General features: G+C 39.4%; 2 protein-coding genes across 5 annotated transcripts; one reads left to right on the forward strand and one right to left on the reverse strand.

The window, feature by feature from the left end:
- Positions 1 to 2,029: 2,029 nt before the first annotated feature.
- Positions 2,030 to 108,567, reverse strand: LOC125292184 (LIM and calponin homology domains-containing protein 1-like). 3 transcript variants are annotated; one of them, XM_048239378.1, is made up of 12 exons: positions 108,486 to 108,567; positions 68,392 to 68,633; positions 56,944 to 57,058; positions 51,161 to 51,300; positions 49,128 to 49,758; positions 47,657 to 48,033; positions 46,776 to 46,825; positions 46,445 to 46,600; positions 33,718 to 33,847; positions 29,402 to 29,510; positions 29,188 to 29,290; positions 2,030 to 3,639 (listed from the first exon to the last, which is right to left on the reverse strand). In XM_048239378.1, the coding sequence occupies exons 2-12, from the start codon at positions 68,592 to 68,594 to the stop codon at positions 3,617 to 3,619; spliced, it is 2,037 nt and encodes a 678-aa protein (XP_048095335.1). In that variant the 5' UTR covers positions 68,595 to 68,633; positions 108,486 to 108,567; the 3' UTR covers positions 2,030 to 3,616. The 3 variants fall into 3 exon arrangements, with proteins under 3 accessions (XP_048095335.1, XP_048095336.1, XP_048095337.1); XM_048239379.1 differs by lacking the exon at positions 108,486 to 108,567 and adding an exon at positions 80,165 to 80,194; XM_048239380.1 differs by lacking the exon at positions 46,445 to 46,600.
- Positions 93,901 to 121,328, forward strand: wu:fc50b12 (uncharacterized protein LOC103911624 homolog). Of its 2 annotated transcripts, XM_048239381.1 has the most exons (5): positions 93,901 to 94,031; positions 94,134 to 94,205; positions 116,339 to 116,390; positions 116,485 to 116,648; positions 120,026 to 121,328. In XM_048239381.1, exons 3-5 carry the CDS (start codon positions 116,370 to 116,372, stop codon positions 120,258 to 120,260), a joined length of 420 nt encoding a protein of 139 aa, XP_048095338.1. In that variant the 5' UTR covers positions 93,901 to 94,031; positions 94,134 to 94,205; positions 116,339 to 116,369; the 3' UTR covers positions 120,261 to 121,328. The 2 variants fall into 2 exon arrangements, with proteins under 2 accessions (XP_048095338.1, XP_048095339.1); XM_048239382.1 differs by lacking the exons at positions 93,901 to 94,031; positions 94,134 to 94,205 and adding an exon at positions 116,175 to 116,190.
- Positions 121,329 to 127,599: the final 6,271 nt, after the last annotated feature.

Raw genomic sequence — 127,599 nt, forward strand, 5'->3', positions numbered from 1 at the left:
CTGGACTGGTCAGCCAACACTGACGCACTCTACAAGAAAGGGCAGAGCAGGCTGTACTTCCTGAGGAGGCTGCGGTCCTTCAATGTGTACAGCAAGCTCCTCAGGAGTTTCTACCAGTCTGTTGTTGCCAGCGTCCTCTTCTATGCAGTGGTATGTTGGGGAGGAAGCACAAAGAAGAAGGATGCGGGGTGACTTGACAGGCTGGTAAGGAAAGCTGGCTCTGTAGTGGGAGCTGAACTGGAGTGCATCACTTCAATATCTGACAAAAGGACCCTGAACAAACTGATCAACATCTTGGACAATGAGTGCCATCCACTCCACAGCACTATTGTTAAGCAGAAGAGCCTGATCAGCTGGAGACTTCGCTCACTGCCTTGCACAACAGACAGACTGAGGAAGTCATTTGTCCCCAGGGCCATTGAACTGTTCAACGCTTCACTTAAGGGAAGAGGAAAAAATAGACTTCTCCGCATAGTTTGTCTGCCTCTTCACCCCCTCCATGTTTTGAACTGTCTGTCCACTAGCCACTTTTTACCACTGTCTTCTGCCTCACTGTTTGCGTGCTATATGCACATATGCATAACCCCTCCCTCCATGCCACAGCCGAACTGTGGCCACACTTATACCTTTTCTTAATAAAGTTATATATATAGATATATAGACTTTATTCTTGCACTGTTGCACTGTTTGACTTACTCATTTGCACCATCACCATGACACTCATTCACACAGAGCACCTTACCTTACCTTATTATGCACAGAGAATCACAGGCTCAGTCCCTGCCTCAGTCATTGCAAGCGCCTCTTGATTGATTAATCACCCACTATGTGGATACTGTTTTTTTAAATTGATTTAGATTAAGTGTTATTTAGTATAATTTGTATTTTAGTATATTCTTTATCTTCTATTGTCCTTATTGCTTAGTTGTGTTTTTTTATATTATATACTTTTAATGACTTTTTCTGCTTTTAGTGAATGTGTGTGTTGTCTGTATGCTACCTTGAATTTCCGCTGGGGATCAATAAAGTATCTATCTATCTATAACACAACAAAAAACTGAGGATATACATGCAGTGGGTTATACATATTCTCTTTTGGTACTTACTACTAATTACTAGAGATCAAGGCTTACTAGGTCATTATAAAGATTTTATCAAGAATAAAGGCCTAATTCGTCATGAACAAGAAATTTGTGAATACACGCCAAACAAATTATTAATGTTGCTTAACACATGCCTTACATGTCACTAATACAGGCATTAATTAGGTATGTATTAGTGGCTATATATAATATATTATGCACATGTATACACACATTATACATTAACACATAATCAAAACACAGACTAAGAGACATAAATGGCTGCACAACAAAAGAATGGTGTGGAACAGTGAATTCTTTCAAAATCGTAATTCACTAAATGCTTAATTACAACAGGACTGATTTCCCTCCTAATATCTGATTTTTTTTTTCTCAGCCTAAAATGTCAACCATGTATGTCAACCACTATGTCTGTAAATGTTTTCACACAGGCAGTTTGTGTGTATTGGGTAATGCTCATAATATGAGTCAGAGGATGCCTGATTTAGGATTACATTTTCTGTCTCACACTGCATTAAAATGGTGTATTTATCAGTCCAAATTTTAAAAATGTCCCTGGCAAAATTCTCGGATCCCCGAAGGATTCCAAGTCTGCCATACGTTCTTATAATGAGCTCAATCTCAGCATGCAAGGACTAAACTCACACAGATGCTTGTTATGTGATATTATGCAAGTCTAACCAATAACATTTAAATTTTAGCCATATTTATGTGTTGAGATGGTTTATCTATAGGTTACCCTATATACTTATAGATTACAAGATAGGAATACTGTTTGCGGACATCCACATCAAACTTGAACACTGAAGCATGTAGCTGTACACTTTCTTCTTACTTAGGAGCATGCAAGAATATGCCCCATGGTTCCTTCGTGGTTCTCTCTCAGGATTTCCTCATTATCTTAACAAAAAAAGTGGACAACACCAGAAGTTTTCCTCTTTTTATTGATGCAGTCAAATGATAAACACATTTCCCATGTAAGAAAGAAAAATCAATATTGAACATCTTTGATTATAACCATTTCCCATCTCCCAAAGTATGTCTGCTGTTTGACAGAGTGTAAATGAAAGTAAAATAAAGCTAATGGCTCTGAAATAAAAACAATGGTCAATGTCATAAATATCACTGGTTCCCAAAATAGTTTTAAAGGGTCTAGAGAGAAACCTGATTAGTTGAGGAAAAATAAGTTAAATGATTTCATACTCCTCTCCCTCTGTAGGAGTATACAAAAAAGATATATTGGCTAACATTGCCATTTCCATGGACATCAATTTCTATTTACATTGACTTAGAGGGCCAACAGACCCATGTAGGACTTAATTTAAGCTTACTCACGGTTAAGTGCCTTGCTCAAAGTTCAACCGTGGAAGCTGGGAATTGAACCCTTAACTTTTCAAATAACTGCAAGCTAGCCCAGCTCATTAGCCACTATCCTACCACTGCCCCACTTGTTGATACTAACTACAGGGTAGCCCTGCTTACTTTGGTCTATTTGTAAATTCAATCTGGCACAATGAAAATGGACAAATCTGTACTTTAAAAACTGGAGATGGTCCTCACTGCAGAACACAAGATCCAGGAAGAAGAGCTGGATCTAGATCTAACTGTTTCCACTTTATGTACTCTGCTCCACCACATGGACTAGCATATTGGAATTTGCAAGATGAAAGAGAAGACTGTGGTCGAAGTGCTTTTCTACTGTTTTGGTCATGCAAAATGAGGATCAACTTGCTTTTGAAGACCAAATCAGTCACAAACAAAACAGTAATTAAACCTCATATTCATCCCATATTAAAGCAAATATTATGGACCCTCTTATTTCTGGGGTAATGCAGTTTCATAAGTCAAGACATAAATAATGAATTTGTGTGATAACAACAGTGCAATACAACTTGCAGACATTGTGCTGCATATTATACTTAAAACAATATCTGCAGGTGCATGCACCCGTCCAATATTATGTACAAGCAATTTTTTTTAACACTTTATATAAACACCTCATTCTCAAATTGCACAAGTAAGACAACTTAAATCAAATTATCAAAAGAATCCTGCCCATTGAAATCTTCTACTCTGACACTACCTAGTTACCATTGAACTCCTGACTGGAAACATTTTAAATTAGCTTAAAATGTGAATACACAATCCTACTTATTGATCCAACAGCTGTTCAGAATTGTACCCTTAATTATGAAATATCCATTTTTAATTAGCCTTTTGTAGCCAAATTGTATGTAAAAATGAATGTGCTTAAGAATGAGTTGGATGGAAACGCAACTAACGACAAATCCCTTGAAGGCTAATTCAATTGTATTATATTGCCTAAAGCTGATCAACGTTCAACTGCAGTAATTTATAAGCATCACATTGTTGTTGTACCACCATCTGGTCCAATGACCATTATCAACTATGAAAAAATCAATATTCAATATACTAAACAGGAGTTGAAGCCAGGGTTCATACGTTTTTCTTCTTGAAGTGGTTCCTCCTCAAACAGCATTCCATGAAGAACATCACATGACAGTGGGATGACCAGCTGCAGGGGATCCAGAGTGACCATTGTAAAAGAAAAATGCAGACACTCTCATCAGTTAACAGGAAACAATGATGGCATTTTATTACATTTCAAACATGGGACTTATTAGGGGTGTGCATATAAATAATTTTAAATATTTGAATAACCGACAGTGTTATTCGCGCTGCTAACACTGATCCTTTGAGAGTGCATTATCAAGAACATAAGGTGGATAGCGCCTGGTCTTTGTGGTACGGTGCAACGATGAGTTTCTAGCAATGCAATGGAAAGTCTTTCCTTCATTAGACTGTGAATTCAGTGGTCTCCCTTTTATTTTCTGCTTATTTCTCTGCATTGTGTAGACCAGTGGTTCCCAAACTTTTAACAGGCATGTACCCCCTGAGACATTATGATCTTCCGGAGTACCCCCAACACCACCAATTGTTAACAAGTTTTTTTAAATTGTTTTATTAATATTTATTTTTATCAATTTTGTCGAGAATAGTGAATAGGATCAGACATATACAAATCTCATCAATAGTCAACATATGATAGGCCTACAAATGTGCTGAATATAATGATTTTAAATAGATCTGCACCTAATCTCACACACAATCGTCTTGTTGAATGCAGTGATCTTATCTGCTAGGTGCTTGTCTTTGCCTTGTAACTGGAGATTTAACTGATTGAGCTTTCCAAATATATCACTAAGATAGGCCAGCTTCGTCAAGAAATGTTCATTAGTGAACGTGCTTGCAGATTCAAACATGCGCTCTTCCTCCAAGAAGGAGAAAAAGCCTCGGGAAAGCCACCTTGCCTCTCTGTGAAACAGTACAGCCTTTTGGTCAGCTCCCATCTCCTCTCAAAGTGCGGAGAATAGACACGCTTTTAAGGGCCGGGTCTTGATGAAATTCACCACTCTCACAACCTCGTTCAAAATCTCATTCAGGTCGGGACTATAAGCTGCCTTGACACGAGCGCTTCCCTATGAATAACACAGTGCAACCATTGCACATCGGGTGCTACCTGGGCCTAGGCTACAGATAAAAAAATACATTTAAAAAACTCCTGTTTTTCACGTCAGTTCGCGCCCCACCTGGCATGTCTCCTCGCGACCCACAGTTTGAGAAACGCTGGTGTAGACTATCAAATACATTAACACAGCAAAGACTAGAAACACATTTCCTGAAGGAAATACAGTGCATGAAAATGCAAAAATATGATGTAAAATATACAGAGTAAAAACAAACTATATTGGTTGCTAGGTAGATGAGGTTTAATATAGTTGGAATGACTGAACAGTTAAATAGATGGGTAGTTTATATGGTTAAATTATTTGCTTGGTAGATAAGGTTTAATATAGTTGGAATGACTGAACAGTTCCAATAGGTGGATAGTTTAAATGGTTAAATTATTTAGGTAGATAGTTGACGATAACTGACAGTTGGAATGGCTCTAATGTTTGCTAGCAGTTATGCTAACTATGTTTCTAATCATTTTGTCAAAAATGATAAATTGAGCGTCAGCGTCAGTTCTGACAGGCCAAGTAGTCAAGGCGCTGCTAACCGCTATGGGCGTCAGCTGATCAGCTGTCAACTCCCTTCGCACTCCTCTCGCTTCTAAATGGCTACATCCAAACAGGGCGCCTTATTTAAAGCTGCTTTAGTTATTCCTAACTGCTTGCTGCTCGCATTTATGCAACCCACCTCCTCCCCTGCTCCACCCTGTCGTGTATAACATGGCATTGGCTTTATGTCATAGTTGCCTGCTCTGTTCATATGGGGGAATAGTTTAGCTCGCTCAGTGTTAAACTGTGTGAGTCCCCCCTAATGCTGCTGCTGCTGTCCCCAGGCTCACTGCTCTTTCATGGTGCTCATGAAAGGTCTGGGGACCCCTCTGAACAGAGCCATACCGCCAAATTTAATTTGTAATATATTCAATAAAATTTCCTAAATAATTTATTGCTGTGTTGTTCTTGACTTAATGGACCTGACAGAACTATGCTAACAATGCTAACTAGCATGTTAACTATGCTAACCTTGTGACTTAGCTAACTTAGCTTATCATTTTTAGTAGTTATGCTAACTATGCTAAGTAATATGCTAACAATATTAAAATGCTAACTATGCTAACCATGTGACTTAGCTAACCTAGCTAATCATTTTTAGTAGTTATGCTAACTAGCATGCTAACATGCTAACCAAGTGACTTAGCTAACTTAGCTAATTATTTTTAGTAGTTATGCTAACTATGCTAACTAGCATGCTAACAATGTTAACATGCTAACTAGGGATCGACCAATTATCGGCCTGGCCGATTATTAGGGCCGATATTTAGCATTTTTATAATAATTGGTATCGGTCATTTTTTCCACCGATAAACTGATATTGAAATGGATAAAGAATGAAACGCGCTACTTTGTCTGTAAAGCGTCTCTCACTCCCTGCATTTGCTACTCTGTGGTCAAGAGCATTGTCCTGCCCACTACACCGTCTGATTTGTTAGTTAACACGAATGCAGCCAATCAGGATCGAAGACTGAACACAGACAAAGTTTAGGATTCTCACTGAGGCAGACTGTAGACTGGGCTTCAGCTGTACGGAGCTATTTTTCGACGGTAAGGAAGGTAGCCTACATTGCTGAAGTTGCAATGAATCACAATCATCTAACACTGAAGTTACAAAAACACCACTTTGTAAGTTATTCTCTTTGATCCGGATCAATAAGTAAAGCACCCACTTCCTTCATTTAGCGAATTCCTGATTGATGCACGTTACTGTTTACTAGTTAGCCTACAAACTCGGGTGCTGCGTGTCGGGAGTTCTCTGCCTCCGCCTCGTTGGTTAATTGTGAATAACGGGACACCACGGCGGACATAGTACAGACAAGTCCTAAATTATGCGATAGCGAACGTCAAAAAGTCTAATTGCTCCTTTTTGAAACGGACTGTCAGAAAAGATAACATGCACCCAGGGCCAGCCGTAATTTAATCCGACCTGAACTAAATCGCGTCCTGAGCTTTAGGCTCTCAAAAGTGTAGCTTGTAGTCTACACATGGACACAAATTGCATACTTAAATAGCCTAAGAACTATTTTAAAACTGTTTTGTTAAACTATTCAACCGTAACACTTGCCATCACGCATGCACCTCTTCCTCTCCCTCTCTCGTGCACTCACACACACGATGGCAAAGCATCCTCTTTGTGACAGGTCCCTTAACAAGCACATAGCCCATTGTGTAGGCCTAGTCTATGAAAATAATTGCTATCACTTAGCTCTTGGATTAACATGATACACAGGATTTACACTTGCAAGTGATGCAAGTTGATAGACAATTGTGTATCAAAAGAAGAAAGAAAAGTTTGCATAATTAAATGCTTTTGAATTAATTTTTTGCAGCATATCGCCTTTAGTACCTACCCCCCTTTTTGACAACTGACATATCGGTTTTACATATCAGTTATCGGCCTCCTGTTTTAGTAATAATTGATATCGGTATCGGCCCTGAAAAAAACATATCGGTCGATCCCTAATGCTAACTATGCTAATAACCAAGTAACTTATCTAACCTAGCTAATCATTTTTAGTAGTTATGCTAATTAGCATGCTAACTATGCTACCCATGTTCCTTAGCTAACTTAGCTAATCATTTTTAGAAGTTTTGCTAAAAATGTTAGCAATGCTATGCTAACCATGCTAACTAGCTACAGTGGGTAGGAGTCATAGTTGATGACAAGTAACAGTTACAATGGCTGAACAGTTAAAAAGTTCAGTAGTTTAAAGGGTTAAATTGTTTAACAGTGAAATGTTGTAGTGAGGACTTTTATTTTGAAACAGTTTTTTGGCAGAGGAAGCAGTTGAACAGGATGTGTAGTCTTAATAGGGCCAGTTTGTATGCTTAAAGCCTGAGACTGGCAGTTGATCCAGGTGGCCGGAACACCTGCCATAGGATTCTAATTGCTTAACGGCCGTATTATGATGTCACAATTGGCCATTTTAAGTCTATGGGGATTTTTAAAAAGTTTTTCTTTAATAGTTTAAAAAGTATAAAAGTTGAAAAGTCATACCAACCCGATCTGTTTGAAGACCTACGTTACAAAGTTTGAATGAAGTTTCTAAGTTAAACTGTTTGCAACATTGAACATTGCGTACGGAAAAAGTGGTAAGCGGAATAATAAGAAGAAGAAGAAGTAGAAGAAGTTGCCTAGGAAGAACAGTACAGTGCATTTTCATGCACTCTAATAAGAAGCCTAGGAAGAACAGTACAGTGCATTTTCATGCACTGTAATAATAATAAGAAGAAGAAGCCTAGGAAGAACAGTACAGTGCATTTTCATGCACTGTAATAAAATGCCTTGGAATAACAGTACAGTGCATTTTCATGCACTGTAATAATAATAAAATGCCTTGGAAGAACAGTACAGTGCATTTTCATGCACTGTAATAAAATGCCTTGGAATAACAGTACAGTGCATTTTCATGCACTGTAATAATTTGGATAACAATAGAGTGCATTTTCATGCACTCTAATTACAATCCTATGCCAGGTGTTCAGGCCACCTGGAGCCACTGTCTCAGGCTTTAAGCATACAATATGGCTGTATTAAGACTGCAGATCCTGTTCAACTGCTTCCTGTGCCCACAACTGTTTCAAAATAAGTTTAATATAATAATAAGTCCCTTTAAACTATCCAACTTTTTAACTGTTCAACTGTTACTGTAACTGTTTGTCAACTATGACTCCCATCAACTGTATACTCTGCCTTCAACTGTTTCAAAATAAAAGTCCTCACTAGCTAGTTAGCATCATTAGCATTGTTAGCATTTTAGCAAAACTGCTAAAAATGATTAGCTAAGTTAGCTGAGTCACATGGTTAGCATAGTTAGCATTGTTAGTATAACTGCTAAAATTATTAGCTAAGTTAGCTAAGTCATATGGTTAGCATAGTTAACATGTTAACATTGTTAACATTTTTTCCAAAACTACTAGAAAACATGAGCTAAGTTAACTAAGTAACTTGGTCAAAATAATTAGCTTTGTTAGCATAACTACTAGCAAACATTAGAGCCATTCCAACTGTCAGTTATCGTCAACTATCTACCTATATAGAGCCTTTAAACTATTTGTCTACCAACAAATAGTCATCAGTATGTCAACAACCTTTAAACTATCTACATATAACTTTTAAACTTTCAACATTCATTAAACTATCTGTCTATTAAACTATCTATTAACAACTATCTATTAACAACTGTTAAACTATCTACATTCAACTTTTAAACTGTCTACGTCTAAACTATCAACTTTTTATTAAGCTATGCTATGTCTGTCCTAGCTTCATTTTCATGCACTCGTAATTCCCTGGAATTACATTTTCTAGTTGCTCTTTTGTGATGTCATCATCTAATGTTAAGTCAATGGGGAAATTTTAGTAGTTTTTAATTAATAGTTTAAAAAGTATAAAAGTTACAAAGTTGAAAAATACATAGCTGAAGTCACATAAGTAAGACCTACGCAACGCAGTTTGAATGAAGTTTCTAAGTTAAACGGTTGAAGCTGTATTAAATGCACAAAAAGCGTGAGAAGAATAATATTAAGAAAAATTCGGATAACAGTAGAGTGCATTTTTATGCACTCTAATAAGAAGCCTAGGAAGAACAGTACAGTGCATTTTCATGCACTGTAATAAGATAGCCTGGCTAGCGCCACCACTTCTCAATGAGACGTGGTCTGGGAACCAAACGTTCATTTTTTCGTATTTGAAAAAAATGCCCAGATCCGTTTATTGGGTGCCACGGATGTCTATCAAATGCGTCTGTGCATAGCTCATCATCGTCTTGCTTTCCCACCTGTTCTGTGATTGGTTCCCTATCTCAGGCGAAAATTTGCTCCATGGTCTCCAGGCTGCCTTAGCAGCGTGAATCAAATCGCGCGCAAGGCAGCATGGGAACACCCAGGCTAGTAATAAGAAGAAATCGGGTAACAATAGAGTGCATTTTCATGCACTCTAATAATTCGGATAACAGTAGAGTGCATTTTCATGCACTCTAATAAGAAGAGGCCTAGGAAGAACAGTACAGTGCATTTTCATGCACTGTAAAAATGGGAAATGTCTCAGATCCATTGTTTATTGTGTCTGCAAAATTCTAATTTAATGGACAGTGAGGAGCTAGCAGAACTTCAATAATAGCAAGACTTCTATGCTATGTTATGCCATGTCATGCTATGGAAGCACATTCTGTACATTTTAGAATATCCAAATAGAGATAGTCATATTCGAATAGTATATCTTGAACGGCTAACCAATTATCTTAACGTCAATACACATACAGTAAGCCTAAAACTAAAGGGATCAGTGGGATTAATTGCCTAAAGAATACAGGCCAGGCTTAGCATCCAAGTTTTACTTTAGCCTTCTACTTGATATGAAGCATATTCAATTTAGCCTACGCACGTTTTTCTTTGTTTCCACGAACTGTGTCTTCTTCCAAAATGAATCTTTAGTCACTGGAACAGTGTCACCACATGGTTGTTCTTGCTCTACTTTGTTAGTATCTAGTTGTTTTGTAGGAATAGTACGCTTGTATGATCAGTTTCCTTTCTAAAATATTTAGCGAACTCCATCCTCATCAACGAACTTACTATGGCCAATATCTTTGAAATTTAACGGTCTCTGTTTTATTAGGAAGACATGAATTCTGGGTGGATTTGGGCATGCCTCAGACTCGTGGCGTGAGCGTTATCTGAGCGAAATTGGAGCGGAACAGAGCAGCATCTCCGGCCTCTAAATTAAAAAGCACTCCGCAATCCAACAAAATTCCATCCGTTCTGCTCCTCGCTCGTTCGCGCTCCGCTCACTAGCTCTGATAGCTGCAAGCAGCCATGAGGGGGCCAAGCAGACTGGAGTTGCATGGCAACATCAAACACATGGTTGTGTAACCAATGAAAGCGTGAAAGCGTTGCTGATATATGAGCCTACTTCCTGTGATTATAGCGCCCCCTAGTGATCAAAAGATACCAAATGTATTACAGTGGGCAGTGCTTCGACTTGGCTAGCTTCCCTCACGGTCCGCACGCGGGATCACGCGACTTTAATTTGTATTTTTCCAGTGATGCTGCAACAACCCAAACAACCGGCAGATGTCTCAAGTGATGGAGCCTGGAAAACCCTACACAGACTTCACTACAGACTTTAGCAGACTAGTTTAGAAATAATTTAATAGCCAGAAATATGCCTGCCCTGCCCTAATAAAGAAATATTTGGTTAACTGCGAGTGAATCCCGTTTGCAGCCGTGAAAAAAGCAGGGACAAATTAAACATTCTGGTTTTCTCGAGTGCAACGATGATGGACAGACATCATTTGGAGAAAATATAGAGCATATTAACCTCCGTTGCTCAGCCAAATGCCTTCCTGTTACGTCCTGTTATCACAGAGTTACAGGCGATAAACGATTTTTGATGGTCACAAGTTTACTTCATTAGCGTTTATTTTTTTGATTATTAAAGAGTGTTTTTCATTTAAAGGCTTGACTTCGTGCTTATTCAGTAGAGCATTTAGTGCTCTCCCCAATTCCAGACGTTCACATTGCATGTTTGTTTGTAATGGATGCAACCGCGAGATACGCTTGTCATAGGCGCCAATACCGTGTTCCGTCGCTCGAGCACCCACGGAAAACATCGAGCACCCACGTGTGCCAGCTTACAGTCCCAGCTAAATTTCCATTAATTTAAAATCAAGCATCGCAGTTAATGTTAAATTCAGCATCTCTCATAATGTGATTGGCTACAGTATATGTTGCTGTCAATCCCCTACTCCATATACTAACCACCAATGAGAGCGTCTCTCGTATGAAAATTCCTGACACTTCCCACCTGAAGAATTAACGCAAGGCTTTGTCGGGTCTTCAGCCCCGAATGTTTAAAATGTATATAGCCCTGAATATCATTTTAAAAGTAGTCTGACAAAGCTTATTGTTTTGTGACACAGCTAAACACTGGTACCTCATAGAACGTCTATAACATAGCCTAGGTGGTCGCAACTCACAAAAGTAAAGCAGATAGAAATAACTCTGCTTTATGATTGTTGGCTTCTGATGGTATCTTGCTAATTCACTGAACTGCATTAGGTGACACAAATGGTACTGCCTTTATCTTATAACTCCTTGTCTGAGCGACTACCAGGCCCAGGGGCGTCATGCAAGCCAAAATTCAGAGGGGGCACAATCAGGCAATTATTTTTTTTCGGGGAGGTGTCATGTTAGCAGTGTTGTAATGTATTGGAGTACAAATACTTCGCTACTGTACTTAAGTAGAAATTTCACGTATCTGTAGGCTACTTTACTTCGCTATTTAAATTTATGTCCACTTTCACTTTTACTCCACTACATTTCCTAGATAAAATATATACTTTTACTCCGTTATATTTCCACTAAGCATCTTCGTTACTCGTTACTAAAACATAAAATTAGAAGAAATGTGTGCAATAAGGGAGGTTTGGCAAATCACTGCTCCTAGATTGCATTACGCCGCTCTTGCATCTATTTCAGCTGTTTGTTGCTATAAAGAAGGAGGGCCTTTTAACTGAAACCGCCATGGAAGCACCTACTGGAGGACCTCCCGTTATCATAGGCGACCACCCGGCGATAGTGGTGAACTCGGTGAACAGGGTAGTGGTGAAGATAACGTCATACACCCGTGGCCGTATTTGCAAGGAATGTTTCTGTACATTGGCAGCTTTCTGTGAAGCTGAACACTCCGCTACCTGCCTCAGCGGCATGTGAAAGGCTATTTAGCATCGCAGGTCTTGTCTTCAGTCCAAGAAGAGTAAGACTGGGCCCGGGGTGGGAAATCGGGAGAATTCCCTGTGGGCCGCTTCACTTTTGGGCCGGTCGAGGAAAAAATATTGACATTTGTCACGTTAGCCTATCTTTTCTTAAAGTAGGACATGTTCCGCATTCTGTGCATGACACCAATGCAATGCCTCTGCATGGGTTGTAGCCTACGTGAGGGAGTTCTCCCCTCCCAAAAAGATTTGGTTGGGTCCACATAGCCCGTCTTTTCCAAAACGTTTTCTCAGATACAGATAGCCGAGCCGGCCCTACAGTAGACACAAGCGCCAGGAAGGATGGATGGTAGAAAGAGGCCAGGAGAGACTGAGCAGCAGATCAACCAGTCGACCACTGGAAATGATGACCCCGAAATTAGTGATGAGGAGGCTGACTACAGGGACAAGTAGAGAGGATAAATTAAAATTATTTAATGTGAGAAAGCAAATACCCTACATGATAAACCTATATGCCTTGTTTGCTCAGAAGAGGGTTGTAGTAAAGGAGTAGGCTAAATCACCAAACAACAATATAGCCTACCCATGCAAAAAACATGTAGCCTAAACATTAGTTCAATATGCCTCTTTGTGGAAGCATGGGATAGGCTACATTTCAAAGGCTTTCTTTCTTTCTTTTTTTCTTTCTTTCTTTCTTTCTTTCTTTCTTTCTTTCTTTCTTTCTTTCTGTTTTTGTTAACTTGTGGAATAGTGGAATATTTTTTGTTAACTTCTTAGTTGAAGTAAATTATTATATAACCTTTACACATTTGTTGAACCATGGTACTAATAAAAACTACAGGAGAGCTGAAATGTTGCTTCATTTATCCAATTTCCACCACTATGGAAAACGTGGGCCGGTCTTGGGCCTGAAACTCCCAAGCACTGAATTCTGGCAACTTTGAAAACCAGCTTCTTTTGAATATGAACAGACACCTTTTCAGTTTCAACTAATGACTGGCATATTAGTAGCTGGACATTGTGGCCTGTGTGTGTGTGAGCGTGAGATGGTGACCTGGGGAGTAAGCCCTAGAAATGTTCATACCACATGACCAAAATTTTCTCCCAGGTCATTTTATTTTTAAAGAAATAAGCTATTTATTTGTCATTTTTACCTAAAGTTCATACAAAAGTGACATTTCTGTTTCTGTTTTTTTTTCTTTGATGTCAGAAAGCCAAAATAAAGTTCACAATAAAAGTTCAAAATAAAACCGCTTGCTTTTTACTTTTACTTTAAATACTTAAGTACATTAAATATCAGAAAATTACTTTTGATACTTAAGTACAGTATATATCAGATACTTTAAGACTTTTACTTAAGTAACATTCTAAAAAGTAACTTTCACTTCTACCAAAGTCTTTATCTAGTGCGATACTTGTACTTTTACTCAAGTATTGCTTTCTAGTACTTTATACAACACTGCATGTTAGAGGGGGGCCAGAGATTTCTCCCCCTGGAAATGTTTAAATTCTGGCTGCTAAGGCCATCCTTAAAAATATTTTCGTTTGCCGTAACCCGACCGACCCTGTCAATTTAGAACCGACCCAAATATTTATTTTTTGCCCCCTTTTAGTCCGACCGACTTGCCGGTTGTAAACTTGCGTTAATACCGACCGATTGTTTTTTTTACTCTAAACAACCAATACAAATGCAATACAATTTCTTTTAGTAGGCCCACGTATTGTGAATATAAATTGCCTACATGCAAACGTGGCTCACTTTGCGTGGCTCACTTGGCGTCATCTCTACACCATTGGTTTTACGCATGTCACACTATGGCCTACGCTTCGTTTCATTCACACAAACTGATAACGCTTTTACTTGGCACGAAGTTCTGGAAGAACTGTGGCCAGATCTTTTCTCATCCCTTCTCCCCCTAGTCTAGCGGTGACCGTGTCGGAGTATTGAAATTGGTTGTGGTCTATTCAGCATTTCTCGAAATATGGGTCCATAACATGGAGACTGCTGGTTCAATTCGAGTCGTGGAGTGAAATTAGGCCCGATGCTTCATCTGATAATTTGCTGCGCAGTTGATCAAGAAACCGCGGATCGGCGAAAAAAAGAAAACAAACGTTTCTGCTATCGATGTCATTAAACATGGAGCCCTACAATTAAGTGGTGGTATGAGCATTCATTCAATGCGGCGTCTGCGCGAGAGAAACTGAAACTAATCGATAGCGTTGGTATCAAAGCTCCGCTTCAACCTGTTAGAAGGCTATTTATTTATTTAACGAAACTTAATAGAACGGCGCGTTGTTTTGGAACTTCCTTAGAAACAGAGCAGAGACTGTATATAATATACTGTATAGCATTGAGTATTGTATAGTCAAATTTCAATATAACGTGGCCAAGAGCTATTGTAGCCTTCTTTCTGGGTACATGTAGATGAGCCCTATGACCCAAAAGTCTGCCATGACCGGGCCTCAGGTCAAAGAAGTTTGAGAAAGGCTGGTCTATATAACCTGCATCAGAATGAGGTTTGCAATGGTGCGCCTGAAGGCACGGGTTGAAGACCCAGTCAGTTACGTCCGCGATATGCACATTTGTGTAAATTCATTCCTACGTAATCACAATGACCAAAATTGAACTTTTTTTTTTTACTTTGAATCTTGAAAAAAAAAATATTGACCTACCTACCGACCCATTTTTATTTTTTTTTGGCTGTTACTGCAAACAAAAATATTTTTAAGGATGGCCTAAACATACCATTTCAATGCAGTTTGGGAGGGACAGAAATACCTAACAGAGCAAGCACCTATCTGAGGTCTAAGCTGAAGTATCTATTTTGTAAGTCAATGTAAAACACATAGGTTGGTGAAAGAACTGTAAACTCTAATTCAGTTTATTAAAGCATGTTTAGACACACACATTTACACTTGACTACACATGATTTAAAAAACAGAACCATTGCAGTTGTTATGATTTGATTGATATGTGACCTAAGAACAATCTTACATTAAAAAAGTTGCTGAGGTCTGACTTTGTGGTGCTCAGAAATTAAATTATTTTAATCTTAATTCATGTGATGAAGGTCTTTGAAAGAAGTTTGACAGGTTTCAGTGCTGAGTAAGGTTAACACTAAATATTTGAATATTTTACTAGGCTACTCATTTGTAAGTTGCTACCTGCAAATCATGAGCAAGTGACCGGATAATAACCTAAGTTATGAGCCCTCTACATCACGGTCATAGCGATCATTTATTTAAAACAACTTTAGACCTCCATTTGATGGGGTAGCCTAGGCCTATACCTTTTCACTACATGGATTAGCTGCCAGATACAGTGGGCAGTGCTTCGACTTGGCCAGATTCACTCGCGGTCCGTGCGCGGGATCACGCAGTATCACGCAACTTTAATTTGTATTTTTCCAGTGAGACGCTGCAACAACCCAAACAACCGGTAGATGGCTCAAGTGAGCAGGTTGTCTCGTTAAAAGAAATGGAGCCTGGAAAACCCTACACAGACTTCACTACAGACTTTAGCAGACTGGTTTAGAAATAATTTAATAGCCAGAAATATGCCTGCCCTGCCCTAATAAAGAAATATTTGGTTAACTGCGAGTGAATCCCGTTTGCAGCCGTAAAAGAAACGCAGGACAAATTAAACATTCTGGTTTTCTCCGAGAACGATGATAGACAGACATCATTTGGACAAAATATAGAGCATATTAACCTCCGTTGCTCAGCCAAATGCCTTCCTGTTACGTCCTGTTATAACGGAGTTACAGGCGATAAACGATTTTTGATGGTCACAAGTTTACTTCATTAGCGGTTTATTTATTTTTTTGATTATTAAAGAGTGTTTTTCATTTAAAGGTTTGACTTCGTGCTTATTCAGTACAGCATTTAGTGCTCTCCCCAATCCCAGACGTTCACATTGCATGTTTGTTTGTAATGGATGCAACCGCGAGATAGGCTATGCGTTTGACGGCAATGAGTTGTTAACAGACATGAACCAAGACATATAGCCCAGCAGCAATCTAGGGACTGTTCGTTATTTATTTAAGGGGCCACCGGAGGAATTTTGAGTGCTTCAGTCAAAAGTTGCATGACCCTTTCTTGCCTGCTAGAAATTGTTCAATGACCCTCCGACAGAATTGTTAAAAAAGACATGCCCCTCCCCTGCCAATTGTCGCTGTCTTCCACCCGCGCCACAGCCACACACTGTGATAACGTTCTTAAATCAATCTTTCCCGTGAGCTTGCATGCTACCAGTCCTTCCTTTTCAAATGTGTTGCGTCTGTTTGCACAATTTCACAAATAATCATATGTGATTAATAATATGACAAATAATCCCTGTGCACGGGGACCGAAACAATGCATGCCAACTTTTTCTGTGTTTATCACGTATTTTAACTTTCCCCCGCTGTCTTGCCGTTTTAATGTTTTCCCGTAGAATATCCCATATTTTAATACTCTCATAACAGCCCTGCCATCGGGCCTGTCTCTGTGTTGCCCTGTTGCTACCCCTTGCCCTTCCAACGAAACAGATGTCTTCAAATCATCGTTTTCCTTGCTTGAAGGTGATAGAGTGATGTTAACCTATTTAAGTTTAACGGCGTGATTGTCGTGAGAGCACGATTCATTGGCGCTTGCATGTTCGGCCTTATGTCTACGTGCGCACCTGAGGCTACTCAGCTAGAGAAAGAATTTCCCCTGTTTGTATGCAAGTTGGCCTACCATAACTTACCAACTCTGCACTGTAGACCCTAACTGGCTATTTGTATTTTTCTGTGAAATAAGCAAATGTATTTGTTCAACTTTATGAAGCAGAATTACGCATAGGCTACTTGGAACATAATACATTTGACAAAGGACAGGTGTATGTTGCTAGTGACAAAATATTAACTTTCAGTGTTTTACGATGTCTTTGTCATGGGGAAGTGTTTTTCCCCATGCATTTATTCTAGGTTACTGTCAGTGACTGCCGTGAGAGAAGCGGGTTCTGTGTTTCGTTCATGTCAGTGACTGACGCCTTGAAGCGAGGTCTGTGTTGTGTTGCGTTAATTTATTTTCATTGGGCATACCGTGCCGTGCCGTCCACAGCTCTTCAGTTCTGACAAAGCCAAAATTACTCCTTTTGAAACAATGAGTGCAGGAAGCGTGTTTGTATGGTTATATTGCTTGACGGGGGGATCCCAAGCAGCTTTCAGCCATAAGGCTACTTTGAGAACATTTCAATTCACCCGACACTAATATTCAAAATGTTGAAAACTATTTCGGCATAGCCTATAAAGGAGTTTAATTAAATGGAATGTTCGTTGTAAACAAACGAGCTACTTGGTGAGGCTTGGCCTCACAGATGCGCTCGTGCCTTAGATGGCAGGAAAAATCTTCACGATAGGCCTATTAACTAACCACCCGATTCACGTTTGCTGGGGGGAAGGGGGGCTATCAGACATTTGTGCCCAGTTTATCCGGCCCTGCCACCAACAAATCACACCTTCCCACCTCTGACAGCTTAAAAGAAGTCAAGAGGTCTACTCACAGACCTATTCACAAACTTGCGGCATTTTGCCGTGTTTTGAAATTCTATGCAGCTACAGGAGCTTCCAATCGTGAGGAAACAATTTTGCATTGTAGGCATAACTAACATGCAATAACGCCGCCAACAACAACCAAAACTAGGCTAATCATTGTCAACATGTAAATTAAATGTAACATTATTGTGAATCAAATTAAAATGTTCTCTTTTGCAAACGTAGGCATAGTAACATAATAATTTAATAATGTTACAAAGATACTACATCAATCCATTATGTTTCATTAGGCTACTAGGCTATTTGTTTTGCCTTGATTCATTTAGGCTAGGCCTTTTTATTCAGGGGCAGATTCACAAAAGAATTTAAAGGCTAAAAGTAGCTCCTAACTGGCTTAATTTAGGAGCAACTCCTAAAAAAATAATGGTCGTGTCACTCCTAACTTTACGACTCCTAATTTTTTCACAAAAAGTAATTCACGAAGCATTTTAGACCTAAAAGTAGCACCTAAGTCTGGGACAGCTTAAGAGAGGACTCCTAACTCACTAAGACCTATTCATAAACAGCTTTTTTTGTGGCATTTTACGTTATGATGTTTTGAAATCGTAGCCTATGCATAAACAGGAGCTTCCAATCGAGGGGAACAATTTTGCATTCATAAAGGGATGCAATAACATACCAACAACAACCAAAACTACTCATTGTTAACATGTAAATGAAATGTAACGTTTCATTGTGAATCAAATTACAATGTTCTCCTCTTTGCAAACGTAGCCCTAGGCATATGGTGACAGATTAATTTAATAATGTTGCAAAGGTAGGCTACTGCATCAATCCATAGGCCTATGTTTCATTAGGGCTACTAGGCTATTTGTTTTGCCTTACTCTTTATTCATTTAGGCTAGGCCTTTTTATTCAGTTATTAATCATCTTCCGTCCTTCAAGACTACTTGTGTAGCACGCGATTCTCCGACCTGTCACCTGTCACTCATCATTGGAAGAGAGGTGTTTGGAATTCCCGCGTTACAATCGTCAGCCAATCAAGGTGGTCACTTCAGTCAAGCTTGTGCATGAGTAATGACGTCATCCATAGCCAACTCTAAGACTCACTCCTAGTTTAGGAGTTGTCTGAAAGGCTTTGTGAATAACTTTAAGAGAAAACTCCAAGCTAAAAATCTTAAAGTGCGATTTAGGAGTAGCCTACTCCTAGTAGTAAGATAAAAAGCCTTTGTGAATAGCCTACGGCCCCAGTTATTCATCATCTTCCGTCCTTGTGTAGGCTTAACGCATTCTGAGACCTGTCACCTGTCACTCATCATGCGTAAGGGAGGTGTTTGGAATCATGCCAGCGTTACAATCATCAATAATCAAGGTGGTCACGCTTGCCCATTTCCCCAAATTAATGGTGGAATATTATTGATGATCATTGTTATTTAAGAACATGCAGTGTCGCGAGTACCAAAACATCTCGTTAAAAGCATCATAACGCATTCTGGCGGGTCTGTTATTTACTGTAGGCTCGCAAAACCACAGGCCTTTATTTTCGGCAAGCCTGCATTCATTCATTCATTCATTCATTCAATCTTTATTTATTCTCGGAGGGTCATTGAGGGAAGCCCTCATTTTCAATGAAGCCGAGATTACAGAAGCGAAACAAAGCTCCCACAAACAAGACAACATTTGAGGCCTTCTGTTGAAGAATTTTATATAAAGCCTGCGCTAACAGTAATCCTCCTGCCCCTGATAGGCCTACCACAGCTGTGGATAGTGTGGAATGTTCAAGTAATAACACAATCCAATGTGTGTCTCAATTGTCCCCACTGACCACCTCACACATTTCTCTAGATTTTGCAACGAACTTACATGACACAATGCCATAAAATATGCCAGTTTTAGGACACAGAATAATGTTTGTAATGATACCAGGTAGGCCAGGTATTGTCGAAGGTGCATGGTGAAGTGAAATTCTTACTTTGGAAAACAAACATTTGCCGATATCATCACGATCATCAGAATATTGCAACAGATTCTGTGTTCTGGACTGCAGGTAACTTGTTAAGCCAGTGGTTCTCAAACTTTTATTTCATTCCCCACTTTGATCAAGGGGCATGACTGATGATAGTGGAGATAACGTGTTATCCCGAGGCTTTTGCAAGTCAGCATCTTCGACGGTAGACTATTGAAAATATCACGTTTTGATGTCCCAAACGGAGAGCCATACTTTATTGTTTTAATGATCTCTATGCTACTCACAAAAATGTAGGCATGGGGACATGATGAAGTAGGCTATCCAACTGTCATGTGTTAAATTTGTGTGATTCTGAGCCAGTGGTTTTCCAACATTATCGTCACTTTCGGGACATCTAACTAAATGCAACAGGGCTCATTATATCGTCCTCGCATTCGCAAAATGAGGACCAGTGTTTTGTCAAATTGCAAATAGCTATTCGTTTTAACGATTTTTTATGATAGTATGAAGTGCTTTTTGTATAGGCTACTATCTTAATCTTGGGATATGGGGAGGGAAGTGGCGCGTCTGCAGTCAGCCAAATATGAATGTAATTCTGCGGCATAAAGCAGATGTATTTGTTTATAAAATAAAAATTACCTGTCAAGCAGTCAATTGACTACATTGCAGTCAAGAAGTAGGGCAAATTAAGACACTGTTTTGATTTGCGTAGTTGCGTTACCCCCAACACTGACAATAACATAGACAGCAAATTAAAATATTTTTTCGTTTTGTGGAGCGGCACCGGTAGGCTATCACAAGCAGATTTCGTTTTTTGCTACCACCGTGTAGTCAAGCCTTAAGCCATACCCAAATAGCCTTAATCGAGGTAATGTTTAATTACGATGGGTTTATTTTGTTATTGAATTCGTAGGCTGGGATTTCTAACAATTACGTTTAAAGGTAGCCTAGCCTCCTGCTTTTTCAGAAGGGGCGGCAGTCAGGCTACTGACAGAGCGATGTACAGTGGCAGAGCGATGCACAGTGGCTGAAAGTGGTACTAAAGCTTCACGCAGCTTCACGCCTCGTAATGCGCGACTGAAGTGGCCATTTGAAAGCGATGCCCACTGTACGTGAAGAGAACAAGTGGAGAAACATCCAACGTAATGCCTTGCACCTAATGTTATTAGGTTGAATTTTGTAGTCACTGCAAATTTAACACCCTCGTTTCTATGAAACTGGAAACAATTGAACCAGGAGACTGCTAAATATTTGTAATATTTGTAAGAGTAGCCTAGACTACGTTACACTGACACCATGTAGGCTAACGTTATGCTCTGAATTCGCGGCCAACATCAAATCCATAGTTCTAACTATTTGATCACCAAGTCAAAATTTCCTGGTCAACTACAAATAATTCCACTACTTTTTATTGCTTAGCTAGACTACTTACCACTTCAACACCATTGACTGTATCTGTTTAAACTGTAACTGTAACAGTTCAACTGTTCAAACTGTAGCCTAAAGTTAACTGTAACAGTCCAACACAAGAAAAAGCGTTATGAAGCTCAATGCACGGTGAGTTGTTCCGGGAACATACACCCGACACCAATTTTAGGAAAAAGGCTGATGTTGACCGGTCTTCAGCTATTTTGCTACGGTTTATTACACATCCAGAAGAATACATTTGAGTCGTTATAGGCTCTGGCTTATTATGGAGCATAATAGGAACAAAGTTATGATCAAAAAAATTATCAGGGGAGGAATATCCGGGGGCACGTGCCCCCTTTATTTCAATGGGCATGACGCCACTGACCAGGCCTATGCTTTTGAAAAGTCAGATGTTCGCTGACAAAGACATTCGACAATTAAGAATGTTTATTGACTTGAAAAATACGCTAATTTTTGCAAACTCCTTCATTCAACCCCTTTGAAGACATTGCGGTCTGAATTTGTAGATCAAGATCGTTTCGTACCATTTAATTTCTCAGAATTTAGGTCTACTAGGCCTACAATAATGTCATCACCAAATACATCTTTTATTTTTAGTTGATCAACCACAAAGAGTAGCATAGGCCTACTGTGCACAGTGCACTGACGACTGTAGCAGCCCAAGGTAACCAGTTGTTGTAGATGAAGGGCAACCACTTATGTATCGCGTAACATATTACTTGGCTCAAAGAGTAGGGAATCAGGCTGGAGAGAGTCACGTGTGTGTTGCTTTTGTGGGATCGAATCCAGTTTAATGCTAGTTTTCAAAACATATTTTTTTTTACATGTCTTTTGTCTGAGTGGCTGTAATGTAGCCGGGCGCTCATGGCGTATGAAAAGCCACTTCAAACCGCCTAAAACAACTTGTTTGTGAATGTCTGACAACTGCAAGCGACGCACGCAAGGGAAACCAGTAGGTGGAGAAACCAGAAGGCACACAACACCGGAACGATTTTAAGTAGGGCTGTCAAAATTGCTCAAAAATTACGTTCGAATATCCCCTCTAAAATGTATTCGAATATATTGGAATATCTAGGCTATATTATTTGCGCATTATGTCAGTCATTAATCCAGTGTTTTGTCAAGTTGCAAAATGCTATTCGTTTTAACAAATTTTTATGATAGTATGAAGTACTTTTTGTATAGGCTACTATCTTAATTGCTTTATACTCAATACTTGACCAATGGCTATTGCATTTGTCTATTGAAAGTGAGAATGTGGCAAGTGATCTACTGTATAGGCTTCATAAAATAAAATAAACAGATTGCTAATGGCTTACAAGCTGATCTGGGGTGCGTTTCCCGTACAACTACGGAGGTTAGCTTTTTACTAACAGGATGCATCGTTCAACTAACCAACATGTAAGTTACGACTGTCGTACTTACATAGTACTTTGTAAGTTTGGACCATGATTTCCAAACTTCAGTAGTCTGAACTAAGGTGGTTAATGGCGTTTAGTAGCACGTGAACGGCACCTGCACATAATTCTGTGCGCGTGGTTAAGGCTGGCAGATGACAGCCGCTGTTGCCAGCAGTTATCAGTCCCCTGTCCAAGAGTTCGAATCTGGGTTAATATTTTGACAACAATATTGGCGTTGGTGGTTACCTAAGTTTATCTTTTTTTGCAGATCATATAATCAAAATTGTACAGAAAAATAAAAATTACCTGTCAAGCAGTCAATTGACTACATTGCAGTCAAGAAGTAGGGCAAATTAAGACACTGTTTTTGATTTGCGTAGTTCGCCGTTACCCCAACACTGACAATAACATAGGCAACAAATTAAAATATTTTTTTTTTGTGGTGGGACACCGGTAGGCTATCACAAGCAGATTTAGTTTTTGCTACCGTGTAGTCAAGCCTTAAGCCATACCCAAATAGCCTTAATCGAGGGTAATGTTTAATTCACGATGGGTTTATTTGTTATTGAATTAAGTAGGCTGGGATTTCCCCAACAATTCGTTTAAAGGTAGCCTAGCCTCCTGCTTTTTCAGAAGGCGGCAGTCAGGCTACTGACAGGCGATGTACAGTGGCAGAAGCGATGCACAGTGGCTGAAAGTGGTACTAAAACTCGCAGCTTCACCTATAAATGTCTTGTGACTGAAGTGGCCATTTAAGCGATGCCCACTGTGCGTGAAGAACAAAGTGGAGAAACATCAGCGTAATGCCTTGCACCTAATGTTATTAGGGTTGAATTTTGTAGTCACTGCAAAATTTAACACCCTCGTTCTATGAAACTGGAAACAATTGAACCAGGAGACTGCTAAATATTTGTAATATTTGTAGAGTAGCCCTGACTTCGTTACACTGACACCATGTAGGCTAGCGTTATGCTCTGAATTAGCGGTAACATCAAATCCATAGTTCTAACTATTTGATCACCAAGTCAAAATTTCCTGGTCAACTACAAATAATTCCACTACTTTTTATTGCTTAGCTAGACTACTTACCACTTCAACACCATTGACTGTATCTGTTTAAACTGTAACTGTAACAGTTCAACTGTTCAAACTGTAGCCTAAAGTTAACTGTAACAGTCCAACACAAGAAAAAACGTTCGAGCTCAATGCGCGTGTGAGTTATTCTGGAACATACACCGACGCAATTTTAGGAAAAGGGCTGATGTTGACCGGTCTTCAATATTTTACTCTGAGTTTATTACACATCAGAAGAATACATTTGATGCGTTATAGGCTCTGGCTTATTATGGAGCATAATAGGAACAAAGTTATGATCAAAAAAAAATTATCAGGGGGGAAATATCGGAAGGGGGGGCCCCCCCTTTATTTCAATGGGCATGGCCATACTGACCAGGCCTATGCTTTTGAAAAGTCAGATGTTAAGCTAACAAAGACATTGACAATTAAGAATGTTTATTGACTTGAAAAATAAAGCTAATTTTTTTACAAACTCCTTCATTCAACCCTTGAAGACATTGCGGTCTGGTAAGCTTTGTAGATCGTTTCTCGTACCATTTAATTTCTCAGAATTTAGGTCTACTAGGCCTACAATAATGTCATCACCAAATACATCTTTTATTTTTAGTTGATCAACCACAAAAGAGTAGCACCGGCCTACTGTGCACAGTGCACTGGCGACTGTAGCAGCCGGGTAACCAGTTGTTGTTGTAGATGAAGGGCAACCACTTATGTATCAGCGTAACATATTACTTGGCTCAAAAAGAGTGGGAATCAGGCTGGAGAGAGTCGCGTGTGTGTTTTTGTGGGATCGAATCAGTTTAATGCTAGTTTTCAAAACATATTTTTTTTACATGTCTTTTGTCACAGTGCTAGTAAACATAATGCTGGCGAGGCTCATGGCGTATGAAAACCACTTCAAACCGCCTAAAACAACTTGTTTGTGAATGTCTGACAACTGCTGCAGCGCGTGCAGCATAAAGAAACCAGTAGGTGGAGAAACCAGAAGGCACACAACTTACGGAGCGATTTTAAAGTAGGGCTGTCAAAATTGCTCAAAAATTACGTTCGAATATCCCCTCTAAAAATGTATTGAATATATTGGAATATCTAGGCTATATTATTTGCGCATTATGTCAGTCATTAATCCAGTGTTTTTGTCAAGTTGCAAAAATGCTATTAGTTTTAACAAATTTTTATGATAGTATGAAGTACTTTTTTTGTATAGGCTACTATCTTAGTACTTTATACTCAATACTTGACCAATGGCTGTTGCATTTGTCTATTGAAAGTGAGAATGTGGCAAGTGATCTACTGTATGGCTTCATAAAATAAAATAAACAGATTGCTAATGGCTTACAAGCTGATCTGGGGTGCGTTTTGTTACAACTCACGGGTTAGCTTTTACTAACAGGATGCATCGTTCAACTAACCAACATGTAAGATTCACGACTGTCGTTACTTACATAGTACTTTGTAAGTTTGGACCATGATTTCCAAACTTCAGTAGTCTGAACTAAGGTGGTTAATGACGTTTAGTAGCACGTGAACGGGCACCTGCACATAATTCTGTGCCGCATTGCGTTAAGGCTGGCAGATGACAGCCGCTGTTGCGCAGCAGTTATCAGTCCCCTGTCCAAGAGTTCGAATCTGGGTTAATATTTTGACAACAATATTGACGTCGTTGGTTACCTAAGTTTATCTTTTGTGCAGATCATATAATCAAAATTGTACAGAAAAATAAAAATGACATGTCAAGCAGTCAATTGACTACATTGCAGTCAAGAAGTAGGGCAAATTAATTTACGAAACCAAAATGTGGGTCATAGTTGTCTAAGCCTCTATTGCGTAGCATGTAAAAAACCCATATACCAAGTTTGGTTTCTATATATGTGTAATCTGTGATTATAGCCCCCAGTGGTCAAAAGACACCAAATGTATTGTGCGTCCTCGGAATGGGGTCCGGAGTCCATGTACCAAGTTTGATTTCTATACATGAAAGCGTTGCTGATATATGAGCCTACTTCCTGTGATTATATCGCCCCCTAGTGGTCAAAAGATACCAAATGTATTGTGCGTCCTCAGGAGAGGGTCCCGAGTCCATGTACCAAGGTTGGACATCATACATCAAAGCCTTGCTGAGATATTAATTCACTTCCTGTTTGGCGGCTTCGTGACTGATTTCGATTGGCTGTGATGGGTGAACACTTTCGAAAATCAAAAATCCTTTCTGTAACTTTTGTGAGGCATGGTCTGAAGATCATGTACGTCAAGTTTCATGAAGATCGGACAAAATTTGTGACGTGAAACTTTCCTGAAACTTTTCAGGTCCTAATGTTTAAAAAATCATGAAAAAATCTATTGTGTGCATGCACTGAGTGTGTTTGTGCAAAGACAGAGAGTTGGCTTCTTTCATGTGATAAGCATAATTGTAAAATAGTAATCTTATTCAGCTCTCTGTCTAAGAATTCAGCTATATAGTAGTAAGCAATTTGTAGAAAGTGCATCATATCAATAAATGGTGGTTTGCTACAGTGGGTACTAGTTAAAAATGGACACTTCATTCACGAAAAACGTGACTCACGCAGCTGCGTGAAATGTAAGTACAACTGCAGCCGCTTGGGGGCAGCATAAGTCCACTGTGGCGTTCCACGGTCGAACCGGACAGAGCGTTCGACAGCAAGGGCTGTGATTGGCCGAGTTTTTAGTGTGTTGTTTGTCAGTGTGTTTTTAGCAGCCCCTGCAACATGCTAGTCCACTGTAGCCTATAAGTTTTGTACATAATGTCAGACATAGTATTGGATTCAGTGGCAGGATTTCTTGATTGTACAGTGACTCTCTCTCAGTAATGTTTTAAAATGAGAGCTTCGTCAGCTGGCAATAGGCTACTTTGTTGGCAGTCATGAGAAGTTTGCTTGCTAACAGAACATATAATGCTGCCCAGAAACTTCGTGAATAGTTCTGAATTTTTTTACTACACTAACAAGGTTGAAATATAGCCTTTGCCTACAGCATCTCCTTAACAGTAATGTTAACAAAATGACAGCATTCATATGACAAAAGAAAATGAATTCGGTCACTCAAGGCTGTAGAGCAACCAGTGTACAGTCCTACCAATAGGCCTACTCGAAGCAGCTAGCGTTGTCTGACGGTCTAGTGGGTTAATGCACGTATTTCAAGAGCAGGTCTGCAACTTTCAGGCAGTCCTGAGTTCGAATCCAGGCAGGAGTAATGATGCGATGTTTTTCTTTAGAAATCTTTTTATTGAATCGAAGTTGTAGCCTACTACAGACAGTCGATGAGGTGTTCTGAAGTAGCCTAGGCTTAGGCTGGGTGTTGGCTACTTTGAAACTTCTGCGGGGTAACGGGAGCATTTGCTTTTAAAACATAACTTGCATCTTTCCATTCCAACCATTATTAGGCCTAGGCCTATTTTTATTTATTTTTATTTTATTTTTTTTGCAAGGTGTTGCTCCTGGCAAGACTTGTTTATAAGACGTTTGGTGATTAATAGCTGTTTTTGGGACACGTTAAACTTTCTTTATAATGAGCGCATACGGGGAGTAGAACGACTTGTTGCCGTTTTGGGACATTAGGCCTAAGCTACATTAAGCTTTTTCATGTTAAGAATTTTATGCCCTTTATTTATATATTTAGCTACTTGCGCAAACCCTGGATACTTTTATTGCCACACAACAATATTGGTGGTATTTGTTGTTACATTAGCTTCAGAAAGCACCGCTTCAGAAAGCTGCACTGCTTGTGAAAGAAGGGGGTGGGGTAGGGGAGCTTGCAGCCAAGTGTTGCAGCCAAGAAAAACACTTTGAGGATAAGCGCAGTGCAGCAGCAGTTTGTGACGTTGTTTATTAGTGTAACCTATTTGTCAGGCAATACTACTTTAAAAAGTAGTATTGCCGTGGCAATACTGGTGACGGCGGCCATGAGAATGTAGAATGTTCATTATTTCAATAAACACGTTTTCTCTGAAGCACTTTCCCGACTTTGTCTTTCTATACATATTATGGAGATAGGGTATTAAACTAGATTTAACTAAACAAATGTAACTAAGTAAACTGATTGTTTACTCTACAGTAGGCTATGTTCTCCCTCTCAGGCTGTACAGTAGGCCTATTGAAAGTAGGCTAATGAGCGTAATAGACACATTAACGCTTCCAGCCTAATGACTTTCACACATGATTTGAATGATTTACAGTAGATACATTAGCGCTCCACGTGTAGAGACTGCAGAATACAATGTGTAAATGGTGTTCAATGATTTGCCAATATAATAGTCTTCTGCTGGTTTGCATGTAGCCTACATGTTTTCAGCCTTTATTGGTTAAATTACCATTTTTATTATGAAAATATTTCTAAAACTTCAAAAACTCAGTGTCTACAACTCAGTGTCATTCAGACTCAACCCTCTTGTTGCTTGCTTGGTGCTTTGATATCTTTTTCGTTGTCGTTTGAACGTCGGCAAGCAGGTGTGCTGTTGTTTGGGTTAAACAAAATGAAAAGGCATTTTTTTTCAGAATCTTCGCTGCGCCAGTTCAATTGATTATAGCAGAAAACGTCTTTGACTTAACGTGTCCGTCTCTCTGGTGTCCAGTCTCCAAGTGTCTCATGCGCTATCGTTACACTATCAAATCTATAAGTAACCGTGACAAATAGGGTATAAGATATATAAACTCACGCTATTGTATTATCATATATGTTTGGTAATGGCTCAACTGTCTCTGATTGTTCTACGGACTTGGACTGACAAGTGCCACCTTGAGGTTGTTTGTGTCAACTGCAGTTTGTGCCATTTCTGCCGAGAATATGGTGCGCGATTCATGCGTGATTCGTGCGCGATTCATGCAGGAAACCGTCCAAACTTAACTGATACCCACTGTACCATTGGTTTGGCAGTCCTGGGTAACATTACAGTCTTTTTTGCCATGATGTAATTGTGATTCCGTATTTGAGTAACACCTGGAGAAAATAAGCCAGATCACAGCATTCTGTTAAGCAGCATATTTGTATATTTGTAAAGTAGGTCTATTGAAAAATGATTGGGCTGAACTACCTAGCTCCACTTTAGTCTCCTACCACCTACTATTGTTATACATTCAGACAGAAAAAAACAATGAAAAAAGTAGGACTACAGTTGTTTACCGGTAGTGAACACCAGAAACCAATATTGGTTTAAATGTGAAAGGTACCCAGCCCTAAGCTGGACACATCATTTTGTTCATCACACCCACGTTTGCTTATATGGGTACAGGTACATTTGCTATATAAACAATGTGTGCGCCAGTCAGAAAAATTATATCTCCATTGTTCACAAAGTCGCAAAAACACTTAAAACATAAGAACAGTAAGAAAGGGATACAAGCAGAGGTTCTCAAATAATCAACAAGAGGCTTACTTTTTAGTTGCACATAGCATGAGCTACAGTAGAGCTGTCCATTTTTTATTCTGACCTCAGTCCCAGCTTCTGATCCACCAAGTTCAGACTGGCAATTGTTGCACTATGATGAAAGAGGGGAGTGTGAAAGTCATTGGGGCATCAGTGGTGAATGGCAATACATCTCTGAGAAATATGTATGTGAAAATGTGTTCAAAGCAGTCTGACCTCTCACCTTGAAACAAGTCAAATGATAACACAGCACCAGTGACTCTATGATCATGGCTGCTCCTTTGCCAAGGGGTTTGTGACAGGATGAACATATTTTCTTGCCACTGACTGACCTGTGTCACAAATATTAAGAAATAAGAAGAGTGTTGCGTAAGTCCATGGCTGATGACCAGTATTTACCCATTAATATCTGGTAAGGTGCAGACACTACCCTTGATAAAAATCACTCCTACAGACAGTTGAATCATGTCTGAAACTTTTGTAGCATGAACTCATGTATAACAATTAACCCTTAGAACCCTAAGCTGTTTTTAGGGCATTTTCACTACCTTTATTCATAAGGATTTATTCTGGTCATTGTAAGTGCCACACACACATATTATATATTGTTTTTTTCAGCAGAGTCTAGGCTATCCAGATCATTTCATGTATTAGTACTAGCATTGATTTTATTTTGATTTTTAAATAATTAAAATATAAAAATCATATTATAAAAATTCTTATATTTTGACCTGTATCTCACCACAGCAAGCTCATAGCTCTACATGCATTTCATGTGTGTGTAGGGCAGACTGTCCTGAAACGGGCAATATAATTGCCATGTCGGAGGGATACTCTGGGGCTGAGCAATTTACAGAAATATGTGGTGTGTGATTTACAGAAATAAATGCCATTTTTTATTTAGCGATGAAAAATTACCATTCTGCACTCCTGCGCATCTGTGACACGAACTGATCTGACCTGACTTGACCCAAGTTTGCCTGTTAGCATGTGTGACTATGGTGTATGCACTCATGATGATTCTCAACTTTTTACTGCATTACCATGAACAAAGTAAAGGCAAAAAAGGTGTTTCTTTGTTGAACAAATTGGGATGCAATGTGAGCCTTGAATTGGATGCCATGCAGGAATTTGCTAGGATCTCAAAACTGGATTATGAACATGTTTTGCCATAGAGAAACACACGATAGCGTTGGATTATAAACATGCTTTGCCACAAAACAGACAAAAAAACGGGGGTAAGTCCAGCTATATGAAGTTATTATTTTGCTGTCACTTCGTCTGTTTTATAACCCAGAAGGATGTATTTGGTATCAAATGATAGCCCTGTTTCTCCTCTTTCATCTGATATGCTTGCCATATCTATGCGATCACGGGTTCGCGAGTAATTCAAACGAGAGTAATGGGTGCGCAGGTGAACGCAGAGAAGTATAGACTGTAAATATGATGCAATTTGATTTAATTTCATGATTTCTTTTTATTTTCATACTTGATTGTACAGACAAGTGCGTAGTCTCTTTGGAAAGCCCCACTTCTTCTCTGTCATAAAATAAAGGTTTTATCTCGTTGTGATGAACAGTCGCGGAGCAATGTAACAGAGAAGAAAGGGTGTGTTTTTTGACGCACTTTGCGTCAATCGGGTTCTAAGGGTTAAAAGACACTTCTTAACATACAAGTCGGTTGTTCTCGTAATGTGTACATAAGTAACAAATCCGGTTGAAGTTTGAAATTATTGTAAATCTCATAATCTTAACCCTGCCATTATATCTGACAAAATAAATGTAAATAGCCCAGTTTGTGATAGCCCACAATTATTGCTGCAGGTGTTGTTTGATAAATGATTTAGATCTTAGAAATATGCGCTAGTATCTCCCTGCAATGCCGAAACTGAGCCATTTGGAGCACAATTTTAGAAATGGCAGAGGTTTGTTAGTGGAAAGTGATAATCTGACCTGAAGGAGATTTGTCCTCTGCATTTAACCCATCCGGGGGTACTGTACATAATCACACACACACACACAAAAGAGGTGGGTAAACTATGAATTCTGTGATCAGGCGGACCACGACCCAGTCACCGGTAAGGCGGACCACGGTATATCAGTGTGTATCCTGACCACATTGCTATAGCCTACCATTTAATGGTACCAAGGGTATCGCTGGGTGTTTCCTCATAAGCCACACAATCGCTATTCAATTCCTACATTAATCTAAGTTCATTGTTAACTTGAGAAGGAATAAATATGATTGAAGTCTAAAGTTTATTAAATCACAATAAAGAGAAAACAAAAATGTCAGGATGTAGTCAGTATGTCAGAATGGCCAAATCGCCAAGAATAACCAAAAAAAAAAGTAATTATATAATTCAATAATATATAACAATTTATTTAGCACGCATTAGGTTTGTAGGAGTCTAGTATGAATGCTATATAGTATAGCCTACCTAAACCTTTAAGTTAATTGACCTAACACTGCACTGGTCTCTGTGCCACTAGCATTTTGAAAAGGTTAAAGGGGATGGGGGAATCCTCTGTCACAGTTGTTTCTCTAAGGACTTTAATATCTGGGATGTGAAGCCATGTAGCAACTTCAACAATAAGTTGTGATGACTTTGAACCCAAGATTGTATATTTCATTGGTGAGCTAACTTTATTTCAGGCTATATCGCAAGTTGGTCGTTGGTTAATATTATTATAGCCTAACATTAACTAGCTGACTAAGGGAGCTTGTCACTAGCTTTCAGTGGCTTAAAGAATGTGTGACATAACAACCAGTTATCTATCTGACTTTACATCCTGAATTTTACTTGTAACATAGGCTAATGGGAAAAGGTAGAGGTGACTTTCAACTTCGTGTCTGAAGTAACCTAATAATGTCAATGCTGTGCCTTGTTGACTTGTTCAATCTACCGCGCACCAAATTACGGTGAGACACTACAGGTGAATAGGGTAAAACATTTTTTTATAGCTATCATCATGAAACTTTCTAAGTTGATTACTTATGTTAAGATGAGAAAAAAATGCTTCACGCTTCAATAAAATCAATCCTTTTCTTCATGGGCACGATGAAGGCCGGAATGGTATAATAGGTCAACACTGCCTCTTGACCAGGTTCCTTAAAGGTTTCGCCAACTCAGACCCCCAAGTATACGTGTTTTCCCTTGGAAAAATAATTTTGAGCCTGGCTTTATCACACGATCTGATTTTGTTTGTTAGCAAATGAGCACAGATTATCTTATCATGTTTAAACTAATTAATGAGATAGTAACATTAAAATAGTAAAAACATGCAATAAATTTTTTCTTAGTAATCAACTGAGAAAGTTTCATGGTGATAGCTATAAAAAATGTTTTTTACCCTATTCACCAGTAGTGTCTCGCCTTAATGATCTTATTATGCTACTTATGCAAATTGCCAAGTGCAACTTTTAGCAACCAAGTTGAATTCCATCCACTAGGCCTATAGATGACATTTTTGCAATAAAACTTTAGGGTACTCAACATTTCTGGATTTACTATTGGCCCTATGGGGGATGTAACTAGACTATTAACAGAATGTGCCTTTGCAAAATTGAATGAATGGTTGCTGATAATGGGTAATGTAGATATTGCATTAAAGATCAGCCATTTCTTTCTACAACAGTCGAGAACTCTTTTGCAATTATGTACACACATAATGTAATGTGTGTCTGAAAACTGCTGACCTGATTAAAAAACAATGCAAATGATCTCTGGTATTCGGTCTATAACGGAGTGAAATGGAAATGTCTAAGTGTCTCCAAACTTTTGACTGGTAGTGTAGCTGACCATGTCATGATGGGCAGTACTGACATGGTGAATTTAAGGATCATGTTTCACAATTACTACCATTCTACAGTAGTGTTATTGCAGAGTCATTGAGAATTGAAGCTGTACTGTAAACATGTAAATCTGGCTCTGATACTGTCTGGTGTCTCACCTGCCTTTGACCTCATTGCATGTCACTGCTGCAACGCCAACACAAATAAAAACCTGAGATATCTTTTCTTAATTAAAGGGACACCAGGCAAGCTTGATGCTTTTTCTCTATGAAACTCCCCCTCGCTTGGTCTGAAGCTCTTTTCCTTTTCTTTGCATCTTCTGTCAAGGGTTTTTGCTGCTTCTTCACTGGCTCTGCCATTATACACACGTTTGCAACAATCGCTAGCGCTTCATTAGCCTGCCTCTGTGTTGTATGCAGGATGTAAACTGATCCTGCTTCGGTCGGCGGGTACGATACACTGAACTTGCAAGCGGGATATTCTTCCTACAGGCAGTAGGGGTGGGCAAGAGAGTCTTCATTCGCCCTGTAATGAGTCATTTAACCATATACTGACTTACGAAGATGAGTAATTAACACAAAAACGTTGCCTGGTGTCCCTTTAAAAACTCCGAGTTGCATCGGCCCATTTACTAAGCATTCCAAATGTAACAATCATGGCTTCTGATCGGCAAGTGAGCAGGGGCAAAAAGCCAAAATCCCAATACAATAATACATTTAAAAATACAGATCAGAACAAACTAACCTCCTATTTTGGTCCACAGCTTCCTTGCTGGCACTGCTGGCTTGTTGCTGCATCCAGCTGTCCTCCAAGGTGCCCAATGAAAATTCATTTGTTGGATCATTATTCCAAGAGTTTCTGCCACTGTTCACCACTGGAATTTAAAAGAGTGAAAGTGAGAAGAAATGACCAAAAATGATATGGAAACTTATTACCATGCCACATTACAGAAACATCCACTAAAATCCTACATCATTATCTTAAATATGGAGATTTTAGTTGTGCTCTGATTTCAGCCAATAACAATTAGATAGAAAAATTATATTATAGAAAAGAACACAAATTGTAATTTAAAAAGAAAAATCAAATGGGATTATGAATTGCAGGTTTATTTTGTATGTGCCCCTCAAAGTCATTAAATTGGATTGCTGAACTGGATGGTAACTGCACCAGCTAAAGTACAGGTTCACACTTCACTCATGAAACAACCAACCTTGAAACAAAGGTAATAAGGCTGTTGTCAAATAAGCTTACATCATGTGCTTCTAAATACTTCCTGCTACAAACAAGAATTGGACAGTTTGATTTTGTCCGGCTTGAAATTAAAATATCTTTTAGTGTTTTTTTCTTTTCTTCATGTAACAATTTTGATGTTGTTTTCATTGTTAGTAACTTTTTATTTATTATTTTTGATTTCTCCTCCATCTATCTACCCATGTCCTTGATTGCCTAGCCTTTCTGCCCCCCCATCCCCATCCTCAACACACACACAAAAAAACACACACTTACATCATCACTGTCATCACCTCACATACATACAGCACACTGCTTGCTACAGTAAGCCTCCTCTACATACTTGCTGCACACTGCCCCCCCTACATACACAGCACATTGTGTTCAGGACAGTCCCGGCGTCATGGGGGGGCTTTGGGGGGCCGGGCCCGTCCTGGAAGTCATCTGTGCCCGCCCTGGATGAGCTTGGCTGCACCAACCAACCCCACTTCCCCAATCCCATAAATTGATTTTGAACAAATTTTAATTAAATGTAGGCCTATATTATAGGTTTGTCAATATAGCAAGTAGCAAATAAAACTTGTAAAATCTGTATTATTACGTAGCTTATTAACATAAGGTAAGCCCAGCTATCACCTTAATGGAAAGGACGTTTTAGTGGCGCAGTTTAGCCTACTTCACTTCTGCACTAACCCCTGTCATCCGATGACAAATATGGCTTATCGGCTCGCAGGTAGTCTCATATCGTAATTAGTAGAAGTAGGCCTAGTTTCTGGGTTTGTTTGATAGCGTTAACCTTTACTGTTTTTTCTTCTGACCTAGTCGGAGAACATAGGGGAGCTTGTTACCGCTCCCGGGCCGAAGTTATCCGTATGGTCGGGGCTAACTCCCTAACCCTATCTGAAAGTGATTAGCAAATAAACAAGGATTTTGGTTTTATCTGCGGATTTATTTTTGCATTACTTTGAATATGACTCGCTCCAGTCTCAACAGCACGTCTACTTTTTCCACACGCATCTCAGTTCTAACACACATCCCCTCTCGCTTTCTCTCTCTCAATCCCTGCGCACGGGGCTCTCTTAATGGAGCTGCACCATTTTACAACAATTGCATCTACATTTTCAGTTTAAGCTTAAACTATCGTGATCATTTTAAGTTCCCGTGCCCCCCCTGGAAAGGTGTAATGCCCGTCCGTGAATTTGTGTCTGCCGCCGGGTCTGCTTCAGGATCTTCTCCAACACATATACTCTACATACTTACAGCACACTGCCCCCACCTACCCACACACACACTACACACACACAGTCACTGCTCTACTCCCCTCCCGCCCACACACACTGTCATCACTCACATACATCATACATACAGTACTCTGCTTGCAATAGTCCCTTCACCATACTTGCAGTACACTGCCCCCCCTCTCCCCTATATACACAGCACATTGTCTCATGAGGAAGCTTCTCCAACACACATATTGCACACTGCCCTCTTCCCACATACACAGCACACTATCCCATCTCCCTTGTCATCCCCCCAACACACACACCAAGACCCCTAGCAGTTGGGTTAGCCCCTTGAGCCGTGGATCTGCCCAAGGTTTCTTCATCAGTAAGGGAGTTTTCCCTTGCCCCTGTTGCTCTTGGGTGCTCCTTGTTGGTGCCCCCCCCCAATCCCAATCCTCCCCCACCTTTCTTATGCAGCCCTTGCCACTTAATCTACTAAACCCCTCTTCTACTGCACTTTTAGAAGCCCCCATAAATGCACAAATAGGCTGACACCAGACATAATTTCACTGCATTTCTTACATCCAGTAACTATATGTGACAATAAACTTCCTTGTATCTTTGTATCCTTGTAGTATGCGAGTGTGGTTTTACATTGAGCTTTTTTGTAGCAGTAGAATGTGTATGTGATAGTAATTACTACATAAAAAGCTATCAAAATATAGTTTCTAGCTGCAATGAGGGAACCAAGCTGTCTAGCAGGATGGTTTTGCCATGGAAACATCATGGAGTTATGTCAACGGTAAGGTAAGAAACACTCACAACAAGTTTCTTGGTAACTGGCCAAATATTGGCTGAGATATGACCTCATTTCCTGTTTGACAGCTTCACTGTCAATTTGATTAGCTGTATTGGGTAAATGCCTTCATAAATCAAAATGCCAATAAGTAACTTTTGTGAGGGTTGGTCAGCTTTCGTGAAGAATTGATAACATTTGTGGCATGTAAAAACGTTTAGTGTTTTTGATGAAATCCAAAATGGCTGCTGTTTCTTTGTGTCTTTCATGGGCGGACTGGCCATCTGGCATACCGGGCATTTTCCCGGTGGGCCGACGCACCTTTTGGGCCGATAGAATAGGCTATAATTTAATAATTTTGGCCAACGATCGGCCCAAAGGAAGGACAATCAGCGGCCCACTGGTTACATTTCCATATTGACACTCGACTGATCCATTAACAGCTCACGTCAGGCCCCACCCCTCGCATTTTGGCCCAGAGCCAGGATTTTGTGAGCCATCAGAAGTTAATCGAAGTTGCACGAAATTGTGGCGGGTGCCGGTAGTGACAATAGTGCAAAAGTAACACCAATGCAGAAGCTTCAAAAATGCAATATTGCAAGTAGGCTAGCATATGTCACCAACATGTTGAAGTTCGTTGAGTTTGAACAAGAATGTACTTTAAGCAAGCATACAGAGGGACAGTGAGCAGGTGGTGGAGCCTAGTTGAGGCTACATGATAAGAACTCAGTGGTGGAGCAGGTAGGCTGTGTGTGACATGCCATGTTGATGATTATGATGACTTATTAATTGCGATAATGTAATGACGTGGTTATGATAATGTAAGGCCGTGCTGTGATTGTAATAACAAATAGTGCAACTTAAATGTTCTAAATGAATGATTTGCAACCCCGGACAGCAAGAGTGTCAAATCGATGATTAGGGGCGTGCAGAGACCTTTGAAGGGGCAGGGGCTCAAATTTAAAAAAAGGGCACATGGAACAAAATTTTCAGAAAAGATGTTAACTTTACTTAAAACTTAATTTTGATTACAACCCAATAGAGAATACATAGGCTACATGCAAATTATATCAAAATAATTTCCTATTCCCTAGCCTATAAAGCTTTAATCATCTGAACCTGAGCTGGACTTGTTTTTTTTTTTTTTTTTTTTTTTTTTGATTTAAATTCTAGCATTATGCTATTTCAATAATGATGGTGGGACAGGCTATTATATGGTTTAGCAATTTGCAAAGTAGTCTAATGTACTGATAAACATTTGATACATTTTCATATTTATTCATGATGTATCAAGAAGAATGGGTGTAAATAGCAGACAGAGCTGTAACACATTTTTCTAATTTCTCTCCTTGGTTCTGAAAATTCAATAGGAGTGCATGTACTGTAGGCCTACTGTAGCCAGGGCACAGACAGATAGGTCTTTTCAGTTTTCATTAGGCTATTGTCTACAGAGAGATCATAGGCTATAAGGCATAAAAAAAAAAATAATCTTGGGTTCCGGTTTCCGACCGACCCTGTCAATTTATGTGCGACCCAAATTTATTTTATGAGCTTGGGGAAGAAATAACACTAAATACATTAAATAAATCCACAAATAAAAGGCGAACTATACTTAACTAGAAATCGCATTCTAGTTCCAGGGAATTACCAGTGCATGAAAATGCAAAACATATGGTGTGAAATATATTGTTAAAACAGATGATGTTCTAATTGGCAACCAACATGATGAGGTTTAATATAGTTGGAATGACTGAACTAGGTAGATGAGGTTTAATATAGTTGGGATGACTGAACAGTTAAATAGGTGGATAGTTTAAAAGGTTAAATTATTTGCTAGGTAGATGAGGTTTTAAAAGGTTAAATTATTTGCTAGATAGATGAGGTTTAATATAGTTGGAATGACTGAACAGTTAAATAGGTGGATAGTTTTAAAAGTTTAAATTTACTTAGATGAGGTTTATTTACTAATAGGTTGGAATGACTGAACTAGGTAGACAAGGTTTAATATAGTTGGAATGACTGAACTAGGTAGATGATGTTTAATATAGTTGGAATGACTGAACTAGGAAGATGAGGTTTAATATAGTTGGAATGACTGAACAGTTAAATAGGTGGATGGTTTAAAAGGTTAAATTATTTGCTAGGTAGATGATGTTTAATATAGTTGGAATGACTGAACTAGGTAGATGAGGTTTAATATAGTTGGAATGACTGAACAGTTAAATAGGTGGATGGTTTAAAAGGTTACATTATTTGCTAGGTGATGTTGATGTTTAATATAGTTGGAATGACTGAACTAGGGAAGATGAGGTTTAATATAGTTGGAAATGACTGAAAGGTTAATAGTGGATAGTTTTAGTTGGAAGGTTAAACTATTTGCTAGATAGATGAGGTTTAATATAGTTGGAATGACTGAACAGTTTCTCAGGCTTATAGCATAGAATGAGACTGTATGCTTAAAGCCTGAGAAACTGACAGTTGATGCAGGTGGCCTGGCCACCTGGCACAATATTCTAATATTGTGTAAATGTGTTACAGATGTCATAAAGCCTGAGAAACTTACAGTTGATCCAGGTGGCCTGGCCAGAGCCATATATGGTGATCCAGGTGGCCTGAACACCTGGCATAGGATTCTAATTGCTATTGTGATGTCATAATCTAATGTTAAGTCAATGGGGAAATTTTTAGTAGTTTTTAATTAATAGTTTAAAAAGTATAAGAGTTAGAAAGTTGAAAAATACATAGCTGAAGTCACATAAGTAAGACCTACGCAACGTAGTTTGAATGAAGTTTCTACGTTAAACAGTTGAAGCTGTATTAAACGCACAAAAAGCGTTAGAAGAAGAAGAACTAGAAAAGCATTTCCTGAAGGAAATACAGTGCATGAAAATGCAAAAAATATGATGTAAAATATCATACAGAGTAAAAACAAACTATATTGGTTGCTAGGTAGATAAGGTTTAATATAGTTGGAATGACTGAACAGTTAAATAAGTGGATAGTTTATATAGTTAAATGATTTGCTTGGTAGATAAGGTTTCATATAGTTGGAATGATTGGTTAATGGTGGATAATTTAAATGGTTAAATTATTTAGGTAGATAATTTAAATGGTTAAATTATTTAATGTTTGTAGATATAATAAGATAATAATGTTACAGTTGACTTGGTTGGAAAAAATTGTTGGAATGGCTCTAATGTTTGCTAATATAATAAGATAATAATGTTAACCAAGTTACTTAACTTAGTTAACTTAGCTAATGTTTTCATATTTAGTAGTTATGCTAACTAGCTAAGTATGCTAACCATGTGACTTAGCTAACTTAGCTAATCATTTTTAGTAGGTATGCTAACTATTCTAACTAGCATGCTAACATGCTAACTATATTAACCATGTTACTTAGCTAACTTAGCTAACTAGCTACAGTGGGTAGGAGTCATAGTTGATGACAAGTAACAGTTACAATGGCTAAAAAGTTAAGAAGTTCAGTAGTTTAAAGGGTTAAATTGTTTAACAGTGAAATATTGTAGTGAGGACTTTTATTTTGAAACAGTTTTTGGCAGAGGAAGCAGTTGCACAGGATGTGTAGTCTTAATAGGGCCAGTTTGTATGCTTAAAGCCTAAGACTGGCAGTTGATCCAGGTGGCCCGAACACCTGCCATAGGATTCTAATTGCTTGCAAAATTTGAATGGGGAAATTTTGATTAGTTTTTAATTAATAGTTTAAAAAGTATAAAAGTTACAAAGATGAAAAATACATAGCACCCATGTCCTAAGTAAGACCTACGTAACATAGTTTGAATGAAGTTTCTACGTTAAGCGGTTGAAGCTGCATTAAGTGCGTTAGAAGAAGAATAATAACTAGAAAAGCATTTCCTGAAGGAAATATAGTGCATGAAAATGCAAAAATAGCATGCTAACAATATTAACTATGCTAACCATGTGACTTAGCTAACCTAGCTAATCATTTTTATTAGTTATGCTAACTATGCTAACTAGCATGCTAACATGCTAATTATGTTAACCATGTGACTTAGCTAACTTCGCTAATCATTTTTAATAGTTATGCTAACTATGCTAACTAACATGTCAGCATGCTAACTATGCTCAACATGTGACTTAGCTAACTTCGCTAATCATTTTTAGCAGTTATGCTAACTAGTATGCTAACATGTTAACATGCTAACTATGCTAACCATATGACTTGGCTAACTTCGCTAATCATTTTTAGCAGTTATGCTAACTATGCTAGCATGCTAACTATGTTAACCATGTTACTTAGCTAACTTAGCTAATCATTTTTAGCAGTTATGCTAACTATGCTAACTAACATGCTAACATGTTAAAATGCTAACTATGCTAACCATGTTACTTAGCTAACTGAGCTAATTATTTTTAGCAGTTTTTCTAAAAATGCTAATAATGTTAGCGATGCTAACATGCTAACTGTGCTAACCCATGCTAACTAGCTACAGTGGGTAGGAGTCATAGTTGATGACAAGTAACAGTTACAATGGCTGAACAGTTAAAAAGTTCAGTAGTTTAAAGGGTTCAATTGTTTAACAGTGAAATATTGTAGTGAGGACTTTTATTTTGAAACAGTTTTTGGCAGAGGAAGCAGTTGAACAGGATGTGTAGTCTTAATAGGGCCAGTTTGTATGCTTAAAGCCTGAGACTGGCAGTTGATCCAGGTGGCCCGAACACCTGCCATAGGATTCTAATTGCTTAACGGCCGTATTGTGATGTCATAATCATAATGTTAAGTCAATGGGAATTTTGTATTAGTTTTTAATTAATAGTTTAAAAAGTATAAAAGTTACAAAGCTGAAAAATACATAGCACCCATGTCCTAAGTAAGACCTACGTAACATAGTTTGAATGAAGTTTCTACGTTAAACGGTTGAAGCTGCATTAAAGGAGAATTCCGGTGTGATGTTGACCTAAAGTGTATTGAAACATGTTACCGAGTGTGAACGATGTCTCATAGCCCATCTCGGCTTGTCCCCTGCACTCCAAAATCTGGCTTAGTTAGCCGATGCTACCAACAGCTTTTTCAATAGTGGTGCTTCGGCATCGGGCTAGCCATGCAAATAAATCACTGTTTTACACCCATTTACGAGGCTCAATGTATCTCCACACTTCATTGGTAGACTTCCGAGGGCCCTGACATTTAAAACGAGACATTGAGAACTTTGAAAAAGCACTGGTAGTTTACTTACAAGACGATTTATCCAGACAGTATCTTCCACGAAGTTTAAGCTTTGCAGCCATCTTGAATTTAGTCACGATAAGTCGAGCAACGAGTAAGAATGAACAGGTATGATAAGGGATCAGATTCCAAAAATAATTCAGTGGAAATGCATGGATTCCAGTTTCTTCCAGTAGCAGCAATCAATACACTATAGGTCAATATCACACCGGAATTCTCCTTTAAGTGCGTTAGAAGAAGAAGAATAAGAATAAGAAGCCTAGGAAGAACAGTACAGTGCATTTTCATGCACTGTAATAAGAAGAAGCCTAGGAAGAACAGTACAGTGCATTTCCATGCACTGTAATAAAATGCCTTGGAAGAACAGTACAATGCATTTTCATGCACTGTAATAAGAAGAAGCCTAGGAAGAACAGTACAGTGCATTTTCATGCACTGTAAAAAGCCTTGGAATAACAGTACAGTGCATTTTCATGCACTGTAATAATATTAAGAATAATTTGGATAACAATAGAGTGCATTTTCATGCACTCTAATAAGAAGAAGCCTAGGAAGAACAGTACAGTGCATTTTCATGCACTGTAATAAGAAGAAGCCTAGGAAGAACAGTACAGTGCATTTTCATGCACTGTAATTACCCCTTGCGTTATGTATAGGGATGAGCGTATTCTCTCTTTTACAAAGTAGCCTATGCACAGCTGTTCACGAAGACGATTGTTTTCGTCACTTACCAAGGCACTCGCAATTTTGTCCAAACACCGCAACTTTTTTTATAAAAATTTGACCAATCATCGTAGTTTCACCGTGAAATTTCACCTACCACAACAGTCCCTCGCGCAGAATATTGAGCCAGATGGCACACTTACTTCTGCATCTTCTGCATGACACCAAAGACTGCCCTAACGTGTTCGTTCCTAGAAGGCTAACGTTAGAAGGCTAATGTTAATGATCTGCTTACTTGCATCTCTCAACCTGGTGTTGCTAACCTACCTAGGCTATGAAAGTAAGTTAATTAAGGCCTACTTGGTTTACTGACATTTGAGTAGGCTATGCAACCCATTGGCAAACATTTACCTGGATATGTCCTTTTATCTTATGTTTGCTAGCTTGTGGGGTTAGTTTGAGTAGTGCTACCAAAATCATAGAAATTAATAAAATTGCAAGACATTTACCTCTTCTATGATCCAAGAATGATTTCATTCGAGTTGTTTTTTTAACATTTATTTTAACTAATGACATAGAAGTATCGTAATGCACTATGCAAAAAGTGATTTACACTCGTAGCCGAACACAGTGAGATGCAAGCCTTCACCTCAGAAATGTAATTAGGCTACTCTCACGTCCTTAAAGGGGCAGGCAGTCAATTAGACGTACACCACCAATGTAATGACATTAAACAGAAGTGTAGTCAAATAGTTTAAATCAATATGAAATTACTAGATACTTACTTGGCTATTAGTAATTATGCAGGCCACAGACTATGAATTATTAAAAAGATATGAACTTAATATGAATTACAAAATATATGAATGTATTGAAACATATGACATGATGCCATCTCTTTAGGTGACAGTTCTACGAAAGGTTATACTGCTTTGTGAATTACCTCAGTCAAAGCATTTTCACAAATAAAGTAGGCCTACTTTGATTTTCTGTAATCCTTACTGTTTACCTTTGATTATCCTTTTTTAATAAGCATCAAGATTATCAGTGTGATTTTGGTCTTACTAACCTTAATTGCCCTAAATAAAAAAAAATCGCAACTATTTTTGCCATTTTCACTTCCTCCCGCAATTTCTCCACAAGAAACAGCTAAAAACACCGCAACTTCCATCCAGGTATTCTAGGTCGTAACAGTCTCAAAAAAACTTGAGAAATCCTGTAGGGACTGATTTTCTACCTATCCCTTACTGCCACTGGGGAATCCTTACCGACCCATGGCCTCAACTGACAACCAACAGGAACAAAAACTTTTTTTTTATGCCTAAGGCTACATCTTTTTGATTAAATTCAAAGCTAATTTTAATAGCCTAGAAATCTAGACGCACCTTAGCGGCAGCAAATATGTTATTGCCTAGTCTGGCTTGTCAGGCTATAATTTTAATGTTTATCACAGTGAACTACCACCATTAGCAAGCTGGTGTCTTGCAGATTCGCGTGCTGTGCGTGTGGCCACTGAGTGAATGACGCGTAATGTAGCCTACTGTAAACAGAGAACGACGTGTGGAGTTGGGTTAGTTAAACAACAGTAGCCTATGTCGTCGGCTTATGACGATTTAGAAAAGGTTTGCCTACTCTGTTTTATGAACTAGATCTACTAACCTAAGCTACTATAACATAGTAACCTAAACAGAATATGTTATGAACGTTCAGCCTTAGATTTTCGAAGCTGCCAGGTTATTGAAATGGATGGACCATGACATGGTTAAAACGGGTTTGATAGCCTACTTCATTAAACATGAAACAACTTGAAACATTTTATTCTCTATCTCTAAGCTGAATACTATTGCATGTTCAGATAGGCTAACTGCCAAGTGACCTTACCGTGCTCCCAAACGTCTCCTGCAGCACTGTGCCTGCGTGCACCTTCTGAGAGTTCACTGAATGAATGACGTCACGGATTGGTGGCCGCAAGGCATTTCAATTAACACAGAAAATTGTTATTTTTGTAAATGTCTAATTTCACAAACTATTAATGAGACATTTTAGCGAATATTCACGTTGGAACTAGGAAGTATTACAAATTTTAAAAAGTAAAAAACGGGTCTTGTCAAAAGGGCACTTGGACATCAAAGGGTCAAAAGGGCAGGTGCTAGAGCCCCTGTAGCCCCCCTTCTCTGCACGTGCCTGTCGATGTTAATTGTTGGTCAGATTGATCAGTTTCCGTCAGACACCGAAAATTCAACATGATGGCATGAGTGGTGCTGGTCTCTCAAAGTAGAGCGTTAAAAGGGTTCTATCTTGGAAGGGTTAATTATCATGGTAAAGATGGGTTAAAAGACTGTAGACTGACGGAAATGTAGGCTACAAAACATCAAGTCATATTCATGCACAAGCCAACTAATATACAGTAACCTACCTATACGATAGGTTACTGGAAGACATTAAAGATAATTAGCTAATGTAGCTATAATGTTCCAAAATGTACCAGCAATGTAGGATAGCCTACAGGAATAAAATATTTCCAGCAACAGCCCTGTTTATTTTGTGTTGTTTCAGTTGTCCTACAGTGATTAACGTCTACGGCAATCTAGGTAATTTAGCTCTTTACACATAGGCTTCAGTAACTGACAACAGCGGCGCTCAGGGAGCAGTGAGGGGTTTGGTGCCTTGACTTCAGCCATGGATTTCGGCATGGGAGAGCAGTGCTCAACTTCTTCCCCCGCCCACATTTTTCCTTCTGGGTTGGGGATCGAACCAGCAACCCTTTGGTTACAAGCCCGAAGCCTTAACCAGTAGGCCACGGCTGCCCCTCATTCCTTTTGCTATTTACACAGGCAGAATGATCTTAGACTACACCACATTAGGTTCATCAGGTTCTTCCACATTCACCTTTCATGAATGTGGAAGACAGAACGACGACAACTTGTGAAAATAAAAGTCCAAAAATTGCAAAGCAGCATTGCCATTTTCATGAATATCTTATGAAATATACATCGAATGTCACTTTACTATTCAAGTTGTGAAGTATTTATAATCACTGAGTTTAACACTGGGAGGTAAACTAGCCTTCATTCAGCTGACCCGTATTTGTGTAACCTGGAATGGTTGGACATTCCCAGTGGCAAAAGATGAGAAATCATCTGCAAAGGTTACATCATAAAACAAATACATTTTTATGAAACAAAAATGATTTGCTTGACCCTGTTCTGTCTTTTTGGCACTGGATTAGCCCATTGACTCAGATGTGACGTGATCAGGTAAGAGGTTTGGAACAAAAACGGCAATGCTGCTTTGCGATTGTTGGACTTTTATTTTGACAAGTTGTCGTCGTTCTGTCTTCCACATTCATGAAAGGTTTGGTATGAATGTGAAGTCATGTCTCATGAAACAGTCATGAATGCTTTATGTGCAGTTTATGACAGCTGCTATGAATGTGTTATGAACTCATCCGTCAAGTAAAGTGTTACCGAAATTCTTATACTCACTTCAGATTAATGAGAAATGTAATAACAAATAAATCACAACTCAAAAAATGGAAACTCAGAGAAGCGGTAAATATGTAGAGAACAATTATTTGATTGGAAGGGCTGCACCGAATCCAAGGTTCGGTTTTGAATTCGGCCGAAGGCTTTTGATGGGGTTCAGATTCTACCAAACCTAGCCAAATCCTATGCAGTGTTTCTGCCGCTGCTACAGTATGTGATCAGTAATAAGAGAAAAAAATCCATGAGAGTTACTTTAACTGCAGGAACAGATGTCAACACATAGTAGGCTAATGTTCAGTTGATTTACTGGCTTGCATCTCTCAAGCCTATGTTGCTAACCTTCCTAGGCTGTAAAATGAATGCCTACTGTTGGGTTAATTACATTTGATTAATGGGCTATGCAACCATTTACATCTGGAGATAGTTCTTTCTAGCTAACTATCCAACTCACATCATGTCCTTTTTTGTGTTGTGCCATTTTTTTTCATATTAATTTCTACCAATAATGTAAATGAAAAAGGTTCAAATTAGCACAACAGAAAAAAACATGAATAATAAGTGCTGAAATAATCATGCTTTGTAAATGTCATCCTTTTCCCACAATTTCACAGTTTTTGGTGATACATTTCATGCACACATTACAGGAATTATTGGGAATTGTTCAGTTTTGGATTCGGCCAAATCTTAAATATAATGGATTTGGTATTCGGCAGAATCTTAATCAGGATTCGGTGCATTCCTATTGATTGATTCAAGTACATAGATAACTTAGATTTGAGTTCAAGTTCATCGTTATATTTAGATTTGAGTTCAAGTCAACTGATTTCTTTGCATTGGTCATTAGGCATGGTCAGTGGCACACCTCTCTCTGGTTCTCTAAATCTCATAGCGTTAACAATGTTTCTCCTTTCAGCCTCCAGTTCTGCAGCAGCCTGCTGTCTGCGGACCTCAGTATTCCTCTTTCTCTTCATTTCCTCTCCAAGAAGCCATTCAGTCATTCCCCTATTTTTAACCTGAGCTAAGTACCAGCAAAAACAGAAGTCATATTACAGCCACACACAAAGTACAAATCATTAAGTGTGATAATCAAATGATTATCAGACTCTAAAATGTTAGTCATCTCATGTTACTTTGTTGAGTTCTCATTGGCATATTAGAACAGAAGAAATCAGACAGATATGAAATAAACCAACCTTTGGGTTTTTCAACTTCATCGATTGCCAGCATGGATTCTGACTTTGCCCTAAAATAAAATCAAACTTTAGATTTCATAATGCTTAGCTTGGTCAGTTATAAGAGCCCCTCTCACAGCCTTACCAGGTATGGATCACATATGCATGCAGTGACGGACTGGTAATCTGGAATTTGGCCAGATGCCAGAGGCGGTGCGGGCCCTCGTGGGCCAGCAGGCCAATCAGAGAGCGACATGCGACCGCTTGATTGTAAACGGCGGACCCAAGATCATTTCTCTCGGCCCCACCTTTCAGGCGTCAATTTAAGCCAACTGATTTAAGCCAAATTTCTCTGTTGGCAACAGAGAAAGAGGTCCTAATGAACTTGGATTCAGATGACGCAATAGACAGGGTTGCAGAGAAAAGCAAACTCCTCCGTACCTTGTTTAACTGCATGACGGTAAAACATGTTTTTATTATCGAGCGGCTGGCTCTGGTGGTTTATTAATTTTTTATGAATTGGGGTTGTGCATTGATATGTCCATGTTTTGGTGCTGTTTTTTATGGCATGGAAGTTTATGTTGACCATCGCTGGGGCTATCAAAGGTGTGTGTTCTTTCTGTGCGTAAAAAGTTCTATCTGTGAGTTGCGCTGGTGGGTGGAAATGCCAGGGCCGTTTTTTGTTCCCAGTCCGTCACTGTATGAATGGCATACTGCCTGGCCTTCAGTGACATCAATTTGTGTGGGTTGCTGTTTAAATAACTGAATTTTAAAATCAGTAGTGCATACATACCATACACACATACTGTAAGAACGTACGCATAAACACATAGAAAGCATTAAGACAATAATGGAATGACACATTTTTGATAGCCCAGGAATACATAATACAGCTGTCTAACCACTGCGGCTGCGGTTGTAGCATTTCTTTCCTATCTTGATGTGTTGTAGCCTCATCTTCCTTTTCCAGCCAACATTTCTCCATCTCGTCCACATGCTTCCTCTCTGTAGTGCTCTCATCTTCCTTGTTTGTTTGAATCAAATCATCTTTATTCTTCGAGCTCAACTGTTCTGCAAGATACTTCTTCTGATCTGTCCTTTGCCTTTCCTGGTCTCCTGTTAGACACGGGTTACACTCCTCTTGTGTCATCCTCCTATCCATCTCCTCCTGGTATTTCCCATCACTTGGAACTATCGGTTGGTTTAATTGGGGAACATGAGTGATACCAAAGCTGTCCTGCTTGATACCAAAGCTGTTCTGGTCCAGTGTTTTCACCTCCTGGTGAACATAAAATCAGAAAATCTCTTTCACCTGGCTTGCAGTAAATTCTACAGGCATTATTTTCATATTTACTTATCACCATTTTAAAACAAGTGTTTTCTCCTTATTACTAGTTGTGCACACCATTTTGTATTGCAATAATAATGTCTTCACATGCGAAGAAGACAATGGGCCTCATTCACCAATATCTTCCTAAGAATTTTGTTAACTGTTCTTAAGAAGGTCCTACAAAAACTCTTGGCAGATTCATGAAGGTGTTCTTAAACTTCAGAATCATTCACAGTTTTGTTCTTATCATGCTGAATCCCATTTCTTCTTAAGTTGACAAGGCTTCTTAAGTTGATTGTTCTTAATTAGCATAGGCTAAGGCACAATAATTGAGGCCGAGGCACCAGCTTTCATCTGACCATATGTTGTACACTACGAGCAAGACAATTTGATTACCGCATATGACACATGCTTTAAAATGAAAGCACTGCTGCAGGAATTGAACAGTAAATAGTCGTTATATTTAGTAGTTAGTATAAAAAGTGAAAAAGTGTTATTTGTTGTGTTTATTTATTTTAAAATACCTTAATGCTTTGTAAAATAGTGGAATTTGGAAAGTGGTCGAGGAATGTTTGGAGCCTGTATTGACTGCTGAAATTTAATTGGAATGTATAAGTGTAGCAAATTTCACATTTTCAGATTTCACATTTGCAGTTGTAGCGTCAAATTTCACAAAATTTGGCATCCCTCCAAGTGATTGTATAAGTTTGGTTATGATTCGACTTTTACATCACAAGATGTGAATAATCAAATAATTACGAACCATGTAAAAACACATTATGTCAGAACGGTCTGTAGATACAATTTCATGAGAATCAAAAGAAAGACCTCAGACTAGTTCATTTTACTTTCAACTTTTACTTTCAACTTGTACTTTCAAAAATGGTGGGAATATTTCAGATGGAAATGGCTGGGTGCTTTGGATTCGGGAGCTGTCACAGAATCAGGGGGAAAATAATTTTCCAAAATTCCAAATGGGGGACATGAGTAACCAGTAACATGTTAAAGAATTCCAAAGAACAAATAAGGCTACCAGTACTTACAGTAAATTTCCTAGGTAAGGAAGTGAGTCTTGTAGACTGAGTTCCATATGGGCGGGGAGTAACCACGGATGTTAGTCGTGCACTGTTGGATCTTTGAGCATTTGTGGGAAGAGAGGTTGACACCGCAGTCTTGTTGAAATAGGTTAAACTGGGATCTTGTGCTGCTCTCCCAAAAAGATAAGTGGGCTGTTCTGGCAAAATGGTGCTATCAGAACTTTTGTTCGACCCTGGATCTTCCCGAACACTTTGGACTGCCACACTATTGAAGTGGCTAGGAATAGATGTGATACTAGATTTGGGTCTGTTACTGCTGAAATCAAAGTGGTCTTGTGCTTTGGGACTGTTGTTACTTGGTAGGCTTGACAGTGTCTGTGATCTAATTAACCTTTGAGAGGGCAGGGAAAAGCTGTCCTGGGTAGGTGGTTCTGATTCTGATTCTGAAGAGCTGGAGAAATCTGTTGTTATGGCTGGATCAGAGTGGGAGACTGGTGTGTCCTGGGCAAATACTTTACTGACTGTCTCTTTGTAGACTGATACAGGTCTGCCCTTTGACACTGGCTTTGTTTCCTCTGATGACTGAGTGGCCGAGCGTCTGAGTCCTTTGTTGAAAGGGCCCTTCAGTTCCTTCTCTCTGTAACAAAACAATGGAGGAAATGACTGTGCCATGTGATTGTGTTACAAAAAAAAACAAAAAAAAACAATAAAGGGCCTATAACTATAAAGATAACTATAACTGTAACGAAGAAAGCGTCCACATTGACCAACGATAAGGAAAGTCTCTCCTCGTGTTGATGAATGTGATGGCTAAAATTGATAGATTCTGATTGGCTGTTTCTTTGGATCTTTGGATGCCGGAACTCTGAGGGAACTAAAGGGAAAAATGTATTTCAAACAAAATTCCACTCAATTCCAGAGATATGGTGAATATTTGGTGTCTGGACCTATTACAGTTTGGGCTGTGGATTCAATTTTGCTATTTTGCTGCAGAGCAGCAATCAGAGCAAACACAATAGGATTCCGCAGCTTCTCTGCTTGGACCCCTAATAATGCTGATACAATTACACATGCCATAATTAAATGTTTATTAAATGCATACACACAGAGGTCAGGGTTTCCGTTGTCCGGTAATTACCGGACATTGGCCGGGAAAAAAATGTCCGACAAAATTAAATCTCTCCGGTCAAATTGTCCGATTGAAATTGGCTAATAATCCCGTCCCCTAACGCAATCTGAATTTGAGAATAAGCCTTAATATGTAGGCCTACGCCTATATTATACGTCCTCTGGCTATGCTTTTAAATGAACAGGTTCTACCGTTTGAAAGTTATTAAACAACACGCAGAACCTATGCTGCATTTCAAATAGGAAGCCGCTCCAAGACACTGTCATTCTCCGTGTACATTGGACATGCAAAGTGTTCTTTACCCAAAGCATATAGTAGGTTTATGCTTTCTCTGTCTATGATCTGCAGGGTTAGGGCCTCCTCGACGAGGCGATTACTGGTCCGTGGATAATTTCTGGCACAATTAAACGGTATCATTGAACGGCGGCCGAAAGAAAAAGAAACTAAACATTTCCCAGAATAGGAAACATTTCTTAATTTATTGTTATCAAATAAAGAGGCATAGCATTAGGGGGTAGTGGTGTGAGCGCTCATTCTTGTGCACATCTGTGCAAGTTAAACAGTCACCACTGAGATAACGTGGGTAGCAGCAACAAACAACGTAGTCTTTTTAAAACAACGAACGAAGCGGACTCTTGCTGTCCATGAAAAGATACTGGCTATAGATCTTGTTAGGCATGTTTAAGTAAGGCTAATGAACATGTTGCATTCTATACAGATTATGTAATTCTTTAAGCTATATAGCCTGTCTCCAGTTTTCCTCAGTTTGACTAATTAAGAAGGGATAATAGGATATTTGACCAGCATATCATCAAAATGTCCGGAAAACGAAACCTCTGCCGGTCACTTTGACCGGCACCATTTATTTCTAGCGGAAACTCTGACAGAGGTACAGACATGCAGCCCCTACCTCTTCTCCTGCATCTCAAATGTTGTGGATGTCTCGATTCCTCTGCCACTGGTGATCAGCTCAATCTTCTCTCTTTCCTCTTTCTTCCTCACAATATCAGAATTCACACTTTTCCGCCGATTTTTCCACTTGGTGAGATCCTGTTTATGGATACAAAACAAAACTGTCAAAGAGTTCAACAAAGAATGAAAGCAGAGAGAAAACATGTGTTTAGTGAAGCTTTTATCTGTTATCATATTCATAGCTATAGGGGAGAGCCGGGACAGTTGAAACACTTTTTAATTAAACATAATATACAAAGTGAGCTTTGAACAAAACCATTCAGGAATTATTGCAGCAAAAGTGGGACGTGCGTAATGTTTCATTTGTCCCTCCTGGTCAGGACGGTTGAAACACCATAAGGGGACGAATGAAACATACAGTTTAAGCCATATAAACTTCCCACAACTTCAAATTGTTACTACATCATAAAATTGTACACTACATCATGAATGGTACTCCCAAAAGGTGTTACTTTAGATAGATTGTTGCTGGACTATACGTCTTTGTGAATGTTAACAACTCATCATCGTGAAGCGTGTATGAAGCGGTTATTGAAATATCATGCACTGTGGATGATTCTGCCATTTTTATAGCAAGAACAGTAACATATCCCATTTATATAATGTTTCTATCATGAAAAATGTTGTTTTTACTAGGTTTTTACGTGGGTTAGGCCACTGCACATCCAAATAAGTGCCCTTAACGACCCACAGCCATGGGGAAACTCAACCGCCTACCTGGTGGGCCCAAATATATTTTCATCTTTCTAAAAAAAATGTTTTCCATGTGTCACCTCCATAAATTATTGTATAAACACATAAGTATATTTGTATATTTGTGCATTTACTTAAAATACATGGAGGTACAGCCTGGTCGGGACGATTGAAACAAGTATTTCAATCGTCCCGACCAGGCTGTACCTCCACAAAGACATATGCCACTATAGCCTGTTTTGCTTTCCATGTAAACAAGCACGCAATATGAAAATCTGGGATTGTGGAGAACACTAAATATTCTACTGAATAAGCATGAAGTTGAACCTTTACATGAAAAACACTCATTAATAATTGAAAAAAATGTAACTGCTAATGAAGTTTACTTTCGACCATCAAAACTCGTTTATCGGCTGTAACTCCATGATTAAAAGACATACCAGGAAGATATTTGGCTGATAGAAGGAGGTTAACATGCTCTATGTTTTGACAAAAGGACATCTGTCTATCATCATTGCACTCGGAGAAAACTGGAATGTTTCATTCGTCCCGCGTTTCAATCATCCCGGCTCTCCCCTAGCTATTACCCCAAAAAGGGCAGATGTACAAAGGAAGCGTAATTAACACCTTCGTCACTCTGTAGAACAGGGGTCCCCAAATAGTTAGGCCCAAGGGCCAAATTATGTCAATCAAACCAAACCAAGGGCCAAAGCATTCAGGACTAAACACGCATACACCCTCAAACATTTAAAAATGGAAAACCATCACATATTTCCATTTTAATTAACTGCACCTCTGAAAACAAATTAGCAAAATTTGTAGTAAATGATTTACATTACATTACATTACATTTGGCTGACACATTTTTAACCAAAGCGACTAACAACATGGTAAACAGTTTAAGCTTTTTAAAGCAATTCTCTTAACAATTTTAAGACAATTTAAAAAAGGTAGAGTACAATAAGAAATATAGCTGCAAGCAGCAATGCGGGGGCCTAGCAGTGCGCTATAGCAGGAATGGCGTTGCCATGGCATGAGCAAGCAATCACAGCAAGAGGCCAAATTGCACCAATGTCCTTGTGTGTTCTCACAATCAGCTACCATGTCCCTCTACCAAGTTTGAACTTCATACACCAAAGTGTTGCTGAGATGTGAGCTCACTTTCTTTATTACAGCACCCCTAGAGGCCAAATGAGACAACTTTCCTTGCATGTCCTCACAATCAGCTAATATGTCCCTGTATCAAGTTTGGACTTCATACAATGAAGCGTTGATGAGATATGAGCCCACTTCCTGTATTACAGCACCCCCTATAGAGGCCAAATGATGCCAATTTCCTACTGTGTCCTCACAATCAGGTTCCAAGTCCCTGTACCAAGTTTGGACTTTGTACACCAAAGCGTTGCTGAGATACAAGCTCACTTCCTGTATTACAGCGCCCCCTATAGAGGCCACATGATGCCAATTTCCTAGTGCATCCTCACAATCAGATACCAAGTCCCTGTTCCAAGTTTGCACTTCATACATTAAAGCATAGCCGAGATGTTAGCCGACTTCCTGTTTGGTGGCTTCATCGCCATATTTGATTGGCTGTCACGGGCAAACAAAAATGAAATTAAAAGATCTGACAAGTATCGTTTGTGCGGCTTGGTCTGAAGATCATCTCCGACAAGTTCTGTGAAAATCTGATGAAATTTGTAACCGCTGAAACTTTTCGTAGAGTTTGGACTAAATCCAATATGGCGGAGGTCCAATATGGCGGAAAGAGATAGGATAGGGGTCGATGAACTCTGTATGGTCCATGGATTCAGACACTATCTCAATTGTGAAAATCAGACAAAAGAGTCAAGGATCACGCGCATGAACGCATGTCCAGCATTGAACTGCGATGAACTCTGTATGGTCCATGGATTCAGACACTATCTCAATTGTGAAAATCAGACAAAAGAGTCAAGGATCACGCGCATGAACGCATGTCCAGCATTGAACTGGTGGTGGCGCTAGAGTGTTCAATGTATATGCATATAAATTGCTGTGAGTGATTGGGACAGTGTCCTGACTAATGGTATCAAGTTTTGTTTTGTTAACTCAAAGTACCACAGAGATGTTAGTCCACTTCCTGTTTGGCGGCTTCATCGGCATATTTGATTGGCTGTCACAGGCAAACAAAAATGAAATCGAAAAATCTGACAAGTATCTTTTGTGCGGCTCGGGCAGAAGATCATCTCCGCCAAGTTCTGTGTAATTCGGATGAAATTTCAGACCACTGAAACTTTTCGTAGAGTTTGGACTAAATCCAATATGGCGGAGGTCCAATATGGCGGAAAGTGACATAATAGGGGTCATTGAACTGAGGTTGGTCCAGGGATTCCAGCGGTTCCTGATATGTAAAAATCGGACGCACCGTTCAATGGTCACATGCGTGAATGCAATCCAGGTTCGACCCATTGGTGGCGCTAGAGTGTTGGGCATAGAGTTCTGTAAATTGGTGAGAGTGATCATGGGACAGTGCTGAATCAGTTTGCCAAATTTCATAACTTTAGACCCAGCGGTTCAATTTTCGGCCAGATTTTGACTTGTTGGTGGCGCTAGATGGCTGGGTTTAGAGGTCCGTAAATGAGTGTGAGTGGTCAGTGGAGTGTCCCGAAACTTTCTGCCAAATAATCTGCACTTTTTAGCCAGGCGTTCTATGGGCTGCCATAGACTCCAATGGCAGAATAATAATAGGAAAAGCTATTAACTCAATGGGGTCCTGCAGCTTCGCTTCTTGGCCCCCAATAATAGGAAAAACTAGTAAAACAATGGGTGCCTTCACAGCTTCGCTGCTAGGCCCCCAATAAGTGCCAAGCCAAGCCGCCGCTGGATTTTCAGTGCCACTGCAAAATTTTCACATAATCAGCAATGTCAAAACATTAAGGCTTACAGTGTAAAAGCACAACAGCCAACGTCATCGTTGAAATTGTTTTGACAGTCATGACTAAGTTCAGTGCATCAAATCCTGGCTTAGCCTCTCATTATTCAGGACATGTAGGCTACATAAAGGTTACGTTACAGGCGATTGCAAAACTGAAGACAAGCCTGCAGCAGCCCATAGCCTACTCTACGTTCTGAAGTAGCCTAGGCATATTACGGCTACAGCCTAGCAACATCCCCTCCATCGGATCGCCAAACAATTTAGTTTACTGTGCCCCAGTAAAATCTCAAGTCCAGGTTCAACTAGCCTACATTTACTTGTCACACAGATGTCACAAAGCATATAACGTGAACGAGTGAGATCTTTCCAATGGAATAACCGCCAAGTTGCTGTGATAAATGGTTCACGAGAATATTAACTTTGAACATCTTCACTCAACACATGGCAAACCATATATCACAATAAGCAGCAGTCCTTATCGAATATGAGGATGTAAAGCATGTCTCTGTACAATAAGCGGTTCCTAAGTAATCCGGTTTTGAAATTGCAACACATTTCTGCATGGTTTCCAATTTAGAGCTGAAATTATAACGTATTCTAAAGTAAACTATTATGTCAGTACATTTTTGTAAATTCCGTAGCCATAGAGTATCCCACCATGGTTCATATATGATTCCAGACAATCCCACTTACACAGATATTAACATATATTTCTACTGGGATGTTTGACATTAATGCAATAAAAAGATTATTTCTTGATATAAAGCCACACAGAGGCTAAATCCTCTAGTCTTTTTTCAACATCGGAAAGACAAGAGAATACACTAAATTTAAATAAAAAGAAAGTGTGTTGACATTAAAAGAAGTCAGAGAATGTCTATGAAAACTAGATACTTTGTTGACAATGCCTATAGTTAAAACAATGATTAAAAGTTTTTAATCATCTGGAAATGTGACAAACATGCTTGGACAAAGACCCACGGTTATCTTGCCCCCATGGAGGATGATAAGATAGGCAAACAATTCCATAAGAACCACTGTTGGAGAGTTACAGACAAAGGTATCATCTTGGGGTCACCAAGTCCCCCAAACAATCTTCAAAAGTGACCTCACTGCTAATAGATTATTTAGAGGGCATGCCAGGTAAAAGCCTGTCCAGTCATTTAATTACCAATGTTAACAGCAGGAGTTACTGAATGGTACAGTGACTTTGTCTGGAAGTGTGGTCTATTGTCAAATGAAATGAAAATTGCGCTCTTTGACTCGTAACACTTTAGGTGTGTTTGGCGTACATAGAAGAATGACTATACTGAAAAGAACCCCATGCCTAATGAGAATTATGGTGGAGGGGCTGTGCTATTGTGGGGCTGTTTTTATTCCCAAAGGCCTTGGGAACCTAATTAAGGTTCATGGTATCATGAACACCAAGAAAAACCTGAACATTTTCAAAGGAAATCTGTCAATCTCTGCCAAAACTTAGTCATGATTGGATCATTCATCAGGTCAATGAACCAAAACAAATGTCCAGATCAAAGAAAATATGGTTTGCTGAACACAAAATCAAGCTTCAGACATTGCCATCTCAGTCCCCTGATCTAAACTCCATAGAAAAACAGTGGGGTGAGTCAAAGAGGAGAATGCACAAGTGTGGACCTAAAAATCTGGACGATCTGGGGAGATTTTGTGAAGACGAACAGTCTTAAATCCCTTGCTTTGTATTCTCCAACTTTATGGGGTGTCACAGGAGAATATTACAAGCTGTTTTATTGGCAAAGGGAGGCTTAAGAAGGCATTACATGCAGGGGTGCCAATAATTGTGAGCAACGTGTTTTTGTTAAAAATATTTATTTCATTATGAGATTTTCCTTTTTCCCGAAATAAATTTACTTTGTTTCAAAGTTGGGGTTTTCCTATTTTTTTTCCATTTCGAGATTACAATAAATCACCAACAGATTATTTTTTATACTGGTTTTTAGTCAACTTTAGCAGAGGTGCCAATAATTCTGGAGGGTACTGTATAATCCCTTCATGTTCGGTTTTTATCAAAAAACCTCTTAGGGGTCAATATATTATTTTGGTCTACTTGTATTTGTCACTGATGAGGACATACTTACGTCTTGCCAGTGATTCTCACTTTCCTTCATTTGTTGCCGGATACTCTGTAGCTCCTCATACCTTGTTGCTGTTGTTGCATTCTGGTTCACTGGGATGTCAGTCATTGATTTACTCCTATACCATGAATATAGGAAGAAATATTTTTAGTGGTACAAACCAAATGTTTTATAGTTTGAATGATATTTTAATTTTCACAGCTCAGTGCAGTCAATATCACAGTGCAATGCAATCACAGAAAGAAAGATAACAACTGTATTTCAACCTGAAACTTCAAATAGGCTTACATGGTTCATTTTGCACCAAATTAAACAAGTTATACTGCTTTGTTGGCCAATTCTATCCTCAACCTAAATTAAGAAAATTACAATTTGGGGCTGTACATGGTGAACATGGTTTGACATAATTGATTTGTAACTGCTGAATTTGCTGATTGTTGTTTATGGCAAGCCGATTGAGCATTTATTCAGATATCTTGATATCAGGCATAATTGTCATGTACATGCAAGCCATTTCTGTCCACTAGTTAACTAGTGAGCCATTTCTGTGTGAACTAGTTAACTAGTGACCGCCAAAATGCCCACTAGTTTACTAGTAAGGTCCAAATTCTCTCTAGTTAACTAGTTCACATGTTTCATATCTTACTAGTTAACTAGTAATGCTCAGCATGTTCACTAGTTAACTAGTTTAAAGACTTCTATATTTTACTATTCAACTAGTAAGGTACAAAAATGTTTACTAGCTGACTACTGAATGTCAAATTCCCACTTGTTAACTTCTATGTAATTTGGCCAGCCGCTTGAGCATTTTATTCTGATATCTTGATATCAGGCCAAAATGCAAGCCATTTTTGTCAACTAGTTAACTAGTGAGCCATGTTTGTGCACACTAGTTAACTAGTGACCGCATAAATGCCACTAGTTAACTAGTGAACACATATTAGCTTCACTAGTTAACTAGAGAGAGCCAGAAATGTCCACTAGTTAACTAGTAAAGGCCAAAATGCATACCAGTCAGCTAGTTGAAGGCTTTTGGGTCTCACTAGTTAACTATGTGCTCATGTTTACTAGTGAAGGCAAAACTCCTCACTAGTAAACTAGTTGGAGTAGGTCAATGTCACTAGTTAACTAGTGAACCATAAATGGCTTACTAGCTAGCTAGGTGATGGCAGCAGGCTCACTAGTTAACTAGTTGATGCATCCTTTGTCCAAACTAGTTAACTAGTGAGGTCATAAATGTATACTAGCAAACTAGTTCAAGCCTAAATTCACACTAGTCAGCTAGTGGCGCAGAATTAAAATTAGGAAGCGGAGAATTGAGGCTTTCTATTGGCTCCCTAGGTCCAAATAGAACATGACAACCAATCACAGCACACTAGTTAACTAGTGAGGTCTAAAAAGTGTCACTAGTTTACTAGTGTGCACCAAAACACCCACTAGTGAACTAGTGATGGCAATTTCCATTCGACTAGTTAACTAGTGAGGTGCAAAAAGTGTCACTTGTTAACATGTAAAGGCTTAAATACCCTCTAGTTTACTAGTGAGGGTGTTATGGGCCTTACTAGTTAACTAGTGGCATGTATATTTTGTTCACTAGTTAACTAGTTACACCCAAAAAGAGAAACAAGCTGACCATTTTTGTCCACTAGTTAACTAGTGGAACAATTGAAGTCTCACTAGTCTGCATGTGTGCAGTGAAGCAGCTCACTTGTTAACTAGTGCCTGAAACGGTCATTATGCAAATTCTAATGAGAGGGTGGGTAGAAGACTCCAATTGGGTATCATGTAAGAAACCCACCCAGTCTAAATGTAAATTTACTGTTCATAGCCTCGCGATCAGGTCCTGATGGGTGCCCCTAGTGGCTAAGGCATAAAAAAAAAGTTTTGGTTCCTGTTGGTTGTCAGTTGAGGCCATGGGTCGGTAGGGATTTTTTTTTTTTTTTCCCCAGTGGCAGTAAGGGATAGGTAGAAAATCAGTCCCTCCAGGATTTCTTAAGGTTTTTTGAGACTGTTACGACCTAAAATGCCTGGATGGAAGTTGCGGTGTTTTTAGCTGTTTCTTGTGGAGAAATTGCGGGAGGAAGTGAAAATTGCAAAAATAGTTGCGATTTTTTTTTATTATTATTTAGGGCAATTAAGGTTAGTAAGACCAAAATCACACTGATAATCTTGATGCTTATTAAAAAAGGATAATCAAAGGTAAACAGTAAGGATTACAGAAAATCAAAGTAGGCCAACTTTATTTGTGAAAATCCTTTGACTGAGGTAATTCACAAAGCAGTATAACCTTTCGTAGAACTGTCACCTAAAGAGATGGCATCATGTCATATGTTTCAATACATTCATATATTTTGTAATTCATATTAAGTTCATATCTTTTTAATAATTCATAGTCTGTGGTCTGCATAATTACTAATAGCCAAGTAAGTATCTAGTCATTTCATATTGATTTAAACTATTTGACTACACTTCTGTTTAATGTCATTACATTGGTGGTGTGCGTCTAATTGACTGCCTGCCCCTTTAAGGACGTGAGAGTAGCCTAATTACATTTCTGAGTGAAGGCTTGCATCTCACTGTGTTCGCCACGAAAGTGTAAATCACTTTTGCATAGTGCATTCACGATATGTGGATGCAATTGGGAATGTCTTCTATGTCATTAGTTAAAATAAATGTTAAAAAAACAACTCGAATGAAATCATTCTTGGATCATAGAAGAGGTAAATGTCTTGCAATTTTATTAATTTCTATGATTTTGGGATCACTAGACAAACTAACCCCACAAGCTAACAAACATGACATAAGCTAAAAGGCCTTAATTAACTTACTTTCATAGCCTAGGTAGGTTAGCAACACCAGGTTGAGAGATGCAAGTAAACAGATCATTAACGTTAGCCTTCTAACGTTAGCCTTCTAGGAACGAACACGTTAGGGCCATAGACTGTATATATAGTTTATATATAGTTCTATATATACAGTCTATGGTTAGGGCAGTCTTTGGTGTCATGCAGAAGGTGCAGAAGTAAGTGTGCCATCTGGCTCAATATTCTGCGCGAGGGACTGTTGTGGTAGGTGAAATTTCACGGTGAAACTACGATGATTGGTCAAATTTGCGAAAAAGTTGCGGTGTTGGGACAAAATTGCGAGTGCCTTGGTAAGTGACGAAAACAATCGTCTTCGTGAACAGCTGTGCATAGGCTACTTTGTAAAAGAGAGAATACGCTCATCCCTATACATAACGCAAGGGGTAATTATGACCGCCGCGCAGCGAAGCGGCGTCATATAGGTTTAGTCAGATTTGTTTTTTTTTTTCTTTTTTTTTTTTTTTTTTTTCGCATACCCAAATTTCCGTCAATGATTTCCGGGACACTGAAAGACCGGGGTACACGAAACTTGGTGGGCATGTAACCCCACATGGATAGCATGGAACCATCGTTTTTCGTTTTGATCTGTAGCCCCCCCCGCTGGACTGGACCCCCCGAAAGGAGGGTAGGGCAGACACAGTTTTCTGTGAATATCTCGAAAACTGTAGGGTTTAGGAGGACCATTTTTTTTTTGTATGTTGCTCTCAAGGGGCCATGTCAACCCATTCCATAACCACTCATTCCATGTATAGCGCCACCTAGTTAAACACAAAAAAGTAAAAATGAGGTGTTGTAATTGAAGGTATCTGTGACCTAACATAGTCAAAACTGCACGAAATTGGAATTGTAGGATCATTATGACACCCTCTGTATGCACGCCAAGTTTTGTGGAATTCCGTTCATGGGGGGCCACACAATAAATTAATTTATGTTACTATACACCAACTGGCCTGTAGGTGGCCGGAGACAGTTTTCTGTGAATATCTCGATAACCGTAGGGCCTAGGAGGTCCACCTTTTTTATGTATGTTGGTCTTAAGGGTGCATGTCAACCCATCCCATTACCACTTATTTCATGTATAGCGCCACCTAGTTAAAAATTAAAAAAGCAAAAATTTGGTGTTTTCATCACAATATCTCTGGCTGACAAGGTCAAAACTGCACGAAATTAAAAGTGTAGGATCATTATGACACCTCCGAATGCGTGCCAAGTTTTGTGTACTTTCGTTCATGGGGGCCTTACAATAAAATAATTTATGTGTACATTTAGTGACGCCCACCAACAAGGATTCCCGGACACTGAAAGACCGGGTACACAAAACTTGGTGGGCATGTAACCCCACATGGATAGCATGGAACCATCATTTTTTGTTTTGATCTGTAGCCCCCTGCTGGACTGGACCCCGAAAGGAGGGTAGGGCAGACACAGTTTTCTGTGAATATCTTGAGAACTGTAGGGTTTAGATGACCATTTTTTTTTTTTTTATGTTTGCTCTCAAGGGGCCATGTTAACCCATTCCATAACCACTCATTCCATGTATAGCGCCACCTAGTTAAACACAAAAAGTAAAATGAGGTGTTGTAATTGAAGGTATCTGTGACCTAACATAGTCAAAACTGCACGAAATTGGAATTGTAGGATCATTATGACACCCTCTGTATGCACGCCAAGTTTTGTGGAATTCCGTTCATGGGGGCCACACAATAAATTAATTTATGTTACTATACACCAACTGGCCTGTAGGTGGCCGGAGACAGTTTTCTGTGAATATCTCGATAACCGTAGGGCCTAGGAGGTCCACCTTTTTATGTATGTTGGTCTTAAGGGTGCATGTCAACCCATCCCATTACCACTTATTTCATGTATAGCGCCACCTAGTTAAAAATTAAAAGCAAAAATTTGGTGTTTTCATCACAATATCTCTGGCTGACAAGGTCAAAACTGCACGAAATTAAAAGTGTAGGATCATTATGACACCCTCCCGAATGCGTGCCAAGTTTTGTGTACTTTCGTTCATGGGGGCCTTACAATAAAATAATTTATGTGTACATTTAGTGACGCCCACCAACAAGGATTCCCGGACACTGAAAGACCGGGTACACAAAACTTGGTGGGCATGTACCCCCACATGGATAGCATGGAACCGTCATTCTTTGTTTTGATCTGTAGCCCCCCTGCTGGACTGGACCCCCCGAAAGGAGGGTAGGGCAGACACAGTTCTCTGTGAATATCTTGAGAACTGTAGGGCCAAGGATGACCAATTCTTTCCGTATGTTTGCCTCCAGGGGTCATGTTAACCCATTCCATGTGCACACATGTGCATAAACAGATACACACGCACACACATACATTTACAGTAATCATCATGTATGACACATACTCACACAGTAGACATATGTGCGCATGCATGCACATGCACAAACACACATACGCAGGCAAACACACAAGCACGCATAGACAGACACACACACACACACCCACACACATAAACATAAATTTGTACACGCACACATGCACATAATTCAAGAATTTTTCCCGTCATCTACTCCCTGAATTTTTGGTCATTGATACCCGGGACACCGAACCACCGGGGTACATGAAATTTGGTGGGTATGTAGCCCCACTAGACTTTTACGGAAAATTTTCATTTCGCCCCCGGGGACCACCACCAGCCCCACCCCCTTCCTAAATAACTACCTGAACCGAGGCACTGAGGATGAAGAATCTTTTATGGTATGTTGGTCTCAAGGGCCCACATCAACCTGGCTCATGTCGCCAGCATAGCCTATTGACAATTTATGTTGTAAATAGGCCTACCTTATAATCCTACCTGTAGCTTAGGGAAGCTAACAGCTTTCTATTAGGATCTAGTTTGTTAGTTACCGTTTTGTCATAACTCCCTGATGCATTTTTGCATTTAGAATAGCCAGAGCGTGTATATCTCAATCGGAAAAATTAAACAATATCGGTGCCTATGGACTAGGCTGGGTGAACCCAGCCTGATCTGCCCACTATTTATTTTTTGATTTCTTAAAAGATTGAGCTTGGTCTGATGAAAGCCAGACTAGCCATGGACCTCAGTTAAACAATGCAAGGGAACATGAATCAGCCTATATTTGCACTAACAATAACGGACAAAAGCTCTTCAACTTTGGCCCGTTAAAATGTGTATGAACAGTCTAGCGGCGCGCATTTCATCAAGGCCCATTTGGACATGTCAGTTATTTGCACCACTGGTTAGATGTAAAACAGCATTTCGTTTCAGACTAGGCTACTGTTACTTAATTTGTGCATTAACAATAACGTTTCAGACTACTGTTACTTAATTTGTGCATTGACAATAAAGTATTACATGAACTAAAGATGACTAAAATCTTATGTAGAAGAAGAAACATTCACAAAAAATCCATCCAAAAATGACCTTTGTTTTTGATAGCTGTTGAAAACGGCATGGAACTGACAGAGATGTTTTTGTTTATAAATACATAAAAAATAAATAAATAAACAAATAACATTATGCTGATACCTTTTGCTTTTCCCAAATACAATGTAGCCTACAGGTGTAAGTGACCTTTCATCAATCCAGTTGCAATGGATGAACTGTGATGAACTGCCCTACTTGTGATTGTTTAGAGATTTTAAAGGTTTTATAACAATGCTACATCTTCTTTGGCTATTCTACAATCTATTCACCTTTTCAGCACCAGTAGGCTACTTTCTGTGCAGCCGCACACACACACTTAGGCATGCCAAACAAGCATACACAAAAGTTTCAAGAGTGGGGGATGGAGTAAAATATGGAGACAAATTGAAGTGTGATTTATTTTCGCGGAACGGATGTACAGGACTGAGCGGCGGTCATATTTTGTACCGCTATGCGGTACATCTAGTTAATGTAATTATAGTTCGCCTTTTATTTGTGGATTTATTTAATGTATTTAGTGTTATTTCTTCCCCAAGCTCATAAAATAAATTTGGGTCGCACATAAATTGACAGGGTCGGTCGAAATTTGTTATGCCTAAAGTGACACACTGCTCTGCAATGGTACTTCAGTATAGATAGTAAAGCAGAACCTGCAGTATGCAGTATCTCATATTCTGTCAAAATGTTTTTTTAATAATAACAGGGAAACCCCATGCTTTAACAAGTGAGCTCTTAGTGATCCACACCAAAGATCACTTCTTGACATTAACCACATTGATTTCAAGTAATACTAACCCATTCTACATTTTTCTTTCTTCTCCCTTACTGTACCTCACTTGTGAGGTATATCATCACCAGTCATCAACCATCCGTGTGCCTGGCCCTCCTCTTACCCATCCCACCTGAAGTCCCATCCTTGACTGCTGTATTACTGTCCCCCTACCTGGATTCCTGGCCCGTACAGCCCCATCACCTGCCTATGACAACTCTGCCCGGATTCTGGCCTGTCTGCTGACCCACCACTGGCCCCATCACAACTTTCTTTCCTGGACAATTCCGACGCCGGACTATTGCACTTTCTCTCACTAAATCATGATTATGCTTTATCATACCGGACACGTAATCATCCCACCTTCTGTAACCTTCACCTCAGGTGCTTTAAACACCATGTCCTTCTCTCCACACCTGACTGTCATATGCATTTGTCATTGTTTATAGACCTTACTATCCGTATTGACCCTAGGCAGATGGGTCAGGCCCTTGAGTCGTGGATCTGCTCGAGGTTTCTTCCTATATGTATCTCCAATTCTAGGGAGTTTTTCCTCGCCCCTGTTACCCATGGGCCTTCCTTCCTTCCTTCTTTCTTTCTTCCTTTTCTTTTCTCCCTCTTTTCTTTTTCTCTGATTGCCTACATTCTGTAAAGCGCCATGATACATGTGTAATGTTTTGGCGCTATATAAGCACAATAAATTGAAATTGAAAGATTCAAGGGATCAACGTTAATATTATTCTTTGTTTATTGTTGCTAGGCAACCACAGACATAAATGCATCCATTCAGTCGCGCTTTTCTGATTAATAACTGAAAAACAAAAGATTGTACACATTAACTGCACATGGTTTCAAAAGTAATTAAAAGCTCAAAGATCAAGAAAAAAACTTCATGCACTTCTAAGGAATTGAACCCTGGTCTCCCACATGGTCTCCTGCTGCTTAACCACTTGAGCTAGTCTTGCCACATCAGCATTACTATCATCAATGTTGGTGTTACTGAAGTGTTTTGTTTCTCGGCAACCATATACAAATGCCTCCAGTTTTATCGCGATTTTCAGACTAATAACTGAAAAACTAAAGATTGCATACATTAACTGAACAAAGATTACAGCGATGCACCATAACTTTGTCACTAGAAATGTTATCAAAACATATTTTTATGCTCAAACGATCTTAGTTTATAAAAGTTTGCTCTTTGAACAGCCTGGACGAAGTCAGCCATGTTTTCTAGGTTTCTGAGTCCTAAATGGACCAATCAAAATCCTTGTTCCGCCTTCTTCATTTGCATGCAAGTGTGACATTGCGCACTAGTTAACTAGTGGCCAATGTTACGTCCCACTAGTTAACTAGTGGCACAAAATGCCAGCCGTTTGTGTATTTATTCAAATTCCACTAGTTTACTAGTGTGAGGGGCATTTTTCTCCTGCTAGTTCACTATGGACAGTGTTTTGTCCTCACTAGATAACATGTAAGGCTCAAAATGCCCTCTATAAGCCAGTGAAAGGCATTATAATGCAGATATGCTCACTAGTTAACTAGTGAGCATGTCCTGTTCCATTACTAGTAAACTAGTAAGGCCAAACATGTCAACTAGTTAACTAGTAAATGGCCAATGTGTCACTAGTTAATTAGTAAGAGTACATTTTTGCATTACAAGTGAACTAGATAGCTCCAAAAACAACCACTAGTGTGTGTCTTGTGCGCACTAGTTAACTAGTGAGCTGCTTCACAGCCACACATGCAAACTAGTGAGACTTCAATTGTTCCACTAGTTAACTAGTGGACAAAAATGGTCAGCTTGTTTGTGTTTTTAGGTGTAACTAGTTAACTAGTGAACGAAATATGCATGCCACTAGTTAAATAGTAAGGCCCACAACACCCTCACTAGTAAACTAGGGGGTATTTTGGCCTTTACATGTTAACAAGTGACCATTTTGGCATCTCACTAGTTAACTAGTGGGGCTGAAATGTCCTTCACTAGTTAACTAGTGGGCATTTTGGGGCACACTAGTAAACTAGTGACACTTTTTGCACCTCACTAGTTAACTAGTGAAATGGAAATTGCCATCTCTTGTTCACTAGTGGGTGTTTTGGTGCACACTAGTAAGCTAGTGACACTTTTTAGACCTCACTAGTTAACTAGTGGGCATTTGTGTCTTCACTAGTTAACTAGTGAGCAGTTCTGCCTTCACTAGTTTACATGTAAGTGTCACACTGAAGCCACCAGTTTACTAGCTAAAGTTCCTTTGGCCAGCATGTTAACTTGTGTGCCACATGCAAATGTTGTGGGTGGGATTTCGGATCTATTTGGACATAGGGAGCCAATAAAAAGCCTCAATTTTCAGAATTCACCGCCTCCTAATTTGAATTCTGCGCCACTAGTTGACTAGTATGAATTTTGTCTAGTTTACTAGTATACATCACTAGTTTACTAGTATACATTTATGACCTCACTAGTTAACTAGTGGGCCTGCTGCCATCACCTAGCTAGCTAGTAAGCCATTTATGGTTCACTAGTTAACTAGTGACATTGACCTACTCCAACTAGTTAACTAGTGAGGAGTTATGCCTTCACTAGTAAACTTGTGCACATTTTTGGCTGTCACTAGTTAACTAGTGTGGCCCAAAAGCCTTCATCTAGCTATCTAGTATGCATTTTGCCCTCACTAGTTAACTAGTGGACATTTCTGCCTCTCACTAGTTAACTAGTGAAGCCAAAAATGTGTTCACTAGTTAACTAGTGAGCATTTTGGCTCCCACTAGTTAACTAGTGTGCATATCTTGGCCCTCACTATTTAACTAGTTCACACAAACATGGCTCATTAGTTAACTAGTTGACAAAAATGGCTTACATGTATATGACAATTATGTCTGATATCAAGATATCAGAATAAATGCTCAATCGGCTTGCCATAGTTGTTGGCTGTATGTGTGTTATTTCAAGTAATTTATATTCACCTGCTAAATACAGTGCAGGTGGTTTGGAATTTAATTACAGATTTAAGATAAGTTCGCTACCTAGGTGTACCGTTATATAATTTTGCTGCGGTATAGTCCTAATGAGGCTAACCATGCGCTTAGGGGGGAAAAGCAGTACTTCCTGATAAGCTACCGAAGATGTGCCATGTCTTGCAGACCAGTGGAAGGATCTCACTGTGGAGGTATAAAACTGACGAGATGTTCCAGTCATCAAATTTATATTTGGCTGCACGATTTGGGGAAAATACTTCCAAGATGGCGGCGCGTACACACGCAGCGACCTCTCTCTGTCCCAACCGTACGGTGTTTTGTTCGTTTAAAAAGTGTTTGTCCAAAAGTTTTACGTGTTCGTCTCGTCTTACTACGTCGTACTACAAGTACAGCAGGCAGTTTTTAATTGACATCTGCAAAAGCAAGTTTTGCAGCGTTACTTACTTTTTTGTTTACTTGAATGTTATGTTTGTCTGTGGACTTAAATTGGTAAAATATGTCTTGTCTTCACCGTGGGATAGTGAGAAACGTAATTTCGATCTCTTTGTATGTCTGGAACATGTGAAGAAATTGACAATAAAGCTGACTTTGACTTTGACTTTGAAATATATTTTTTTCTGGCAGATATTGTGATTTTTGAATGTCAATAAATGAAAAATACAGTTCAATATTCCATTTTTCTCTTATTTGTGCTACCCCTGAATGATGAGCATGCCCGGTGCACAAGAAGCACCTGACCGAATGCGAAGTTCACCATTTAGAGTTTCTGTGTCCCTCCCTCATTACGCATACCCACCAACCAGAAGTGGCATAGTCAATGAGAATGAAATGAATATAAAAGTCAGAAATGTGACAAAATTAACTGCACTATTATTTGTAGCTTTTGCAATTGGGTAATTGTGTTGGTTCATATTGCGACTGCGTCTACGATTGGGATAATTGTGCAGCCCTAATATATATATAAATATAAATCATATATTAAAAACTCAGTAGCTGATGCTGTCGTACAGTTTCAATACCTGAACTGTAAAAGAAGGGTTGCCACTAGATACCTTGTGAAATGTGAAATGCAGAGTTTCCTCAGCAGTCAGAATATATCTGATAACTATAGGTGTGAGAAACGTAATTTCGATCTCTTTGTATGTCTGGAACATGTGAAGAAATTGACAATAAAGCTGACTTTGACTTTGACTTTGACTTTGAGGTGCCAGCCCTGAAATTATTTATCATCATCCTTAAGTGCCTCCTCATTTGGAACAAAAGTTAACTTAACATTTTTTCTTTGTTGCTATTCATTGGAGTTAGTATTTTGCTACCTTCCAACTTCTGTATATAATCCAGTGTGGCCCAGGAAAATACCGCATTATCTTGTTATGTTGGGAAATGGAGGCTTGGATATGCAATACATCTAATGTCTCTACCTGAAAATCGTTTGCTCTTCTGTAAACCCAGGGCGGACCCAGCTTCTTCTGTTGTCTTCATTTCGCTCAGCACGTTTTTTTCGCAGAGGAGCTGGAACATACCCTGTTGTTTTGTCTTTGGAAGGCAGGAACTGATTGAACTGAGTGGTTACCCTTGGTGTAATGACCGAAGAACGATGATAACTTGTGTCTTTATTCTCCATAACTGTGAAGCCAAATTCGACCTAGGTCACTGCCAACACCTGTTGAAGACAAAGTAGCAGGTAGAAGTAAGCTGGACATCATGACACCGGGATAACTGAAAGTGACTTGTCACACACACACACACACACACACACACACACACACAGGGGAACTGTCATGATTAATTTCTGATCGTGGAGATGATAAAATGAACAGTAATCCTTCCTGCTCTAAAGTTATAGGCCTAAATAAGACATTGTCTAAAAATTGAAAGGATAGTGCGTGGGTGAAGCCTATCTGTCTGTGTGAGTGCATAAATAACATGTAGTGAAACCGCAGGCCTCTTATGAATATTATGAATGGAATGTGCTTTATGGAGGCAATTCGTTGTGTGATAGACTTTAGCCCACTGATGGGCTACACACAACACACACACACACACCCCATTACCCCCACACACACACACTCACAAGCAAACATTCACACACACACACACACACACGCACAGACATATAAAACACACACACACACATGCAGGCAAGCAGACACATGCGCACACAGACACACACACACACACAAAGTTACAAGAGTAGGGGATGGAGTAAGAGATGCAGACAAATGGAAAAGCGTGATTTATTTTTGCGGAGAGAATGGGCAGGACTGAGCGGTGGTCTTTGTGGTACATCTAGTTTGATTTCATATCATAGCTATGCAGATGACATCCACATTTACTTAGCTCTGTCACCAAATGACTATGGTCCCCTTGAATCTCTTTGTCAGTGTATTGACCAAATCAACAACTAGATGTCTCAAAATCTTCTTCAGCTGAACAAAGAAAAAACTGAAGTAATTATATTTGGAGAGAAAAAGAAGGAAAGACTTAGAGTTGTCACTCTCCTTGACACAAAAGGGTTCAAAGAAAAGGATACTGTTAAAAATCTTGGTGTATTATGTAGTATTTTTTACTGTACGGGAATGATAGTATCAGTACTAGAGTAAATAAGGTAATGGTCGCCTTGAGCATATCTGTATCAAAACTGAACTTCGAAGTAAACAGCACTTACTTTGGCTCTGTGTGCTATTATTCATGCACAAATACTAATTGTCATTTATCTAAATTTCAACAGCCACATGAAAGCGATAACTAAATCAGCTTTTTACCACCTCAAAAACATTGCCAAACTTAGAGGGCTGATGATAAAACATGATTTTTTATCTCATTCATGCCTTTATCTCCAGCAGGGTTGATTACTGCAATGGACTTTTCACAGGCCTTCCTAAAAAGACTATCATACAGCTTCAGGTGATACAAAACGCAGCAGCTAGGGTTCTCATGAAAAATAAAATAACTGCCCACATTACTCCAATTCCCTGCACTGGCTTCCAGTAAGTCACAGAATTAACTTTGCTTGTTTATATATCAGTAAATGGAGCAGGACCTAAATATCTATTAAACATGCTTTAGCAGTACTGAATAGCTTACAATATTATAAGGCTAACATGCTATGCATATGAGACACTTTTCAAGCAGTGGCGAAACTAAATGTGAAGAAATATGTTGCATCAGCAGGTAAGACTTGATGGGAGTGCCACTTGCCTAGACTCACTAAACCCTACCCCAAAGCACAACCAACTCGCTTTGAAACCCAACGATGACCCCGTGGTAAAATATAATATAGATGAGTTGTTTGCAATATTGAACCAACTTGTATGTAAATCCAAACAGTTCTGCAACACTATGTAAGCCTATGCTAGTTTAAAACATATGAATCCTCTGACACAATAAGCAAGGTGCAAAGACAATAAGCAAGGTGGTTCAGTGAGTAGGCCTATTGTGTAATATGTTTGTGATATTGTGTTGAAGTAGGTCTACTCTTTTTTTTAACTAGGTGGTCTGTGAGTTTTTTTCTATTGGTTAAGTGGTCCTTGGTCTGAAAAAGTTTGAGAAACACTGGTTTAACAAAACCTATGGACAGTAATTCAAATAAAAAAGTGTGCCCATTTTAAGCATGCTCCTACTGTAGATATGCCTCTTCCGCCCACAACGCATCATGGAGAAGGTAAACGTCTTGGTCTGAGCAGTGGTAAGAGATAGAGTTTGTCAGTTTTTTGGAAAGTCATAATGGTTAATCATTGTGTTTGTGCTGGTTGCACTAATCCCAGCCTGTCAGGACTACACGGTCCTTCTACTAAGCTAAGGTGCTGTTCTCAGCCCTTCAGAGTTGAATCATCAAGCTGCCCGCCTGTCAAACAGACAGAACTCAAAATACGAAAATAATGTGCGCCTATACTGAATGAAGCAACTGCAGCACCTCGGATCGGGACTCCAACATGCTAGCTATTAAGCTAAAAGCCCAGGCTGCTAACTGTCTTACTAGCACATCTGTTAAGGCACCTGGAAGGATGTTTACACAATACTGCACTGCTACATATCAGCTGGCTACCATTACAGCAGTAATATAACCAGGCCTGGAATTTCATCATTTTAGGGGCAAGGCCACTGTCCCACCATGTAATTTTTATCAGAGGGAGAGTAATGCCTGACTTTAGGATATGGAACCAATTCATGACTAGTAAGTACATACTGCATAGGTATTACTGATGATAATGTCCTTGCTGCTAAGGAACCAGTTTCCACTTTAGAATGGGAGCCAATCTCCCAGTTGTTAAGTGCTGTTTGACAGAGTAACCTGGGCAGTGAAATACAGCAATGAGGTTGAGCCATATACTTACTTATTCTCCCACTATTCGGGATTTATTCAGACAGTATACTAGTGGGTTATGCATATTCTCTTTTGGTACTTACTACTAATTAGTAAGTAGAGATCAAGGAATACACGCCTAATGATTAATGTTGCCAAACACATGCCTTACAAGTCACTAATACAGGCATTAATTAGGTATGTATTAGTGGCTAACATATGAACCTTAAAATAAAGTGTTACCTTAATTATATATAGATGTCAGCAAGGCACTTTGTTAATAATTGAAAAAATTATTTCGTCAGAGGACTGAAAACTGAAGTTTTCTGTGGATGACGGCATGTTTGTCAAAGACTTTAAATGTGCTCTAAGTGATGTTACACGGTTTCTAAGCCACATGTCACATACAGCAAAGATCACCTCACCATCTGCTGGCTGCCTGTGCCCTAAATACACTGTAAAAAAACGCAGCATCTGTGGACAGCCCAGGCTCCAAAAACGGCAACAAAAACAACTTGGTCCAACCTGGACAATAAAAACATAACGAACTGTTCCAGCAAATTAGGAGAGTTTCAATTGCACGGGAGGGAGTAGCGAGCAAACTCTCTTTTTTGTTTGAACGTCAACAGAAGTGACATAACCTAATCACTTAGAGCGCCTTTAACTAGATAGACTATTACAGCAGCAAAACAGTAAACAGTCCATTGTAACGTAATACTTTGTCCAGCTCCACTGTATGTTGGCAGAGAATCTCCCCAGACTGTTTGTGAGTGTTTTCAAACGTTCGTCAACAACTCAAGACAAACAGAAACTGTTTGCGAATTTGAACACACCTATGGAGGTTCAGCACCTAACATTGTGGTGCACCGACAACAACCTGGCTCTCAACATCAGGAAGACCAAAGAGCTCATTGTGGACTTCAGGAAGTCAAAAGCTACCACACACACCCCCATTCTCATCAACGGGACGAGGTGGAGCGTGTCACCAGCTTCGAATTGTGAAACTATAGCCCTGTGTACATAATGTTATGAATGAAATGTGCTTTTTTGGAGGCAATTTATAGTGTGACTAATTTAAGCCTACTAATTGCGTTAGTTGTGCATTATTCCCCGCTCCCCTGCTCCAGTAGGGAGATATGGTCCAAAGGGGAATCCCCCGGCCACCCCTTCCTCCTTTCCTTTCTCAACTTCAGTGTGTGAGACCTTCACAGCAGCAAGCACATGCGCCTGCAAAGAATATAGGGTGCCCACTCCCCACTCGGTGATAGTATATTGACTTGATGTGCTAATTAGCAATAAAAACGCATAAAATGATTTTGCTAGCATTTGTGCCGCCCTCAGCAAGATGCTGCCCTTGGCAGGGGTCCCACTCTAAGTCAAATATAAAATTCCATGACTTTTCCCTGACAAAAAAGTAAATAAATCAAATGCAAATTTCCATGACTTACTATATAATGAATGGTACAATAATCAAATTTCAGAGCTGCCACATCATGTTCAAGAATCTTTCATTTCTTTAGAGCGGGAGATGAATAAATGGGCATTGAATAAACAAAGTTGGGCTACTCAAGCAAGCAGTAAAGCTAATTACCAGATATACACCAATTCTGCATGGAAATGTATTTGTATTAATATATTTTGGCAAGTACGTTTTAAACTGCTACAACAAAATTCCTTGATATTCCATAACTTTGCTAGCCTGACGAGCCAGACCCACATCAAGATGAAAGGCCTGTGAACTCACCGTTGGCAGTGCTCAATCCGAGGGGCGGGATAAACGGTTGTCTTTCAAATTCCCTCTGCACGCAATAGGATAGCACTACAACTCATGAGTCCCATGCGTTTTTCCACCAGCGGAGCTAGTTGGCTAGTAGATCAAACTTTTGCCAATTTAAAAAAAGCTTAACTTGAGTCGCGCTGTTCACCAGCAGCAGCATCCACCTTCGTTGTTTTTAAGTAGAAGGGGATTCTCGCAGAACCGTTGTAACTCTACTGTCATTATGTTAAGCCCGTCCACCGACTCTATACACAATGTGATTGGCCTGATCGAAATTTTATTTTTCCAGCTCGCAAGCCAACGAAGAGTTGCTATCAGGGGCGCAGGAGGCACGGGGATGTGGGGGATATGTCCCCCGCAGTGCTGAAGAGACAGCCGTCATCCCCCTCACTTTTGATAAGGAAAAAAAGCCTTATAGGTACGCTAAATAAATAATAACATAGGATTTGCGCTAACTGTAAAACTCCCCATTAACAGCATCACATTACTAACCACAGCCATCTACAGTACTGTAAGACTGCACAATCTCATATTCACTCTGTTGGATATCTAAAGCCAGTTTGTCTACTAACAATCATAAAATAATCCAGGCTACTTGCTTAGCATACATCATTCATCATCATCTTTATTTGAGGCAGGCTGGTATTCGAGGCAGGCTTTTTAAAATATTTTTAACCTGCATTTAGACATGCGTTTCGTTTGGAGCGGCATACCGGTAGGCTATCAAAAGCATTTTCGGTTTGGTTTGGGATTTAATTGACTTTTGGACTGTTTGATTATATTGCTAAATGTTGGGACTGATGGGCACTGAAATCTGGGAGATATTTGATGGTTCACTGTTAAGTTTCATGCAGTTGAAAAAGTGTCGGGATTTCCACTGCTGTTTATTGCGAGACAAGGTAGCCCTTCATTGAATAGGGGTTGTGCTGTAATGGAAACCTTTTTGCGTAGCCAAGTAGCCTAAATTGAGTTATTGTTTAATTATGCATGATTTAGTACTTTTTTTTAAATGTAGTAGGCTTCAGCCTCTGGCAATTAGCTCGAAAGGGGCGGCAAGAGAATGAGCTTGAGAACATGTGTTGGAGACCCATGGTAGGAAAACGACTTTTATTTGCCAACTGTAGGCTATTAATCCAACCAACATAATACAATACAATACAACATATAATAAAATATTAAGAAGAGGTGTTATTTCATTGACTTAAATCGAAACAATGTCTTCTAGTGGACTGATGCCAATTGGTGGTATGGTAGGCAATTGTTACCCTGTCTTGTACCCTATATGGGAACCTGCCTTTATTTGTCCTGCTATAAATAGAATCAATCCCGGGCATAATTTGAGGATTTATGGTAGCCTAGTGCTCAACTCCTCCTGCTCAACATGACGTTAGCTGTTATGTTTATGATAACAAACTCAACTGGCCTACTTATCAACTCGTTTTCACTAGCCTAACTATAAAATAATAAGTCTATCAACGTTTTTGTTCTAAGACATTTATTTCAAACATAATTTCAAGACACAAATTGGATATTTCAGTTACCTTGGTGCATAAATCCCAGAGAGTAGGCTACCACACCCCAGAGTGGGCCTAGCGTTATGCGTTCAGTGTGGGGTATAAACAAGCTGAGAATTTAGCGGTGTCACGTCTGCCTGTCACAGACGTGGGGAGCTCTTTGAAGCTTGGGATAATGTGATACAGTTACTACAGTAACAGTATTTTATTTTACTTCTTATGTGTTTTTTTTTTTTTTTTTTAGTTTAAATGCTGTTGGAACAAATAGTTGATTATAAAGGCAACTTTCTGTTGCAATTTTCTGTGTGTTCTGGACTGATAACTTGTTAAGCCAACACTTTCTAACATTGCATAAATATTAACTGCAAACACACAGTGGAGAGTTGATTTGGTTTATTCCAGACAATTTAAGTAGGCCTAACTAGGCTATTTGATCATGTACAGTAGTCTATGTTTGGATCATAGGCATGATGATTCATTCATGGCTTCATAAAATATCAACATCCCATGTTGCTTTTTTCTACCATTGGCCCAAGTAGTGACCAGTATTCTACCATTGGCCCAAGTAGTGTGAAATAAATCTAAAAAAATAAATAAAAGTAGAATTGCACATAGCAAGAAGAAGCTGGTCTGAGGGCAGATCTGGCGTTGTGCTCATCTCACAGTTTTCACCATTTTTATCAAAAAATATTTTGAAAACAATCAATGGTATTATCTTAATATTCTGGCAAGTTTAAAATATGATGGTCGAAAGTGGGCCAGAGGTGGCGATCCGATATCTGGAAATCTGATCTCACTATGGGTTTGTGTTCACAATTTGATCCCCCTCACTTTCAAAATGTCTCCTTGACTTTCCATGTCTGGAAAAGACTTTCAAAAATGTCATGATATTCCAGAATTTCCATAACCCTGTGCCCTGGGCGGCTGCCCATATTGCCCATATGAGAAACTTCCCCTGGGTGTGCAGCAACACCTGCATCAACTCCCTGTCAAGCATTGACAGTGTTAACTGAATAGACATTCACTGCTAATTTTTTTGCTAAAATGTGTAGCAAACAGTTAGCAACACTAGGTTAACAGCACATGACCATCATAAAGCTAGTTTTATGAGGCCAATAAAAGGAAGGGGAAAGGTCCATGTGGGGTAATCAAATTCAGGTGTGTAAGGGACCATAGATAACAGCCCTGATTATGTAAGCCTGAGTGATGAGGTTTCTGCCCAAGGTTTACTTGGTTAGAATAAAGGCTAAGAAACTTTTCAAGAACATGCAGAGTATGGAGGCTAATAGTTTAGCCTCTTTTTTGGACATTCTACCATATAGATAGATAGATAGATAGATAGATAGATACTTTATTGATCCCTAGGGGAAATTCAAGGTCACAGTAGCATACAGACATACACACACACATTCACTAACAGCAGAAAAAGTAATTAAAAGTATATAATATAAAAAAACACAACTAAGCAATAAGGACCGTAGAAGATAAAGAATATACTAAATATACTAAAATACAAATTATACTAAATAAAATTTAATCTAAATCAATTCTAAAAAAACAGTATCCACATAGTGTCAATCAGGTGCTTTGCAATGACTGAAGCAGGGACTGAGCCTGTGGTCCCTCTGTGCATAAGGTAAGGTAAGGTGCTCTTTGTGAATGAGTGTCATGGTGATGGTGCAAATGAGTAAGTCAAACAGTGCAACAGTGCAAGAATAAAGTCTATACATCTATGTATAAATAACTATATTAAGAAAGGTATAAGTTTGGTCACAGTTCGGCTGTGGCATGGAGGGAGGGTTGTGCATATGTGCTAATAAAGCACCATGAAACAGTGAGGCAGAAGACAATGGTAAAGTGGCTAGTGGACAGACAGTTCAAGACATGGAGGTGGTGAAGAGACAGACAGACTATGCGGAGAAGTCTATTTCTCCTCTTCCCTTAAGTGATGCATTGAACAGTTTAATGGCCCTGGGGATGAATGACTTCCTCAGTCTGTCTGTTGTACAAGGCAGTGAGCGAAGTCTCCAGCTGATCAGGCTCTTCTGCTTAACAATAGTGCTGTGGAGTGGATGACACTCATTGTCCAAGATGTTGATCAGTTTGTTCAGGATCCTTTTGTCAGATATTGAAGTGATGCACTCCAGTTCAGCTCCCACTACAGAGCCAGCTTTCCTTACCAGCCTGTCAAGTCGCCCCGCATCCTTCTTCTTCTTGATTCTTCTTGAATTTCCCCATGGGGATCAATAAAGTATCTATCTATCTATCTATCTATCTTCTTTGTGCTTCCTCCCCAACATACCACTGCATAGAAGAGGACGCTGCCAACAACAGACTGGTAGAACATCCTGAGGAGCTTGCTGCACATTGAAGGAGCGCAGCCTCCTCAGGAAGTACAGCCTGCTCTGCCCTTTCTTGTAGAGTGCGTCAGTGTTGGCTGACCAGTCCAGTTTATTGTCCAAGTGGAGACCCAGGTACTTGTAGGTGCTTACCACCTCGACATTGACCCCATCAATGGAGACTGGTAGCAGAGTGGGCTTAGACCTGCGGAAATCCACCACCATCTCCTTGGTCTTTGAATTGTTGAGTTGGAGATGATTGAGTTTGCACCATTGCACAAAGTCCTCCACCAGGCTCCTATACTCCTCCTCCTGCCCGTTCCTGATACACCCCACAATTGCAGTATCGTCAGAAAACTTCTGCATGTGGCATGACTCAGTGTTGTAGCAGAAGTCAGATGTGTACAAGGTGAACAGGACTGGAGAGAGCACAGTTCCCTGTGGCCCCTCCGGTGCTGCTGATCACAGTGTCAGAGAGACAGTTCTTCAGTCTGACGAACTGTGGTCGCTCCGTCAGGTAATCTGTGATCCAGGTTACCAGGTGAGCGTCCACACCTATCTGCAAGAGCTTGTCTCCCAGTCTGAGGGGTTGGATGGTGTTAAAAGCACTTGAGAAATCAAAGAACATGATTCTCACAGCACTTTTCCCCTTGTCCAGGTGAGAATGTGTCCTGTGTAGAAGTGATGGCATCGTCCACGCCCACTTTCTCCTGGTATGCAAACTGTAACGGGTCTAGTGCATGGCGTACCTGGGGTCTGAGCATACAGACCAGTCGCTCCATTGTCTTCATCACATGTGATGTTAGAGCGACAGGTCTGTAGTCATTAAGCTCACTAGGATGTGGCTTTTTAGGGACAGGGGTGAGACCAGGGGCGTGCAGAGACCTTTGAAGGGGCAGGGGCTCAAATTTAAAAAAAGGGCACATGGAACAAAATTTTCAGAAAACGTGTTAACTTTACTTAAAACTTAATTTTGATTACAACCCAATAGAGAATACATAGGCTACATGCAAATTATATCAAAATAATTTCCTATTCCTTAGCCTATAAAGCTTTAATCATCTGAACCTGAGCTGGACCTTTTTTTTATTTTTTTGGGATTTAAATTTTAGCATTATGCTATTTCAATGATGATGGTGGGACAAGCTATTATATGGTTTAGCAATTTGCAAAGTAGTCTAATGTACTGATAAACATTTGATACATTTTCATATTTATTCATTATGTATCAAGAAGAATTGGTGTAAATAGCAGACAGAGCTGTAACACATTTTTCTAATTTCTCTCCTTGGTTCTGAAAATTCAATAGGAGAGCATGTACTGTGGGCCTACTGTAGCCAGGGCACAGACAGATAGGTCTTTTCAGTTTTCATTAGGCTATTGTCTACAGAGAGATCATAGGCTATAAGGCTACATCTTTTTGATTAAATTCAAAGCTAATTTTAATAGCCTAGAAATCTAGACGCACCTTAGCGGCAGCAAATATGTTATTGCCTAGTCTGGCTTGTCAGGCTATAATTTTAATGTTTATCACAGTGAACTACCACCATTTGCAAGCTGGTGTCTTGCAGATTCACGTGCTGTGCGTGTGGCCACTGAGTGAAATGACGCGTAATGTAGCCTACTGCAAACAGAGAACGACGTGTGGAGTTGGGTTAGTTAAACAACAGTAGCCTATGTCGTCGGCTTATGACGATTTAGAAAAGGTTTGCCTACTCTGTTTTATGAACTAGGTCTACTAACCTAAGCCAAAGATTGTTAAGGCGGAGCTGCCTCTGCTCTGCATAAAGGGGGATTTTGACCCCTCGTGCGATCCGGGTTCCCGGAAGTGGCTCCTGATGAAATATCTTGCTCCGCCTTAACAATCTTTGCCTAAGCTACTATAACATATTATACAACAATTGGGTTCTATGGAACTATTTATTTGTTTCTGATTGGCCGAGAGACGTTCCATGAGTTGGAATATCCCTGGACATTTCAACTCAGACTTTGCACAGCTAATAATAAATCACTCTACAATGCGAAGATTTGACACAATGTTCTCATCCCAGCTCTCCACTATTTTAAGCAATGGGTTACTCCTTAGCAAACCATAACGAAACAGTGCTTCACCACATCTGTGGATTAAGCTACACAGTCAACTCAATGTAAGTAAGATAAACGAGGATGCTAATTGTTCTCAGCATTGCCAGCATGATGTAGGGCCTATAATATGATTGTCACTTGGAGGAGACTTGTAGATAACTAACGTTAGCATAGTTAGCTAACCGCTGCTAACGTGCTAGCATCGTGTCAGAAAAACATATGGGGCTGTGCACAGTAGTGTAACATTTATTCACCATAAATTAATAAAGTTGAGTGGTTCTACAATGTAGGCTATGTTTCCGCTTTTTTGCAGTACCATGTCCCTTACATAACATGGCCCAGTGTCCTAAGCAATATAGCACGAGTGAGAGTGGGGTTGGTCATGGATATTCCCACGGCTGTTGTTGCCCACTCTCACTCGTGCTATATTGCTTAAGTAACCTAAACAGAATATGTTATGAACGTTCCAGTGCTGCAGGAGACGTTTGGGAGCACGGTAAGGTCACTGCAATTAGCCTATCTGAACATGCAATAGTATTCAGCTTAGAGATAGAGAATAAAAGTTGTTTCATGTTTAATGAAGTAGGCTATCAAACCCGTTTTAACCATGTCATGGTCCATCCATTTCAATAACCTGGCAGCTTCGAAAATCTAAGGCTGAACGTTCATAACATATTCTGTTTAGGTTACTATGTTATAGTAGCTTAGGTTAGTAGACCTAGTTCATAAAACAGAGTAGACAAACCTTTTCTAAATCGTCATAAGCCGACGACATAGGCTACTGTAGTTGTTTAACTAACAACTCCACACGTCGTTGTTTACAGTAGGCTACATTACGCGTCATTTCACTCAGTGGCCACACGCACAGCACGTGAATCTGCAAGACACCAGCTTGCTAATGGTGGTAGTTCACTGTGATAAACATTAAAATTATAGCCTGACAAGCCAGACTAGGCAATAACATATTTGCATGCCGCTAGGGTGCGTCTAGATTTCTAGGCTATTAAAATTAGCTTTGAATTTAATCAATAAGATGTAGCCTTATAGCCTATGATCTCTGTGTAGACAAGAACATTTTGTTCCATGTGCCCTTTTTTTCAAAATTTGAGCCCCTGCCCCTTCAAAGGTCTCTGCACGCCCCTGCTCTACAACATACGGAAAATCAGGACTTACTTGACTCAAGATGCTACCCAACTTCTGGTTCAGGCAATAGTCATCTCACGACTGCAACGCCCTCCTGACAGGTCTCCCAGCCTGCGCAGTGAAACCCCTTCAGATGATACAGAACGCGGCGGCGTGCCTGGTCTATAACCAACACCAAAGGGCACATGTTACCCCGCTGCTCATCCAGCTACACTGGCTACCTATGGCGGCCCGCATCAAATTGAAGGCTCTAACGCTTGCCTACAAAGTAGTCTCCGGTTCTGCTCTTACCTACTTGAATGCCCTCATACGCTACCTCTAGACCGCTGTGCTCCTCAGACGAAGGACGTCTAGCTCTACCACCGGTACGCTCAGGCAAATCCAAACTTTTCTCATCTGTTTTCCTCGTTGGTGGAACACACTGCCAGTTCCTACAAAGGCAGGGAGATCCCTCTCCATTTTCAAAAAACTCCTGAAGACCCAGCTCTTTAGAGAACATCTCCTCTCATAGCACCACTTACAACAAGTCTTGCTGATCCTAGCACTTACCAGCCGTCTTGAACTGACACTCAACTGTTTAAAAACAGCACTCACTGATGCACTTATTCTTACTGTAGGCCTACTCTACCGTTTTTAAATTGTCTTAAACTTGTTGAGAGAATTGCTTGAAAACTTAACTGTTACCATGCTGTTAGTCGCTTTGGTTAAAAAATGCGTCAGCCAAATGTAATGTAATGTAGATGATTGATCTCTACTGTAGGAGTTGTTCTGTAAAAGGATATGTAATTCATTAGGCTCTCAGATTTTTTTTTCTTTTTCTTTACTTAGAAACACTGATAAAGATTAGGGTAAGGCTATTTGCACCCCTGGTACAATTAGCAGTGTATGCTATTCGTACCCTGGTGCAATAAGAAGTGTGAATAGCAGGGGGTCAAGATTTGAAGGGTTAGCTTCAGCCACTTAGCATGGCATTTGGCCGCCGACATTTTTGAAAACATGGCGTTACATGGTAGCAACTTCCGGCACCAGTTTTTACATGCTGATTGGTAGATGACAGCTCATGCACGAGTTTAGTGTTGGGCACGAGCGTCCATGTTGGTTTGCATTTCTGGAAGACGACAAATAAAACAACTAACTACTTGGATTAAGCTACTGATGCTTGACTTAATGCCTACATGGTTTAGGCTGTATTACCGGACTTTGTGGTAAATAAAAGAAAAATGTTAATGTTGTCATATTAGGCTATTATTTGCCGTATATGCGGGGTGCCAAGTAATTACCTTAAAGTAACTGACTATGACCATACACTTTGGCAGATGCATAGCAGTGACCTATATCCAATTATTAGCCTACTCATTGCGTTGTGTATGAAGACTATTTTAAAACGCACAACCTGTAGTTCTGTAGAACGCAACGTCTGGATCATATAACCTATGTCTCCCCAAGTGATTTAAAACTAAACAAATGTCAATGACTTATTTCGTTTGCTTTCTTGCAACATTGACATGATTAGGCTATGCATTTGATTTAAATGTTCAGGCTGCCAGTCGAGGCAAAAGCCAAATGTCCATTAACAGTTGCAGACTCTATGCCTGCTCGAACCACAATACCCGAGGGATGTGCGCTTCTATCGGAAGTTTAACTTGCGTTGGCTTCATTTTGTCTGCCTGCAAATGTAGCCTAGGCTTAACAAGCTGCAAATTCACACTGGGTGCAGCAAAAATCCCAGCTATCCACAAGTTTCTTTCATCGCATGTCTACTTAATTAATAGTCATTTTCGTTGGATAGCCTATTGCGTAATATAAGATCATTATTTGTGTAGCCTAACGTGACTCAATATTGATTCGTATGTTTATTATCACAATATGAACATCACATTAAATAACCCAGGAATTCAGAGACAGGGCAAACTTCTACCACCATTCCCAAAATGTTACCCCAAACAATTAAATACATTTGCGCTGCTAACGAGGTGAAGCGCGTTCCCGAATAACTTCTTTTCCTATGAGGGAATGTCCAATCTTCATCAACGACATACCGTTGTACCTTACGTACAATTTCAAACTTTTTTGGCTGAAGTAGCTAGCCTAGCATGGGCCATTGAAATGAATGGGGGCGGGACTTAGTCACTCTCTCCAGTTATATATAATACCTCCATGGTGAATAGCTCAGCTGTGTAATAGAGCATCACAGTCCCGTGCACAGGAGTTTCCGGAAGTAAGAATTCAATGCAATTTCTCCATTGACAATTCGGGTATAAGCCATAAAAACTTAACTGCACATGGTAGACTCAAAACCAGCTACGGCTGTACTAAGCGATTGTGTATGCTCATATAGACGGCAAAAGTTCACGGGGCACTAACCTCATTTTGAGATAAATGTCTTTTATTCGCGATGTCTTGGATAAGTACTTCATTACCCACAATCCTGAACAATCCCACAATCCCACAGTGATGCCTCTGATTGGTGGAAAGGCCGTTAAGGTCATAGTTTGAAACTTTATCAGCGAAAATTATTGACAAAGATGGCAGAGTTTTTACTGCCTATGGCGAAAATCTTAATGTGAATAAAAACTTTCTAGACGAACATTGGTACTTGTATCAACAAGCATTGTGGTTTATATATCACACAAACTTAGTCAGGGCCAATACACCATCAAATAGAACACTGGAAATGCTAGTTTGAACACTTAACTTTTCAGGTAGCCATTTCAGACATTAGAATGTCATTATAATGCTGCTAACATATTAGCCTACATGCTGCAACACAGGTATGAAATATATTATGTTTTAGTGACCTTGTTGTTTCTATGAACATGAATTGTTGTTTATATGAAACATCAACTTAGTCGAGGCATAAAAAGCCCTGTATATCCCCATTAAGAACTTAAACCTTTCAACTAGCTAGCTAGCTGATAGCAAAGCTGGATGTTACCACCGGGTAGACACTGCAGTAAAATGGTTAGCAAACCGTCCATGCCCCCGTGAATATTTCAGTTTCAAGGACGAAATCAAGAGTGTCCAAAGGGGTGAAAACCACTTTAAATCGGGTCACATTATTGACTGTTGTGTGTCGAGGGTCAGCTTGTGGGTTTTGTATGGGCCAGCATGAGGGACAAGACCTATCAAACCTATGAATTTGTGTGGTGAGTTTTGCAGGGAGGTTGGTAATGCTAGTTAACATTAGCTAGGCTACTGTAGCCTTCATACTGTACAAGCCATATCATCAATCATTAACCTAGAAATACTTCTTCGTACATTTAATGAACATTTTGTGTAATAATTCACAGCAAGTTAATAAACTGAATATGGTGGTCCAAGAGCAGACCATGCACCGGTCCATGCATCAGGATGGCAGTCAGATACGAAGTACTGCACAATGTTGCTAACGTTAACGTTAACGTTAACCGCTTTCACACACACATATAAAATACACGATGGTAAATATAACATTCAATACCAAAACACTATTATTTACACGATTACTCCTGAAATAACTGCTATTAACTATACAAAAATCATTGTTTGGAGGAAAGGGTTCGCGTGTTGTCGCCGGTTGGAAATGATTTTGCGCTGGTTCGTGCTGCTTATATATTTTTCAGTGAGGCGCAGTGGTTTATGGGATGAGTAGTTCCTTCGCTCGGAAATGAAAATATGTACACAGTCTTGTACCTGGACTTTGGAGTTTTTTTTGGACTTTCTCTTCGTTTTTTCACTCGAAATGATATGTTGTATGCTTATAAGTTACGCCGTAGCTGATTAGCCTAAGACATGCTCTAAAACTCTTTAGATACGGATTTTTCCAAAATGTCAATGGGAGAAATGAATGGGAAATTTACTTCCGGAAACTAAGCTCTCTCGGAGGAGGGGCGGGACTGTGATGCTCTATAGACACTCTGAATAAGGTATGCTGTTTGCATCAATGTACAGTTAGAAGTGGATGCTATTCGTACCCTGGTGTTTATAGTACTGCATGCTATTTACACCCTGGTGCATGAACTAGCTAATTGTTGCAATCAAAACTTCCCGTTTGAGAACCGATTTCTTGTTCAAATTGCACGCCTTCTCTCCAGAGACGTTGGTACACATGCACACTCACTCTGGCAAAACACATCACACGGGAATCAAACCCAGGTCTCCCACATGCTAACCCTTGTCTGTGACCACTGCACTATCTTCTTCCACAGGGAAATGGTGTTTGCAGGTAAAGTTATAGTTTATAGGCCTGAACATCATATTCACAAAATTTCTGTTAACTAACAAACTGACGGTTGTATGTGTTCGCTGAACCAAGATTATGAAAATGAAACACAACTTTTCAATCTAAAACTTAATCTGTACATCTGAATGTCCGCCATGTTTTTTGTGCACGTGAGCAACGTCATTTTGTTGTTATGTCACAGGGTGTGAATAGCTCCGCTGTGTGGCCAAGGCTATTCGTACAAGGGGTGTAAATAGACACTCCGTAAAGATTATGATAATCTTTATAAATTCATATATATATATTCTATAATTCGGGGTACATTTCGCATCTCCATGATAAAGATTGAGTTATAATCAGAGTTTAAACCAGAATTTTTTGCCAATTGGTTCCTGTACCGGTTAATGACGTTCCAACGTCAGCTGTTGGACAAAAATATATGTATGCCTTCATGCTGGCTATTAATAGTCACAATATTGTCTTTTAGACTCTATCCTACGGCAAACATAATAAAACACTAGGCCTCTGCTTGATACAAGCTGCACCATTGTCTTCCTATAGCCGTTAGCCTGAATAATTTCATGGACAAACAAAAAATGCGGTAACACTTTACTTGACGGTTGAGTTCATAACACATTCATAGCAGCTGTAATTAACTGCACATAAAGTGACTCAACACATAAAATGACTCAACATTCATACCAAACCTTCCATGAATGTGGAAGACAGAATGACAAAAATGTGTCAAAATAAAAGTCCAACAATTGCAAAGCAGCATTGCCGTTTTTGTTCCAAACTTCTTACCTGATCATGTCACATCTGAGTCAATGGGCTACTCCAGTGCCAAAAAGACTAAACATGGTCAAGCAAATAATTTTTGTTTCATAAAAATGTATTTGTTTTATGATACCTTTGCAGATGATTTCTCATCTTTTGCTACTGGGAATGTCCAACCGTTCCAGGTTACAAAAATACGGGCAGCTGAATGTAGGCTAGTTTACTTCCCAGTGTTAAATTCAGTTATTGTGAATACGTCACAACTTGTATAGTAAAGTGACATTCGATGTAGACTTCATAAGATATTCATGAAATATTTACAAAGGCTGGAGAGAAAAACGGCAATGCTGCTTTTCTATGATTGTTGGACTTTTATTTTGACAAGTTGTCATCGTTCTGTCTTCCACATTCATAAAAGGTTTATATACAGTGGGCATCGCTTTCAAATGGCCACTTCAGTCGCAAGATTACAGTGAAGCTGCGTGAAGCTTTAGTACCACTTTCAGCCACTGTGCGGCCGCTCTGCCACTGTACATCGCTGCCTGCCTGCCTTTCTGAAAAAGCTCGATTTACCTCGATTTAGGCTACTTGGGTATGGCTTAAGGCTTGACTACACGGTGGTAACGAAAATCGAAATTGAAATTTGCTGTCTACATTATTGTCAGTGTTGGGGTAACGCAACTATGCAAATCAAAACAGTGGTGTGATAATTGAGCCAGTAGAGAAATAACTGTTCAGAATTAATTTGTAGCCTTGGGTAGGCTTCTGCAATGTTTTTAACAGGTTAAGCTATAGAGGCTTAGACAACTATGACCCACGTTTTGGTTTCGTAAATAAATTTGCCCTACTTCTTGACTGCAATGTAGTCAATTGACTGCTTGACATGTCATTTTTATTTTTCTGTACAATAAACAAATACATCTGCTTTATGCCGCAGAATTACATTCATATTTGGAACTTACATAGTCCAATGCATCGTTACACTACGTTAGTGTTTCCCAAAACCATAGTAGCAACGAACGTTCGCAACCACTATCGTAAAGTTGTGTAGTTACAACTACACCTCTCGACCTGTGGTAGAATGCTAGTAGAAGCATAGTTCCAGGGATCTTCATGTCAAAGACGTCACTGACGCCAGTTATTTGTTTGCAAATTAATAATTATAAATATATTTAGGTTTCTAATTGATATTTACACTTCTAACCACCATACATCCATATTTTAAAATGCCCAAGGCAGAAAATACATAAATTAAAAGTCAATTTGCAGCCATGTGCACGTAAGTAAAAGTCACACACCTGCAGATAATAATAAGGTGGTGCGCACTTTTTGACGAGTCAGCTGAGAATATGTAGCCTTTGATTTTCATGGAGGGGGGTCCTTGTTAGTTTACTCAAACCAAGCCAAGAAGGCTGATTCTGATTTTGATAATATGATCTGCACAAAAGATAAACTTAGGTAAACAACGATGTCAATATTGTTGTCAAAATCTTAACCCAGATTCGAACTCTTGGACAGGGGACTGGTAACTGCTGTGCAACGGCGGCTGTCATCTTCCGGCCTTTAACGCAAATGCGCCACAGAAGTATGTGCAGGTGCCCGCTCACGTGCTACTAAACGCCATTAACCACCTTAGTCCAGACTACTGAAGTTTGGAAACTATCATGGTCCAAACTTAAAGTACTATGTAAAATACGACAGTTTTGGGAAACAGTCGTAACTTACATGTTGGTTAGTTGAACGATGCATCCTGTTAGTAAAAAGCTAACCTCCGTAGTTGTACGGGAAACGCACCCCAGATCAGCTTGTAGGCCATTAGCAATCTGTTTATTTTATTTTATGAAGCCTACACAGTAGATCACATGCCACATTCTCACTTTCAATAGACAGATGCAATAGCCATTGGTCAAGTATTGAGTATAAAGCAATTAAGATAGTACCCTATACAAAAAAAAGTACTATCATAAAAATTTGTTAAAACGAATAGCATTTTGCAACTTGACAAAACACTGGATTAAATATCGTAGGCACAGGAGAAAACTTGTACATCCATTGGCCCGTGGGGAGATCACATGCCAGTTGCCTCTCCCTTCAGTGCTATGACTCGTTCGGCTGTGAGCTTGTTTCGCCAAAAAAAACTCTATTGCAGATATCAATGCGTCTTTGTTCATGGGTTTGGCCTCACAGCAGAGGCTTAGACAACTATGACCCACGCTTTGGTTTCGTAATTTGCCCTACTTATTGACTGCAATGTAGTCAATTGACTGCTTGACAGGTTATTTTTATTTTTCTGTACAATAAACAAATACATCTGCTTTATGCCGCAGAATTACGCACTTGGCCAGCCTATAGAACGGGCACATTTTGGAGAGAATAGAGAATGTACGCACGCAAGAATCTGTAGGCTATTTGTGGCTGGTTACCAGCAAACAATGTTTAATGCATTAACTCAAGACGTCAAACATTTTCTAAACAATACAAACAGAAAGGATGCAGCAGGCAGCAAATGTAGAAGAGTCATTTCCAGTGGAAGAACAAAATGCTGAATGAAGCCCAAAGATATGAAGGCATATCTGGCAAGTTGTTATTTTTTGAAGACGTAAATGGTTGGGCTATAGGCCTAGTTTGCAAGAAGGAGACATAAAGCGTGAGCATGCCACACTATCCACAGCTGTGGTAGCGGGGGTAGGAGGATTACTGTTAGCGCAGGATTTATATAAAATTCTTCAACAGAAGGCCTGCCTTGAATGCAGGCTTGCCCAAAAAAAGGCCTGTGGTTTGCGCAGCCTACAGTAAGTAGGTCTTAGTGAGTTAGGAGTCCTCTAGACTTCTTTTAAGCTGTCTCAGAGGTGGAAAGTTGCGTTCGTTGGGGGCAGGGCCGGATTAACAATTCATAGACCCTTGGGAACAAATGTCTGATGGCCCCCTGCCCCCCAGCCAATGTGAATCGGGCGGTCAGTTAATATGCCTATCGTGCCTTTCGTGAAGATTTGTATTGCCATTTAAGGTACAAGCGCATCTGTGAGGCCAAGCCCGTTTGTTTACAACTAACATTACATTTAATTAAACTGCTTATAGGCTATGCCGAAATAGTTTCAACATTTTGAATATCAGTGTCGGGTGAATTAGGAAATGCCTTATGGCTGAAAGCTGCTTGGGATCCCCCTGTCAAGCAATAACCATACAAAAAGTTAAAAACAGATGACATGATGCGTGTCACTGACATAATGCGCAAATAATATAGCCTAGATATTCCAATATATTCGAATACATGTGTTTATTTTAGAGGGGATATTCAAACGTCATTTTTGAGCAATTTTGACAGCCCTAGTCCACTGTAGGCTACGCCAATCGTCTATTAACACCTTCCACCTAACCCCGGTGAGTGGGGGTCGCTATAATGCGTGTGAAATAGCACCATTGAGTAGCCTATGCGAAATAGCCTTAAAATCGTTCCGGTGTTGTGTGCCTTCTGGTTTCTCCACCTACTGGTTTCCTTGTGCGTGCATGCGCTGCAGCAGTTGTCAGACATTCACAAACAAGTTGTTTTAGGCGGTTTGAAATCGCTTTTCATACGCCATGAGCGCTCGGCTACATTACAGCCACTCGGACAAAAGACATGTAAAAAATATATGTTTTGAAAACTAGCATTAAACTGGATTCGATCCCACAAAAGCAACACACGCATGACTCTCTCCATCCTGATTCCCTACTCTTTGAGCCAACTAATATGTTACGCGAATCAATTAACTATTGTAGGCTACCATTAATTAATAACGTAGGCAACACCCAGGTAACATGTTGTCCAGGCTATCTGAAACAAGGGGTTGCCTCTCATCTACAACAACTGGTTACCTTGGGCTGCTACAGTCGTCAGTGCACTGTGCACAGTAGGCCTATGCTACTCTTTGTGGTTGATCAACTAAAAATAAAAGATGTATTTGGTGATGACGTTATTGTAGGCCTAGTAGACCTAAATTCTGAGAAATTAAATGGTACGAGAAACGATCTACATAGCGCACCAGACCGCGATGTCTTCAAGGGTTGAATGAAGGGAGTTTGCAAAAATTAGTGTATTTTTTTAATAGTACATTTTGTTTAAGTCAATAAACATTCTTAATTTTCGAATGTCTTTGTCAGGGAACATCTGAGCTTTAAAAACCATAGGCCTGGTAGTCGCTCAGACAAGGAGTTATAAGATAAAGGCAATACCATTTGTGTCACCTAATGCAGTTCAGTGAATTAGCAAGATACCATCAGAAGGCAACAATCATAAAGCACCACCTGTGCGCTCTCTCCCCTCAGCTCCCCCCCTCTGCGCATAAAGCTGTTCTTTCTGTTGTAGGCTAGATTTGGCTTGACGTTCTAGTTCTTTCTATCTGCTTTACTTTTTGTGAGTTTTAACCACCTAGGCTATGTTATAGACGTTCTATGAGGTACCAGTGTTTAGCTGTGTCACAAAACAATAAGCTTTTGTCAGACTACTTTTAAAATGATATTCAGGGCTATATACATTTTAAACATTCGGGGCTGAAGACCGACAAAGCCTTGCATTAATTCTTCAGGTGGGAAGTGTCAGGAATTTTCATCACTGAGACGCTCTCATTGGTGGTTAGTATATGAAGTAGGTAATTGACAGCAACATATCCAATCACATTATGAGAGATGCTGAATTAAAACATAAACTGCGATGTTTGATTTTAAATGAATGTAAATTTAGCCGGGACTGTAAGCTGGCACACGTGGGTGCTCGATGTTTTCAATGGGTGCCCGAGAGACGGAGCACCCACGGTATCAGCGCCTATGACAAGTGTATCTCGCGGTTGCATCCATTACAAACAAACATGCAATGTGAACGTCTGGGATTGGGGAGAGCACTAAATGCTCTTCTGAATAAGCACGAAGTCAAGCCTTTAAATGAAAAACACTCTTTAATAATCAAAGAAATTATCGCTAATGAAGTAAACTTGTGACCATCAAAAATAGTTTATTTAAACTTGTGACCATCAAAAATAGTAGTTTATCGCCTGTAACTCCGTGATAACAGGGCGTAACAGGAAGGCATTTGGCTGAGCAACGGAGGTTAATATGCTCTATATTTTGTCCAAATGATGTCTGTCTATCATCGTTGCACTTTCGGAGAAAACCAGAATGTTTAATTTGTCCTGCGTTTCTTCTCACGGCTGCAAACGGGATTCACTTCGCCGTTAACCAAATATTTCTTTATTAGGGCAGGGCAGGCATATTTTTTTGGCTATTAAATTATTTCTAAACCAGTCTGCTAAAGTCTGTAGTGAAGTCTGTGTAGGGTTTTCCAGCTCCATTTATTTTTACGAGACACCCTGCTCACTTGAGACCTCTGCCGGTTGTTGCAGCGTCATTGCAGCATCACTGGAAAAATACAAATTAAAGTTAATGCATGCGTGATCCACAAGGATCCCGGACCCATGAGGGGAAGCTGGCCAAGTCGAAGCACTGCCCACTGTAGGCCTAGTAAAAAGAGAAAACAGGTGAAATGAAATTATTAAGATTTAGAGACTTAATAGACCTTTTGATTGCCTGCTAGTGGCAAGCTCTGTCTCTCTGCACTCTCCATGCATTCATTAAATGACAGGAGGTGACCCTCACCATTTCATTGAAGACACAAACCTTCCCAGGAACAAAAAAAGAACCGGTATTAACCGCTTACCACTATTTAAAAAAAAAAAATAGTTTCTGTTCCGGAACATAAAAACATAAAGTTTCTGGTTTCGTTTCTGTTCCTAGCAAAATGGCAAAAGTTTCTGGTTTTCGTTTTCGTTCCATGAACCGGTTCAAAGCCTTGGTTATAATAACAATGCCCCAATAACAGTGCTTTATATTTATTTTAGACCCAAGTTATCCACAAAATATTAACTAAATGACTTCTCTTTGGGAAGGCATAATTTAAAAATTTATCACATTTGCTAAATATATATAATTTACCGAGTTTGTCTCTAACAGAGTTGACATATTTTTCTGCTATTACATCATTTTTTCAAATAAAAAAATCTTACAGGTTTAAGCTCAGCAAATACTTGTCATGTTAACTTTGAAGTGTGTTCTATGACTATATGGATGGTATGTATATAGTGGTTAAATTGGGCCGGGGCTTTCCGGGGCTCAGCCTGCTCGTTAGTGTCCGGATGTGCCTGTTTGCAGTCAGTTGGCTACTATTAATATGTCACATCAAATTTGATGAAAGTGATGCTTTTGAAAACATGATTTTTCTGACAAAAAATGAAAGATTTTTGAAATGACATGTCTATTTTGTCTCAGCTGAGATGAGAACAATGGGAACATGGCCGTATTCTTGTTCAGCTGCTTAATCTCATTGTCAATCGACCATCGCGCACTGCTCGCGCGTGCTTTCCGAATGCAAGTGCACAACAGCAGACAGGCTACCACAAAAAGGCAACCAGAACGACGGAATCCTTATCCAATGAATTTATCCCCTCGAATGAATTGCTAAAATATTAAAGTGATTTTAGACTAGTTTGTACTGGCGTGCCATTTATTTTAATTAATTTCATAGACCTGTTGCAGGGACATTTTCCTACACTTTTTTTCTATAGGGTGCATCTGCAAACAACTGCTGGCCTGAATACAATGCCATGAATTATGATCATCAGCTTCGCATAATGACAATTTGTTTTAGGCTATATTTTTTTGATGAATGTTCCTGGGAGATCCTTAGTTGCGCGTGATGTGGAAGTGTGAAAGTTCGAGAAGACCTTCTACTGCCTTCTCACAAGTTTCAGGCCGCCGCTGCTGCAAATCAACTTTGTCAAGTTCATCTGAGAGCACAACTTTGGTCGTACAAAAATTGCCCTGGCCTTAAATGACAAAGTAAGGAAAATAAGACTAAATCTCAATTAAATAACCAAGACTAGGTTGACCGTGTGATTTTTCTCAGGAGATGTTTTGAGCATTTTACTTCAGACACCGGATTATAAGCAAAGTGCCATGATAACAACAGTTAACTAACTGTTAGTAATGAATTGTTAACTGCTTATTATGCACTGTTAATACCTAATAAGCACATGTTATTCTAAAGCGTTACCAGCACACTGTATGGGTCACTTCTTATATCATAACAAGGTAATACTATGTGTAATCAAGTGATGACTAATTAACAGTAATGTAACTGCTAAATGCCCCAATACCTGTTGATGCTACAACAATGCAAAGTAAAGGCTGTTAACTTTGCAGTTTTGCACATATCATTCCTGGGGGGATATATTTTTAAATTAATATAAATTTTTATTATATTAAATATATTTTTATATATATATATATATATATTTTAAAAACTTTAAATACAAATTTAAGTTGTTATTGAGCATATCAATATATTCAAAAAAACATGAAATTAAACATAAATTCTAGAAATATTTAGGAATTTGCCCCCAACTGTCATGCCCGTCTCATTTACGTAAAAACCATGCAGTATGCCTTCAAAATTACGACTCTGGGCTATATTTTGACAGTCTAAAACGCTTGGTCACTAGCGAAAAGTTTAAACAAATTTTGTGGGTTGTCCAGTCCACATTAGGTGTGGTGTAGTTATGAAACTTTATCAAACGTCCGGTGCTTGGCGCAAGAAGGTGGGCCTTATGTTTCTTAATCAGTCATGGGTGTGTTGGGTGTAACATCATTTAAACCAATGAGAGTGAAATCTGTCATTCCCTTTAACAGCAAGCAGCGCAACTTCAAACATCAGTATTTTGATGGTCACCGGCGCATTTGAAGGAATCTGCTTGCATGTGATAGGTGTTCCTCATAGAGTAAGATTGCCTCTATATGACTTGATGTTCAGATTTAAGAATAAGAATCATTTCTTAGGATTGATCAGTCATTTCTTAAGCTTTGCGCCACGTTTCTGATCGTTAAAATAGAGCCCTATTGTCTCTAAAGTCTCTATTGGCAATTTTACATCTGATGTAGTTGACTTTTTATATGGGCTACCTAAGGGATCAATTCTTGGTCCTCTGCTTTTCAATCTGTATATGCTCCCACTTGGGCTTATCATTGAGCAGTACAATATTATTTATCATTATATGCCAAAGACACACAATTATATACTTCTGTTTCTTCAAATAATTCTAGTCCAGTGAATGACCTCATCCAACACTTCATGAAAAGTGGAATTTTCGTCAGTAAGCGGCACTGTAGATTGATGTGGAAGTTCAGGTTTACGACTGGATACGACAATTTGCAGGCCGAAACACCGAAAACCGAAACACCGAAAACTGCCGTGAATTGTCAGAAATCGATGCAGGCCTTACTTGGCAGTCGTCCCCCCATGACCCCCCTCCTCCTAATTCTAGGGGAGCTATACAAATGCAAACCTGATGTAACCTGACTTAAAACAGTCGATAGACTCAAGTTTAGATTCGGATTTTCCCTTCACACCAACACAATGAGAATTTCAGAGGCATATATATAAATGATTGTCTTCAATTGAACTGCATATATATTTTGTTGAATGAAAATATCTATTTATATATATATATATATAAAAATAAATATCTCCCCGGTAGTAGACTTTTACGCAGTCCAAAACATTCTCAGTCCATACGCCACAGCAGAGAGAACGTCACTTATACAATCACAATAAACTAGGTCCAACCTATAGCCTACATCAGCAGGGGAGACAATAGGCGTGTTTGTCTTCATGCAGATCTGACTTGATGTGATGCATGCTGGGTTGAACACAATGGAGAGCTCCATTGTGTTAAACCCAGCATGCATCACATCAAGGGGACCTTGAAACGAGCACTTCCCTTTGCTTGGAGGAATGGTGAGCGTTGGATCATCTAGTGCCAGACGAGTGGTTACTTCCTCAGATCGCGCCAGGAGAATGGACATCAGCGGTCGGCGCTACGAACCGGAGCAATAGTAAGATTTAAAGAATATACTTTCATTCTGCTGTAGGCTATAAGGAAATAGATAGGGTATCTTAATAGAGACCGAACTTAACCGTGCATTTTGTTTTCACAGACTAACCTTGCCTCATAATGAGGCTGTGACCTCTTTGCTCGGAGCTGTCTGCAAGTCATGACGCCATTGCGTGTAAGTAACTTTTACTGTTTTCTCATCCCTGTTGAAAAAAACAGCCTGGCTAGCTTAAGGTGGTTTGCTGGTTGACCAGCTTGTTAACCAGCTTGTTTGACCACCCTATCATGGTTGACCTGCTAGACCAGCAAAACTCTTGCGAAAACATACCTTCAGCTGGTTTACCCAGCTTATGATGGTAATTCAGTTGGTTTTGCTTTTCGCACCACCTCAAGCTGGTAATTTTAGCTGGTGTTGCTGGTCTACACTGCTGGTTTAACTGGCCATGCCAGCTTATGTTGGTCATTCTAGCAAACCAGCATGACCATCTTACACCAGCTGTATCCAACATGGCAGGCTGGTCACACCAGCATGACCAGCTTCCTCAGTTGGTCACGCCAGCATATCCAGCTGGTGGCCTAACCAGATACACCAGCAAAGACCAGCAAGAGCTGGAAGAATGCTGTCAGTTACCTACTGCTCCGAGGCGGCATATTTATACTGGCAAATTTTCCTTTTCCTTTCCTTTAGTGTAGCCTAGTAGCCTACATAGGATAATAATAGGCTACAATATAATATCATAGGAATATATATATATAAATGCCGTTTCCATTCATAATGACCCAGGGTGACCAATGGTGACATATCTGCCAAGTGATCACAAGTGATTTTTCTTGTTTAAACGTAGTGGTTTCATCCAGTACTGAGTAAGGAAATTCAAGCCAGACGTGGTTTTGCTGCTATTCATATGCTGATTAGAGCTGGCACTCCGCCAATTCTCCACATACGTCATAGTTTGTTTCCGACAATATGTGGCACAGACAAACGCAACGTTCGCAGGCTGTAAATTGTCATTAACTGCCGAAAATTAGGGAGATTTCTGGGCGTTTACGGGGACGAAAATCACACTATTCATGCAGTGCAATGCATTTCTAATTTCTTAAAATTTGGATGACCCAAAACTTCTAAAAACTTAATGATAATAAAACAGATTCTTTTAGTAGGTTCTAAGGTCTTGAGACCTCAATTTCATTCATTGCTAACTACCCTGTCTATAAAATCATGTGAGAATGTCAGAAATGTAGGCATGATCTTAGATGATCTTAACTGAAGCACATATCTAACATTTCCAAGACTGTGTTTTATCGTCTCAGAAATATATCTAAGGTTAAATTCTTTTTAACTCAAGTAAACTCTGAAAAGGTGGTTCATGCTTTTATATCTAGACTATTGTAACACAATTTTTGCTGGACTAACAAAACAGACCCTAAACAAATTCTAGCTTATCCAAAATGCCGCAGCCAGAGTACTTACCAGAACATCGATCTCATCACATCACTCCAGTATTAAAATCACTCCACTGGCTCACAGTAAAGTAAAGAATTGATTTTAAAATACTTCTGACTGTTTTTAAATCATTGATGGGCGTAGCTCCCTCCTACTTTTCTGACATGCTCATTGCATATACACCAGTCAGATCCTCAGGTAAAGGGCTCCTTGCAATACCCAGAATTAACTGAAATTCAGTACATGGTGACTTTAGTCACTATGCCCCCACTCCCTGGATTTCCCTGCCTCCTGAACTAAGGACTGCTCCGACTTTTAAAATCAGCCTAAAAACATATTTATTCTCGTAAGGTTTTAATTAAGCTTTTAACACTATTTAAGTAATTTAATTGTTTATTTTTTAAAACATTTTTAGTATTGTTGATCATTTAATTATTTTTAATGATTATTTATTACTCACTTATATTCACTTGTTATTGTATGTATTTTAATTTCTATCTTTTAATGTTTATCTATTTTGTCTATTTTGTCATGTTTGTTGTGTTATTCTATTTCTTTTGGAGAACATTGGGTCTGTGCTTGTCACATGAAATGTGCTATATAAATAAAGTTGACCTGACTTGACTTGACTGGACTGTTGGGCATACACAAGATGTGTAGTGTTGGAGTGAACACGAAAGGAGCAGAATATAACAGATGCCATTGCTGACGCTCCACCGGAAATAAATGTGCTGGCTGAAACAACCTTTTGTGGCATATAGTCCATTGGCAAGCTTGTATGCTATTCATTACCTAGAATTTCTTTGGTTGTGCGAATTAGTTTATATTATGCACAAACATGGACAACTGCTCTATATGCTAAAGTAGGTGCTAAAGTGTCTCTTTTCCCTGTTGTCATAGAAAGACACACAGGTTGCAAATAGCCTACTGGTACAGTATGTAGGCCTAGGCTATACAGTAGGCTAGCATTAAAGGGATATGCCACCATTTGGGGAAATTTTAGCGAACTCTTTTGTGCTATTTGGACCGATTCCGACGGCCAGGACGACAGTAAAAGAAACACTGTCATTTGATTGGCGTCAATTTTTTTATCGCGAGATTAACATTCTTTTTGGCCTAGCAAACTTTGTAGTTTTTTCACATGCTTTTGCAACAACTAGTAACGAAAAACTACAACACCACACCGGATCTAGCTAGACCGGAAACAAAACAGGCACGCAGCACACACTTGTTTGGGCTTGCAAGGCTGCCAGGGCTAATTAAGGCTAACACATTCATTGGCTCCAAAGATTTTTCACTGTCACTTGTTCTGTTATCAACAATCCTCTTTGGCTGCTACTATTTTGACCCTTTGATGCACCGTTTCTTGTCCTCAAACAGCAGATACTTCCAAGCAAAGATTCTAAGAGCTTTGCTTCCTGGTAGGCTTCTGTCTAGTCCTCCTCCTGTAGTCATGGAGATAATAAACACCAACACAGTTCTGAACTCCCGGTCGGCTGAATGGTGCTTTAAGGGATAACGGCCGCTGAGGTGTCCTGTTATACGGAATTAATGGACGAGGGCGAGGGGCAAAGAACCCCCCGACGCGCAGCGGAGGGGAGTTGCCTCCGCCCGAGTCCATTAATTCCGTATAACTGGACACACCTCGAAGGCCGTTATCCCGCTTATCACCCGGTTGGCACTGTAAAGCAAAGGAAACACACGGTTCCGTTTAAAAAGAAGCTCACTAGTTCAGCTTGTTGTACAACTTTCATTGGCCCTATAACAGCGATAGCATGGACAGTTAGCTTGTTTACAGTTGATTCCATTGTTGCGAAGCCTGCCTCCAGGCTCAACCGTCGTCCTACTATCGTTGTTATAGTTACCATTCATAAGCATTGATATGGAACGGCGATTAAACTTTTTTTTACCAGATCTACTTCATAGGTGTCCCGTTATTCAGAATTAAAAGCCACCCCGCCAGCCAATTAGAAAAGAGTACTTCTTCTCTCCGGGTGATAAAGCGCTGTGGACACCGATGCTGACATGAGTGCGGTGCACTCTACTTTCGATATTCAATAACATTAGATTCCATTCTCCTTAATACAACTCTGCACACCAGCATCACACTTTGCCGCCCTGTAAATCACGATTCAGCTCTATTTGGTCGGCGCAGCTCCATAAAATCCATTGTTCATCCAGTGTTTGCCAGTTAAAAACTTCGGCGCTAATATGTGTGGCAAGTGACAGTGCACCATAGACTGTAGCCTATAAAATAGCAATGCACTCATGTCGGTGTAGGTGTTGGTTTAGTCGACATGGAATTAAAATATCACCGAAGCACTTCAAGTTTAATCTAGCCTAGCCTAGCCTTCTGTTCACTTCATTGAAATGTGCTATAGGCCTAGGCTTTGGCTACATTTTGCACACTTGTGCATATTTTTCAATATGAAAAGTTCCTTATTTTCAACTGAACCCAAAGATAATGAATATAGGCTATATGGAGTATTTTTTGTTTGTTATGCTCTTTATAATGTGTGTACATTTTGTGCATGCACTTCTGCTGTAGCATTTATTTCAGTTTATAGTCCTATCTATGTATCTGATGCCTCAGATCTGCTGCACATCATTTAAAATTTGATTTGAAATAATCAAATAGACCTACAAATAGGCCTTTCATTTGAATCCCAATCAAGATACACTGGTAATAATTGCTTTATATTGTTAATATGGACTTCTGGAAAGTTCAGAAATGCAAAATAATAGAATTTTAATCATGTGATAAAATATGCAATTAATCGTGATTATAACTGAAGCGATTAATCACAATTAAAAAACATAATAGTTTGACAGCCCTACTGTCTACCAATACAAAACCCAAAAAAGCCCAGTAGGCGTCCTACATAATTATGTTTGTCTCATTTCTTCTTGGAAAACGTCAGTGTAACTTCAGTTGTCTGTGTGTGTGTGTGAATATGACTGAAAGGACATAAACAAACAGACTCACATAAGCATACGCGTAAGCATCTTCACAAGTGCTTAGACACAAATATGGGACTAAAGGCGGGTTTGAGGGGAGTGGTGTAGCAACCACCAAACAATACAGCTTTGTTTACCGTAAACCCAATTTATTGCATTATAATCTGGCTCCTCATGTTGTAACAGTCCAATATTCCACTAGCTAGTCACAGAGCTAATATATCATTGTCCATGGTGGAATTAGGTAAACATAGACACCCAACCTCTCATCTAGTATGCTACTCAATGCCATTGTCTGCATGGTGATCCATGATCCACAGCACGGAAGCACATCTGGTCTTATACAAGCCAAATAGGACACATGTAATTACTCTACGAAATATGAATGAACATCAAATGTACACCTGCATGTTTTTATTCTATTATTCAGAACTACTCACCTTCTCAACCACTTTGTTCCTATGAATGTTGGTAACTTTTCTACTTGACCTTAAGATCGAAGCCTCATGCTTAGATAAACTGAATTGGTCATTCATCCTAATGTTGAGGCAGCTTTAGTTGGGGTCAGTGATTAATGTTAAAATTTTGTATGATAGCCAGATTGGCCTATTTATATGCGATAACATATTATAAATATAGCTGCAAGCAGCAATGAGGGGGCCAAGCAGAAGGCCGGAGTAGCTACGGCAACAAGATAGAACTCAGCAGGCACCCGCGATTAACACTTTTAACAACTTTCACATCAAAACATAACTGACTTTGTAGGGTTATAACAGTGCTGAGTATTGCCGCCTCCGCCAGCCAGCTCCCCCCCCACCTAATCACCCCTGTCTGTCCCACCCTGTCCCGCCCCGCCGTTGCACGCACGCATTAAAATTAACTGGATGGAAATGTTGTCATCAGTTTCACATCAAAAAATAAAAGATCTAAGCAACTACAGATCAAAATGCAATATTGCTAATTGCAGCACTCCCTACAGGTCAAAGGTCACCACATTTTTTGAGCTTCCTCCTAATGGGGTCATGAATCTATGTAGTAAGTTTGGTTATGATACATGGCAGGGTTGCTGAGATATGAGCTCACTTCTTGTTTGGCGGCTTCGCCACCAATTTCGATTAGCTTTTATGGGCGAATGCTTCTGTCAATTGTTCCAGAAAGAAATGCACTGATAAGGCATGGTCTGAAGATGGTCGCTGCCAATTTTGGTGAGGATCCGCTGACATTTGTGACCTGCGAAAACTTGTACGTGTTTTTGATTAAATCCAATATGGCGGCCAAATAAATTACGATGACATCACAAGTTGGCTTGGGTCGGCCTAAGGACCTCCAACAGTATTACCAGACACAACTACTGCGTTTTAGTTTTAAGCACAACAACAGCTACAGGCCAAAAGGCATGTTTCTAAATTACAGCGCCCCCTAGAGGTCAAAGGTCACCAGATTTTTTGAGCGTCCCCCTAATTGGGTCCTGAGTCCAAGCACCAAGTTTGGCTTTGATACATGCAAGGGTTGCTGAGATATGAGCTCACTTCCTGTTTGGCGGCTTCGCCGCAAGTTTCGATTGGCTGTTACAGCCGAATGCTACTGTCAATTTTTCCAAAAAGCAATGCACTTATAAGGCATGGTCTGAAGATGGTCTCTGCCAATTTTGGTGAGGATCCGCTGAAATTTGTGACCTGCGAAAACTTGTACGTGTTTTTGATTAAATCCAATATGGCGGCCGAATCAATTACGATGACATCACAAGTTGGCTTGGGTCGGCCTAAGGACCTCCAACAGTATTACCAGACACCACTAGTGCGTTTTAATTCTAAGCACAACTGCAGCTACAGGCCAAAAGGCATGTTTCTTAATTACAGCGCCCCCTAGAGCTCAAAGGTCACCATATTTCTTGAGCGTCCCCCTGATTGGGTCCTAAGTCCATGTACTAAGTTTGGTTATGATAGACGAATGGGTTGCTGAGATATGAGCTCATTTCCTGTTTGGCGGCTTCGCCGCAAACTTCGATTGGCTGTTACGCACGAACGGTTTTAGTTCCGAAGACAAAAAGCAATGCATTAATGAGGCATGGTCTGCAGATGATATCTGTGAAGTTTGGTGTCGATCGGACAAAATGTGTGACCTCTGATAGATTTTAAGTGATTTTGATGAAATCCAAAATGGCGGAAAATCCATCATGGCGGAAAATTACGTCATAGGGTGCGTTGAACTTGGCTTGGTCCAAGGATTCCAATGATACCTCAATTTTGACAATCGGGTCAACGGGTCAAAGTTACGTGCGTGAACGCATGTCCAACTTTGGCCTGTTGGTGGCGCCAGAGCGCTCGAGGTGCCGGTATAAAACTTGGTAAAATTAATCATGGGACTGTCCTCAATCAATGTGCCAAATTTCACAACTTTTCACCAGACGGTTCTATGGGCTGCCATCAGAGCCGGACAGTAACTGAGTACATTTACTTGAGTACGGTACTTGAGTACAATTTTGAGGGATCTGTACTTTACTCGAGTATCATTTTTGAGGAGTACTCATGACTTTACTCAAGTACATTTGAGAGGCAAATATTGTACTCTTTACTCCACTACATTTCTATCCATAACCGTGAGTACCCGTTACTTCTTCTAAAAAAAAAAGGAAAAAAGAGAAATCTCGGAAACCCTCAATTTGTTGTTTCCCTCAAACGTGATTGGATTGTGTAGGCGTCACTGATTGGGACAGCCTATCAGCAATCACCTTCAGCTTTCCGCCAAAGTCAACTCCATGGTCAGATTTAGATAGGAGACGAAACCATGGACGAAATAATGGATGAAGACGCAGCAGGTCCATCCCGGGAATGTGCCAACCCGTGGCCCCACTTCCCAGACTATTTCAATTTTCTGAACAAGTTAATGATAGTTTTCGCTTCAAGTGTTTCAATGACAAAATAGTATTTTGTATTTGAAATACGTATTTTAAATACATGTATTAGAAATACTGCCCATCCCTGGCAACATGGTAAAAAGATGAAAATAACTTGATTTTACTTTCAATTCCTTTTACATTCTCCAAGGTATTAACATTAACATTTTTCATAACTCCATGTAGGACCATTCTGTACATAAATGTTAGCACTGTGGCAGTAGTAATGCAATATTTAGAAAATGTACAGTAGGCTACTCTTGTACTCTTGATACTCAAGTACTTTTAAAAACAAGTACTTCAGTACTTTTACTTAAGTAGACATCTGACTGTTGTACTTTTACTTGTACTTGAGTAAAATTTAGCAAAGGGTATCTGTACTTTTACTCAAGTAATGAAGCTGTGTACTCTGTCCGCCTCTGGCTGCCATAGACTCCAATGGCAGAGGAAAGATGTTAAATAATAACTAGAAATCCAATTCCAAGGAATTACCAGTGCATGAAAATGCAAAAGTTGTGATGTAAAATATCATGTATAGTTAAAATAGATAATACAGAGAAGGTTACTACGGTGATGCTAGGATAGATATGGTGGTTGCATAGCTTAATAAAAGTTGATAGTTTAAAAGTAGACCGTTTAAAAGTTAAACGTATAGTTTAAAAGTTGTTGATAGACAGCTAGTTTAATAGATAGATAGTTTACAAGTAGACTGTTTGAAAGTTGAATGTAGATAGTTTAAAAGTTGTTGATAGACGGTTAGTTTAATAGATAGATAGTTTAATGATAGTTTAAAAGTAGACCGTTTAAAAGTAGTCTTAATACAGCCATATTGTATGCTTAAAGACTGAGACAGCCTGAGACAGTGGCTGCAGGTGGCCTGAACACCTGGCATAGGATTCTAATTAGAGTGCATGAAAATGCACTCTATTGTTATCCGATTTATTACAGTGCATGAAAATGCACTGTACTGTTCTTCCTAGGCTTCTTCTTATTACTGTTCTTCCTAGGCTTCTTCTTATTATTACAGTGCATGAAAATGCACTGTACTGTTATTCCAAGGCTTTTTAGAGTGCATGAAAATGCACTCTACTGTTATCCGATTTATTACAGTGCATGAAAATGCACTGTACTGTTATTCCAAGGCATTTTATTACAGTGCATGAAAATGCACTGTACTGTTATTCCAAGGCATTTTATTTTATTACAGTGCATGAAAATGCACTGTACTGTTCTTCCTAGGCATTTTATTAGAGTGCAAATGCACTCTATTGTTATCCGAATTCTTCTTATTACAGTGCATGAAAATGCACTGTACTGTTCTTCCTAGGCTTCTTCTTCTTCTTCTTCTTCTAACGCAATTAATGCAGCTTCAACCGCTTAACGTAGAAACTTTGTCACGTAGATCTTACTTAGGACACCCGGGCAATGTATTTTTCATCTTTGTAACTTTTATACTTTTTAAACTATTAATTAAAAACTACTCCAAATTTCCCCATAGACTTAACATTGGCTGATGACATCACAATAGAGCCGTTAAGCAATTAGAATCCTATGGCAGGTGTTCCGGCCACCTGGATCAACTGCCAGTCTCAGGCTTTAAGCATACAAACTGGCCCTATTAAGACTACACATCCTGTTCAACTGCTTCCTCTGCCAAAAAACTGTTTCAAAATAAAAGTCCTCACTACAATATTTCACTGTTAAACAATTTAACGCTTTAAACTACTGAACATTTTAACTGTTCAGCCATTGTAACTGTCATCAACTATGACTCTTACCCACTGTAGCTAATTAGCATGTTAGCATTGCTAACATTGCTAGCATTGTTAGCAAAACTGCTAAAAATGATTAGCTAAGTTAGCTAAGTAACATGGTTAGCATAGTTAGCATAACTGCTAAAAATGATTAGCTAAGTTAGCTAAGTAGCATGGTTAGCATAGTTAGCATGTTAGCATTACTAACATGCTAGTTAGCATAACTGCTAAAAATGATGTCAACATTATGGCATAGCGGGGGCTAAGTGCATCGTCATGTAACTTTAGCTAGCTGCATTACTCTGAACTGCTTGCAGTACTCTCGTTTGCTTTTGATGTCAGTTATTTTCATTTGACAATTTCATTTAAAAACCTGTTAGTATATAACCTGAAAGTAAGTTTGTTTTCTAGTACCAATTTGCTTGTTAGGTAAGCATTATTGGCAAGTCAGTATAACGTTAGCACATCAAAGCTGGATAAATCAATGGGCGCTGCGTTTGTTTGCATTGGTTCTCTACATGAAATAAGTTGAGTGATATTTGTTCTCCTCTCAATATGTAGTTGTAGAAAACAAGATGTGAAATCACATATTCTGTCAGAAATGTAGTGCTAACTAACTTATTGCCTGTCCTCGAGTTGTTACCTCGCTAGGCAGTTTGTAGTGAACTGATTTAGCTTACTAACTTCTAAATGACAAACATCAGACGTGCTTGTCTCAACATTTTCTAAAATGACATGACTTGATAGCTTTTCTAGTCCTCTCAATATGTAGTTATAGAAAACATGATGTGAAATCACATATTATGTCAGAAATGTCATTATTGCATTTTCAGCAGTTATTTACTAGGTGAAATGTAATCTGTCTTTATCTTTATGCCAGCCAGGCAATCAGATTTAGGGCAGCTAAACCCATGTGTAATAAAATGACTTTTCATACTTCTGAATATTTTTGAGCTACTCAGAATGCTTCAATAGTTTCAAGGCTACCTCTTCTGGTGTATGTATGTGCACACACACATACAGTACATCTGTAGTTTTGATTTTATTTTGTAAATTAATAAAGGTATTACATTTGTATGATTTTACTGTTGTTTCAGATGGAGGATGAAAAGACCTACACAGGAAATACAGTGCATGAAAATGCAAAAATATGATGTAAAATATCATACAGAGTAAAAACAAACTATATTGGTTGCTAAGTAGATAAGGTTTAATATAGTTGGAATGACTGAACAGTTAAATAGGTGGATACTTTAAATGGTTAAATTATTTAGGTAGATAGTTGACGATAACTGACAGTTGGAATGGCTCTAATGTTTGCAAATATGTTTACAAAGATAATAATGCTAACCAAGTTACTATGCTAACTAGCATGCTAACAATGTTTAAATGCTAACCATGTGACTTAGCTAACCTAGCTAATCATTTTTAGTAGTTATGCTAACTATGCTAACTAGTATGCTAGCATGCTAACGATGCTAACCATGTTACTTAGCTAACTTGGCTAATAAATTTTAGCAGTTATGCTAACTAGCATGCTAACATATTAGCATGCTAACTATGCTAACCATGTTACTTAGCTAACCTAGCTAATAATTTTTAGCAGTTATGCTAACTATGTTAACTAAGATGCTAACTATGCTAACCATATGACTTAGCTAACTTAGCTAATCATTTTGAGCAACTATGCTAACTAACATGCTAACTATGCTAACCACGCTAACTAGCTACAGTGGGTAGGAGTCATAGTTGATGACAAGTAACAGTTACAATGGCTGAACAGTTAAAAAGTTCAGTAGTTTAAAGGGTTAAATTGTTTAACAGTAAAATATTATAGTGAGGACTTTTATTTTCAAACAGTTTTTGGCAGAGGAAGCAGTTGAACAGGATGTGTAGTCTTAATAGGGCCAGTTTGTATGCTTAAAGCCTGAGACTGGCAGTTGGTCCAGGTGGCCTGAACACCTGCCATAGGATTCTAATTGCTTAACGGCTCTATTGTGATGTCATCAGCCCATGTTAAGTCTATGGGGAAATTTTTGACTAGTTTTTTAATTAATAGTTTAAAAAGTATAAAAGTTACAAAGCTGAAAAATACATAGCACCCATGTCCCAAGTAAGACCTACATAACATAGTTTGAATGAAGTTTCTACGTTAAACGGTTGAAGCTGCATTAAATGCGTTAGCGGAAGAATAAGAATAAGAAGCCTAGGAAGAACAGTACAGTGCATTTTCATGCACTGTAATAAGAAGAAGCCTAGGAAGAACAGTACAGTGCATTTTCATGCACTGTAATAAGAAGCCTAGGAAGAACAGTACAGTGCATTTTCATGCACTGTAACTAAAAAACATAATTCAGGGAATTACTAGTGCATGAAAATGCAAAAAAACATGGTGTGAAATATATTGTTAAAACAGATGATGTGCTAATTGGCAACCAACATGATGAGGTTTAATATAGTTGGAATTACTGAACTAGGTAGATGAGGTTTAATATAGTTGGAATGACTGAACTAGGTAGATGAGGTTTAATATAGTTGGAATGACTGAACAGTTAAATAAGTGGATGGTTTAAAAGGTTAAATTATTTGCTAGGTAGATGAGGTTTGCGTGAATGTGTGAATGCAATCCAGGTTCAACCCATTGGTGGCGCTAGAGTGTTGGGCATAGAGTTCTGGAAATTGGTGAGAGTGATGATGGGACAGTGTTGAATCAATGTGCCAAATTTCATTTCAAATTTCAACTTTAAACCCAGCGGTTCAATTTTTGGCCAGATTTTGACCTGTTGGTGGCGCTAGATGTCTGGGTTTAGAGGTCCGTAAATGAGTGTGAGTGGTCAGTGGAGTGTCCCGAAACTTTCTGCCAAAAAATCTGCACTTTTTAGCCAGGCGTTCTATGGGCTGCCATAGACTCCAATGGCAGAAGTATAATAATAGGAAAAGCTAGTAACTCAATGGGTGCCTTCGCAGCTTCGCTGCTTGGCCCCCAACTAGAAAAGCATTTCCTGAAGGAAATACAGTGCATGAAAATGCTAAAATATGATGTAAAATATCATACAGAGTAAAAACAAACTATATTGGTTGCTAGGTAGATGAGGTTTAATATAGTTGGAATGACTGAACAGTTAAATAGGTGGATAGTTTAAATGGTTAAATTATTTAGGTAGATAGTTGACGATAACTGACAGTTGGAATGGCTCTGATGTTTGCTAGCAGTTATGCTAATTATGTTTCTAATTGTTTTGTCAAAAATGATAACTATGCTAACTAGCATGCTAACTAAGCTAACCATGTGACTTAGCTAACTTAGCTTATCATTTTTAATAGTTATGCTAACTATGTTAAGGAACATGTTAACAATGTTAAAATGTTAACTATGTTAACCATGTGACTTAGCTAACCTAGCTATTCATTTTTAGTAGTTATGCTAACTATGCTAACTAGCATGCTAACAATGCTAACTATGCTAACCAATTGACTTAGCTAACCTAGCTAATCATTTTTAGTAGTTATGCTAACTATGCTAACTAGCATGCTAACATGCTAACTATGTTAACCAAGTGACTTAGCTAACCTAGCTAATCATTTTTAGCAGTTATGCTAACTAGCATGTTAACATGCTAAAATGCTAACTATAGTAACCATGTTACTTAGCTAACTTAGCTAATCATTTTAGCAGTTTTGTTAAAAAGGAAGTTTATTGTCACATGCATATAGTTACTGGAAGTAAGAAATGCAGTGAAATTATGTCTGGTGTCAGCCTATTTGTGCAAAGTGGGGTAAAAAGTGCAGTAGAAGAGGGGTTTAGTAGATTAAGTGGCAAGGGCTGCATAAGAAAGGTGAGGGAGGATTGGAATTGGGGGGGAGGGGGGGGCTAACAATGCTAGCAATGTTAATATGCTAACTATGTTAACCATGCTAACTAGCTACAGTGGGTAGGAGTCATAGTTGATGAGCAGAGGAAGCAGTTGAACATGATGTGTAGTCTTAATATACCCAGTTGCTGAGACTGGCAGTTGATCCAGGTGGCCTGACCACCTGGCATAGGATTCTAATTGCTTAACGGCTCTATTGTGAGCCCAATGTTAAGTCTATGGGGAAATTTTGAGTAGTTTTTAATTAATAGTTTAAAAAGTATAAAAGTAACAAAGATGAAAAATACAAAGCCCACATGTCCTAAGGAAGACCTACGTAACATAGTTTGAATGAAGTTTCTACGTTAAACGGTTGAAGCTGCATTAACTGCGTTAGAAGAAGAATAATAAGAAACTTTGGAAGAACAGTACAGTGCATTTTCATGCACTGTAATAATAATAAGAAGAAGCCCAGGAAGAACAGTACAGTGCATTTTCATGCACTGTAACTAGAAAAGCATTTCCTGAAGGAAATACAGTGCATGAAAATGCAAAAAATATGATGTAAAATATCATACAGAATAAAAACAAATAATGCAAATATAGTTGCAAAATTAAGTGGTTGCTATGCTGGTTGCTTATGTAATCCTGTTGGTTGCTATGGTGGTTGCTAGGTTGAAGTTGGGGTGGTTGCTAGGCTGTTGCTAGGGTACTTCAGGTGGTTCCTAGGCTGTTGCTAGGGTAGTAATGGTGGTTGCTATGCTGTTGCTAGGTTAAACTCATTAATTGTTAAATTGGTTGCTAGGTTGTAACTGTAGAAGTGGTTGCTAGGCTGTTGCTAGGGTATTTGACATGGCTGCTAGGCTGTTGCTATGGTACTTGAGGTGGTTGCTAGCTTCGCTGCTTGGCCCCCAATAAGAACAGTTGTATCACTACGGTCATTCATATCATGCCTTATTTTTCTTCTTTTTGACAATATTCTTTCTTATGTTTTGTTGATTACTTTTAGAGAAAATCCAAAGACATTAGGCACTACAAAATTACATGGTCAGGTGTGGCTGTTAATATTCTAACTGCATGTAGGGTGAAATAATCTGCATGTAGGCTGTTAATAATCTAACTGCATGTAGGGTGAAATAATGTCAGAACCATTGTGGTTTTGATTTAACATAATACCTCTCAAAGACACACCTGTGCGAAAACTGAACAGGTTATTCAAGATGCCATGTGAATTGCTCTTGTACATACACGTACAAGGCAGCAACACACACTGTCTATTATGTATGGGAGAGGTGAACACAAATAATGTAAAATATGCACGCACACACATATGTACAACTTTCTTAAGCATTTCATCATCATTTCAACAATAAAACACACACATGGATTTCAGCCATTGGTGGTTGTCCTGTCATCTGCTCATTTTACAGGAAGATCCAAGGCAAGCTACTGATATTTGCTGTCTTTTAGTTACATTTAAACCAAGTGGCTACAACCTTCATTCAGACTGGGATAGACCAAACATATAATGAAAAGGTTTATTGTTAGTCACCTGTGTGTACGAATCCGACTTGAAAAATAAAAGTTGGGCTTCTGTTAATCCTTTTTTTGAAAAGTTTAGGAAGTCCTTGACGTTGTTCTGCTGATATGAGAAATCAGTCCTCTATGTTGAACAGTTTGAACTTCACTGGATCCAAAGTTCAATCCTCCTGTGAAGTGACAGGGGTGGGGATAAATGGAAGCGTGTATGCATGGGTGTGTGAAACTGACTCATACAAAACTATGTGTAGGCAGTCCTGTTTTCAGACTGCATTGATTCAGTCTCTACCCCTTCCACCTATGACATTTAAAATTCTGCCTAATAGGAAGTGAGAAGAAATAGGCCTGCTTTAAAAAAAACAATCACACACCCTAAATCTATAATTAGAAGGTAGGTATCCTTAGGGTGCGCAAATATGTAGGGGAGTCAAATGGGTACACTGTTCCTCAAAAAGAATCCTGTAAAACTAGATGCAGTATCTCAAAACTGAAATATATTTTGATTCAAGTTTCAGACAGTTCAGGCACTCTGATGCTGAAGGCATTATATGGAGGCAACATTGTGAGTGATCAACCATGCACGATACAGCAGCTCCAATGCAGGACCAGTAAGAACCAGTTTTACCTGTTATGCCCTGCAGGATGTATAAACCCTGTCTAGACTTTTAATGTCTGCAGTGACGACCTTATTGAAGAGTAGAGAACAAATTTATAATTTATCTATAACAGCGTGTACACACATGTAATTTCACAGCATCTTCTCTTTGAAGAAAAAAAGTTACGAAAACAAAGTAATAATAACCCCAATTATTTGAGTGGGTTATTGCTCTATTTTACATATGAGGTTATTTTACATGGAGAATATGTAAAGTAATTACTAGGCTTCTTAATATTATTATTCCGCTGACCACTTTTTCCATACGCTATTTCACTTGAACCGTTTAACTTAGAAACTTTGTTCAAACTTTGTAATGTAGGTCTTCTAATATAGGTTGCTATAGCTTTTCATTTTTGTAAACTTTACACTTTTTGAGATATTAACAAAAAACAAGCTTATTTTCACCCATAGACTTTGCACTGACGATTATGACATCATAAAGGGCCGCTAACACTGAGGTGCATTCAAATTCACAAACATAGGCGAACATTGGCGAACAGTTTTCCGTTTGCCTTGAGTTTTCGGCGAACGTTTAAACAGTCTGCGGAAGTAGTTCTCCGCCAACATACTGTGGAACTGGACATGAGCTTGATGAATGTAACAATGCAATTACCGTTACAATGGAATGTTAACACTAAATCGTTCAAATTTAACTGTTCAAAGAAAGCAATGTTCACCACAAACGTTCGCCACTGTTTGCCAATCTGATTTGCACCTGTTCCAACTGCCATCTGCTGAACCAGGCTCCAATCCTCTCTGTGTCTCTTTCTATTCAACAAGAATACAAGGCACCTTCCAACCAACTGTTTGTATGATTATGCTACATGACAGAGACCAGAATCAATTTGTCACCTTTTGTTCAAAAGTTATGATAAATTTATTAGATCTTTGCAGATGGCACAAAACATTCAGTTTTTTCATTCTTGATGCCCTCGTGACATAAAAAGGCTTATTGTGTGGCCATGCTACATGGCAGAGATATAATATACCCACCATTGTAATCAGGAGAACTAGCCCTTTAAAATAATATACATCATAATTAATAACTTTGAGTGTAACACACATTGTTTTACTGTAACTCAATACATTTTTCTGTGCCTCCAGAAATGTCTTAGGAACGCATAGGATTGTTTGTTTCTGCAGTTGAAAGGGTCTATAGGCCTATGAATACATACTGTACACGACCCCACACACACACACACACACACACACACACAAACACACACATTTGAATGTTGTGTGTCACGTTGTGTGTCAAATTTATTTAACCATTTAAGTATATTGCATATGGTATGTTTTACTATAGTCTTAAGAACCAATAACATTTGTGAGGGAGGAAAGACTAAATGTGAAAGACTAATTGATGGTGAGTGCTTCTCCCTGTGTATCATTCTGCTTCGAAAACAAGAATAGAGAAAAGACACTGACACATGTTAGATTTTCTAAAGGGGAAAAAAATATTTTTCATTTTATTAAGAAATGTATCAATTTCATTAAATCACCAGGAACCCAAGTATATCACGTAAACATTTACAAACAAGCAGTAACTATTAGAACTACAAGAGTAAGAAGACAACACAATAACAAAGTTCAGGACATGGATAACAAGATTGCATAATGAAATTATCTTAAGGCAATTCAACTTAATATTCACATTTATATTGGAATATACCTATATTAATATTTAAAACTGTACAAGTGATTGAATCATTTGACAACACTTATATACAACATATCTAATTATATTATATTACATTTATGCTGAACTCATAAACAGAACAACAAAGCTGTGGAGAAAGAAAGAATGAATCACAAAGAACTATGTACAACAGGAACAGGCCAGTAGCCTGAATAGACAGAGAGAGACATACAGACACACAGAGAGGGTTGGGTGTGCTATGACTAGACACGAGAGACCTAATCTCGAAACTTATCGCCTTCAGCCGAATGATATTCCACAAAACAATTCCGCTCACTAACAAAACAAAACCGTTGTAAGCCCCGTCTTTTGTCCAACTCTTTTAAATTTCTAAAGAATGCCTTTTGCATTCAATTTACATGTGTGGATACCTGTGTTCGATCTGTATTGTCTTAGCTGGCCATGGCTAAAGATTCATACATAAAGTGGCCATTTGCTCTTTGTTCTGGCCCCTCTGCTGAGAGGTTAACTCAGTCCTGGGCCTACTACTCATTATAATACAGTATTGGTCTATAAATGTATGCTGTGAATAATACACTCATGTTTGGTCTTGAAATAATACTTTTAATGTGGTCAACAGTCTGATCTTGGTTTCATTACAATTTAATGTATCCTTGCATTTGCATTGCTTTGAAGACTGTGACTGCAGCACTGTATCTACAGCAGGGATGGGCAACTGGCAGCCCGCGGGCCACATGCGGCCCTCCTCCTTACTCAGTGCGGCCCACGGATCAATTTTGAAATGTCATTAAAATGTTCGTTTCACGTGGTTTTACCACATCTGATCAGGATCCTTATTGTAATGATACGGTAGGGGCGCTTCCTATATAAAAAATTCAGCGAAATCGAGCTTTCTTCACTACAGCCAGCGAGCGAGGAAGAGATACAGAGAGCTGTTTATAAAGAACTCAGAATCGTAGACAAGGTGGGAAAGGTTCAGACAAGGTGGGAAACAGCTGATCTTAACACAGAATTCAAAGTCAACGTATGTGTTTAGTAGGCTATGCTTAAAAATGAAATCAGCCATGAACTTAAGTCAACACTACAACACCATGCACGAAGAAAGTAGGCTACATCGTCATCGGAGCTGCCTGAGCCGCTGTAGTAGCCGACCTCAAGTAAAGCAGGGTTCCCACGGGTCATGCGGATGTCGCAATAACCAGCTCACTGCACGCTTCCTACATCTAAGCCTAACGGACGGCGGGGTGTAAATGCAACGGCGGTTGGTGTCACTGTGTCTGTGTCGGTGTAGAGGGGTAGGACACGGCGTCAGAGAAGCATCTATGCTTTCTACCTGACACGGGACCTGTCAGGGAATGGCTAACCACACCCAAAATAAATTGTCATAAGAATATTAGTTAGTAGAAATGTGAATATAGTGTTAATTTCGTCAGACGAGACGAGAGGAAATATGTTCGTCAACAACCTTTTTTTTCATGACTAAGACGAGACGATGACGAGACGGCAGTAATGTCCTGAAACACTGACTAAGACTACCTTAAGATGCATTATTTTTGACGAAAAAAAGAGAGACTAAAATGTTTTGCATGAAATAAAAACTAAGATAAAATCTCTCTTCATTTTCATCTACAAAATGAGAAGACAGAATATCTAGCTGTTACGTTTTCAAAATATTCGAATGAGTTCATACGCAACAGCTTTCCTGTAGGCTAGTTCACGTGCTGTTGCTGCAACCCTGTGGCTGCAACACGAAACTACATGGAACAAGAACAATGGAGATTTCTGCCAGAGTTAGCAACCTAAGCTTTATGCCACAATGCTACATACCCAGAAGTTGAAGCTTCTCTCATACAAATTAACATCCCCAGAATGTCCATACGAAAATGTTCATCATGTAATGTCAACTATTTAACTAGTTAGACTGATGATGCAAAGTTTGCTAGCAAGTAAGCTAATATGGAAAGTTCGCTAACAAGTTAGCTATGGCTAAGATGGAGAGTCTGTTTGGGGAATGTGTTGTGTTTTGACATATCGCCAACTAGCGAGGGAGTAAAACATTAATACTTTGGTCTCGACAGTGTTTCTCAAACTTTTTCAGTTTCAGGACCACTTAACTAACCCCTAGCAAAAAAAAAAAAAGATTAGACCTACTTCAACAGTAGCCTATAATTAGTCTACACTATAGGCCTACTCACTGAACCACCTTGCTTATTGTCTTTGCACTTTGCTTATTGTGTGGATTCATACTGATTTAAACTGGCATATCTTACATAGACAGTGTTGCAGAACTGTTTTACATACAAGTTGGTTCTATATTGCAAACAACTCATATATATTATATTTTACCACGTCTGCTCAAGGACCACTTGGGATAGCTTTTATGACCACCAGTGATTCCCGGACCACACTTTGAGAAACACTGGTCTACGAATATGACAGTGGTCCAGTCAAATCTTTTACTGTCTATGGTCAAATCCCAGCCGAAGCTACTGTAGCTCGACTTACCTGTGCATGTAAACATACTGACTGACAAAAAAAAATCAGAATGAGTAATTATAACAGACGAGTAGCCCTGTGGACACACAATATTGTTGGAAAATTGAGATGTGTGAAACACTATTTGACTCAAATGGTAATCAGAAATAATTTGTTATAAAAAAAAAGACTAAAATGTGTTGACTAAAACTGACTAAGACTAAGATACCTTTAGTTTTCTTTTTGACTAAAACTAGACTAAAATGATGAGAGTTTTAGTTATTAAAAACTTGACTAACAAAAATGATATTTGAATGACTAAATATGACAAAGACTAAAAAGGACATTTCGTCACAAGACTAAGACTAAGACTAAATTAAAAATAGGTGACAAAATTAACACTATTAAATATAAATGTAATGAAACTATTACCCTATTATTCCTGTCATATTATGTTGGCTATCAAAATCAGAATCAGGTTTATTGGCAAGTATGTTTTCACATACAAGGAATGTGCATTGGTCTCAAGATGCATGACATACACTATTTAAAATACATAAAATACAATAACACAATAAATATACAACATGTTAGGGACACGAGACAACCATAAGTGACAACAAAGTTGAAGAGATATGTAATCACATATCACTGAGTAGTGCAGCGTGACTGTATGGAGTCAGTGGAAGTCAAGGTAAGATATTAATAGTTAGTGTTGGTAACGGTGGGAGACCTGGGCTTTGTAGGTGAGGCCAACTGCAGTCAGGAAGAAACTTAGTTTGTGCCGTGAGGTTTTGGTCCTGATGGACCGCAGCCTCCTGCTGGAGGGGAGTAGCTCAAAGAGATTGTGCTAGGGTTGGAGGGGTCAGCCACAATCCTACCTGGCCGTCCCAGGGCCCTGGAGGCATGTAGGTCGTGGAGGGATGGCAGACAGCAGCCAATCACCCTCTCAGCAGAGCGAATGATACACTACAGTCTGCGCTTGTCCTTAGCAGAGGCCGCAGCGTACCATATGGTGGAGGTGATGGAGGAGGTGACGATGGACTCAATGATGGAAGTGTAGAAGAGCACCATCATTGGCTTTGGCAGGTTGTATTTCTTCAACTGTCGCAGGAAGTACATCCTCTGCTGTGCCTTTTTGGTAAGGGCACTGGTGTTCAGCTCCCACTTGAGGTCTGGGTGATGATGATGCCCAGGAAGCGGAAGGACTTCACAGAGTCTACAGGGGAGCCACACAGGGTGGTGGGGCTGGATTCCTCCAAGTCCACAACCATCTCCACTGTTTTTAGAGCATTTAGCTCCAAGCTGTTTTGTCTGCACTAGGACACCAGATGGTCAATCTCCCTGTAGGCAGACTCATCACCACCAGAGATAAGCCCAATAAGGGGAGCTCTATGCTCAAGCGAACATGTTGGGTCATAAGTTTAGCATGTGCTCTGTATCGTTGAAGATGTCTTTTTAATGAGAAAGGATAATGGAGAATGACATGAAGCGAATGTGAGAGAGTCGGGATTCAGAAAGGAACACGGGGCGGGAATCGAACCCGGGTCGCCGTTGTAGTGTGTAGGTGCCTCAGCCAGTCTTTAGGCCACCCTTTAGAGCGTACTGTACACCTTTGTATACTGCCCACCTATGGTGTCGTTATAAATAAGGCAGCATTAGAAAACTCACAGTGGCGTATAATGACAGCATGAGGCTGCTACTGAGAGCTCCAAGAAGCTCCAGTGCAAGCCATTTGTTTGTCAGTGATGGGGTATCGACTTGCTCTGCTGTTTAACGTAACCTGATGTATAGATTTATGTGTAGGGTATTGGAGTCAGAAAACCACTAAATCACTGTGTTGGCTAACCCTGTACCCAGTTCTGTCAGATTTTCTTCCAGACTGTGGAACCATTGGCGAACATGTCTGTATGCAGTGATGGGCAGTAGCGTCGCTACAAGTAGTTACTAGAAGTTACTAGCTTAACTACTTGTCAGTAGCTTGGCAGTAACGTCGCTATTTACAAAACCAAGCAACTTTTCAGTAGCTAAGCTCTTTTATTGATCAAAAAGCGCAGTAGCGTCCTCAAAAGCTAATTTCTCCTGGACATTTCTGACATTTCACACATCGTTTCCTTCCTTTAAAGGAACCGTATGTAAGAAATGTATTTCAATTAATCATAAAATGGCCCTGATATGTCACTAGACATTAAGAATCATGTTCATTTCAAATACTTATATTACTGACAACAGTAGTCCGGCCAGGATATTGTCAACTGATGTTGATGTTGTCATATTGTGTTTTGACCTGATGCGCCACCCTCCACTTATCTACTAATCACAAAGTCAGTAGTGTTTCGGCATCCGGGTTGCCAGCTCTGCCAGTCAGTGGGGAGGGGGAGGGGGAGGGGATACACCACTCTACAGTAATTTGAAAGTGATTGCAGTACCAGTTTTGGCCACAATCTTACATACGGTTCCTTTAAGAACTGCCTTTTTGCGCCAAGCGCCCAAAGTTTGATAACAAAATCCCAAATGTGGACTGGACAGACCCCTAAATGTATTTAAGCCATTCGCCAGTGACCATGCGTTTTAGATCGCCAAGGGCCCAATGTCTCTCTTGCTTTTTCTTTCTTTCTCTATCTTTCTTTTGTTTTGTCTCAAGGAATTGCATTAAATGTAAGCCATAGACCTTCGTATTTAATTGTTATTATTATATTCTTTGCACACCTTGGTATTTCCTTTAAAAAGGCATTACTTGTTTTTATTGCAAATTCAAGAGCCATCTATTGAATGCTCTGCTGAGGCGGACATGGGTCTTTAACCACTCTCCAGAGGCACTCAACAAAGCCAAAAGGTTAATTTTTAACAAGACAGTGTTTTGCTAGATGAATCTCTATGGTAACATTTAACTCTACCTGGAAACAGAATCTGTCCCTGAAAATAGTGAGTATTTGAGCTTCTCATTTTGAAAATATGCTGTAACTGTAACTGATGATAGCCTAAAAAATAGCCTCAACATGAGAAGGACAAACCCCTATTATGAGCTTATAATAGCTAACAATAATGATATATTTGGTTGAATTCTCCACAGGCATATTGAGCTGTATGCAAATGATGTGAAAATGCCACAAAAAGCACAAGAGGTAAGACCAAGACATATAGAATTTGAAAATAGCATGCAAAGCTTGCAAAATCATTTCATGGACATGGTATGAACTGCCTAAATTGTCCTCTTAGGATGCTGTTACTAATATGAAAACAGTACAACACATTTCCAAGCAGCTGGGATTTGAATGGACTGTTGTAGCCTATGAGTTGGGTTTTACTCGAGAGGAGGTAAGGGAGTTCCATGTGAAGGTGCAGCAGAAAGGAGCCCAAGCAAAAACCATGCTGGAGTGCTGGTATGAGTGCTTTCTTACCAAGAAAATGATTGTCATTTTACACTGATGAGATTGTAGTGTGATGCAAATTGTACTGTAGTTTTACTTTTCTCACCTCAAACATCTTGATCCCCATACCGTTTTTTATATTATCTGATTATTCTATAACCAGAAGAATGAAGTTGTTGTCTCATGTCTTTGTCCTTGTCCTTTGTCTCAATGTCCTTGGATGCATTCATATACTTAAAGGTACAGTTCACAATTGCTGATATTTGATTATTGATAGATATGCCTGCCAGATATAGTAAAGCAAAGAATGGCCACTCTTGAAACCAGACTGAGTAGGGGCTAGTAGCAGGACCAAATACATCGAGTCAAAAGAGGTCAAAACATGCTCTAAGTATGTACTGTATCTATTCGGTTTGTGTATGTATGTTGGGAATGGGTCTTATCTTAACTATCATTCACTTGGGAAGGCAAGCCGAGTGAGCATTTATTTTGATATCAGGCGTCACTGCCATTTTCTAGTAAGCCATTTTTGTTAAAGTTTTTTTCCAATCTTGTGAGGCTCAAAAATGTTGACCATGTTTACCAGTGAATGCCAAATGACAGAATGCTAAAGAGTAGGTGGGGATAAGCATGCCCCAAAGTTCCCTATTCATTGGCTCTCCAGCAATAATTCTACCCTACCAACATTTAACACTATAAAGCCTGATGATCTTTCACAGTTTTTAAGCACCAGCTTCTGGTTTGCTATTCATGCAGAATTTTTCTAAATACAAAGTAGAATGAATGAATGGACTTATATTTTAATTCTGTTGTCTTAACTCATTGCTTGCCTATGCATTTTCTGTGAGCAAGCAACATTTTCTATTGTGAGCTTCACTGCTTTAAATTCTTTCTTTGCATTCAACATGATCACATTAATGTTTCACCAACATAAATACCACTGTGTCCAAATACTGGTAAACCTTGACGTCTACTCGCTATTAAAATCCCAAGGGGCCTGTGGGACCCTAACGCTGCTAGCACTGTAGTGCCCAGGAGCCCTAGTCATCATCTTATGTTAAACCAAGAGGTCTAGGAATGCTAACAACACTGAGGGGGCCTAGCACACATATTAAACAGCAAGGGCCTCAGAGGCTTTCCAATTGTAAGCACCGAGGGGTCTGGTCGGCTCTTGTGTTTAGCTCACTCTATAGGCATCCAGGTGCCTTGTGGTCAGCTTGGATTGTGAGCAGTGAGGGCCCTGACATTCGACTTTGTACCTTGGGGGGCACATTGTGCATGGCCTGAGCCAGGGTCGGACTGGGAGCAAAATTCGGCCCTGGCAATTTTCTCCTGGACCGGCCCACCACTGGACCGACAACCCCCCCCACACACACACACACACACACACACACACAAAATCCCCTCCATAAATAACAAACACACAGTATTATGCTGTAGCAATCACACCGTTTTAAATTGATTTGAAATTGAGAGGGACAGGATTCAGGGATAGGCTACTAAAGACAGGCTCATCTTCTGTCTGTCTCACGTCATGTTACCCCATGCATTAAATCACATGTCACTGCTTGACTAAATGGAAAATATAGGCTACTGAACATGGACATCGTCATAGTTGACAGAAATAACATTTTGTGCCAACATGTTGTAGAAACACAAACACAGCCTTTATTTGGTGCAAATCTTCTTTTTTACTTTGGTTATAGTCCGCGATTCACATTAACTGTAGGCTATCACCACAAGTCTAGGCTATACTAAACATTTTTGCCCTAGTTTGTGTGCCGTCATCACATTTTGCAATAACTTCGTTACTAACCTACCAGTTGATGGCCTACTTTTTACCTGCATCGACTCGCGATTGATTGTGCATCTAATGTAACACTCGATGGAGAGACCACTTTCCAAGTTTCACTTTCATTGTGAGCTAAAAGGATAGGCCTACATTACATATGGGAAATACTTTTGAGTAGTATCAGCTTCAAAAATGAATGGGTTTTCTTTAACCTGCGCTACACTTTTCCACCAAGCTGTGCGAAAATTGTAGGCTACCCGTAGTTTTTGTTTATGTTGACAGTAGGTGCAGTAGCCTAAATGAGCTCTTGGTAGCGTGTGCAACTACGTTTATAAAAACAATAGCCTATATTTATGGAATAAAACTAGACCTCTGATTGTTTACGGTTAAACTGCAATAACACCAGCCAGCTGAGGGCACTTATACAGCCTAGGCTACCATGCACTCGAACTAGCGGCTGCTTGGACAAATCCACTTGAGGGGTGGGGCAGGGGGGCGCGATCGTAACACACACTGAACCTGTTTGGCGTCATTAAGAGGCCAAAATGATTGACCTGTCACCCCCCAAGCCAAATGGATGCAACTGCATTTATAGGCTAGCCCAAGTCCTACATAACGGGCCGCAAATAGGTTAAATAACTTAAAAAAAAAAAAAAAAAAAAAAAAATCCCGGAGGTCACCGGCCCACATGTAGACCGGCCCATGGTTGTACAGATTACCAGTCCGAGCCTGGCCTGAGCCTTGGAAGTCCACTGGCAGTCTTAGGCCCTAGGGCACTAGCCCCACTGTCCCTGTACTAAATTAACAACAGTTTACTCCTTCAACAATCTTTTGAATGGAATTAGACATCATTAGCACAGCTTCTGTATTTAATGGGTTCCGCCTAGGCATACAGTAATATTGATCATACAGTATACCTTAGCTGTCTGCTACGGAGCCCCTGAAGTGACATGAAGGGAAAAAAAAAAATACCAAGCCCCTAGAAGGAGAATTTTTTTTTTGGTGTACTTTTGTGAGATCTCGCAAGTTTTGTCGGATCTCAGAAAACTTTTGCGAGATCTCTGCAGTCATTTAAACATACACCGACTTACGAAGATGATTAATTAACACGAAAATGTTGCCTGGTGTCCCTTTAACCCTCTCTGTTGTAACTGTGCAGCAGCTCAGTTGAGGTCCTTAAGTGATTTAAATGCGGAGTGCTTACAATCTCAAAACTTTGCAAGTGTAGTCCATGAGGGAAGGTATATGCTAAAGAAATTTTGGTAACACTTTACTTGACGGGTGAGTTTCTAACACATTCATAGCAGCTGTCATAAACTGCACATAAAGCATTCATGACTGTTTCATGAGACATGACTCAACATTCATACCAAACCTTTCATGAATGTGGAAGACAGAACGATGACTACTTGTCAAAATAAAAGTCCAACAATCGCAAAGCAGCATTGCCGTTTTTCTCTCCAGCCTTTGTAAATATTTCATGAATATCTAAGTCAAATGTGACTGATTGACAGAAACATGTTTCTTCCAATTAACCAATGTGCATATAATGTATAACCTATTTCTTCATACCCTTATTTCCATGTATAATTCTAAGGTACAAGAGATCCTGGGACAAGAGCAATAAAACAAAGTTACTGCAAGATGGACTAGAGCGGGCTGGCCGTCGTGACCTGGCTGAGCATCTGCGCTGCCTTCACTGGGGACATCAGAAACTAAGCCACAAAGTGGAGCTTCCTTCTGCATTTCCTTATATCATTACTGTCCATAAGACCATAAAGAACAAAGAGGGTTTGCGTCGAATTAATGATCTCAACCAGAGTTACAGTTAACTTTGAATATATCAATTTATGAGGGTTTTCTGCTGGTTTTAATGACTGAAATTTAAGAAGATATTGTTAAAGATTCTGTAAGTGATCTTAGGATTTCTCTTCGCGTTAGTATGTGATTTGGGTCATTCTATGAAACAGGTGCCTTTTCCCACTATAACATTTTCATCAAAAGTAAACTTCTTTTCATTTTATCCACAGCATTAAAGACTTAGTCACCCTCCAAAAAATCTTATTTGCCCACCTCAGGCATTTTTTTCCCTCCATTGAAATGTAATGGATTGAAATAAAATACATATGACAGGGTGGTAAATTTCATGATAAAATGGCTTTAGCTATCCAATAACGGTCAAGATATTGACTTAACATACATGCCTTCAATTAGAAATGTAATTTGCTTAGCATTGATGGTATTAAAACTGTAATTAAAACTGTTATTCCTGTCAAATTTGCATGAAGGGGTGAAGGGGTGGTTGGATTAAGCTAGATGGACCCCCTCATAGTAATGAAAAAGCAACAAATAAACAAGTTAAAAGAATGTCAGATTTTTTCTGCATAGTTTCCTTGGTGCGCTAGAGACAGACATTATTAAAAATTGTCTTTAATTTCAAGTAACAGTATACTATTTACAGAGAAAACAAGTTAATGTGACAAGGTGGCAAGTCAAACCAGGGGACACAAAAACATCATGAAATATTTACCAAAAAACTTTATTTTATTCTGTCTAATGTCGTCAGGAAAATATATTTTATTATTAAAATAAAAGTTTGCTAAGAATAAAATGTGGTAATATTTCTTATTTAGTAGTTATGTAGTGCCATTTACTACACACCAGAACAAGGTGTTCTGATAAACGGAGGCAAATAATTCTACGATGCATAGCAGAGTATCTTGGGACACCTCGAAGGCCGTTATCCCGCTTATCCCCCGTTTGCCACTATGTATATAGGCAATAGTCTTGCTTTTATAGCATGCAACGAAAACAAACGGTTCAGTTTAAAAAGAAGCCGACTTGTTCATTTTGTTGTACTACTTTCTGTGGTTCTGACAGTGATAGCGGCGGGTAGTTAGCTTGTTTACAGTTGATTCCATTGTTGCAAAGTCTGCTTTACACTTATAATTCTTATTTCACCTATCTTGGTCATTACATTCATGTGTATTGAAGGTGTGCTTAACTATGTTACATTTCCCACAATGCATTTCCAGAATGCCACAGTCCCAGCCCACTTATTTGTAAAGATATCACATACAGTATTAATCCTTACTGAAATTCAATCTAAAGTTACAACAACAAAGTGGCAGTGACAGTAAAGGTTATGTTGTATTTGTGTAATTTATGGTGATGTATGGACACATCATCCATAGAAATGCATGTAGCTAGGCTGCAATTGATGAAAATTGGGCACTTCTGGATAAGTTTTTGATTTTTGGCAGGGTGTTAGGTATAGGCCTACGGTTTTCAAAAATCCATGGATACAAGTTGGGGTGGCCCCCCTAGTGGCAGTTATCCAGAAAATCCAAAATGGCCCCCACCGAAAAGAAAAAAGGTTATATCTCAGCTTCCTTTAGTCTTAAATTGTTGTATAATGTATTTTCTCTACTTTGTTTGATACAAGGAATCCAATTTTGATATGTTCTTATTTTAAGTCCATTTCCATGTAGTATCATAGTCATATTTAGCTCATAAACTGTCAATATCTCTGAAAAAGTCACATTGAAATAGCCTACTCAGGTCCCTAGACCCATATTTTTACCTCCAAGGTTTGCTTTTCTTTGTTGATTGGACAGGTCACTATCACTATAGTGTCAAAAATCACATGTTGTGACCAAAAGGACCATTGTTGAGGCCTTAAATAAACACAACTTCAGAACTATGCCACAGTGAAAAGTTATTAGGCTTTTCACCATGTTAAGGATCACTATTATATTTTAGTCAAATAACACAAAAAAAACAATTCATACTTAAACAGTCCGTGTATCATTCGTTAATTTGATATTCAATTGAGAATCCAAAATGAAAAAACGAAAAAAGGACTTGTTTTTTCATTATTTGTTTATGAATGTGATACAAACCAACAAATAATGCTTTGTTTTTCAGACTTTTGATTTCATGATCAGATCAAAAGTATTAACGTTTAAAAAATGGCTTCAGGGCCGAAACTGATTTTGATATTTATTTGTTCCGATTTCTGTGACCTTGAAGTCTATCCAAGTCACTTTCTTGGTCTAGACCTGTCAGTGGTCAATGTTGCCATTTTAGTGACTTTGTTGCTAGATTTAGCGACTAATTTTGGCCATCCCATAGCGACAGAAAATATTGTCTAACAAGGCCTATAGCGAGAAATTGGGTGACTTGCGCAAGATGGCAAACTCGGTTTCGTTGAATCGACAGAAAATCATCTCCTTTCTCATGCCTGTTTCGTTTATGAACATCGCGTTCGCCCAAAGCGTTGCCTCATGATTATAGAAGTAATGACTGGCCTAGGCTATGTAGTATCAGCCCATGTTAGGGAAGTAGGCATAGATGTTAGATCTATCAGCTCAGATCGTCATTTGTCGCCAACGTCATTGGAAGGCAGCCAGCTGCCGTAGCCTTCTGGTGAGATTACACCAAAGACAGTAGCTATGACAAGGAAACTATAGTGACACACATCGTTCAACAAGCACATTGATCAAAGGAAAGAGGGACTAGAACTTCATTCACAAACAGAGCATATAATTCAAATCGAGCCATAGGCCCGTCTACTTGTCAGTCTTGCCCGTCCAATTACGTTCACCATCTAAAAAAGATGCACAAGTCAGCTTTGAGTGCTCAAGAATCAGTCAAATCGCAAACAGGCGGCAGCTCCGTTTAATTGTCAGGTGTGAAATGCGTTCATATTCCACTTTTTATGTCATAGACGCTGCATGCCTATGGAAGGAAAGGCTTTGCAGTAGGATTGTCCAAGCTGTTGCTGCAGTTTGTGTTTTAAGTTACGCGACCGTTGCTGGGTTCATGCCGCTTTTGCGAAGTTTAAAATGTTTAGCCGACATGCGTAATTTGCCATTTTGTTCAATAAGTTCTACTTTTCATGTCATGAATGTAACATGCCTATGATAAGGTTTTGCAGTTGTACAATATGGTCAATCTGTCTCAGTTGTGTTTCATGTGACGCCCGGGCTAGGCCTACATCCATGCATTGTTTTGCTCCAGTTTAAAATGTTTCAGCTGTGATGAAATGCGTTCAATAAATTCCACTCCACGTATGGTGTATCTCATCTAGGCTTCTCTTAGGCTATGTTCAATCAAATTGGCTTTGCCCACTTTTCTTTCTGTGCCCACCCATTTGAACATGTCTGGCTACGCTACTGAATCGAGCATATAGAGTAGAAAAAAATCGTTTAGACTGCCGACTGAGGGGAAAAAAAGAGATTCTGTTGCTCTGTCCGAGTGGTCATTTGAATATAGATCTTTAGGTTAAATTGTGTGTGGTAAAGTTATAATCTGACTGGTAGGCCTATAAGCAGCAGCTGGCAATGGAAGTCAATAAATAATTTCAGAGCAATCGGAAAAAATAAATATCAAAATCAGTTTTGGGCCTGAGGCCGTTTTTTAAACGTTCTACTTTTGATCTGATCATGAAATCAAAAGTCTGAAGCATTATTTGTTGGTTTGTATCACTTTCATAAACAGATATTGAAAAAACAAGTCCTTTTTCGTTTTTTCATTTTGGATTCTCAATTGAATATCAAATGAACGAATGCTACACGGACCTTAAACATCATGTATTTATTCAAAGATTTTGATCAGCATTTCTGAGATGTGGTGGATTGGATCAGGGAAGGCATATAAGGCATATAAAGATATTACAATCCACCACATCTCAGAAATGCGTTGAATTGACAGAAAATCATCTCCCTTCTCATGCCTGTTTCGTTTATGAACATTGCGTTCGCCCAAAGCGTTGCCCCATGATTATAGAAGTAATGACTGGCCTAGGCTATGTAGTATCAGCCCATGTTAGGGAAGTAGGCCTAGATGTTAGATCTATCATCTCAGATCATCATTTGTCGCCAACGTCATTGGAAGGCAGCCAGCTGCAGTAGCCTTCTGGTGAGATTACACCAAAGACAGCTATGACAGGGAAACTAGGGACACATCGTTCAACAAGCACATTGATCAAAGGAAAGAGGGGCTACAACTTCATTCACAAACAGAGCAAATAATTCAAATCGAGCCATAGGCGAGCTACAGGCGAGCCTTGGCCCGTCTACTTGTCAGTCTTGCCCGTCCAATTACGTTCATCATCTTAAAAAGATGCGCAAGTCAACACTGTTCTGACAGCTCAAGAATCAGTCAAATCGCGAACAGGCGGCAGCTCCGTTTAATTGTCAGGTGTGAAATGCGTTCATATTCCACTTTTTATGTCATAAACGTTGTATGCCTATGGAAGGAAACGCTTTGCAGTAGGATTGTCCAAGCTGTTGCTTCAGTTTGTGATTTAAGTTATCACGACGCACCATTGCTGGGTTCATGCCAGTTTAAAATGTTTAGCCTACGCGTAATTTGCCATTTTGTTCAATAAGTTCTACTTTTCATGTCATGAATGTAACATGCCTATGATAAGGCTTTTGCAGTTGTACAATATGGTCAATCTATTGTCTCAATTGTGTTTCATGTGACGCACTGAAGCTAGGCCTACATTCATGCATTGTTTTGCTCCAGTTTAAAATGTTTCTGCCTAATTTGTCAGCTGTGATCAAATGCCTTCAATAAATTCCACTGTCATAAATATAACATGTCGATTAATTAGTATGGTGTATCTCATCTAGGCTTCTCTTAGGCTATGTTCAATCAAATTGGCTTTGCCCACCCTTTTCTTTCTGTGCCCACCCATTTGAACATTTCTGGCTTCGCTTAATCGAGCATAGGAGAAAAACCTATTCGCTTAGACTGCCGACTGAGAGGGAAAAAAAAGAGATTCTGTTGCTCTGTCCGAAAGTGGTCATTTAAATATATATCTTTAGGTTAAATTGTGTGTGGTAAGTTATAATCGGACTGGTAGGCCTAGTCCGATTTAACCATAAGCAGAAGCAGCAGCTGGCAATGGAAGTCAATAAATAATTTCCGGTCAGAGCAATCGGAAAAAATAAATATCAAAATCAGTTTTGGGCCTGAGGCGTTTTTTTAAACGCTCTACTTTGATCTGATCATGAAATCAAAAGTCTGAAAAACAAAGCATTATTTGTTGGTTTGTATCACATTCATAAACAAATATAGAAAAACAAGTTTTTCGTTTACTTTTGCTTTTTTCATTTTGGATTCTCAATTGAATATCAAATGAACAGAATGATACACGGACCTTAAACATCATGTATTTATTCAAAGATTTTGATCAGCATTTCTGAGATGTGGTGGATTGGATCAGGGAAGGCATATAAGGCATATAAAGATATTACAATCCACCACATCTCAGAAATGCTGGGACCTCAAAATGCCAAGCCCTGCCCTCTTCCACGATTCACATGATGTGACGCTGTATCAGCAATGTATGGAATTGGCAAAAACTGCATGGATTGCGTGGGCAGCTTACCCAGAAGTCACTGACACCCCTCATTCTGATCACCAAGACCAACCAGCCTTACACTGGAATCAGTGCACATGCAAGTTCTCAAATGCCGACTGTACTCATGTATAGTAAGAACTGGCGCGGTGTCGTGACAGTCAATGAAACCCGAAGCTTCTTTTTCACTCATGGCCTCAAGTCCCTGGATTCAACTCCCCACCCATCATGTCTTACTCCAGCATGGAAAGCGTGCAGTTCTGCACACTGCAGCTTTGTCTGGAAGCAGTCCCTCTCCAAAACTCCAGAGATTCCAGACCCCAGTGAGTGGGGTTGGGAATGGAATGACAGAACCAAAGTCTGGGTGCCATATTGGACAGATCTGAAGATGCCAGCAAGTGATGCTCACTCCTCCCTCAACTGTGGCTGTGTGGCTGCCTGTATGGGCAACTGTGTGCCACCGAGCTGGCCTTTTTTTTTTTTTTTTTTCCGCCTCAGATTTTTTTTTTTTTTTTTTTTTTTATTTGCAAACATCATTGACATTACAGAAAATGCAACACTACGACATGCACATGAATACTACATACGCACAAACAGACGACATTACATAAACACATACTGTAACTTAACAAGACATCATCACATTGACTTGGCTTCCACAAACATAACACAAACATAACATTAATCACAGAAAGGCTAAGGATGATTTTATGCCCAGGATGATTACAGATATGATTATCAGGGATGAAATTGATGACCCGAAATGAAAGAAGGGGGATGCGATGGTAGCTCTAATGAAAGTGTGAATGAGGTGGTGTTGGGATGGGGTGGGATGGGGGGGTGAGGGGCAGTGAGTATGAGGAGGATGTATGTGTGTGTGTGTAAAGATATGTATAAGGCTGGCTTGCTGTTGGGCCAGGAGGAGAGAAGCTGGAACATAGAGAGGAGGGTTTCAGAGGAGAGGAGTTGTACTATTCTATTAATGATAAGTATAATAATAGGAATAACTGATTGCCTGGTTGATTGCCTGACTGATTGCCAACCTGGGCACCCATTAATGGCCACAGTTCCACCCAGCCCTGCAGTTATACTGCAATGAGCGATAGAGGGGAGGACCTGTGTGCCACCCATCGCCAGGCCCCCAGCATATGCACACATCCCCACTACCACGACTAACCACACTCGCCCCAGACCTTCACCCAACACGCCACTCTTGACCTAAATATGTACAGTATGTGAATGGCTAGGTTGAGGGGGTCTATCTAGAGCATTAAAAGAAGTGGGCATGCATGGTGAATATCTGTCAGGATTTCCCCATGCACACCACACTGACCCTGTGTAAGATGTATGCCTCCTCAATGTGTGCATTAAAATAAGTGAGGCATGCAGATAGACACCTGATGAGGCATCTACCTGCACTCCACTCTTACCCTAGCCTGTTTTGTAGTTTTGTTTATGTATGTCACCCAACATGTAGATGCGATTAAAAGAGAGTAAAGCGTGCTGTGTGCTTCCAGGACAAGGCGTGCATGAGCGCATGAGGAGGGTGCACACCGGGGCCCAGGGCCAATAGATAACCCACAGGACCCAACCAATGCCAAAACCACACAGCTTACCCGCCAGGGACGGAGTCTCCCAAGCCATCCAATGGGGCCCCGGCAGAATAACGATGGGAGAGGCAGAGAGAAAGAGTGAAATTAGTAAAGTTATCAGAGAATGTAAATAAAAGGGGAGGGAAAGAAGGGGATGCTATTTATATTACTAATAATAATTATAATAATAATAATAATAATAATAAT

Source organism: Alosa alosa, chromosome 3, assembly GCF_017589495.1.
Source record: "Alosa alosa isolate M-15738 ecotype Scorff River chromosome 3, AALO_Geno_1.1, whole genome shotgun sequence".
Taxonomy (NCBI): domain Eukaryota; kingdom Metazoa; phylum Chordata; class Actinopteri; order Clupeiformes; family Clupeidae; genus Alosa; species Alosa alosa.

Coding starts and splice junctions, on each gene's coding strand:
- LOC125292184 (XM_048239378.1), bottom strand. CDS start 68,594: ATGGAGAATAAAGACACAAGTTATCATCGTTCTTCGGTCATTACACCA. Junction 51,301..56,943: donor GTGAGAATCACTGGCAAGAC/GTAAGTATGTCC, acceptor ATCCATAAACAG/GATCTCACCAAGTGGAAAAA. Junction 48,034..49,127: donor CCTTACCTAGGAAATTTACT/GTAAGTACTGGT, acceptor TATGTTCACCAG/GAGGTGAAAACACTGGACCA.
- wu:fc50b12 (XM_048239381.1), top strand. CDS start 116,370: ATGCCACAAAAAGCACAAGAG. Junction 116,391..116,484: donor TGCCACAAAAAGCACAAGAG/GTAAGACCAAGA, acceptor TTGTCCTCTTAG/GATGCTGTTACTAATATGAA. Junction 116,649..120,025: donor AAAACCATGCTGGAGTGCTG/GTATGAGTGCTT, acceptor TATAATTCTAAG/GTACAAGAGATCCTGGGACA.